Source organism: Halichoerus grypus, chromosome 10 (genome assembly GCF_964656455.1).
Source record: "Halichoerus grypus chromosome 10, mHalGry1.hap1.1, whole genome shotgun sequence".
Lineage (NCBI taxonomy): Eukaryota > Metazoa > Chordata > Mammalia > Carnivora > Phocidae > Halichoerus > Halichoerus grypus.
The window spans coordinates 71,207,746-71,329,641 of NC_135721.1; the positions used below are offsets into that span (position 1 = coordinate 71,207,746).

The 121,896-nt window shown below is 43.2% G+C and overlaps 2 protein-coding genes across 2 annotated transcripts; both read left to right on the forward strand.

Moving 5' to 3' along the window:
* Positions 1 to 59,265: 59,265 nt before the first annotated feature.
* On the forward strand, positions 59,266 to 74,760 carry CALM2 (calmodulin 2). Its single transcript, XM_036121653.2, has 6 exons — positions 59,266 to 59,390; positions 65,614 to 65,644; positions 72,415 to 72,558; positions 72,648 to 72,754; positions 73,224 to 73,359; positions 74,116 to 74,760. Exons 1-6 carry the CDS (start codon positions 59,388 to 59,390, stop codon positions 74,142 to 74,144), a joined length of 450 nt encoding a protein of 149 aa, XP_035977546.1. The 5' UTR covers positions 59,266 to 59,387; the 3' UTR covers positions 74,145 to 74,760.
* Positions 74,761 to 78,164: 3,404 nt separating this feature from the next.
* Positions 78,165 to 114,606, forward strand: STPG4 (sperm-tail PG-rich repeat containing 4). The gene is made up of 7 exons (XM_036121654.2): positions 78,165 to 78,245; positions 80,189 to 80,248; positions 81,322 to 81,579; positions 90,085 to 90,149; positions 90,363 to 90,417; positions 111,864 to 111,968; positions 114,468 to 114,606. Exons 1-7 carry the CDS (start codon positions 78,165 to 78,167, stop codon positions 114,582 to 114,584), a joined length of 741 nt encoding a protein of 246 aa, XP_035977547.2. The 3' UTR covers positions 114,585 to 114,606.
* Positions 114,607 to 121,896: the final 7,290 nt, after the last annotated feature.

Sequence of the window (121,896 nt, forward strand, 5' to 3'; positions counted from 1 at the left end):
CCTGTCCCTCTCCCTCTATCGCTCCCCTTGCTTATGCTCACTCTCTGTCAAAAAATAAATAAATCTTAAAAAAAAAAAAGATGAGCCCCTCTGTAACATCTCACCTGGATTGCTATAGTCAAAGTTGATGTCAAAAGGGGCCAAGAGCTAGAAATAAAGAGGGCAAGAAGAGGCCCAACATTCATCTAAGACTCAAGTGAGAAGGAAAACTCATGCTTCAAGTCCTGGCATGCAAGCACAGCCTGGTGCCTCTCTTTCACAGTAGGACTGAAGTTTGTGTTGGCAACTCAAAGTGTTCTCCAGAACTTCCTTTTTCAAGGAAGAAAGGTAGGAGACAAACATGTGTTGGGCACTTTCTATGTGCAAGGTTCTGTCCCAAACAGTCTGGTGTGATCCTGATCACACACATCTGCAGGCAGATCCTCCAGTCCCACTTCATTGAGAAGGAAACTGAGATTCCAAGAGGTTAAGAAACTTGAGTAGTGGAGTCAAGATGTAAACCCAGGCCTTTTTGCCATTCAAGTCTAGCACCTTCCATTATACAGAATTGCCTTGTCTTAAACAGTAGCTCTTGGAGGGGCATTTTCTGGGAGCAACCCTGGCTAATTCCCACTTCCATGTCCCCATTTCTCACTACCTGTTCTTCAGGTGTGTAAGTCCTACGCTTTTTTTTTTTTTTTTTAAGATTTATTTATTTATTTGAGAGAGAGCACATGCAAGAGAGCATGCACAGAGAGTTGGGGAGGGGCAGAGGGAGAGGGAGAGAGAATCCCAAGCAGACTACACACCACCGAGTGCACAGCCTGAGGCAGGGCTCAATCTCACAACCCTGAGATCACAACCTAAGCCAAAACCAAGAGTTGGACGCTTTAAATCCTACTTCCACCATCAAGCTTTTTCTAGATAGCTTTGACACAGAGTGACCTCTTTGTATGGGATGAATGGTGTAAGTAGATGTATACAAAGGGGTGGGTGCAGTGGACACTGTTGATTTTTAGCCAATATCCATTCTCCCATTTATTCATGTCTAAGAGATCCTGATTTGTATGGGATGTTTACTCCTTTTTCACTTAGTGAACAGTGACCCGTCTCAGCCCCAGGAGGGAACTGCAGTTGGACTAAGCCAGTCACAGAAATCCTACTCCCTCACCAGTGGTCAGCCTGGGAACGGACACGTGACCCAGTTCTGACTGGTGAGATGATGGGAAAGATTGCTGGGGAGCTCCTGGGAAAGAGACATGGGACAAGACAGTCTCTCACTCTTCAGCAGGCTATTTCCATGCCCGGACTTGCTGGGGGCATTCTGCTACCCACCTGAAGATAGAGCCTACTCAAGGGCGCAGAGCAGGAGGGAGAGGACTTCTTGAGCTGCTATACCAAGTACCATGAGTTTGCCTTCCTCTGAGCCTCTGCTATGAGAGATAATAAATTCCCCTGCAGTTAATGCCAATTTGAGTTGAGGTTTTTTTTTGTTACTTGCTGACAAAAACCTCATAGTTGATATGTTCTCCCTCCTTTTAACATACAGTATTTGTACTGTTTATCTGACACGTATCACATCAATTGTCTTGTCATCTCTATTGTGTTGTTGTCTTATGTTGTTATTTAATTTTTTCTGTGTTATATCTTGTCTGTGAAGACTATACCAGCTCTTCCAGCCCACATAGATGTTCTCTGAATTCTTATAGAGCTTTCAAATAGCAGCCAAATCTGTCATCCATTCATTCCAGAAATATTTATTGAGCCCCTATTATGTGCCAGACTCTGGGTAAGAGCTGAGGATACAGTAGGGAGCAAGACATGGTCCCCACCCCTACCCAGCTTACAGTCTGTTATGGACTGAATGTTTGTGTCCCCCCCAAATCCATATGTTGAAATCCTAACCCCCAGTGTGGTGGTATTTGGAGGTGGGGCCTTACGTAATTAGGGCATGAGAGTGTAGCCCTCTCAAATGGAATCAGTGCTCTCATAAAAGGGACCCCAGTGGGTTCTCTTGGCACCATGTGAGGACACAGTGAGAAAACTGCCACCTATGAGCCAGTCAGTAGGTCCTCAACAGACCCTGAATCTGCCGGTACTTTGATCTTGGACTTTCCAGACTCCAGAACTATAAGAAATAAATATTTGTTGTTTAAACCACCCAATCTATAGTATTTTTGTTATAGCAGCCTGAATAGGCTAAGACACAGTTTTATTGCGCACCCCGGATGTTAATCAAATAACCTCAGGAATAAATCTAGAATGACAGTTGGGAAGATTAATGAATGGAGGTACCCAGAGCTCCTGCGGTACAGTAGGGGGACTTGCCCTAGCCTGGGAGTAGGGAAGGCAACTCAGAGAAACTGAGATCTGAAGGATCCAGGGAGGAAACTGGGTAAAAAACAAATGGGGAAATGCATTCCAGGCTGTGAAAACAGTAAGACCTGTCCTCTCTTCTCCGTCCCGACTCCCATTGACCTGATGCAGGCCCCCATCACTTTTCACATGGACTATTGTTGCTTCCTAACTGGTTCCCAGCCTGCAGCTGTGTTCCTCTCAAGTCCATCTTCCTCCCAGCCATGAGAGTTAGCTATTAAGAACCCTTTAGTGGCCTCCACCATCTACCACGACAAGGCCAATTTCTTTAATAAGGCTCTGCATGATCTGACTGTATTTGCCTCTCTATCCTCATTTTCTGCCTCTCCCTACTTCTGAGAACTCCCTACCTGTAGTTTTCAATCATACCAGACCATCAGATCTTTCTATACTATTCTCTGTGCCTACGGCATCCTTCCAACCTTCCTTTGGGTGCCTACCCTCACTCAGCTCAGGCATTCTATCACCTGGATTGGGCTCAGTGGCCCTCCTTTGTACTTCCACAGCACCCTGTGCATATCAAAGTTGTCTACTGACAAGTGTCCCCCCCTAGAACTGAGGGCTTCCAGTGTAGGGACCATGTCTCATCTATCTCTATGTCCCATAGAACTGAGCAAAGCTTGGCAAAGCATTCCCTCGGGACACATTTACTGAACTCCACATTAGCGCTTACTGTCTTACCACACAATCTAGCACTGATCATATTATATTCCACTTGACTGTATTGTATTCCACCAATTGTTTCATGTGTGCTAATTTTGACTTTCCATCTAGATTCCAAGTTCCTGGAAGCCAGACCATGTCTTATATTTCTCAGCTGTACTCACAGCCCCTAACCCAGATGATCCCAAAGTAAGCATTCAAAAAGTGCTAAATTAATGAAGGGATGAATGTATAAATGGATGGATAGAGTTAAGTAAATAGTTAAATATTTTCCTTCTACCTCTCCAGTTGGGCAATTACCAATGACTCCTTCTCTTGCTGCCAGAATCCTTGCAGGCAGGCCTCAGGAGGAAAGGCTTCCTAGACAGGTGAATGTCCATGGGGAATTCCCTGAGGCTCTACCTTCCCAGCAGTGCCCTGACACCTTTACTGCCAAAGCTGGCTTCACCCTCCTGGCCAAGGGGACTGAAGGAGGGGAGATCTCAACGTTTCTGAGCACATGTGGCCCTGAGCTTTCCAGACTGGAGCCCTACCACTCCCTCCTCCCTGACTGCAGTGCTTGGTGGCTAAGTAACCCTTAATGGATTGAGGCCCAGAAGCTCAGGCCCTTCTCTTCTCCTGCCATGGTGACTTCCTCTGGCCAGGAGACCGGATGTGTGCCTGCTAACAATGGTGTGGAAGTGTTCTCTTCTGCTGGCCCAGACTCCCAGGAGGTCTTGAGAGAGGCAAAAGTCTGGAGAAGTTGGGAAACACTGAGCAGGCCTATGCCTGAGGTAGTCCAGATGACAGCCAGCAAGTTGTGCTGAGGATTCTCTAAGTGGGCTGTTAAAGCCCAGACCCCGGAAGGCAGGCTGAGAAGAGGAACAGAGGAAGCAAGCTCTGAGTCCCCTGTGATGTGTCCCCTTAAAAATTGATCATTCGGGCCTATTTGCAGGTGAAGTGAGGCTTTGCTTGTTGCTGGATACAGGGCCTGCTGAAGGGCCAAGCTTTGCACCCAGACTTACCTGTGTTTGAATGTCAGCCAACTCTGAGTGTGACTTGGACTGTTCCTGTCTCTGAGTCTCCAACTGTTACAGAGAAACAGGATCAGCTATGTAACTTGTGGGGCCCAGTGCAAAATGAAACGGTGCAGTCCCTTGTTCAAAAGTATTAAGAATTCCAAGATGGTGACAATAGAGCATTAAGCCCAGCACAGTATCCAGCTACACACTAGGATGTGTGTGACTGCACCGTGGCCTCTGTGGAGCTGGCTGGCCCTGCAGAGGGCTTACCTGAGAAAAGTGTGAGTGGGGCTATAACCGGGAGAAATCTGTACCAGCACCTGCTCTCAAGTTCACCTACTAATCGTGTATCTTGAAGGCAGGGACTTTATCTTCCTTGGGTCTCCTCCCTGGGACCCAGAGGCGCTCACCACTGCCTGGGTGAAAGTTTCAGTTTAGTTGGCCTTGGGCTAGAGACTGCCCTCCTGTGTGTGGTATGGATCCAGAATGAGGGAGGCTCCAGGACCTGGAGTCTAGGTTGAAGGTCACAAGGCCAAGAAACCTCAAGGTGGCTGTTAGTCCCAGTGCCTTTCAGTTTAAATTAAGGCAATTTAATTTAATTTAATTATATTCTAAAGGAAGTTCCCTTTAGAATATAATTCACCTCACTACCAAGAAAGAGGGAACACATTACTCCCTTAGTGAATAAGAGTCTACAAGATCTTTGGCAAATGAGCCATCAAAGGAGGGAGTTCAGAGCCAATATAGAGATTTTAAAAGTACTTGAACAGCAGGGCTTTATTTAAATGGAAAAATATACTCTAACTTAAATAGAAGGACTCAATTTTGCAAAAGTGCAAAATTTTCCCTAAATAAATCTGTTAATTCAATGTCGTCCCAATCAAGTATCAACAGGATAATCTTTGTTTTAAATTTGGCAAAAATGGTATTAAGATTGATTTGGAAAAATAAACATGGGAGGATAAACAGGCAAAATTTAAAAAAAAATTTTTAAAAAGAGGGTAGGACCTCAGACATTAAAATACATTTTCAAGTGCACATAAAGGGGCCCTTGGGCCCTCTTCAACTCACGTAAGCCCAGTGGATGTTCCTCTCTGCTTCTGTAGCCTTGGCTGCTGAACCCTGGGCCAAGGCCCGAAGGCTGTGCTCCTCAGATCCCAGGCCACTCAGGCTGCTCTGCCTAGGGGCTGGTCAGGCACAATAGGAAGCTAGGGGAGTTGCCCACTGCCCACTGCCTCTGGGTTGCACACACATAGGTGGCTTCAACTCATTGAGGGGCCTTGTTGCAAACCCCTCCTCCTGCTGATTAGACTCATAAAGAAATTTGCACCAGTTCCTGGTGCCTGGCCTCACTTGTCACTCCTGAGGGTAGGAGAGTCAATAGGCCAAGAAAGGTCTTAAACGAGAAGGCAGCCTACTGCTCTAGGCACTGGCTGACGCACGGAACTAGGCTCCTCTCAGTTATCAGGGGTAGTATACACACACAGAGCTCTCCAGAACCCTAGCATGGCATTGCTTCTTTCCACTGGTTATTACCTGGGTCCTTGTGCTTTGTCCTCCTTGAGTGTTTCCACCCAAAATTCAAAGCATTAATTAAAGGACAGGGAAAAATTAGGATCAACATTTGGCTTAGAGGAAAGCTAAACTGATTGAATTTGGGTGTGATGTTTCTCTGGGTGTTGGTGGCTAGCCCTCCTTCATCACTCTCCCCAGCACCCCTTCATTCCCAGGGATAACTGAGATTGAGTACTATTCCAGAAAGCAGGGTGATCCAGACATGTGGACATTCTTAATCCCTCAGTAAATAGCATTACTGGTAGCCCTGAGCTCTGTTCCCACAAGGGACACTTGCTTTACATGCTTCTCTGTGAATCTCCTTTGGGGACAGATGGTTTGGAGTGAGTGAAACAAAATCCCATGGCAGCAGTTTTTTCCCCTTCCGGAAACCATTGTTTGTTTTTGCCAAACATTGGGCATTCAAAGCAAGTTGCCTTTTGTCTAAATTGGGAGCATACATCTTGTTGGGCCAGAGGTGAATTTCTAATCTTCTTTCTCTGCATCTGACTCAGGACTAGTGGTCCTTGTCCTGAATGGAGTCATTGCAGAGGTCTGGGAGAGAAAAACCAAATTTGCCAGGAGCCTGAGTGGGGTCTGGTGTGTTGACATTCACTGGCTGAGACTTAAATCAGCTGTCACTGCAGACAGACCTGTTTCTTATTTTAATACTGTGGCATAAACTGAGAAGCTGCAAGTGCAGCTTCCAGCAGGGGCTGGAGCTCAGGGCACATCAGGTTTTTCAAAGGTCCTTAGAACAGTCTTGCAGAGACCAGCTTCCTGGGAGCAGGATGGGCTGAGGGCCCGGGGCCCAGCACAGCACCCCTCCTCCCATTCCCCCGTCTGCTGCATTGCGCCACTGATTCAGTGAAGACATCATCCTCACCCCCTTCAGAGAGCTGCTTGCTGCTCGGCTCTGACAATTAGACTGGCTGCCGCAGAGAAGTACTCATCTTCACCGACATATGGCTTTTTAAAGTGATAAATTGCATTAGCAAATTTCTTATTAGCTCTGCTGTCAGGAGGGAGCTCCTGCCATGTTAGCTTGCCGAAGCTGATGCATAACTTCCCGGCCATTAATTACCATGCCAAGGGCTAAAGAGACTCAGAGGCTGGTGGGTGGAGGCCCTCATTCTCTCTTTGCCCTCCCATGGGAGGTCGGGGAGCTGGCGTTGGTGTTGAGCTGTCTTAGGTCTGACTCGGCAACTGGCTCTGCACTTTGGGCTCCTGATCCTGGCAGGCAGGGTACAGGATGCCCAGACACCATCTGGGTTGGTTTGGGCTGGGTTCTCCCTTAGGGCCTTCAGGATTTGGCAGCTTAGAATCTGCACAACATCTCCTTTAGAGCTGTATGTTCAAGGCAGAGCCTGGACTGTGTCCCAGAAAGGTGCTCTGGCCTCTCTCTCGGGGTTCAAGGCCACTGATTCTCCTCCTACTTCCTCCCTTCACTCCAGACAGCTGAAGAGTCTCCTCCCCAAAAGTGACATCATGTCTCCTGCTCAGATCTTCTCTTGGTGACTATCCAAGGAACTGCATATTCAGGATGATCAACCCCTGCTTTCTATGGGCTCAGGCTTCTATTTTACATGAGGAATTGCATAAAACACACTCATCGGGAAGCAAAATGAGAGAAAGAACATTTCAACTTTTTTGTTTTACCTATTGCCCCAAACTAGTAACCATTTGGGTGGGGTCTCTGACTCCTTTGAGAATCAGAACAAACATTCTCGTTCCCAGGAAAACACACATGTTCACACTTGTGCATTAGGTTTCAGGGCCTTCCCAGACCCTCAGCAGCCCATTTGTGAACCCACGTTTTATAAGTGTTCTTCCCAAGCCCCTCAGAGCTGCTGGTCCCTGGGAAGGGACCATATGAGCAGCCTCCTGCCACAGGAAGTGAGTTAGCCTTCTCCTAAAACAACAGCAGAGATGGCTCCCCGGGGCAACCCTGGGCACCGTTTGGTGAAGGCCACTATATGCAACTGCATCATTTCTTGGGTTATATTAGACACGGTGAGTCTGAGAAATGGGCTCAGGGCAGCAATGATTCTGGCCAGGTCTGCTTTAACTCCTTCTGAGAAACCAGTTTTGTGGCTGGGAGGGTCCTGTAGTAACATTTTCTTGTCCTTGTGTGCTCCTGCTAAGAAGAGAGGTGGGGTGGGGAGGAGGAGGCAGAGATTGGCAGAAAAGGGGAAGATTCTGAAATGGGTGTGGGGGAGGGTGCATGTGTGTGTGTGCGTGCGCGTGCATGTATGTGTGTGCACGCGTGTGCATGTGTGTGTGTGTGTGTGTATGGAGGCAGAGAGAAGGGAGGGGAAGAGCGCTGGATTTCCCATTATTCAGCTTTAGGATGCTTGAGATAGAATCTTGGATGGATTTGCTCTTTTTCACACACATGGCCTCAAATTCTGCATTATCTTGAGCTCTGGCTGGGAATAATGCTCTGCTCTGTGAAATTAAAAAAAACATGCTTCCTTCTTGTCACCTCTCAGAAGGCCGGGCTTTAGGAAATGCCCAAAGGAGGGTGGAAAGGTGGAAAAGGTCCTCTAAGCGAGGGAGGTGGCCACCAAATTATTCCCCAGAGTCTCCAGTTGTTACCATGACTCCCTGAGGGAAGCAAGAGGGCAAAAGTAGTGTAATAAAACCAGACCCAGCCAGGGTTCCTTTGAGGGATGGAAGATACTGATAAGCAGCCCAACATGGATTGCTTCCTTCTCTGAACTTGCGAGTATGTCTTGACTTTAGTCCAGATCCCAATGCAGCCTCTGGCCTGTAGCTGGTCCAGGCCCACCCTCCCTTCCCCCTCCCAAGTCCTTCTAGGTTGGTGCAGGCGTGAGCTGGGCTCTTACTCCCTTACTAGCATCTGCCTGGTTTCCCAAGAATCCTTCCAGGATGGCACAGCTTGGATCTAGCCCCACTGGTTTGACCTGCTCACCATCCCCTTTGGGTGTGTCATGCCTGGGCCCCAGCAGGTTGGCTCGTATCCAACGAGGCCACTTACTAGCTCCACACCACAACCCTCCTTGCTTATTCAGCATCATGGTCCAAAAACTGGGGCATGACAAGTTACCCTGCCACCATCCCCTCCTCCCTTACTCTTAGGACAAACACCAGTCTGGCCACTGAGATGGGAAAACAGAGACGTCGAAAGGGCCCAAGATTTTGTGAACTGGGGAGGAGACTACTCAGGCTGACTTGGTTTCTCTGAGGACTGTTGGGCCTGGGATTAAATAAGTCTTCTCCCTACCCACAGGCCAAGAAGGGGCACTGAAGCAGAGGGGTCATTCCAGAGAAAGGACCCTGTTGGCTGCCAAGAGGATGATATTCTGCTATGGCTCACGGGTAAAGGGAAAGAAATCCATCCCCGAAAACGTTCTCCAAACATCTACTGTTGCATGGCCTTGGCATTTTCTCCTTTCCAGCTCTGGGATTCAAAGTGGACTCTGTGCTTTGGGCTCCTGATCCTGGCAGGGAGGGCGCAGGATGCCTCATGCCATGCCTCTCGTTTGCTTAATCTCCACTGGAATCAGGTTAGGCCGTGTCTGAAGTTAGGGGCCTTTCTCTTGGTCTTGGCCAGGAGCAGCATCAGTGGCCCAGGAATGTTGGGAAGCAAGGGCTATGTTTTTCTAGGAAGTGGACTTACTTTCAGGAAAGGATTTGAAATGGGGGAAATTGAACAGCTTCCTAACTCTATGTCCTGAGACCCCCGTACCCCACAGCAACCAGAGCTCCATGGAGAGGAGAGGAAACAACTAACTAAAGCAGCCTCCCCACCCCTTCCCATCTCTTTCTTTCCCATTTATGTGTTTGATTTTTTTCACGGCACCTATCACAATCTTGCCTTTGTGTGTTTGTGTCCTAGATAGTGTCTGTCTCCTTCTACTATTCCCTCCTCCATTACTCCGTGAGAGTAGGCCCTTGTCTTGTTCATTGCCACATCCCCGGGGCCCAGGAGAGTGTGTGGCTCCCAGTAAAGGTGTACAGTCATTATTAGTGATATGATGGAATGGTTAGGATGTGAAGAGGAGGCCAGGACCAGAGAGGCCATCAGGGTATGAGTAAAAGGGACATTTGGGACTATCCTTTTCATTACCCTTCAAAGGTAGGTGGCTAGGCGGGTAAAGTCCAAGTTTGTCATCCTGACATGCAAAGCCCCAATCCATCTTCCTAGGCTCATTTCCTGCCAGCCCCCCCGTAAGCTTCCAGTGCTTCAGCTTCTTCAAACTGCTAAATATCCTCACATTTCAAAATTCCTTCCCATGTGTTCTTTTACGTATGTGCCCACCTGGAATGCCTTTTGTCTATGCAGTTAGGAACTGTGATACCTACTTTTTACGGTGACTGTGAAGATTAAGGGTTGTAGTATAGAGCAAGCTCCTGGCTCATGCTTTGCCCAAAATGGAGTCCTCACTAAATATTGGGTAGCATCCCTCTCCTTGCCCTCTGTCTGGGGAATGCATCAGCATAGGCAGCCCCTCTTCTGAGAGGCTTCAGGCCACAGTGCTTTGTTCTTCCCACAGTTAGAAGGCTGTTAGGGGGTCTGTGTCCCCAACCTGATCCCCAGGGCAGAGGCATCTGTATCTCATTTGCACTTAACTTGACGTTTGGTGTAACAGTAGGTGCTAAATGTATGTCCCCTGAATAACTGGAACTGAAGGCCTGTGAGGCAATGGGTTGTTCATCTTTCCAGAGCCAGAGCATGCATACTCACTGATATTGCTGGGTAGGAAGGTCAGTATCTGTGCCCTACTGGGCTGGGAAACCTGGGGTGGGGGGTGGGCCTCCCTCCTGCAGCCTAATTGACCATCTAGTCCACCCAGCCATGAAATCAGAATCCACATCCCAAGCACCATAGCCACATCCAATTTTCCATCAATAAAATATTCAGCTGCTCCACAGCCATGATCTGCTCTGTGTCTGGAAGGGAGGAGTTCTGCTCTCTCAGTGCCTGGCTCCCACTCTTCCCAGGCACACACTGTCCCTCCATTCCTGGATCAAGCCTTTGTTATCCTACCTCTGTGTGTTTACTAATGCTCTGTGCCCCCATCACCCCAAAATCAGGACTGCTCTTCCTCCTCCTCCTTATCCAACTCCAATCCATCCTGCCCCAAGGCCCATCACCTCTGTGAAGTCTTCATTGGAAGTGATCATTCCCTGCCATAGACCCCAGACATGCATCTGAAGAGCAAACCCACATTTCACAATCCCAGACAGGGGGGGTTAGTTCTTGAGTGGACTCATTCTAGTTCATATGGGATAAAGACCCTTGACTCAAAATGAAGGTTTACTGCTACTGTGGATCCCCCTCTATAGACTGGGGTTGGGGCTGGGGTACTTAGTAGAAAGCAGGGATGAGAATTTCCAATGAAAACCCATGGGAGCTTTCAGGGACATCTACCTGGCTTGGGCCCCTAAAGCTTCCCCACTTCAACCAAGGTTTATTTCCTGGTCTTGTCCCTACTCCAGACCAATTACTCTGCAAGGCAGGGCAGGGGAATGTTTAGAGTCAAAGACAGAGTGATCTCTGGCCACAATATGTTGCTTCTGGGTGCACGGTGACTGCTGTTTAATGTGGTGAGCTTGGGATGTTGTGAGATTGCCAACACAGCAATGAACTGAAGGCAGTGTACTAGCAGATTCTGGGAAGAAACAGCATTGGTGTGGGGACCCACGGTCAACCCTGTATAATCAGAGCAGTAGGGTCCTGCTTTGTGCATCTTGAAATTAGGTGTGAATAAGATATTTGAAGTCAAGTCTAATTTTTAAAACAGTATTCAAATAATTTTGATCAACTGTCTCCTATAAGGTGACAAGGGTTGGCCCATTGCCTGAAGGATGAGCATAGGACTTGGGTTTGAAGTCAGGCAGATGGGCTTGAATTGGGTTCTGCTCCTTGTTTGGCTGAGGACCACAGGCCAGACCCTTATATATGCATACGCATGTTGAGCGTATGTATGAGTGTGAATGTGTATATGTGTGTCTGTGTGTAATGTGTTTAGCTCTATACACACAGCACTTTCATTTTTTGAGCATTCTTTATGTGCTAAGCGCTATGTCAAGCATTTTATTTTCAATGCCCCACTTAGCCCTCATAACAACTCTGGGAGGAAGATACTATTATTCCCATTTTACAGCTGAGCAAACAGAAGTTTAAGAGAGAGGTTAAGTAATTTTCCATAAGACACATTTATTAAAGGGAAGACTTCAGATTTGATGTCAGGGTTCCTAAACACTATGAGATTTTGCATTCCTGTAAAATGGGAATAAAAATATCTCCCTCCCAGAGTTGAGGACGAAATGAGATAAGCTCTACGAAAGAATCTTGTAAACTGTAAAGTATTATTTTCCAAAGGAGAAGACTCAGTTTTTGCCCTCAAGCACTTTATAATCTGACTGGGTTGATCAATAAGACCAGGACAGTGCTTAGGTAAATCTAACCAAGTGTCAAAATATACGGTGTACACCTTAACTAAGTGATTCAATTTAGCATCATCACGAATGGGACAAATGGACAGGGCATGCCTCCTGACATCATAGACGCCATGGGAAGGACACAGCATCACCTTCATGGTATAGTCTTGCCCCCAAACAGCCAGAATCCAATCAGACAAATCCAGATTGTGGGACATTTTACAAGACAATTTGCTGGACTCTTCAAAAAATGCCTATGTCAAAAACAACAAACAAAGTCAGGGAGACTGTACTAGATTAAAGGAAAATAAAGAGATATGACAATTAAATATACTTTGTGAACCTTGATTATATCCTTTTTTTTTAAGGCATAAAGGATGTTTTGGGAGAATCAGAGAAATTTAAATATGTTTTACAAGCTAGCTAATATTACTGCATCAATGTTAAATTAAAAAAAATTTTTTTTTTTTAAAGATTTTATTTATTTGACAGAGAGAGACATAGTGAGAGAGGGAACACAAGCAGGGGGAGTGGGAGAAGGAGAAGCAGGCTTCCCACGGAGCAGGGAGCCCGATGCGGGGCTCGATCCCAGGACCCTGGGATCATGACCTGAGCGGAAGGCAGATGCTTAACGACTGAGCCACCCAGGCACCCCTAAAAAAATTTTTTTTAAAGATTTATTTATTTATTTGAGGGAGAGTGTGCACGAGTGGGGGGAGGGGCAGAGGGAGAGGGAGAGAGAAAATCCTCAAGCAAATTTGTGCGTGGAGCCCAACGCAGGGCTCGATCCCACAACCCTGAGATCATGACCTGAGCCGAAATCAAGAGTTGGATGCTTAACCGACAGAGCCACCCAGGCGCCCCTCAATGTTAAATTTCTTAGGTATGATAATGATATCATGGTTATAGGAGAAATTATAGGAGGAATGTCCTGGTTCCTAAGTATTTGGGGTGAAATGTATTATCTGTGACTTTCAAATGCTTTTGCAAAAAGAAAGTGTATATATATATTTTAAATATGTATACATAATATATAAATATATGTATACTTATATATTTATATAAAGAGAGAAAAAGAAAACAAGTGGCAAAATGTTAACACTTGGTAAATCTAGATGAAAGATTTATAGGTTTGGGGAGCCTGGGTGGCTCAGTCAGTTAAGTGGCTACCTTCGGCTTGGGTCATGATCTTGGGGTCCTGGGATCGAGCCCCATGTTGAGCTTCCAGCTCAGTGGGGAGTCTGCTTCTCCCTCTCCCTCTATACTCTCTCTCTCGCTCTCTCTCAAGTAAATAAATAAAATCTTAAAAAAAATTTTCTAGGTTTTCCTGTATGATCCTTTTTACTTTTCTCTACGTTTGAAAATTTCCCAGTAAAGGTTGAGACTTGAGCAAGAGGTTTAAAAGAGAGGGCAAGTAACTTGCCATTAAGCACATTTATTAAATGGCAGATCCAGGGTTCAATGTATGTCACATTGCTAAGGGGAGATTGCTATATAAAGGAACCTAGAGCTGAACACATTTTATTTATTTATTTATTTATTTATTTTCTTTTAGAGAGAGAGAATGTGTGCGTGAGCAGGGGAGTGGGGCAGAGGGAGAGAGCGAAAATCCTAAGCAGACTCCGCACTGAGTGTGGAGCCCGATGTGGGGCTTGATTGCACAACCCTGAGATCATGACCCAAGCTGAAATCAAGAGTCAGATGCCCAACCAACTGAGCCACCCTGAACACTTTAATAATATATAAATATCTCCAGCAAATGTATTTCTTGATTGACTCCACTTTTAATCACTGGGGTAGCTTAAGAGGGGGCCCCACATAGTCCCAGGGTCTGAGGCAGCTTCTCCACTCTTGTGCAGGAATGATTCTTGCAGTGAGTTGTTCATTAGAGCTGCTTTTCCTTTGGCTATCATGTAGTCAAAATAGTTCCCTGTCCCAACCTCCAGGTTCCTAGGAGACAAAGCTCAATGTCCTTGCAGCAGCCAGGAACCCTCTTTGGCTCCATGGTTTCCATGATGCAAACAAAGCCCAGCTTTACCCACAGGAGGGACAAAGCTGGTGAGAAAAGAACCTTTAGCAAATGTGCCTGTGGGCCACCATCAGGGTCACCTGAGGTGCTTATTTAAAATGCTCTGCCTAGTGAGGCTGGGGCCTGGGAACCTTCATTTTAACAAGTACCCCAGGTAATGCTGCAGCACACCAAGGTTTGAGAATCAACAACCTAGCTTAAAATCCACGCCTCTATAGCTGGCATTCAAGGCTTTATAAAGGTTGGCTTCCCTTACTCCCCAGCATTACCTTCCCCTCTAGCCAGGCTAAAGGGTCCCCTAACCTGCTCTCCAGCCTGGGCCTTTGCTGTCCCACCCTTCCCTGGAATCTTTCTGCCCTCAATCTATGTGATGCCAACTGAGCCTCAAGACTGAATTCAAGTCCAACTTACTCCCTGGAGTCTTCCTGATCACCCCAGCCCATGTCCTAAGGGTTGCTCCCTTTCTCTGACTTCACTCAATGTTAACTTGGTGGCACCTGATATAATACTTTATGATACAACTATTTATCATGGTTTTTCACTGGCTTTGGTTGAGTTCATGTCATTCTCCTGACCACCTGTGAAATACTTGAGAGCAGGGTTCACATCTTCTTCTCTTGCATCCTCCTCAGTACCAAGGATAAAGTTAAAGTCCTGGGGAGGTTCTTAGAACCAGGTTGCTAATAACCGAATCGAGGGAGTGATGGGAGAATAGTAGCATAAGAGACAGGGTGGAGGGGAGAGAGAAGAGGAGAGGATTGGCGATGGCCATGGTAGCCTTTGTGCAGGGCACAGGACCTTTTGGTTGAGTCTGGGATTCCAGGCTCTGCGGATGGGTGTTGCATCCTTCCCCTCCCCCGTAAGTATTTGCATTTGGGGCTGGGCTGCTTTGGGGTCTCTGCCTCCTCAGGACAATTTGCATCCACAAATTTACATAGAAGTGAAGGAGTTTCCTGAGAGGGGAGACAGGGCTCTGCCACCTTGCCATATTCCTCATTTGTCGTTCAAAGTCATGTATGGTGAGCCTGGGGATGGAGGTGTGGGCAGCGGAGCCAGGCTATAGGGTAGTATAGCTGTCCCTGAGGTAGTTTGCATCTCTCCCTGAGGCTCTCAAGTGATAACACTCTTATGGCTCTTTGGTGGCCTACCCTGGATTCCTCCAATGACATCTGCCCAGCTATGCTTGAAGCAGTTGAGACCAGCAAGCAGTGCTGTTGAGGGAGGAAGACACCATGGATATTTTGTCATAAATGTAAATGATGCCTCCCTTGTAGGCCCAGGAAGGTGAAGCCTGCCACATTCATGCTGTTCCCAGATCCCCTTACACTGCCCCCTCTGCCTGGAATACCCTCTCCCCAGGCCACTGCTTGACAAACTCCTCAGTGGGACCTGGCTAGATACCCAAGGTGGAATTAGACTCTGCTTGGAGGCCTCTGTGAACAACTCTGTCTCCCAAGTAAAATGGGACCATGACTACCTCCCAGAGTGGCAAAGAGAAAAGAAGATCATATTCAGGGCAAACAAAGGGCTTGAAATTGCTTCTTTACTTCTGTCGCCCCACATTTCGCTGATAAGGCTGGCAGCCCTGAGTCCCCACACCTTGGAGCGCCTTGATTAGTGGGTCCCCCAGATGGTGTTGAGTGGCTGCATACTGTACAGGACAGCTCAGAGCCCACTGGGATGCTTCTCAGCCATGAGTTGCCTGTCCCCACCCAGACAAAGGATGTACTCAACCATAAGGGCCATGGGACAACAAACAAGGCAGCAGATGGAAGAAGAGCTGCAAAGATAGCAGTCCTTGGAGGAGCAAGGAAAGGTCAGTGACCCTGTGAAACGTAAGCACAGTTTGGATGGGGAGAGCCAGGAACCACAGAGCGGGCTCCTAATGGAGGAAAAATGAAACGAGAAAAATCAGTGATGCGGGAAGCTTCTCCTCACTCACATCCTTCAAATGGCTGCAGGGGGAGGGGGGCGGAGGAGCTGGAGCTGGGAATCTATTAGCCTCCTGATCGTGTTACCGTGTTACCCAGGGAGTTGTGGAGTCCCAGTGCCCGGAGGCCTCTCAGGAGATGGTAGGTAATTATGGATGGGTCTCTGGTTTGATACAGCTCGGCCTCAGGGTGAGGGATGGAATATATGACCCCTTCAAGGTCCCCTTATCTGTACCAGAGCAGGTTACCGCAAAACAAAGACAATTCAGGAGGCTGTCACATCATCATTTGTGTTGCATGCTTCCTTTAGTTTTTGAGAAATCTCCTGATGAAAGTCCTGAGTGCTCAAAACCAGAATGAATTTGGGGATTTCACTACCCCCGCTCCAACTCCCTGCCATGTCTTTTATTTAAAATAATAATTAAAACTCCAATCTCCTGAAATCCTTAAGACAGAGGCTTTACAGTCAATAAGAACACGATCTTTAGCTTTCATTAGAAATGTCTGCATTTCTCTTTGGTTTTAAGGGAGGTGGGGTACATTGGAATATTAATGCGGAGCATTTATATGAGGCTCTTAATTTGAAAAGAATGTGAGAATTAATGCTTGAGTTTAATCGGAGCCTGAATCATCACAGAAAGATTTTTACCCTCTTTTCCTTAATCAATTTCACCCTAATTAATTCTTCTGTGGCTAAGTCTTGTTACATTAGATAGTCTGCTGATTATTTCCACAATCAAGAGACTGTATATTCATGCATTTTTAATAAGGAACGACTGCATCCTTTTTCATAAGTGATCCTGCTGGTTGGCAGCTGCAGCCGCTAAAATAATTATAGAGCAGATTACTTACTTTTAAAGCATTGTTTGCTGTCATATTCGTCCTAGGTGACAATTTGGAAGAGCTCCGGAGGCTGCTGTAATCGGGCAGAGGAGCAGGGTATTTAATGTGGCAATTTTCAATGTCAAGTGCTGTTTATGCATAGGTCAATGCCTTTAAAAAAAAAAAAAATAAACACAGGGGTAATTTGGGCCTGCTGGCTGATGAAGCCACGTGCTATAAACTCAAAGGCCATTCTGTGCTTAGTTTAAAACCTTGACTTGTAGAAGGACCTGCTATTGAAGGCTGCCTGGCATTTTCTGCCTTCAACTATGACTAGTCCAAACATGGTCATTCATGTCTGATTATTACTTATATGATGGGGTGCTCTTGTATCAGACCCCGATACCGCTGCAGCCCAGAGGGCTTGAAGCAGGGGATGCAGTAATTCCAAAGCCTTAGTTGTTTTCTTTTTAGCAAAGGAAGAGGGAAAATCTACCTATGGAAAAGATTGTTTTTTGTTTTGGGAAAAACACTGGGCTTTTTGGTTATGCAGAGGAAAACTCAAGAGCTGATTCTAGAATGGACAAATTGAGACAAGAGGAAATAAATGGCTGTGCATACTAATATAGGAGGCTGTCTTTCCAGTGGGCAGACAGAGCTACCACTCACTGCAGAAGTTCTTCTAGTGTTCACTTGGTGGAGGAGAAGCTTTCCTCTTCTCTCAGGGAAAACGCAGAGCTGGGGCCTGGACTCCAGGTGGGGGAGTCTGGCCAAGGGCCCTCCTGTCTGTGGGAATTAGGTTAGCTCTGCAGTCAGAGCAGGCCTGAAGGCTGTGGAAGGAGAAGGCAAGCAGGGCACCCAGGCCATGGGGCAGGGGACTCCAGGAGAGTCTATAGGCAGCCTCCAATTTAACTGTTTTTACTCTGCAATTATAACTCTCTTTTGCCAACCCCAAGCTTTTAGCAGTTTTGTTAACCTTACAGTCTTAGGAAAATAAGAAGCTATAGCCACACTTGCAACATAGTGGAGCAGCCTGTTCAAGAAAGCATGGTGGTCCTGGAGCCCGTGCGAGGCGCCACAGATTGGCCCTGGGGAAGGAAGAGACTCATGAGTATCCATGTGAAGATAGAGACTCAAGTTGAGGCCTTGATCAGGTGGACAGGTGCAGAAGGGGAACGAAACAAATCTCCTTCACCATATACTAGAGAGAGAGAGTCCTTCAGAAGGAGAAACTACAATGTGCAAATTACACGGGCCTGGGTGGTCGGCTAGCAGCCATCTGGGTTGCCCTTAATATACACTGCAGTTGGCCAGAGTCTCAGAGGTTGTCCTGCCCTCCCTACTCTCCACACCAGCTGTTCAGGGACACAGCCGAACTGTAGCAGCCTCCAGCTCATTTCCCAGGAACGTCACCGGCAGCTGCTCTGCAGAGCCCTGAGCCAGGAACTAGAGGCGGCACTGAACCTTAGGTCATCGTTCCCACCCCTGCTGCAGATGAGGAAACTGAACAGTTCTGGGGCACTTAACTGTCTACAGTGAAATGATCAAAAGAGGTGTCCTTAGACTACTGAAGGTGGGGAGGAGATTGGAAGGACAAGACTGAAAGGTATTGTTGGAGGGCTGAGCCAGCCCTCCAACCTCCATTTCACTGAGCGGGAACTTAGGTTCAGAGAAGTAATGTGACTTGTTCAAGGTCACTCTGTTGATGAGGAATGGGTTCAGGACTTGGGTCTCAGGTCCGCCAACTCCTAACTTAATGCTCCTTTTGGACAGCCTAATCCTCAGGTGAATTTCTTTTTAGCTAGAGACAGGGGGCCTGGCTCTCACCCCTCCATGGTATGCATGTCTAAAACACACTTAATCTTCATGGATATTTCTAAGACCTGTTTTCAGCTTTGTCTGTGATATGTATCCCTGAGGCAAGATAAATGGTATCCACTGGAAGGTCAGCTGCTGGGGATATTGGGTTCAAGGAGCTAAGGACATAAATCACTTGATGAGTGAACTTAGAAAGGCCAAGATGTTAAACTCCAAGCCAACCAGGGTTTAATTTATTTGTTACTGAGGTCAATGCCATTTTTACTGCACACTAATAGAAGTCTGAGCTCGTTGCCAAGATTCAAGAGAAATCTTAGTTGTCATTTTTCTCTCCACTAGTAAGAAAATGGAGACTGTGAAGCCTGAAAGAAAGGGAATAAAGGAGAAAACAGAATATTTCTCCCCTCCTCCTGTCTGTTTCTGGAGTCATGTTATCTTGCTCATCAATGTCATGGCTGCTCTGGAAACAGAGGTCCCTTCCTGGGGCCAACTTCCTTCCTTGGATAGCCAGTGCTTTGGGCCAGAAGGTGGGCAACTCAGTGTTTTGGCAGATGTGGAGCTCAATACAGGAGGCCTCCCCTATGTCTAGAGTCTTGATTTCCCTATCCTCACTCATCGCAGCCATCTCTCGCCCATCCTCCTTAACTAGCAAAACCACCTCCAGCTCCACACGTGCTCAGTTCACTTTAGTAAGTCATTAAAAAAGCTTTTCTCCTCCTGGAATTTCCTCTCTAGTTCTCACTGTACTTGCCTGGGATTACACAGATTGTGTGCCCTGAGACCATACTTTATAGGCCACTCCTGTGCTCTACCGACGTCCCTTAAAGAACTGACGAAGCTCACAGGCTGGTGAAGAATCATCAAAATAATATGAATAACAGCAATTAAAACTAACCATCCATTCAACAGCTATTATTTTGGGGCGAGGGACTTCACACAGCTTCATTACCTCACAGATTCCTCATCTCCACCCTGGAGCCCTGCAAGGTAGCTTTTCTTATCCTCATTTTGTAGATGAGGAAACAGATACAGAGAGGTTGGATAGTTTGAATACTTTGCCCAAGCAAGATAAGCAGTAGCCAACTACATGACATTAACCAATCTGGGGAAAGGACATGTGGATGGCAGGGGCAATGGAGCAGACTCTCCAGCATTACCTCTGGGGAGCAGCCTCGATTCACAAATATCCTGGACTGGCAGAAGGCCACTGCAGCCTTCTGTGGGGTCACGACTTGGGATCACTTCCTCCCTTGCTCCCATGCAGTCTTCTGACCATAGCTCACTTCCTCGTACTGTGTGCCTGCAGGGAAAAGGTGTGCAGGCCTGCACAGGCAGGGGTCCCAGCCTGCTGGGCAGCTGTTATTCAGGACTGTGCCCACTTGCTATTCTCTTGTCCTGGAATGCCTCCCCTGCCCTCTCATCTTTGCTCTGTGGAGATGGCTTTACCTTGGCTAAGTGCCCCCCTGCCCCCGCCATATTCCCCACACCTAACCCTAAGTTTCTTTCATGGTGCTTATCTTATCATTCTCATCATTATTTATATAGATTTTCTTTTAATGCGTAGACTTTATTTTTTAGAGCAGCTTTAGGTTCCTAGAAAAATGGAACAGACTGTACAGAGTTCCCTCATAAGCCCTCCCCCTCCCCCAACCTCCCCCACACACTACCACCGACCAAGGACCACAGTTTATGGGAGTCATTACTTTTTGTTGTACATTTTATGGGTTTGGACAAATTTATAATGACATGTATCCATCATTATGGTATCATGCAGAGTTTTACTGCCCTCCAAATCCTCTGTGCTTTGTCTATTCATCCTTCTCTCCCCACTAACCTCTGGAAACCACTGATCTTTTTACTGTCTTCATAGTTTTGCCCTTCCCACAATGTCATGTAATTGGACTCATAGAGTATGGAGCCCTTTCAGATTGGCTTCTTTTACTTAGTAATATACATTTCATTTTCCTCCGTGTTTTCCATGGCTTAACAGCTCATTTCTTTTTACTGCTGAATAATATTCCATTGTATGGATGTACCACAGTTTATTTCTATCCATTTACCTGCTGAAGGACATCTTGGTTGCTTCCAAGTTTGGGCAGTTATGAATAAGGCTGCTATAAACATCTGTGTACAGGTTTTTGTGTGAACATAAGTTTCCAACTCCTCTGAGTAAATACCAAAGAGCAGAATTGCTGGGTTGTTTGGTAAGAATATGTTTACTTTTGTAAGAAACTGCCAAACTATCTTCCAAAGTGGCTGTACCATTTTTGCATTCCCACCAGCAATGAATGGGAATTCCTATTGCCCCACATCCTTGCCAACATTTAGTGTTGTCATGTTTTGGATTCTGGCCATTCTAATAGGTAAGGAGTATAATCTCATTGTTGTTTTAATTTGCAATTCCCTAATGACACACTGTGTTGGGTATTTTCTGTGGTGAGGTATCTATCTGTTTAGATCTTGTGCCCAGTTTTTGAGTTTTTTGTTTTCTTATTGTTGGGTTTTAAGAGTTCTTTGTATATTTTGCTTTAACATTCCTTTTCAGATAGATCTTTTATAAATATTTTCTTCAGCCTGTGGTTTGTCTTTTGATTCTCTTGAAAGATGTTTACTTTTTATCTCTCCAATGAGAATGCATACTCTATGAGATTGGAGACTGTGTTTTATTTATAGCTGCCCGGCACATGGTATGCATTCATTAAATATTAGGAAGAAAGAGAGAGACAGAGACAGAGAGAATTAGCATTCTGGTCTATACATCAGTGTTTTATTACTTTGGTTGATGTTGGTCTGTTCCTAAAAAGACAAATTTACTCTCAGCCTGTTGACCACATCAAGTTTGGGAGCCTGATGGGGGATAGCCCCAGACCTTGGAAAATTTATCAAGGTGTGCTATGGCCTTGGGCATCCTCTTGGAAACCAGTCAGCACCACCCTCTCTCTTGCTATGCATCTTCTTTTTAACCGATTGTATTTCCTGTAAGTGATGGTGAGTTTTCAAAACTGAGACCCTCTCCCAAGTATTCTGTCTTCTACAAAGGGGTGTGAAGTCATGTCCAGCTTTGGCAGTCCTGTGTCAGAGCACCCAAGACACTGCCCTCAGGAGACCACTAGGCCCTGGCACTGTTCTGTGGACCATTTGTATGCAGATTACTTGGTGCCAGCCACTCAGCTCTCCCAGCCACTCAGCCCTTTCCCTCTCAACTCCTCTGGCTGTGAGAGTTGACCTGGGTCTGGAATTTGTTACTATATCACCCTCCCAGAAGTAGGTGTCAGTTATTACTGTTAATTCCCCACAGACCCTTGATCTCTTTGCAGCTGGGAGAAAGGGTGGCTAGATGAAAAGAGATGAGTGTGGTGGTAACATTCTTGATAATGGCTAATTTCTTGAGCAGTTACCATGCGCCAGGGCCCATGCTAAGCACATTACATATATGATCTTACCTAATCCTCACAAAAACTCTATAACACAGGCATATTATTGCTGTTATCCCTGTCTTTCAGATGACCAAACTGAGTTAGAGAGGGTAAGCACATTTGCCAGGGTCAGACAGCAAATGAACAGCAGAGCCAGGATTCAGACTCAGGCCTCCATGCCATGCTTCTGACCACTACAACAGCCCTCCCTTTTCTTGCCCCCTATAAAAAAATTATGTATCTCTTTCTTACAACTCTTCCTTACAAAATTGGCCCTTAATATCTGTGATTCAGGCTGCTCTGCCTGCACCCTGGGGTTTTCCTGAGGGGCACCCACTTCCTGGCAATCTTTCCAGGGGCTGGTGCTTCCAGGCTTCCTCTCCTCCAAAGGAAACCTGCAGCTTCGAGGCAAAGGTGCCCCAGCCTCACGCTCCAGTCCTCCAGTCCTCCTAGACTCTTATTAGCAGTATCTTCTCATAAGCCATTCAAGGAGACTTTGTGGGTTCCAAAATAGAGTCATTTAAATGGTTTATTGCTTCATAAACAGTGTTCTGCAAGGACGCTGCAGGCCCGTGTTGATTGAAACAGTCAGTTCCTGTATTTTCAGGTTTGGATTTACCTTTCCCAGCTGCGGGTACTTCCTTATTCCGGGCAGGCTGACCTTTGGAGGAGCTTGGGGGTGGGTGGTTTGCGGTGGAGAAGGTTGATGTGCTGGGCTGGCAGAATGCCCCTCCTGCTTTCCCAGGCCTGTGTGATGAGGCGCCAGAGGAACATTGTTCCTCTCTCTTTCAGTCTGAGCCAGCAAGGTTTATCTGAGGGGAAGAAAGTCTCAGGAGGCAGGAGAAGGGACAGGGAGACCTACAGAATCGGGGAGTCTTCATCCTGACAACCCTAGGGTAGAGCATCACCCGGGATAACAGCAATGGGAAACCGTATGCATTATCTTGTCTGATATTCACAATTTCTAGTATCCTGCCCCTGCAATGAGGAAGTAGAGCCCAGACATTGACTACCTTGAGTTTTTATGCAGCTAACAAGTGGCTGTATCAGGCCTGTCCTGGTAGGGAGTAGGATCTGTTGAATATGCTTCAAAGGAAGGACTGCATTTAGAGAGGTGAGGGTAGGATTCGGGGACAAACAAACGCTGGTGAGGCACCCAGAGATGAGCAACAGCAGGAAGCTCTGACTGCCCACAAGCCTAAAAGATCAAGGAGTGGAAAGAGTGAGACCAGAGATGGGTGAGAACTGAACCATGGGGGCGGACCTAAAGTCACAGAGGGACACAGCCACTGCCAGGACCAGGCTTCAAAGCAAGAGGGAGAAGAAATACCCTGATCTTTCTTCTTTCCTGCTTTCCCATCTTTTCCATGCCTCCCATTTGCTGAACCCATCTAAAACCCAGGTGATGCCGTCTAAAGAGGTCAGTCACATGGACACAGAGCAAGATAGAAAGAGAGGGGATGGGCTGGTGGGCTGGTGGGACACAAATGAAGCATAACCAGCATAGTAGTGGAGCTGGATTTTGAGCCATGGATTTTTTTTTTTAAAGATTTTTATTTATTTATTTGACAGAGAGAGAGACAGCGAGAGAGGGAACACAAGCAGGGGGAGTGGGAGAGGGAGAGCAGGCTTCCTGCTGAGCAGGGAGCCCGATGTGGGGCTCAATCCCAGGACCCTAGGACCATGACCTGAGTGGTAGACAGACGCTTAATGACTGAGTCACACAGGCGCCCCTGAGCCATGGGTTCTTAAGAGCTCTTATCCCTTGCTGCAGTTCTTTCTAGGTGAGATGACTTTCCACCATACAGCTCCCTTGACTCTGGCACAAGCCCCCTCAGAGACTGAGGCTCTGGCTTGGCTCACCTATTTATTAGTTTGAATGATCATTTTCTTACTTCTTTCCTTCTCCCTGGTTCTGTAGGAACCTTTCCCAGGGAATGAAATTGCCTGGAGCCAGGCTTCTGGCCAACTGGATCCCACCCATAGCCCTGACTACTGGTTCAGTCTTCTTTTCTTTTTTCTTTCCCTCCCCCTTCCCCTCCCCCATTCCCTCCCCTTCCTTTCTTTTACTTTTTTTTTTTTTTTTTAAGGAGGGGAGGGTTGTGCTTTCTTGGCCCAGCAATGGATCCTGGAGAAATCTCCTTCAATTTCTGATCAGCCATCTCGCTCCCCATCCTCTACCCCTACCAGTTTAGTGTTTCTACCTAAGCCTTTTGCATTATTCTCTACAGATTTTGCTGCCCTTAGCAGCCTTTGGTAGCATTACCATTGCCTGTTACCATTTTTCTGGGCAGGGACTGAGTGAGTGCTCTGACCGCCCAGACCAGAAAGAAGCTCAGGCTGTACTGACTCTCTCAGGTGGCACCCAGATCTAGTGTGAGCTTGATTAAACCATGAGGGGTGATTGACTGGAAAGTACTGGAAAGTTAAAAGGTATGCCCTGTGATATGTCAGGGAACCACCTTCAGAGAGAGAGGGATGGGGAAGAGTTTATCTTCCAATGTGTCTAAGACTCACCAGCAAGGTATTGGCTAAACACTTGGGAACTTCTGGAAGGGTCCCTATGTAGTTGGTCAAACTGTATTTTCTCCACACACTTGCATCCAGGTTCATCCACTTGTCTCTCCCCTGCAGCTTTGAGACTGGCTAAACTGGGGTCTGGGCTCAGGCTGGTCAGAAGTTTGCCTCACAACATCATTCCTTTGGGATGTAGTGCGACTTCTGGGTATTTCACTCAGACTTGAATTCCTGACTTCTCACCTATGCCCCTGTATCCACCCACCTGGATGAAGATCTCCACTATCTGTCTGCCTCATATTTCAATCACCACCTTTACAAATGATGATGGTGACGATAGCCAACATTTCCCATTCTTTAGCTACTGTTCCCAGTACTTTATAAATTCCAGATGATTTTGTCTTCACAACATTATTATTATCCCCATTGCACAGATGAAGAAAGCAAGGCTTTGAGAGATTACATGATTTGGCCAAAGTCACACAGCTAATAAGTCATACATAGAGCCTGAGTCCAAACCTGGTGAAGTCCTGAGTCCACATTGTAGCCATGAGCCTGCATTGCCTATTGATGGTGGGGGGTGGGGGGCGGAGTCCCTTTTTACTTCTCCTTTTTTCAAAAAAGGCTTTATTGAATTATAACTGATATACAATTAACTGTGTATATTTAAGAATATAATTTGATGAGTTCTGACATATGTATATGGCCATGAAACTGTTGCTGAAATCAAGATAATGAATAAGTCTTATCACTCCCCAAAGCTTTCTTGTTCATCTCTCACTCCCCCCACTGCCACCTGTTCCTAGGCAACCAATGATCTGCTTTTGGTCCCTATAGATTAATTTGCATTTTCTAGAATTTTATATATGGAAACTGATAGCAAGTAGTCTTTTTTTTGCCTTTTTTTATTTTGAGGTTCATCCATGTTGTTGTATGTAACAATAGTTCATTCCTTTTTACTGCTGAGCAGTATTTCATTGTACAGATGCACTAAAATTTGTTTATCCATTCACCTCTTGATGGACATTTGACTTATTTCCAGTTCTGGGCTATTACAAATAAAACTACTATGAACATTCAAGTACAAGTCTTTTTGTGGACATAGGCTTACATTTCCTTAGGGTAAATAAATACCTAGGTGTGGAATGACTGGATCATGTAGTAGGTGTATGTTTAATATTACAAAAAACAACACACCATTTCCAAAATGGTTGCACCATTTTACATCCCTGCCAGCAGTGTATGAGGAGTTCTAGTTGCTCCCCTTTCTTGCCAACATTTGGTATAATTAGTCTTTTTAATTTTAGTGATTCTAGTAGGTATACAGTAGTTTTTCTTTTTTTTTTAAAGATTTTGAGAGAGAGAGAGTGTGTGAGTGTTGGGGAAGGGGCAGAGGGAGAGGAACAAGCAGATTCTGCACTGAGTGCAGAGCCCAACTCGGGGCTCGATCCCACAACCCCGAGATCATGACCTGAGCTGAAATCGAGAGTCAGACGCTTAACTGACTGAGCCACCCAGGTGCCCCAAGTTGTAAGAGTTCTTTATACAATCTAGAACATGTCCTTTGTCAGATAAGGTTTTGTAACTTTTCATGTCTCACCTTTTCATTTTTATAACAGTGTCTTTTAAAGTACAAGTTTTAAATTTTGAATTTTCTTTATAGTGTGTGGGTTGTTTTTTTTTTTAAGATTTTATTTATTTATTTGACAGAGAGAGACACAGCGAGAGAGGGAACACAAGCAGGGGGAGTGGGAGAAGGAGAAGCAGGCCTCCCGCCGAGCAGGGAGCCCGATGCGGGGCTCAATCCCAGGACCCTGGGATCATGACCTGAGCTGAAGGCAGACGCTTAACGACTGAGCCACCCAGGGGCCCCTGTGGGTTTTTTTTTTTTTCTTAGCCATTGCCTGGAGGGAAGGTATTCTCTCTCTAATTCTTTTACACTTGATCTTAGCCAAAAGGCCGAGAAGTGATCTCTCTTTTTTATTATTGTGGTAAAATAGACATAACATAAAAGTTACCATTTTGACTATTTTTTTTTTCATTTTGACTATTTTTAAGTATATCCACACTGTTATAGGTCATACTTTTTGAATCCTTTTAAGGGATTTTTGGCAAACTCAAGGTCACTAAGTTTTTCTCCTGTATTTTCTGTTAAAGGTTTATAGTTTTAGCCTTTGCAGATCAATTTCATGTCAAATCTGGTGTATGGAATGGTCAAGGTTCATTTTTGCATATGGTTAAAAATTTGTTTCTGCACCAGTTGTTGAACAAAATTATCCTTTCCCATTAACTTCTGTAAAAAATCAATTGGTTGTTTTTTGACCATTTTCCTGGTTTGCTTTCAACTCAACTCCTGACAGGCTGCCTTCTGATTTTCACATACTGTCTTTCTGGATAGGCTCCCCCACTGGTCACTCTGCACCAATCTGGATCCTGACCTTCCCTCCTTGCTGGTTGACAGATTTCTAGTGGCATTTTCCAGGTCTAACCTAATCCCTTCCCTATCCCCTAATCTGCTGCATTCAGCCTTGCTCCTGCCCTCCTTGTCTGGTCTCTGTGCCTGGGACCTGGGACCTGCTGCTGCCCTTAGTCCTGATACTGTCAGAGTCCTGGAGGGCAAGAGCTGCAGATGGGTCCTGCTCTAGCACAAAGGATTTCCCAGCCAGTTACTAAGGAAACCCTCAGAGATGTAGCCTTCACAGCAATGACATGGCTACCAGACCTTCTCAAGACCTCACTGGTATTTAGTATCAGCCCAGTTGTGAACCCTAGTTATATCAGAAGAACTGAGATTTGAAGAAAAAATATTGATGGATAAAACTGAACAAGGGAAATGTAGAGCCTTGCAGATAAGTGTTCTTCCACAAGGAAAGAAAATCCTTTTTAGGATAGCACTATGGAGTCCACGTACCCTGATGACTTAGAGGCAGAAGGACCACAATGGGTGATTCCTGACTCATCAGTCATAATATCTGATTAACAAAACCTGGGAGAGGCCTTGGAATGACTGCCTTACATTGTGTGGACTTCTCTACCAATTTGGATGACAGGAGAATGGCTCAAGTTTGCTGGGAGACATCACTCTGTACCTATCAGGATGGACCCAGGGAATGTTGATCTCAGCAGGGGCTGTGCAGCTTGCCTCCCAGACTGGCTCATGTTAGGGCCTCAAAGCAGCCTGTGTGAGGGGAGTATCTTTTGGAAGGATTTTATTTTTAATTCAGCTGAAAGGGGTTACTGCACAGAACATCCAAATCAAAGATGAAGCTTTATTATGTAGCAAAAACATTTTCCAGAAGGAATAAAGAATCCCTGTAGTCAGCACATGCTCAGGGGAGCACCTGAGAGAAGCCATTCCTAGCACAAATATCCCTCCACTCCCAAGAGGCTGAAAGGGCAGGCGCCATGAATGCGCATGTTGTCTTATATGGGCACTGGGCCCTGCCCTATTTTTCCAGCCACTAGCCACACTTAGGCTCTTGCCTTTGTGAGCCAATAGCTCTAGTCTGGGAGGTGGTCAGACATGGGGGCAGAAAGTTTTATTTTAGCGTTGTTCTACCCAGTTCATTCAGGGATGACCCCATTAATGCCGAGTCCTAACTAAAGTCCCTACGACCCCTAGCAGGAAGTCACACACCCACTTCCCTGGAAATGCACACAGTCTGCCTCCTTTGTGGGCTGTGTCAAATGGACAGAATGCATGGGTGTAATGGTTGGGGAAATATAGGGAAGAAACGAGGCATGGATTAGCATCATCACACTCATTAGCCCCTTGGCCATGGGATTTGTCCTAGAAGACAGTAGACTGAGACTCATCCCTTTCCCAGGCCTGCTTGAACAGAAGCAAATCGAAGAGGCTTACGCTGACACTCGACTCTGACATTACAGGACTTTAGGGACTTTCATGTCTTCTCAGGCTGTCACTTCCCCAACATAAGGTGCTGTGAGTACCATGTGGGAGACATAACCTCTGCTGCTCTGGAAAATGATGAGGTTTAGAAAACAGAAAAGTTTCTCATGGCAAATAAAGTCTTGTTTAAAATGAAGACTTTTAGAACATAGTTCCACATATGCCCAAGTTTCTGGCCAGACTCACAGGTTAAGCTGAGGCTTTTATGGTTTGAAATCCAAATGGTGTTATGGGAAGAGCACATCTTTAGAGTTAGATATATCTGGATTTAAATCCTAGCCTTGCAGCTATCATTTGAATGAGTCTCAGAAGTCACTTGCCTTTGTTTATTCATCTATAAAATAGAATAATACCTATCTCATTGTATTATGAGGGTTATTTTTTTAAAATAGCTACTTTTAATCAATTATTTATTATTATGTGCCAGCTACTGTGTTAAACACTTTACATGTATTAAACCATTTAGTCTGAACTCATTATTTAAATGGTATGTTTGTAAAGTGCCCAGTACAGCATAAACTACAAAGTAGATGCTCAGGAAATGGTAGTTGCTGCTACTGCATTATTTCAGTGATACAAGGAAGGACCTGTGGCTCCTCTTGCTTCCCTCCTCCCCAGACTGTTGATGCCTAAACTTGAGAAATGTGGTTAAAAACAGAATCATCTCTGGAAAAAGAGCAAACACTGGCATTGAAATGAACCCCAAAGTATAAATGACTGATTATGGAACCTTTCCAGAGAGGAAAGGGGAAGGATGTGAGGAAGGGTGAAGGGGGCAGGAGTGGGTAAATAAGATAAACTTGCTGGCCCTGCCTGAATCACCCACCTGCAATGGAGTTGGGGAGATTCAAAATGAGTTTTCACGGGCCAATAGGGGATTTCCTGTATATTTGTTTTTAAGTCTGGTTGAGTGGGGATAATAGGGGGTGTCACAGGGAGCCTAGTAGAATTCTGTGTCATTGCATTTTGAGGAGCACCTGGGATGAGGGAGATGGAAGTCCCTGAATCCAAGTGAACCTCTATAGGGGCTGCTGGGGCAATGAGCAAAACCTATCACAGAGAGGTCTCTGGCCACTTCAGTCCACACTCATATCCTTCCATCCTGGATGATTCTAGGGTTGGGGGGGGGGGACACTGAAACTGACAGAATTATCCAGTAGTGGAGTCCTGAAGACCTTCTGGTGGGTGTGCAGTCCCTCAGGTGCTTGCCACAGGCCACAAAGGTTGAGCTTCTCATAAAAGTATTCTGGTTGTCTGTTTTCATAACTTATAAAGCTTCTTCCAGGAAGCAAACATCTTTGAGGGTAATTACAGAAAGCTTGTAGAATTCTCCAATGTAAGGCAGTATTGAAGCAAAGTGAAACACTTCTCAGGAAGGGTTCTGGGAAATTTGTGTAATGCATCTCCAAAGATCTTATATTAAAAAAAAACAACAACTTCTTCCTGCCAGCCTGCACCCCGAAGAATCCAGGCCCCACAAAGGTCATAATGTTTGAGCTTTTATCGTTTTAGGAAGATATATCCATATGTTTATGCATTTTTATTTTGGTTTGTTTGCTTCTTTTTGATTTTAAAATTACTATTATATATATATATCTCTCTCAATAGACTTTGAGTTTCACTTCCAGAAATGAATATAAAGAACCAATCTGTACACACCTATTAAATGGTCAAAATCCAGAACACTGACAACATCAAATGGTGGCAAGGACATGGAGAAAAAGGAACCCTCATTCATTGTTGGTGGGAATATAAAATGGTATAGCCACTTTGGAGGACTGTTTGGCAGTTTCTTAAAAAATTAAACATACTCTTACCATATAATCCAGCAATCACACTTCTTGATATTTATCCAAAGGAGTTGAAAATGTATGTCCACAAAAACTTATACATGCATGTTTACAGCAATTTTATTCCTAATTGCCAAAACTTGGAAGCAACCAAGATTTCCTTTGGTAGGTGAATGGATAAGTAAATTGTGGTACCTCCAGAAAATGGAATGATTCAGCACTTAAATTCAGCATTAAACCACAAAAAGATGTGGAGAAAGCTTAAATATGTATTACTAAGTGAATGAAGCCAATCTGTAAAAGCTGTATACTGAATGATTCTAACTATATGACATTTGGGAAAAGATAAAACTATGATGACAAAAAAGTAAAGTAAGAAAAAAAAAAAAGAAAGTAAAAAGATCAGTGATTTCCAGGGGTTAGAGAGAGGGAGGAATGAATGGGTGGAGCATAGAGGATGTTCATGGCAGTGAAACCACTCTGTAGGATACCCTAATGGGGGCTACATTTCATTATACATTTGTCCAAACCCATAAAATGTTCAACAGCAGGAATGGACCCTACTGTAAACTATGGACTTTGGGTGATTATAATGTGCCAATGTAGGTTCATCAATTGTAACAAATGTACCACTCTGCTGGGGGAGATTGATAATGGGAGAGGCTACGCAGGTGTCGGGATAGGGAGTATATAGAAAATCTCTGTGTTTTCCTCTCAGTTTTGCTGTGAACCTGAAACTGCTCTAAAATATAAGGTCTCTTAAAAAAAAAAGTGATTCTGGTCTTCATGGCTGCAATAACAAAAAAAATAACACAAAACAGACTACTTCAGTGTTAAAACCATCTGCCCAAAGTTCCACAAGTTGCCGGAAGATCTGCAGGATGGGGGTGGCAGTGATGAGAAAGGAGGGAAAAGCACCAGGCTTCCCAGTTCATATTTGATGGCTCCTTCCCTCCCTTCCTCTCTCCCTCCTCCCTCATCCATCAAATCCTTAGTAACCATCTATTTTGTGCCATGCACTCGGCCTGGTGCTGGGGATACAGCAGTGAATAAAACAGACAGAAACCCCTGCCCTCATGGAGCTTAATTTCTAGTGAGGGAGACAGCATGGGCAGAGGGCCTAAGGCAGGAATGTGCCCTGGGTGTTGCAGCAACCCTGAGGATGCCCGTGTGGCTGGGGCAGGCGGGTCAGTGGGAGAGTTGGAGAGTGATGGGGCCAGACAATGTGGGCCTGGAAGGTTACTGTCAGGGCTTGGCTTTACTCTGAGTGAGGTGGGGGAGCCCCTGGGAGGATGTGAGCAGAGGAATGACTGGGCCCATCCTACATTATAACAGTGCCTCTGGCTGCTGGGTGGAGAATAGACTTCAGGGGCATGAATGGTAGCAGTGCCTCCAGCGAGGAGGCTGCTGGAGGAGTCTGGGCCCAAAACGGTGCTGGCTGGACCAGGATGGTGGCAGCGGAGGGATGAGAAGTGTTGTTCCAGTTCAGGACATGTTTTTTGTTTTGTTTTGCTTTTAAGATTTATTTATTTATTTTAGAGAAAGAGAAAGAGAGACAGAGACAGAGACAGAGTTGGGGGAAGGGCAGAGGGAGAGAATCTTCCAGCAGACTCCCCGCTGAGCCCGGAGCCCGATGCGGGGCTTGATCCCACAACCTATGAGACCATGACCCATGAAACCGTGACCTGAGCCAAAACCAAGAGTCGGATGCTCAACTGACTGAGCCACCCAGGCACCCCAGTTCAGGATGTGTTTTGAAGGTAGTGCTGGTAAGATCTGCTGACAGAGGGAATGTGTGGTGCTACCAGGTCCTGACTTGGTTGAACTATGTTTTCATTTAATGGGGAATATTGGACCTCTAGATTTGGGGGCAGCAAGTACCCAAATCCCACGTATACAAAGTTACAAATGGGTGTTTTTCTGGAAGGATGTGCAGATCACGGGGCACCTGGGTGGCTCAGTCGGTTAAGCATCTGCCTTCGGCTCAGGTCATGATCCCAGGGTCCTGGGATCGAGTCCCACGTTGGGCTCCCAGCTCAACGGGGAATCTGCTTCTCCTTCTACCTCTGCCTGCCGCTCTGCCTACTTGTGCTCTATCTCTGTCAAATAAATAAATAAATCTTTAAAAAAAAATTTAAAAAAAGGATATGCAGATCAGAAGGAACAGCTGTAGAACAAGGTTTTGAAAGCATGGGGCCTGGGATCTCAGTATAAGAAGCTATCCTTCATGTAAGGTCCTATTCATGGGTAAAGAGCTCCAGCAGCCTCAACTCAGGACTCAAATTTTAGTGACACAGCAATGAAGGCCTACCTTGGGCCACACGGTCATCAGTGGACAGAGTCACCCAGATGGATGGTGGGGTAGATACTTTACTAGAATCAAATTGGGTTCTGAGATCAAAAGAAACGGGAAAATGGGTGTTCAACAGGGAAAAATCTGAGTGGAATCAAGTGCTTACACCTGATTCCAGCACAGAGTTTATGTGGTGAAAGGAATGGAAGCTCAGGTTTTGACTGACCAGGAAGTGGGCAGGGAAGGATCAGTTGGCTTCAGAGTGCTGGCCTGGTCTGGGCTCTGCTGCTCCCTAGCTGTGCTATTCAGGCCAGTGATTAACCTCCCTGGGCGCAGCCTCATGTGGACTACAGCAAAGGCTGTAAATCTTGTCTTTACCAAAGACCACCTAGATGGTTTCTTCAACCCCCCCCTTTCCCCCCAAAACCCACATTAATTCATAGCCTTATCCTGTAGAAATGCACAATGTGCTTTAGGTTTCTTGAAATTTTGAGACCAGCTGGGGATGGGAAATGCAGACATGGTGTCAGAGGGGTTTGGAAGCAGGGAGTGACTAAGGCAGGCAAAGTATGAGGAAGAACATAAATTACAGGGCACATAGGGAATGCAATAGCATTTCATAGGCAGGATTAAGAGAATTTTAATATTCTCTCCTACTGTTCACTTTCTGCCTTTATTAAGTCCAAAGAATCTGCATCCTCTGAAAGGTTTAATCCACCCAGCATTTTTTTAAGCTTCCAGATACAGTACCAGTTGCTACACTGTCACCTTGAATTCCCCATTGGGGGTGCTGCACAGGCAGGAAATTGCACTCGATTTCTCCCCAATCCACACTGAGCACTCCGTTCTCAGAGAGCTCCCCTCCTCCCCAGCACTTATGCCCACTTATATCTCATACCATCCTATTTAGCACTTGATTACATATTGCCTTGAATTGTTCTCCAGCCCACTCTGATCAGAGCCTCCCACCTCCCAGCCCGCCCACTCCTACCTCCCAGTATGCTGTGTTTTCAACCTCCTCAAAATCTAGTCTCTCCCTTGCCATTTTCTGTCATTGTATCAAATCACCCTTCTTGGTTTCCCTCCCCATTTAGCCCAAGCTTCCTGAAGCATCTCATCACCCTCCCATCTGCCCAGTCCTGCTGCCGCTCCTGTCTGACTGCACCCTAGCCTGATCAGGGCTGCTCTTCCTTCTCTGACATCTGGGCTCCTGGGCTCCTGAGCTCCACTGGAGAAAATCACAGCCCACGCAGATTGGCACTACTACGAAGTCATCATCTGCAGCCTCAGCAGGCTGCTGAGCTGCCTGGAAACCCTTCTTAGCATCACCATCAGCAAACTCGCCGTTTCTTCAGAGTAGCTTTTCTAAGGATCTCCCACCCCTCGAGCTTTGCTGAGAAAATAGAGGCCATCAGGTAGGAATTCCCTCATCTTCATGTATCCACACGTCTGCCCCAGCAGGAAAAATATCTTTCCCTCCTTCATTGTCCTTCCTTGCCTCCCCTTGTCTTGGAGGCTATGGGGTCTCCTTATCTGGGCAAAGGGAAGCCCTCCTGAGTGTTCTGCAGCCTTGGCACCACCTTGGCTTCCCCAGATCACCCCTCTCTCCTCTGCCTTCTGTCCTATCTCTTCCTGTGTCTCCTGAGTATACAAACATGTTCCCTCTCCACCATGCTGAGATTCTTCTTCTCCCCAGCCAAAGTCCACGGAAAAGTATGCTCGCCAGGCCATAGCCCAACATGACTGCAAACGTGTGCAAAAGACATGAGTGACCTTCTCATTGTCCAGTCCATGGCCACTTTGCAGCCCATCTTACTTGACCTTGCTGAAGCTATGACACTACTGACCTTCTACTCTTCTTGTTTCTCTCCCTTCTCTGGATTGCCACCTCTGGGCTAACACTCTGTTCTCCTGCTCCGCCCCCAACCCCCATTTCAATCTTGTTAGACTCTGCTTCTCCCTGCTGGTGCTCTCCTGCGGATGATCCTTCAGGCACTGGTCATGGGCTCTGGGGTGAAATTCAGATTCCTCTAGACAGCAGCCAAGGGCCTTCAGCATTTGCTCCCATCTCCTCTCTCTTTCCCTATCACACGATTTATCCCCTTCTCCATGGGCCACATTCTCTCATCTTTGTACCTTTAGTGCATTTCTTTCCTTCTTTCTTTTTGCCTCAGCAGAAGAACTCCTATCTATCTTTTAGGGATCAGCTCTGGTGTTGCCTCATCCCTACGTCCTTCTTTCATGATCCCACCTCATCGAAATTTCCAGAACACCCTGAGCACTTAGTCTTAGCACTTATCACATTACATTGAAATGATCTATCTGTGTCTGCTCCACTAATCTGTCAGTCCCTCAAGGCTGGGGACTGGACCTCTTAGTTCCCATATACTTGATGCCTGGCATATAATGAATGCTCAATTCATTTATGTTTGCTGAATGAGTGAATGAGTTAATGTATTAGTTTATTATTCTCAACTAGGCTACTACAGGGTAGTGAATGTGATCAATCTTCTTAGAGCAATTGACGAATATATAAGATAACACATACACACACACCCCACGTATAGATACAGTTGTGGTAAAACATATATAACATAAAAATTTAAAGTGTGCAACTTAGGGGACATTTAGTACCTTCACAATGTTGTGCAACCATCACACCTTCTAGTTCCAGAACATTTTTATCACCCCCAAAAAGGAGTTCCTGTACCTATTAAGCAGTCATTCTTCATTCCTGTGTCCTCCTAGCTCCTGGCAATCACTAATCTGCTTTCTGTCTCTAAGGATTTGCCTAGTCTGGATATTTCATATAAGTAGAATCATAAAATGCAGTGTCTTTTGTGTCTGGCTTCTTTCACTTAGTGTAATTTTTTTTGAGGTTCATTCACATTGTAACATGTATCAGTACTTGATTCTTTTTTGTGACTAAGTAATATTCCATTACATGGTTTTACCACATTTTGTTTATCCACTCATCAACTGATGGACATGTGGGTTGTTTTCACCTCTTGGCTATGGTGAATAGTGCTGCTATGAAGATTTATGTACATGTTTTTTGTTTGAACACCTGTTTTCAATTCTTGTGGGTACATACCCAGGAGTAGAATTGTTGGGTCATATGGTAATTCTATATTTAATTTATTGAGGAACCACCAAACTGTTTTCCATAGCAACTGCACCATTTTACATTTATATTTATATTACCATTTACATTACATGAGGGTTCCAATTTCTCCACATTCTTGCCAACATTTGTTACTTTCCATTTGTTTTTTTTTAGTATAGCCATCCTAGTGGGTGTGAGTGGTAGATATATTTTGAGGTATATGCTCAGCTTAAATGATTTCTATCTATAAATGCCTTATTGCCATCTGTAGAGGGTGGCTTTCAACAGCTGCTTATGACTAATGGGACCCTGACCTCTGGTCATAGTTGATTGGATCAGGGATGGATTCCTGAGCCAATTTGAGCCAAAAGAGCTCCTTCGATGGGGGTTTGTGTTTGAGAGAGAGGAATGGGGAGAGAGAGAGTTGGTTCATATGAACTTAGGAGCTGTGGGTATCTGTCTTTGATCCCACATGTGGACAGAGCAGAAGAGGGAACTCTCCAGAAAAAAGATGGGCAAAACACTCAGAAAGAGAAATGAAAGATGGAGAGAACACATTTCCTCTGAGTTTCTGAAGGTCTGCAAGTTCCCAGCAGTTCTAGTCTTTCCATAAGCCAGATGTGATTCTTGCCCTTAGGGCGTATAAGTCACCCTTTCTATTGTGGATAAGCCAATGCCAGTGAATTTCTATTTCTTGCAAACAATAGCATCCAGGGCAACAACCACTCACGGGCTCTCTCACAATCTACTTGACCTAAGAGGGGACCTCGAACTGTAGGCTAAAGTAGCTGTAAGGCTACTTCCATTTTTTTGTTTCTCAAAAATCATTTCTTGTGACCTCAATGACCTTACCCCTGCCCCCCCAACCCAATGTAAATTTGGAGGCAAATCCAGTGTATTAATATCATCAAATATTCATGAGGTATTCTCAAGGGCAGGGTGTCCAGCACTTTGCTACCACCTTGATGTGTCTTTTGGCATCTGTTCTAGATTTTTTCCCCTAATGGCAGAACTCTTCCTTTCAGCTCTCCAAGTGTCATGTTTTCTTGCTTAAGTTATCGCTGTAACTTTTCCCACTCTTACAGACTTTTTCAAGGGCAGAAAGGCAACATAGTGTGGAGGAAAGGACATTCAACTGGGAGTTCTGAAGAACGAAATCCTAGACCTACTCTTGCTACTAGCTTTGCTCTGTAATGCTGAGTCAATCATGAGACTCTCCTGATCTGTTTTCCCATCTGTGGAAGTGGGAGAGAAAAATAATACTTTCTCTGCCTACTTCACAGAGATGCAAGCTAAAATTAGGTCATGGATGTGAACATTTTATGAGGCAAAAATATATAAATTGCTGTATCCGTAACGGTAATGAACTCCCTTTATTTCTATCCCACTTCCAGACACCAAGTTCAAGGTCCTCACTCAATAATTACTTGAATTTAACTCTAGCTGCTTATTTCCTTCTTAAAATGTGCCTTTGTGGGGTGCCTGGGTGGCTTAGTTGGTTAAGTGTCTGATTCTTGATTTCAGCTCAGGTCATGATCTCAAGGTTGTAAGATCAAGCCCAAGTGGGCATGGAGCCTGCTTAAGATTCTCTCTCTCTCTGCCCCTCCCCCACTAAAAAAAGTGGCTTTGTATCTTCATTCATTTCTCTTTAACACTGATAAACACTTTTTAAAATTACAAGTAGGGCACCTCGTGGTGCAGTTGGTTAAGTGTCCAACTCTTGGTTTCAGCTCAGGTTGTCATCTCAGGGTCCTGAGATCAAGCCCTGCATCCAGCTCCACGCTGAGCACAAGTCTGGAGTCTGCTTGTCCTTCTGCAACCCCCCTGCTAGTGCTCTCTCTCTCTAAAATCATAAATCTTTTTTCTTTTTAAAGATTTTATTTATTTATTTGACAGAGAGAGAGACAGCGAGAGAGGGAACACAAGCAGGGGAAGTGGGAGAGGGAGAAGCAGGCTTCCGGCCGAGCAGGGAGCTCGATGCGGGGCTCAATCCCAGGACCCTGGGATCATGACCCGAGCCGAAGGCAGACGCTTAACGACTGAGCCACCCAGGCACCCCTAAAATCATAAATCTTTTTATGGGGCACCTGGGTGGCTCAGTCGTCAAGCATCTGCCTTCGGCTCAGGTCATGATCCCAGGGTCCTGGGATCGAGCCCCGCATCGGACTCCCTGCTCGGCGGGAAGCCTGCTTCTCCCTCTCCCCCTCCCCCTGCTTGTGTTCCCTCTCTCGCTGTGTCTCTCTCTGTCAAATAAATAAAATCTTTAAAAAATAAAATAAAATAATAAATCTTTTTAAAAATTTACAAATAAAGGAAACACGAGACATGCATCTTGTTCTGTTTTAAGGCAGGCTAATTGCTTGCCATTTCTTAATGACTATATTTGTTTTCCTTTAACCTAACATGCCACTGCCTAACATGTCTCCACTATGCACACTGCTCATTACACAGTGGTTCCCAAACTTGTCTGTACCTTGGACTCAATGAGGAGCACTGAAAATTACTAATGCCTGTGTTCCACCTTAATTGGTGTATATATGTATACACACATACACCTTAATTGATACAATTGGTCTGCAGTGTGGAGCCTGGGGCTTTGGAAGTTTTAAAAAGATCTCTAAATGATTCAAATGTGTAGCCAAGTTTGGGATCCACTGCCTTTAGGGTTCTTCTTTTATAAAAAAAAAATCCGATTCTAATCATTTGGGGATTAATTCCTAGCTAGGCTCTCACCTGAAACGTTTCCTTTATAAATTGCTATAGGAAACAACAGGGGATTAATCCTAAATCCATCTCTTCTTCCTACTGTGATTGCCTTGAACTTCATCAGGTTAATTGAAATCCCTCCTGATAAAAGCAGTGAAACCATTAATGGAGGCTTCACTTATCCACATACACATTTCCTGTTCTGCTGTGGTTTCCTCCAATAATTTAGTTATAATTTGCATGATACCTTCCACCTCTCCCCCTGGCTCCCAATTCAAATGGCCTTTCACTGTCCCTCAGTGGCTGTCTGGGTCTGTCTACCTGCTGTCTTCACTTCTGGATGGACAAAATTTCCCTCTTTCCAGTTACATTATCTCCATCTTCTGGATCTAGCCAGCCAGCTCGGTGAGTTTGTTTCATGGGTTGCTTGGGCTATAACTTAGACTGAGATATTTCACAATTTGGAGCCAGACTTGATAAAGCAATTATGCACTTCTATGTTTATCTAATCCTGCCTGACTGGGGACCAGATTGAATCTGCTGATTCTGGAATATAAGCAAACTCTACTAGAGACCCTCTGATGGTGCTGGCTGACGCCACACCAGCTTTTGTAAGGAGCTAGAGCAGATTCAAACCTGAACACAAATTTCCTTAGGCCTTTCGGGCCACTCCCTGACCCAACATGGATCTGAATTCTAAAGTAAAAGCTATGATTGCTGTTTCACCAGGGCATTCAATACTCACTCAGGAAGAGTCACTGTCTTTTACCTGCCTTGGCCCTCAGGATTTTTAACACCATCACCATCTGATTCCAGTATGTGGGGATGACAGAAGAATGAACACTGTCAGTCAAGCAAGCATTACTGAGTCCTGATCTGTTTTAGTCCATGTGGTACCATAGCTTGTGATGGTCTTCATCTCCCTCTCTTCTTCTTGTGGTTCACTACCTTCCCAACTGGCTAGAGCCAGAGTGTCATTCCCAACCAAGGGTTTAGAGTTCAGATTCACCCATGTCATCAATGGAGAGCCAAAAATCTCTCCCTCTCTCTTTCAAGTTTAAGAACTTCTTAATTATTTTAGTTGTTTAAATTCTTTTATTCTCTGTCTTTCTGAAGAAAGCAATTTTTACATTAAAATATAATTTGAGGTATTTCAAAGAAATTTACCATAATTTTCAATGACTGAAACGTAATGGCATTTCCCCACCTTACTACCCAAGAGGAGTCCAGAAAGGTGTGTGATGCCTGAGGCCATAGTTGCTTCTCTAGATTAAGGCAAACAAGGGTGACTTTACTTATGTATTATTAATGGAGTATCACTCTTAATAATAACTGACTACTGAGCATTTACCGTGTGCCAGATACTATGCTAAGTCCTTTCCATAATTTATTTAAATTACTCCTTGTCTCACCCTATGAATTATCTCCATTTCACATCTGAGAATATAGAAACTTAGGGAACTTAAAGCTTACACAGTTAGTAGAGGTGGGATCAGAACTCGAACCTATTCTAATCAGTGCAGAGTCCCTGCTCTTAACCTCCAGAGTCTTCTGAGGTGATCTACTTTTATGGAAATGTGCTTACATCCCAGAAACACAGCTTTCTCTGATTTTAAAAACTAAGGCCTGTATGACTGTTGGGGTTATAAATATGAGGGATCAATAGTTTAACACACATGATAGTCACTTGAAAAATAATTATCAATAGGTTGACTGACAAACAGCATTTTATTCACCCAGATTCTGGAAAGTGTTCTGGATGGTATTAGGAAAGGATGGGAGAGGAGCCGATTTGGCCTCCTGGGGGAGGTTTGTGCAGATGGCCTCTTCAGCCATGCCTGTGTCCTGTCATTGCTCCTTCCAAGTCTACTCTAAAAAGCTCCTTATTTCAAGACCTAATATAAAAGTGATGGAGCTGGCTGACGAGGCTGAGGGCTTTGAAGGGGCTTTTGAAGGAAAAGACAACAATTTCAGAAAATGAATCCTGTGGTTTAAAAAGAAATCAGCTGAACTTATGATCATTCTGTTCTGTTCTGTTCTATTTTTTTAAAAAAAAGAAAGGAGAGAAGAGAAAAAAAATGTGTTCTCATCACAAAGAAAACAATTTCCTTAGGCCTGGAGAATTACAGTCTATCCATGAAGACTTCAACCTTCTGAGATACCTAGATTTTTAGAGCCAAAAGGGACCTTTAAAGATAATAGCTTTTTCATCTGAGTCCTGAATTTCACAGAAAGGAAACTGAGTCCTGAGACATTGAGGCACACAACTGGTTAGTAAAAGCTCTCAGTTTTCCTCCATTCTCTATCCCATGTCTTCTTTTTTACTTTTGTTTTTTGAATGACAGGATAGTCAAAGGCCAATGAGAGAGAAAAAACAAGATAATTTCTGCCTCTTTAAGAAAGGTCAGAAGAGCTCCAAAACTTCTAGAAAGAAGAGAGCCAATTATTTAATCTAATTTCAGGAATAGTCTTGATCTTATTAGCTTAGGGACTGAATAAGGAGGCAGAGGCCCCACAAAACAAGATTTATTACTGCTTTCCATGAAAGCAGAGGGAAAATGAAAATTGGCTTAATGGGGATTTGGGCCTATAATGTAATTCTTGTCTCAGCTGAGAGAAACAATCCACAGACAAAAGGTCAACGGATCCTAGTAGTGATCTCCTTAGCTAGTGAAGAAAGGGGTCACCTGCCATTCCAGAGGCCCCTAGGATTAGAAGTTGCCTTTGTGGTAGGAAAGCCTAAAAAAGAAGAAATCCATTGAACTCATATTGGTCTGGAAAGTGTGTTTAAAGTGCCACTGCTTCATCAAACCAGTGAAGCAATGAATAAGATTTTCTTGGAAAATCTCTAGCAACGATGTGGCCAGTGAAACTAACATTAGCTCCTAGGGGAAGAATCAGGAGGTGAAACTGCAGAAAAGGAAGAGAGGTGGGGGAAGTATCAATTCGATAAGCATTTATTGAATGCTAACTATGTAGTAGACACCCAGAGATAAATTAAACCTTCTCTGTTCCTGGAAATGCTTGCAGATGAGTAGGAATTAGCAACCACAGAGGAACTTGTTCCCAGGAGTCAGACACCAATATGCAAAACTGTCCAGCATCCCACAATTCATTTCCACTCTGAGACTCTTGTTCTGTCACAATTATTAGGCAATACAGCTCACTCCTGGGGGTTACAAAACTCCCCAACTAATTAGCAGCTCACAGATGTTACCCTAGCAGCTGGGTGCTGGATGAGGCACACACACTCAGTCAAAGTCAGAGGATGCTTAAAAGAAGAAACAGGAATTCAGAGTCAACTGAAGCACCCAGTTCCCTTCCCCAGATGTCATCAGTGCAAATACCCAGCAGAGCCTACCCTAGTCCAGTTCAGAAATTCAGCTCTCAAAGGCCACTTTACTCTATCAAGTCTTTAGTTATTATGGAAAGGGTCTGCTTGCTTATGCTTTAAAAAAAAAAAAAAAAAAAAAAAAGCATTATCCATCATGGGATCTGATCCAGGCCAATGCCAGTTGGATCAATCAACCTTTAAAAAATCTTTTTAAGATAAATATTCAGCTACAGTCATGAATTAAAGATGTGAGGGAGAGAAAAATAGTACACAGCTTACAGTGGTTAACACTGGGTTTAAAACCAAAGTGTGATGCTGCATTAATCTTCTTGTTGAGGCCTCATATGAATTGAGTAAAATTTGTCTTAACCATCTCTGTTCTGATAAACATTAAGGATTCTTGAACTTTATGGAAACTAAGAAGGGGAATGATTTCCAAAGGAAAAGGGGAGGCAGGTCATGGCTAAATCAACCTACAAACAACAGAATTTTCCATCAAAGCTGTATATCTGGTTGCTAAACATTAAATAAGTGCTTTACTGGCCAATTTTACTCATCTTCCTACAGATACATTTCCAAGTCATGAATCCTTGTGCACATACAGAATAGTAGATGAGGTAACTCTGTGAATCCCTAAGTGAATTGCCCATTGTTCCTCTGTATTTTTACAAGTCGAGTTATACCAAAGATTTTAGGAAGCAGTGGGACTGGCCTCATGTGTTACACAGGGCCTCTCACTCAGAAGGGCTCCATATTTGGGGTTTGATGGATTTGCCATCTTGAAACTGTTAGTAATTTAATTTTAAATTTGTGTTCTATAAGTGAAGTCTAATGGAACAATGGAGCATGTGCCCAGGGGCTTAGAGCCTTGACTCTCCTACAGTCCTGTCTTCCTACACCTTCCTGCCTTTTTGGGGTGGATTCTTGATCATCTGTTCCCTGTCCCCTAGTGACCTGAGCCTCACCTGGCCTCCCTTTTCCCACCCCTGCCTCGTAATTGCTGCCACCCTCCACCTGGGTTGGTGACGACTTCACATCAGTGGGGGGAGGCCTGTGTGTCACTATTGCCCTCTATTCATGGCATGGATCTGGGGACAGGTGTGAGGAGGGTCAGGTTAGGTGTGCATTCCAGGGCATCTCATGGTAGGGCAAGGTGGTAGTAATTCCTGCCCCGGGCTGGCAGTGCCACAGTGAATTTGATCAGCAACTTAGGAGCATCCTCTGATTCAGGTACTGAGTGCATCCAGCATGAAGGTTATAATCTCTCAGGAAGTCACCTATTGACCATGGGTTGGTGCAGAGGGCCTATGGTAAGGGGGAGATTAATTTCTTTCCACTCCCAGCTGGGGTCCTATATTTTCATTTTGCAATAGACCCTGTTGCCAAATGGTCAACTTCAAAGACTATGGGGGTAGGGAGAAGCCTACTTCTCAGTCAATATAGTTTTTATTTGGCATTTAGCTTGATACAAAACCTGTTGGTAGATACATTACAAGAAGAAAAAAATAAGGGGCACCTGGGTGGCTCAGTTGGTTAAGCAGGGAGCCTGCTTCTCCCTCTCCATCCGCCCCTCTCCCCTGCTCATGCTCTCTCTCTCTCTCTCAAATAAATAAATAAAATCCTTAATAAAAAAAAAAGAAGAAAGAAATAAGTTCCTGCCCTCAAGGGCTTATTATCTAGTTGGAAATTGATGAAATAGACACAGATAAAATAAATAGGTTTCATAAAGGATGAGGAATTGGAGAGGAGTCCTGAAAGTAGCATTCAAGTCTGGAGAGGAGGGAAGAGGATACTTGGTAAAAGTGCTCCAAAATGGGGACGCGTGGGTGGCTCAGTCGGTTAAGCAGCTGCCTTCGGCCCAGGTCATGATTACAGGGTCCTAGAATTGAGTCCTGCATCGGGCTCCTTGCTCAGTGGGGAGCCTGCTTCTCCTGCCTGCCACTCCCCCTGCTCGTGGGCTCTCTCTCCCTCCCTCTGACAAATAAATAAAAATCTTAAAAAAAAAAGTGCTCCAAAATGTAGGGAGGCTAGTACAACCTTACAATGGACCGTGACTTGATGATCCTTGTATATTTTTGGTTCTAGGCCACTCACTCACAGTGTTCTTGGGGGAGCACCGTCCTGGTACAAGGGGAAGATGTGGGAATAGGCATGGTTGACGTGGACGACGGAGGAGAGAATTGCAGAGCAAAGAAGAGCAAATGGGTTCAAGCCTCCCTGCTGTGTACACTGAGGTACACACAGTGGCTGCTACTATTTAACATGGCAGACCACTCAAAGTTCTTCCTAGACCAGCAAAGGCAGAACAAAGGGAGCTGACCTTATGTTTAAGCAAATGACAGAATGAAGTCAGGTTTCACAGTGAGCTCCATTATGACGAAAAAGCAAATATTCTCTGGTGAAGGTTGACTTAATTAGCCATCTTAATAATTCATGAATCTTTAAAATGTTTGCCAGAAGATTCAGAGCTCAGATTCTGCTTCTGGTATTTAGTTCTGGGTTTTCTCTATCACAAATTGTGCTGCCTTATGGAGCAGTGGCAGGAGCAAGCCTGGGAATGAGCAGTTTGGTTTGGCTAGACTGTGCACAGTTCTTAACCTTAACCTTGTGGGACTTAGAACTTGTTTGAGAATCTGGTGAAAGTTCTAGACCTTTGGCCTAGGAAAATGTATGTAAATTCAGGGTCTTCCAGACTCCCCAAGGTCCTCCCTTGAACTCCAGCTTAAGAATCCACAGTTTAGATGATCTCTAAGAACTCTAACATTCTTTTTTAACTTATCCACAAGCTAGCCTGTCAATATGTCACCTGAAAATGTTGTGACTCTTTGGGCTTGCAGGCAAGCAGCCTCATGTGGATGTTTGCAAAGTGAGAAATGCATAATGCAACATTTGTTCATTAGGCTTCAGCAGTGCTAATGCAGAAAAGAGGACTGAATGAATCAAAAGCCAATGAGTCAGCTCCCTCCCCGCCATCTGCCAGCAAAGCAGCCTGCTGAAGCTGAGGGGGTGAGCTGGGGGTCAGACAGCCTGGGGTCCTCAAATCCTGGCCCAGGTACTTTCTGGCTATGACCTGGAGGACCGACTTAACCTCTCTTAGCCTCAGTTTCTTCATTTGTAAAATGGGGCCAATAAGATGTATCCTATATCCCATGTTCTGAGGAAGCACTGAGCCAACCTTTGTTAATTAGGTATAGTTCCTGGGCCACAGTCATGCTTAGTAAAGGTAGTTCATTCCCCTGGTCCCACCCACAAGGAGGAGGAGTGTTGTGAATTTAATGCTGTGGGAGGGGACAGACTGAGGTGTGGCTGGGAGCTCTCTCTATGAACTCTGTGGATATGTGGTCGCTCTCCCCATCCCTTGGTCCCCATAAGACTCCCCTAAAGGCATGTGGGCTGGGTTCAGCTCAGGAGGCTGGGGAGGGACCCTGTGTAGCAGTGTAGGTCTGGAGCAGCTCCCTGTCTTCTCCCCTCTGCCGCTGCTCAGGAGTGTGGAGGCTGCAGGAAATGATGGGGGAGATCCTGGGCTTTTTTGGGCTGCAGGCCTGACTGCAGCAGAGAAGAGAAAGAGGCGGGTGGGGGAGGCACTCTCGCTTCTGAGCAGGCAGTCTGTGTGTTATTCAAAGGCCCTCAGTGAAGCTGGGGCTGGTCCTGGGGGACATGCGGAGCTGGGCAAGACACAGCTCCTGCTCTCAAAGACTGCACAACTTTGACCCGAAATAAGACAAGTCCCAGGAAGGAGAGTGGAAGGGCTGCATTTCTGGATGCAGAGCATTCTGTCCAATATGGGGTCCGGAAGGGAGGGGGTTATGAGGGCAGGATGGTGGCAAGAACGTTTGGGCAGTGCCAGGCACCTGATGTACACTAGGTCTCACTCTCACATCACCCTCCAGAGTACGTGCTCTAATCCTTTCCTGCGTGACGAGGAAACTGAAGCTCAGAGAGGTAGTGCTTCACTGACGCGACAGCTGTGACGTGGCGCCAGGACGTTCGAATCAGGTCTGCTGCCTCTGAAATCCTTTCTCCCCGTCCCCCATCAGGCCAGCTAGGTGAAGTGGGAAGCCTCCTCGGTCGTCGCTCTGAGGCCTGTGACACCATTACCAGCTGCGGACAATGCTATGCGCAGAATCCAGGCTCGGTAAATATTTGCCCCTTAAACGGGAAGGAGAGAATGCTCTAGGAAGCTCTAGGCAGCTCTAGGCAGTTCACATGTACTGTTTACCTTTCTTCCCACATTCTCCCATGAGGAATCATCATCCCTCCCTTCCCTCAACTCTAAACAAAGGCAGAGTGGAATGAGTGAAGTGCCTGGATTACACAGAGCCTGTCCTAGAGACTGACAGTGGATCAGCGAGAAGTAGGTCTGCAGCGGGCAGCAGCAGGGAAGCTTCGGCCCAGCTTGGGCCTCTGCCGAGGAGGAACCCTGTCATCCTAGGGAATTTTCTGAGCAGAGTCTCCTGACCTGATTTGTAACTAGTGATGTGACTGCGTTACCTAAAGCCGGGTGCCAAGCAGAGAGCAAAAGGAGACCACCTCTCCATTCATTTCCAGCCACTGATTCGATGATGTTGATAAACTGTGATTTGTAAATGGAAAGGGCTCTGTCATCACGATTTTTCAATAAAATTCTAGCACAGCTCTTTATTTCCTGACCAAGGCCCTAGGGATCTGTTTTAACATGCTGGATATGACCTAATCCCTAGGGTCGGCTTTTTATTTCATTGCCATTTTAAGGATATCAGAGCATATGACTAGAATTTACCTTAAATAATAGATCTATAGATGGTAAGAGCCTATATCATTACTTATACTTAGTAAAGTCCCTTTGGATAGTAAGAACCAACATAATATTCATTTTTCTTGCTGTCACTTGACAATATGAATTGGTTTTGTGTAAGAACCAGGAGCTCATTGGATTGAATTTAGGAAACTGGAAAAACAAATTTGACTTCAGTGGGTTTGAATGATTACAATGTAATAAACGTATAAAGGCTAGGAAGTTAATTTATCATTGCTTTCAGTTTTATTTATTTGAAACTCCTTCATGGTTGGTATAAACAGGCTTTATTAAAGATTATGAATTCAATTTCCAAATGAGTTATAAATGGCTTTCTATAGAGAGATTACTTGATTTGTTATTTTCCTGAATAAAACATGTTTTTGCCCAGTGGGGTTATGTAGCCCACATATTAATATTGGAACATCATTCTGTTGAGCTTGGCATCTATGATGTGCAACATTCGATTTGTTCTCTGATCTATTTGTCTTCACTTTCTTTAATAAACACTGAGACCAAATATATAACCTCTTATGACCTGCACTTCAATGAATCATAAGAGAATGTCTGTCTGTGCGGCAGTTTATCATTTGAATGATAATTCTGGTTCCCTTTAAAAATCTTAAAGGGTCTGCTCTCAAAATAGACTGCTGTGAAAGACATGAGGGATGCTGTGGGTCACTGATGGGGAATCATAATCGACCTTAGCTTTTGTTGCATGGTAACAGACTCTCTCTGGTTATTAGATCACTGCATACTGCAGAACTATCAACACATTGCCTTCAAAGGGGAACATTTTGTATTTATAATTTAGAAAACTAGATATAGCAGACCCTTGTAGAAAGGCAGCCTGTCAGTAGAGTTGGAGCCTCTCTGGAGACGGCCCTCCAGAGCCTGCCATATACTGTAAAAGCCTGTTCAATTTCAATCCTTTCACAAAAGGACTGTGACTTTTATAGCCCAGTGCCTATTGGAATAATGCACTGCACAAATGAAAACACTGAAAAGGGAATTAGTATCCACGTGAAGTATCTCAGAATGCTGAGGCTGGGGAGAACCTTGGGAGGCCATTTATTTTCATTGTCTTAAGGCCAGTTGGCATATTTTCATATATTAAAGCGATTGTCTAAAGAGCTAGGAAAGCTAATTGCCTAAAGAGAATAGATTCTACCTCTCCCCAGGAAACCCTGTTTGTTGTTGTTGTTATTTTACTATATCATAAAACTCCAGACAGAAAGATACAGAGTTCTAGTGGAGAGGAAGTCATTACCCAATGTCACTTTTGAAAGAAAGGATTCCACCATTAATGACAGTAGTATGTTCACACCATAATTCAGCAACTTTCAAGCAGTCTCCAACAAAGAGACTTGAATATCTTAGATCAAACTAAATTGGGTCACAGACTAAACTGATTTTAAATTTATTGCCTTTAAGATTTGAAGTTGACTCGATAATTCTGAAGACTAGCCAAGATACATAGTTAAACTATTCACTCAAAAAGGTGTAGCAACCTCAAGAATGAGTCAGTGTAGAAAAAGCAGTACAATAAAAGCAAGTCAAATTCCCATCTTGAAGGAGCCTGCCCCTTGATGTGGAGGGTGGTGAGAAGGCTGGAAGACTGCTGATCTACTTTCTAAGTTCCTACTTAAACCCAAAACTTCCTCTCCTCTTTTTAAACTACCCCAACATCCAAGTTTGTCATTTTCCACCTCCCATTGGAAGATAATTCTCTTTTCCCAAGATGCTTCAAATAATCCTAAAGCCCAGCCCCTTCTGATCACACCAGCAATAAGGCACTGTATGGACCCCAATCCAGCCTTACCTCTGATTGGTCTGAATGTCCTAGTTGTCCTCCTTGTCTTTGAGTCTTTCTGGTGTCCATTATTGCACCTAGCATATATAGTAGATACTCAACTTTTCCTGTGGCTGTGGGACCTGCAAATTTGACATAAATTTATGACTTTAATTCGACTCTCAGCATAAACCTACTTTCTCAACTCCGACCACTATTTTTTTTTTATCTGACAAGAGATTATCTCCACTATCCATCTGGAGGCCACTGTATTCTAGAAACCATGGATTGAACTCTGCCTTCAGAAAGTTTTTAGTTTATTGACATAAAAAAGAATGACTTGGAATTCCTGTATCATACATGTTGCCTTGAATTGCGTTCTAGTTGTTTCTTCATATTGATAGATTTTGCATCTCCAGTTTGAACAGGGACTTCTGTTTCTTTTTATTTCACATAGTGCCTAGAATGGTGCTGGGTACTAGTAGGTACTTAGCAAGCAGTGAATGGGTGAGTGACTGTAAACTGTATTCATAGGCAGATAAGCGCTGTGGATAGGTGTGGACGTCAGGCAGAGATGAGTGAGAAATCTAATTCTGAGAGCTACTAGCTGCGTGACTGGGCAAATTATGTAAATCCTTTAAGCCTCAGCTATTCCATCTGTAAACTTGGATGATTGTAGAACTGACTCTATAAGTTTGCCATGAGGATTAAATGTGATACGAAATATAAAATGGCTAGCACAGAAATTAGAATTTAGTATTTGAAAAATGTTAGTAACTACGACTATAATCAGAAGTGATAAAAACACATACAAAGAGGTGAGAAGGGTGGGAGATGGGGGTTACTGGAGTTACTATGGCTGGGTTAGAGAGCAGAATTTTAAAGAGGGTGGTGGTGGGAGTCAGTCGTGTACAGTATAGAAGGGACTAGTTTGGTAGTCAGGGAAACTGGGTTCTAGACCTGGCTCTTCCTTCAACTACGTACAGGACCTTGGGCAATTCCCTCATGTTTAGGGACTAAATTTCCTCATTAGACAGTTATATTAAATAACCTGTGAAATCCCTTCCCACTCAAAACAATCTATATTTTGAGGAAAAAGATTCTAAGGATGTTTCTCCCCTTCAACCTTTACTAAAAGGGACCTCAAAATCAAGAGATCATGTGACTGATATGCAATCTGAGGTCCAGAGAGGTTATGAAAATTACCCCAAGATCACAGAGCAGTTGATGGTGACTTGGATACAAATCCCTACCTCTGAGTCCCTGTGCAGTGATGTGTCCTCTATATGATGTCAAATGACTGGGAGACAGGAGAAGGTATAGACCAAGAGACACTGGCTGCGGTGGGGGAAGTATAATGCAGGGCTTGTGGGAGATAACACCACCAGATACAGAAGGACACAGCTGAAGGAGACCTCTGGTCTAAGAGTTTTAATATGATAAAGATAATTAGAAATCACTGGTAAGTAAAATTATTCCAATTCTATTTATTACTAAAAGATATAGTAAGTCCAGACAGAATATATTCAAATAAACTTGAACATGAACCCAAGAGATAAGTTAACATGGGAGTTTCCTGTACAAGTAGTCAAAATGACAGTCCTATGGGTTCATATAATATTGGGAAGGTCTTTGGGGACCTAGAGTAATAGCTATCTCCTTTTGTCTCTCCTGACCTTGGGGGTCACTCTACCCCAAATACTGAACTCTGAGATTAAAGCAAAACTCCTGTTCTGCCCCAAGTCCTCTCTGCCTTCGGGGAAATAAGCAGGTGTGAGGATCAGAGGGGCTACTGCGGGAAGCTGTGGCCTCTCGGCTGAGGGCAGTTGCACCTGTCTCCTGCTGGCTGAAGGTCTTGCTTTTCTCTTGTCCTGGCCATGCCTATTTAGGCCTTTCACTTGCAGCTTCCAAACAAGCTTTGTGATATTATCCATTTTCCAGTCTGACCCAGTACTCACATTTTACACCTTGGGAAATATGACACAAGTATGACACCTCTGGAAAGGACTGAAGGAGATGCTACACAGAGAAAACACAAAGAACCCAGCACTGAGAGCAAGGGTCCAGAATAAAAGCTGCACTGAGAAGAAAAACTTCTGAGGATCGAGGGAAAGCCATTGAAGTGTTTACAGATAGGCTGAGGGCAACAAATACAGAATGATGACTTTTTACAAGTTTGGAATGAGACGCATTGAACTTCTCTGAGGATCCTGGAATAAAATGGCTGATTCTAGATCCAGGCAGAGAGAGTAGAAGGTGAGCCTGGAATATTTTGTGTCAGAAAGCAACAAACTACTCAAAAACTGACAGAGATAGGCCAAAGGAACCTAAGAACTGGCCTAAACAGCCAATATTGGCTAAATTTGGGACAACGTGAGCACCCAAACCTAAAATAAATGTAATTTATTATAATACACTGAATTAAAAAAAAAAACACAATTAATAGTAATGCTCAGAAAAGGAGAGAAGAGGGAAAGAAAACTTCTTTGCAAAAAGAATACCAGCTAATACATATAGAAGGGATCATAGAATTAAAAAAACCATTTGCAACCCTCAGTGTAACTATATTATCAGACAATGGGGTGCCTGGGTGGCTCAGTCAGTTAAGCGGCTGCCTTTGGCTCAGATCGTGATCCCAGGGTCCTGGGATCGAGCCCCGCATCAGGCTCCCTGCTCAGCAGGGAGCCTGCTTCTCCCTCTCCCTCTGCCTGTGTGCACTCTCTCATTCTGTGTCAAATAAATAAATAAATAAATCTTAAAAAGACCAAAACTATATTATCAGACAATGATCATCAATGCATGATAAAATCATAGGTGAAGAGCTGCTAGAGAAAGGATATTTACATGCTGGCAGAGTATCACCCCACAGGTTCCTTATCGATTAAATGTGGAAAACACACCCTTACAATGGTGAGGTCTGGTAGATGCCATCTTAACTAAGTGATCAAATTTATTATCATTAAGAATGAAACAATGGCTCTTATGTGCTCTTGAAATGATATGGTATAAAATACACAATATTGCCTATGAAGTATTTTTGCCAAAAGTCTTCTACCAGAATCTTGTCAAGTCTTTAGTCCTAAATTCTAGTCATAGGAAATAAAGGGGATAGAGCAGACTGTTAAATAATACTATGAGAAAGCAATCAGACAAATCTAGAATGTGACATTGTAAAAGAAAACTGTTCTGGATCCTTCAAAATATCAATGTCGTGAACAACAAAGGTAGGGAAACTATCTAGAGTAAAATTAGAAGTCTAAAGAGATGTCACCTTGCAAAGTGCAACCCCTTTCAGATCCTAGTTAGAAAAAATAAAACAGCTATAAAATAATTTTGGAGACAATTAGGGAAATTTAAGTAGAGATTGGATCAAAGATAATATTTATAGAATTTTTTAAAAGTGTGGTACCAGTGTTGTGGTTTTGTTGGAGAATATCCTTATTTGTAGGAGAAATATGCTGAAATTCAGGGCTGAAGTACGATGCCAGCAACTTTCTTTCAAATGTTTCATCCAAAAATAATTTGTAGATTGGTGTGTGTGTGTGTGTGTGTGTGTGTAGAGAGACAGAGAAAGAGAAAGCAAATGTGGCAAATGCTAGCCATTGTGGTAGTTAATCGAAGTGGATAGCATATGAATAGTTTATTGTACCATTCTTTCAACTTTTCTGTACTTTTGAAATTTTTCAAAATAAATTGAGAACTAAATTTCTGAGGAAATATTTGGCAGTTTAAAAAAAGCTTACATCCAGGAAAAAAGCAGCTCTTTCATTCCTAATCAATCCTGTTATTGTAATAGCAGCATATCTATGTCTCTGCCACCCTACCCCCCCCCCCCCCCATGAGTGGCAGGGGCTGTGACTCTTTACACTTTGGAACCAACGAAAGTGATAATGTGGCAGTAAAATAAACAATATGTTTTCCCTAATGCAACTCCCGTTTTCTCATGCAGAGGGGAAACTGGCCTCCCTCCTTCCAGGAAAGACCGTGGAAAGTCACAAGGGGTGATAATTCCCCAGCAAGTATACTTTCTTTTATTAATATGATTTCAGGGCATCAAAATAAAACAAATAACATGAGGAATTTAGCAAATCCAGATACTGGATTCATAGCTTTCTAATCAAGTTCTAGTAGGGTGCATCTGATTCCATAGCCACATCAAGCTGTATACCTTCTTTACAGACTGGCCCCTGGTTCTTGGTTTCTCTACAGAAGAGAGGTTGGTGAATCTCACACAGAGAGCAAAGTGGTGGATGGGCTTCCAAAATGAAATTATTATCAAGAGTTTCATGGAAGATATAGTAGATAGTATGATTCAGAGCATACTATAAAGAAAATTGAAATATGAAAATGAAGGGAAGAAAAAAGGCAAGTAGGTAGTTAAGTTTAGAACATTTTGAAATCTTTTTTCAAAGCAGACAATGATTTACTACTACAAGGTCCATGAGCAGAACCTAGAAATATTGGCTAGATGGTTAGATGGGGAATCGGAAGAGAAGACCCCAATAGTGCCAAATTTAGAGTCTTGAGAATGGGAATCCTGATTTTTTAAACCAAAGGATAATCACAAACCAAGCTAGTATGAAAAAAATGATATTAAAATTTGAGGTACAGATTTGAGGTTAAAATTTGAGGTCGCAGAGAATTCACACCTCCATGTAGGCCCCCATGCTGTCAGTACAATACCAACCATGACATAAATCACCTCTTTTCTGTGAAACCATTCACAGTTGAAATCACAATTTTTAAAACTTAATTATGTGGTGGTTAATTGCTTTAATTCTTATTTCTTTAAGCTAATGCAGTCTGAACCATAAATTCTCTAAATAAGATGAGAAAAAAATATAATTTAAAAATTGCATAAACAATTATTATACAATGACATAAAAAATTCCAAGTAAGATGAAAATTACATTTGATTTAATATATATTTAGTATTTTCAAATTGACTTTAAATAGTAATTTACATTAGAAGTTGAGAATTGTCCTGCTGGCTACTTTCTCTGTTTTTATTATTTATAAGACAACTTACACTTTGTAATAATCTGTTTTTTAAAAGCCATGTGAAGAGGGCATATGCAAAATGAGAGTATCTTTGTCCATTCATCTATCTATTCATTTGATAAAATGAAAAAAATAATTTACTGGGCATCAACTGTGTCCCAGCACCAAGCAAGGTGGTGAGGGGGCAAATATAATTACAGTCCCTCACGGGACTAGTCTAGTTGGCACCACCAACCTCTAAGGACATAGTACCATAAGGTGTTATAAGGTTATTCTGAGAGAGAGTGATTATTTCTCTATGAGTCAAGGGGAAAGGGCTAGTGGATTAGGAAGATATCACAGGGGATATGATACTTGGGCCAAGGATGAGGGGATGTGCAGGAGGCAGTGGGAAAGGGAGAAAGAAGGTTCTAGGCAGAGGGAGCAGCATGAGGAAAGATGAGGACTGGGAAAACAGCATAGTGCATGCAGATATCTGCAAGTTGTTCAGCGTGGCTTAGGTGATAGGGTGGAGGGAGGTGCTTTTTGATGAAGCCAGAGTAGAGGAGAGCAGGTTGGGGTGAAAATATGATAGGTTCAGTTTGGATGTGGTTTTAAGGCCTGAGGACCTCCACAAGGAGTTGGCAGTAGGCATTTTCAGGACTGCAAGAGAGGGCCCTGGCTTAGCCTTACTTTAGAGAGCCTGGTTATGACCCTGCTTCAGATGCACCTCTACACAAAGGGCCAAGGGGACATCCTACCTAGAGCCTACATTCCCCCACCCCTTAAGACTACTCTTTGTCCCTAGGATCACAGGATTCCTTGGTCAGATAGCACTGAGGCTGCTTCCGGGGCCCGTGTAGGCTTTTTCCTCAGGTCCAGAGAGCAACTGTGTTTCCAGAGAGCACACTGTGTCTCTAGGGTGCATGTCTCTAGGCCCTGAGGGATGGACAAGAAGCAGCCATTTGTGGGGCTATTGATGGGAGCCTGCTCAGGACTAGAGTGTCCATACAAGTGAATGCAAGACCTCTCACAGTGTGGATGGAGCTGGGGATGAGAAGAGAAATGGTGGGCTGTGGGTTAAAGGATGGCTTCCTTATACTTCCATAGTTTGGTATATAAATCCAAGGTACTAAAATTGGCCATGGCCATCCAGATTGTTATGAAAGTTTATCTGTCAAGGTAGGAGAATAGAACATATCTGTTTGTTAGCTTGATGCACAACTTTAACATTTATAACATAGGTTATATAAGCCTCAGTTTGTACTCCTGACTGAGCCCATGTCATGTAAGGGCTGGCCTGAGTGATTGGAAATACTGATCAGGAGTTTAGGAAAGACTCTGGCCATCCATATTTAGAGGTCATTGGCACAGAGTCAATGCTATGGGAGTGGAGAGTTTGCCCAGGGCAGGTGTCAAAAGTCACAAGGAAGAGAGCCATGGCTTAAACCTGGAGGAACACCATCTTTTAAGCAACAGGTGAAGGAGTCAAGGAGCTTGAAAGAAACTGCCAGAGTGGTAGGAGAAGTACTAGCAAGGGGTTGTTCCCAAAGCCAAGTGAGAAGAGTGTTTCAAGAGGAATGGAATGGTCAACAAATGGACAACGCATGTAAAGTGATCAGCACAGTGCCTGGTCCACCGTGAGCACCCAGTCACCAGTTGCTGTGAATGTGCTACTAATGATGTCAATGATGGAGGTGGCAATGATGATGTCTCCATTCCTCTGTGCTTCTTCTCTCTGCCTCAAACATCTTTTCCTTTTTCTCCATTTCTACTCAAATTTCTATGGATCACATTCTCTAGGAAGTCCTCCCTTTGCCCATTAGGTTGTCCTCCTACATGTTTCCATGGTCTCCTGTGCTCATTCTTATCATTGCACATTCAGCAAATAATAGGCTACTGGTATTTATTGATTGAGCAGTCACAGTTTCTTGGGTGCCCAATCATCCTGGTTTGCCTGGGACTGTCTGTTTTTAGCACTGAAAGTCCTGGGTCCCAGCAAACCCTTCAGTTTTAGGCAAACCTGGATGGTCATCCTAAAATGACATCTCAAATTTTTGAATGAGTAAATGAATAAAAAGCAGAGTGTCAATATCAAAGCTAATAACCCTCAATTTTTCCTGTGTGTATATGAGCATAAGCCCATGACAGATGTTCTTTCCATACTCTCTTTATCCCTTATTGAACTGAGAATGCTATGGGCAAGACATTCTCATGACGTGGTTGGATTCCTGTCCCAGTTCTGTTTTGCCCCATAATCCTGGAAAAGGATAGCTTCACTTTCTCAACCAGGACTCCTTATCCGATCCACAGAACAAGAAAATGATTTGAGTACTATTTTCTCAATTCTCTCAAAATTGACACACAACAAGTGCCATTCTAGATGCAAAGGAGAGAAGCTGATGCATACTATTGATGCCTTAAGGCATTTAGGGCTTAATTCTTTCACCTGTCAAGAATCACACAGGCCCTACAATCAAGAATGCTGGTCTGATCATCCTCTGCCCTTGTTGGTTAGCACAGGTGGCTGGAGGAGAGAAGCTATGGAAGGAAGTATCAAAGGATAGGGCTTGTGTTATCTGTGTTCTGCAAATTGAGGAACTGGGGCCTGGAGAGGAAGTGCATTCTCATTTTCCCAAGATGGACAAAGGTAGCAAGCTGTGAGGTCTCACCAGTCAGGAGGGGGGCACAGAAAGACAACCAACCACCTCCTAGGCCGAGGTGTGGTGGCTGTCATCAACATTGCTTCTCAGTTGGCAATTGCCAAAGTCAGGCTGCACTGTATGTCATCTCGTGGAAGACAAATGCTCTATAAATAAATTGACTTGGAACAGTCTCAAATACACATAAACCACAATGGCTTTAAATGTAAGTCTTGACTTTTTTCTCATTTTCGTTCTTGGAGAGGTCAGCAAGGAAGTTTCTGCAAGAGAGGCCTTACTGAAATTGAGCCTAAGAAACCAAGAACTTTACTGTAGTCTCTATAACAGGTATATTTCATTACCAAGTATTTGTTTAAAAGCTTATTGATTCAATACATACAATGCTAAGCATGCACCTGTATGTTAGACTTAAGCTTGTGCTTGTTATACATTACACATCAATCCTCTTAAAAATTCATTTTCTAGAAGAGGTGATCATTCATTTTGTCATTCAATTTCCTATCATTAAAAATTTCATATGTAAAATCATGCATACTTATGGGGTACTGTGTGAAGAGAGAATATTTTTAGTGACTGAGAGAAAAGATTGTTGATGGCTCTTCCATCTGAGGAGGAGTCAGAGACAAATTTCTGAGGAATACCCTGGAAAGAGTTGGAAGCTACCAGAACACAAACCAGTGGAACTGTGGCCTTAGGGCTCTTGTCTCCAGCTCAGATTCCGAAGCAGAGGTACCCACTTTTAAGTAACATTGTCTATGGTATTTTATTTGTGGGATAAAGCTAATTACCTCCTCCGATCCCACCTCATTACATCACTACATTAGCAAGGACAATAGAAGCACAGGGGTCCTGAGTTTTCATTAAAGAGTCATTCACTTGAAAGGAAGGTCACAGTGCTGCCAACACTAATTGAAAGAGCACTTACTATATGTCTGATTTGCATGACTGAAAGAAAGAGGATCCATCCCTGGCCTAGGAAATACTTTCGATGGTATGAAGAAATGTCTAAATAGGCTAAAAGAGGTTAAATTCCACGGGAGCTTTCCAAGTATGTGCAGATAGCAGTTACAGAACATCTTGGTCTTGCTGGGCAACCTTCTCAGTAGGCAAGATTTCACCTTGGCCTGCTAAAAATGCTGCTCACTTAGGTTTCAAGGGTCCACATGCCTATGCTTTTTACTGGGAAATTTAGGCTTATTGTGGCCTAAGATGATTCTTTCTGGACAACAGCTCTACCAACAACCTTCTTGAGGATCTGCAGTTTGAGCATATAACCCTAGTTCCTTTCTAACTTCCCAGCAACTCTCTCCTGTGTTTGGCTGGGTCCAGTAATGCCTAATTGCTGGCAGCTCCTCTGTCATGACATGCAATCGCATGTCTCTGGGCCTCTGCTCTGTTCTTTCTTTCATCTAGAACTTGCTTCTGTCTTCCTCTTTGCCCGTTGCTTGTTGCCTAGGCCATTTATCATATCAGACTCAGTTTAGGAGTTATCTTCTTTAGAAATCCTTTTGGGAACCTCCGCGCCTTGTAAACCCCCTCTATGGGTAACAATTACATTGTAGTCAAATCAAATTCACACAGGTGTTCACAATCTGCTTATTAAATATGCCTACCCTTGCTTTTCTGGGGTGGGACCAATGAGCTAGTTAAAAAAAATGTGTGTGTGTGATAAAATACACATAAAATTGACCATCTTAATCATTTTTAAGTGTACAGTTCAGTGGTATTAAATACATTCATAATGTTGTGCAAACATCATCATCTCATAACTCTTTTCATTTGTAGCTCTGAAACTCCATACCCACTAAACAGTAACTCCCCATTCCCCCTGTCCCAGACCCTGGTAACCACTATCTAACAACTTACTGGTAAGCCCCTGGTAAACTACTATCTGTCTCTGATTTTGACTACTCTAAGTACCTCATATAAATGGAATCATACAGTATCTTTTTGTGACTAGCTTATTTCACTTACCACATGATGTCCTCAAGGTTCATCCATGTTGCAGCATGTTGTAGTATTTCCTTTTTGAGGCTGAATAATATTCTGACGTACTTATATGCCACATTTTGCTCATCCATTTATTTACTGATGGACATTTGGGTTGCTTCCAAGTTTCAGCTACAGCGAATAATGCTGCCTTGAATATGGGCATACCATTATCAAGATCTTGCTTTCAGTTCTTCTGGGTACATACCTAGAAGTGGAATTATTGGATCATATGGTAATTCTCTTTTAATTTTTAAAGGAACTGCTATACTGTTTTCCACAGTGGCCGTACCATTTTACATTCCCGCCAACAGTGCACAAGGGTTCCAGTTCCAAGGAGCCAACTCTTAAACATGTTTTTTAAAATGTCCACTTAAATCTGAGAGGTTAGAGATCCAAAAGGGGAAATTTGTCCTGAGGGGAAGGTATATTACAGCGACCACTTGTTGGGTGCTTACCTTGTGCCAGATACTTTAACATTTTACATTAACTCTAATCTTTATATTATCCTAATCCTTACAATAACTTTTTCACAGAAGTATTATTATTCCATTTTATAAATGAGGCTAAAGATGAAATGACTCATCCAAGATCACACATCTAAGAAAGTGCACCAACCAACCCAGGTCTGACTCCAAACCAGGACCCTGTTATTCCACAATATCAAAAGGCTGTTGGGGGTGACTAATCCCACTGAATTTCGGATACCGTGGTTTCTGAGTGACTTTTCTGGGAAAGTACCCCTGGTAAGAAACGAGAATGGCAAGTATAAACGGAAGGCCCTTTCGGATTCGTCTCTCAGCTAAGCAACTGCATTTATCCTTACCTAGATTTTTATTGGTTTTGTGAGGGAGTAAAATGGAAAAAGGCCGAGAGGCTGAGCGCGGGGTCTTTCGGCGTCAGTCTTTATCTGCCTAAGGTGTTTTCGCCTACCCCCGCACAAGGGGCGGGAAAGTGTATGAGTGTGGGAGGGAAGGATGGGTGGAGGAGGCAGATTCTCCAACCAAGCACAAGAGAAGAGACTCTGCCGCCTGGCGCAGTTGCCAGGACAGCGCGGCCAGAGCAGCAACGGCAGAAGCCGCACCGCGTCCCGGCGGCGGCTGCGAGCCCGAGTGACGCATTGCAGGTACGAACCAGCCAATCAGAGGCCGGTTCAACGATCATCGGGCACGAGTCGCCACAGTGATTCTCCTCCGCGCCGCAAAGTAGCGCCTCTCAGGCGCGACTCCCCTGGCCTTTAAACGGGCTCGCTGGGGAGTGAAACCCACTTACGTCATTCGTTCGCCTACTTTCCTTTATCTCTTGCCCCGTCGGCTAAATAACAGTGGATAAAGGAGTCCCGAGAAGAGTTAGAGAGGAGGGGGTTAGCCGGGACTCGTTTGCGATGTTCCGTTATCTGGCATGCGGCGGAGGGATCTGGCGGAGGGAGGTGTTTATGAGGCGCTGGGGGCGGAGGGGGAGAATTAGTCCGAGTGGGGCAAGCGAGCTGAGTGGTTGTGTGGTCGCTTCTTGGAGACCGGTAGCGCTTGCAGCATGGTGAGTGCGTCGCTAAGCTGCCGGCGCTTGGCCTGAGGGGGGACGAGGCTGAAGCAAATTTGTTAAAGAAAGGGAACGCTGCTCCCCCACATCCTTTAGGAGTGGTCTTCGCCAGAGGGATGGTGCGAAAGAGACTGGGGGCACCGGGGCAGTTGCGTCGCAGGTGCTCCCCCATCGTCATTCTCCTCAGGGAGGAGTCCCCCAGTGTTTCGGGGGCCGGGAGCATTGCCTATGAGGCGCTGAAGCTCCTCAGGGGTTTGGCTGGGTGAGGTTGATGGATCCGGGGTGGGGGGCAGCCCAGCACATGGTGGAGACGAGAGAGTGGAAGGGCGGGGGAGAGCGGGAGGGCAAAAGCCTCGGGTCGGGCATCTCGAAAGGTCAGTCCCGGGGCCAGATTCAAAAGCCCAACGGACGGTTAGTGCTGGCGCCAGGAAGCGCCTTTGTCCGCTTGTGGCCGCCATGCGCCGAGGGGGCGGGAGGGAGCGCGAGGCCCGGGGCGAGCGCCAGCGCCGCCGTTAGCCCGCATCCCCCGCGTGCCGGCTGGGGGGGGGGCGGGGGGCGCGCGAGCAGGCGCGGCGCGCTGTGTGGGCCGAGCCGGCGCTGGGCGGGGAGCGGCCGGGGGGGGGGGGGCAGGGCGGCGGGGCCGGGGCCGCCGCCCGCTCGGCTGGGCTCGCGCCCAGCTGCTGCGCTGGCACCTGCAGGGCTGCGGAGGTCTCGGCGGCCCGCGAAGCTGCGGGGCTGGCTGGTTGGGAATGGGTGGGGGAGGGCGACTTCGGTAGTTTCCCATCCCCCTCCGGTGGCGAGAAGGAAGCTCGCTCGGTGGATCCTGATCTTTCCACTGCATTTGGGGTCCTGGGGCCTTCTTCCACCACCCAGGCTGGACATTAAAAAAAAAAAATTAAGTGGCTTTGTCATTGGAAGTTTGGCGCACCCTCAGAGTGCGCATCTTGTTTGAGAAAGTCGTCAGCTCCAGCTTGGGTCTGAAAGGCTTTTTCTAGTCACCTACCGAAAGCAAGCTTTGGGGTGACTGACGTTCTGTTGTGAAAGTCGCTTTTATCCTGCCGTAACATTTGAAAAGGGCCAGTGTCTATATCCTATTCTTAAGTACTCACGTGCACTCCTAATGTTAAAGAACCATCATCACAGCATTGCCCCTGCTCCAACTCCCTTGAAAATGAGTCGTATTTCCGTACGGAAAATGCCAGACCATGGTAACGTGCAGTTCAATTCTTTTATATAGTAATGGCTGTCAAGTACTGTAGTGATAGAAAAGTATACCGGGGACAGAGGGAGCAGGGAATTTTAAAAAGCATTTTCCTGTCACTTGAGACCGGAACCCCTGTTTTTTCCTGTTTAAAAAAAAAAAATCTAATGAGGGCGGTAATTTGCAATACCTACTTTGTGTTTTCGTCTGCCAAGTGGTTACAGCGATGGGTGTGTCCAGAAGGCTAGGTGACATCTTAAACAGGAGTTGGGAATCCTTGCCAACTGAAACCTCCAGCCTGTATGGGTGTGGGGAGAGGAATTCACCTTGGATAAAACTAGTGTTCATTTAAGTTTGATGCACTCGTTCTATTTTGATATTTTAAATTATTTTATTCTGAATTTGCACATACTAGTTGAATTTTTTACTTTTAGATGAAACAAGGTGTACATTATATGCATGTAATCAAGGTTCTGAATTGCGCAGTAAATTTTTAAAAATTTAAATGAATGGTACAATTTTTACCTAATCAGTCTGATACTTGAGTCAGGAACTTGGATAGATTTTCTTAGTGATGCATACAGTTTGTATCTACACTTACATGGTCCTGTGCCAGTGATGATAAGCTTTTGTAGTTACTGTTTACATCATTGTTGCTTTGGGGGTTTTCGGTTAGTTTGTTCAATTTGACAGTCATTGTTATGTAAAATTAACATGGAAGTTGTCCTAAGGTAACTTCATAATTATAAGACCTGGAGATTTAAAATTAGGACTCTATCAGGTTTAAAGAATAAGAGTTTGTGTGGAAGGGGAATAAGATTGCTCACATAGCTCTTGGGTTTACATGTAGTGTTTATGCGTGCATTGAAAGAGCCAGGGATTGCTTTAAGAAGACTTGGGGCCCAGGTGATAGGAGATATGAAGAGGTAGGAAGTTTTGTGCTTGTCTGAATAATCATTATTGTATCAAATTGCAAGTAGATCAGTGTGTGTTACACTGAGGAACTTCGCTATGGCCCTATTAAAAATATATAGAAAGTTCTAGATTTAGGTACAATGATCAAAGTAGGCCTTTAGTGAAAGTCCTTATTTCTATGAAGTAATTTGTCCATTATAATGGTTTCTCTTTTGGTCTAAGATGCTATATAGTAAGTGCTGTTCTGTAGAATTAAGGTAACTGTTAATTCTGAAATAATTTAAAGACGGCTTTTAATATAGGTAAAACAAATACCTGACTTCTGAAATTGTGAAAAAAATTTTACTTAATGCTTTGTAATATCTAAATAGAACTTGGAATAAAGAGGAATGAATGAAAGCTAGAAGTTTGTGTTCCATTTTAAACCTGTGGATTCATACATTTATTCAGATAAGAATTTTGGATTATTTTTAAACTGCCATTCGCTAGATAAACTCCAGGAGTATCCATATATACTTTGAATGCCGTTTAGGAAATGTTTGATAGGTACATAATGCATTCACTTTTCAGGTCACACATTAGTCTAGATTAATGTTTCTCAGTGTTTACAAATCTTCAAAATGCAGATTCTAGTTCAGTAGGTCTGGTGTGGAATCTGGGAGTATACTAATGCCCGGAAGCTTTCTCTGGAGTGATGAACAGGAGGAGGAATTCTATCAATTGTTGTAGAAATAAAGGAGTAAGAACAGTCATCTCTCTAGTGGATTATTCTTTACTGAGATAAACACACATGTTAATGAGCTTGAGTTTTCCCAAAAGGATAATTCTTCTAGTTCTAAGAAAATGGCACTCTCCATAGACAGAAATAAGAACCAAATTTATTTACATGTAGTTGGAAAAGGCTTACAAATTAGAGTGCTAAGGAATGGTGTGTTTTTGTTTTTAGTAGGCCTTAATCTGAATGTTGCTGGTAAAGTTTATTTTAAAACCCTGAACTCTGGATTAGTAGTAAATAGAAAAACTTTAAGTTTCTTGAAACATTGCAACAAAATCGAGGAGCATTTTTAAGGCTATGTGAGTAACTTAGCATTCTGTTTGATAGTTCATTCCTTGAAGCTCTTTTGGAATTTTTTTATTTTGGGGGAGGTGGGGGAGGGGCAAAGGGAGAGAGAATCTTAAGCAGTCTCCATGCCCAGCGGGGAGGCGGGGCTTGATCACAACCCTGAGATCGTGACCTGAGCTGAAATCAAGAGTCATCACTTAACTGACTGGGCTACCCAGGCACCCCTCCTTTGTGAATTTTTCTAAGACTGTGTCTGCCTAGAGTTGGAGAGCTGGACGAGATAGTGTGGGGCCATTATATTTGGACTTTCCAAGCAAAATTGGATAATTTTAAAGTTTTGTTTTATAGCTAGCATCCTTTTCTTCCTTCCTTCCTTCTTAGCTTTAATATAAATGCACTTTCCCAAAATCCACCCCTACCTCCCTGTTGAGAGAACAACACTGTTTCCTTTCCTGGGCATAGCAATCATTCCTTCGGCTTTCACAATACTGTGCCTTCCATACATTCAGCTTAACTAAGTCTTTAGTCCTAAACTGATTTTCACCTGCCACATCTGTCCCTGGGCTGCACCTCGTGCTTGCAGTTTATATTTTCTCAGCTTAAATCAAAGATAACATGGAACAATGGTAGGTTTGCTGTTTGTTTGTTTTTTTAAGATGGCTAATAAATACTTATTCATGATGTTTAATTTTATATTCTGATATCTAGGAAAGACACTAGACAATGTTATACAACGCTTAGTTGTAAATGAATGGGAAGGGTGAATTAAATAAATTTCCATGTACCAGTAATACATTTTAAACTTAATAACTTCGTAGAAAGGGTAAATTTAAAATAGGCATCTCCATATTATATGACAAGAAAAGCACACATGTACATATGTATATTTTGGTCCACTTAAGTATTTCTTAAGAATTGATCTGGTATACAGATGACTAGGATAAAAGACAAAGTATACCAGGAAAAAAATAAACTTCAAAATGCCTGCATATAATAACAGTCTCTATGAGGGCTTTAATGTGGGCCCTGCTAGTCTCTGAAGCAAGAGGTGATGATGCCATGCATGTTTGCTGTGTGGAAGTTGAACTAGTCAGGTTCATATTTAACATTACAGATTCTTTGATTAGTTAATATATATAAAATAATTATCACTGAACTCTTTGGGTTGGCCCTTTACATAGCTTCTCACTCTGTGCAATAACCTTGTAAGGTAGGTATTAATTTTGTACGGATGAAATTGACTATGAGCGGTTGAGTAACATGTCCAAGGTAACATGGCTCTTTAAGTGGCAGAGCTAGGATACTAGTATGTCCAGCATTGATTCAAAACACTATGGTTTTTTTCCCTACTCTGCCATCTTGCCCTTTTTTCAGAAATGATAGAAGTCCTGCAAAATGGAATCAGAGTAGAAGTAAATTCTTTATAGCCTCTAACAAAGTAATATGGAGTCAGTGGATTTACTGGGTTTTGAATCTTACTCCTTAGGGAAAACAGGGGATGACTGATTTTATATCAGATGGAGGATTGGGATTTGGAAGGATAAAAGTTGATCCTTTTTTTTTTTTTTAACTCCTGCATTTGAACTTAATTATTGCCTCTTCAATTTTAAGTTACCAGGCCTTTTGCTTTTTTTCTTTTCTAAAATAGAAACAAGTTGAGTTTGCATCGAGGTCAAATCAAAATTGTTGAGCAGGGAAAGAAACTTATGCTTTCTGGGTTCCTCCCCAAATTTTCTCATGCTGTTCACTAGAGAAATATTATGCTATTATTTTTCATTAAGGTGTTCTTTAAAAAGAATGAAACCAGGCAGTGTTTATTCTTTCATACTGATAAATGGATTAATCACAGAATGCTTGATTCCATATAGGTAGGAATATTAGAAGGCTGGGTCTGATTAGTGGTAGTACCACATAAGCAGTTGCTTCATGGGTTTATGTACTGGTAAATGGTGAAATGTCCAAAGATGAAGCCCACATAAAGAAAAAGGAGCCTTGGTATTTTGCAGATATGTTTATTGTATATTATGGTACTCTGCATTTAAAACTTATAGGCAGTGAATACATCTAACACCTTTGTGTTTAATTCTGACTTTACTAGTTACTAATTTTGTACTCCTCCCTGAAATTTAACCTGAACCTCTTTCCCTATGTGTAAGGTAGGGAAGGTTAGTGTGAAGATTGAATAAAAACAATATCTATAAAGGGCCTTTAGCAAATGCCTGGCCTTTTTTTTTTTTTTAAAGCAAAAATAGTGACTCTTTGTATGCTAAAAACATCAAAAACCTTAGGCTCACATTGGGATTTCAAAAGTGAAGAGAAAATGAATGGCTTGACTTAACATTTAGTAAATAATGTAGTTCAAATGTTGAGAATCCTGGATTCTTTGCATTTGCCTGGCAGGTGAGGAGAAGTAGTAAAAACTGGTAGCTTTCATGTTGCCCCAACCGGTACAGCTTGGATTTTTATCTTTATAATAGATGGGATTTTTGCTTAGTGTTTTGAGGTTTTTTGTTTGTTTGTTTTAGGTTTGGAAAATCATTTTCATGTCCAAATGATGTGTTTAACCATTTATAGAGGTAATTTTGAATGTAGTCCTTGGACATTTTTATTTATCAGAAGAGGTGAGCTTAAGTTTAGGTATCTTAACTTTGAGAAAGTTAACAGTGTTTTTGTTGGATTCTCTCTTTGCTTTAGAAGAATAACAACTTCCTTTAAATTTTTTAGTATGCCAAATTGCTTTTTTTTTCAATTTGTGAAATTGAGACTTTCATATGTATTCTGAAATAATACTTGGGGTTTAGGTATTAATCTTGGTCAAGACTGCTTAGTTTTGAAGATAAAGCTATCTACTTAATATGCATTTTCTACCTTAAAACGTATTCATTTTCTATCTATGTTTGTTGCTCATACTAAGGAGTGTTTTACTAAATGTAGTTTATGGTACAAGGTGAACCCTTAAAGTTTTTAAACTTGGTTCTTTAACTTAACTGCTGATCTACATACTCTGAAGTCACTTACCTATCTCTGTGATCTCTTTATAGGCTGACCAACTGACTGAAGAGCAGATTGCAGGTAAGAAATACTTTGCTAAATGGTACCCACTGGATTTTATTATAAATTGAAGAGCCAACCTCAAACTAAGATACCTTTATGAAAGAATTGACTTTGATCTATGTAGTAGATAGTAACAGACGCTTTAATATAATACAGTAATTGAACCTGCTTGGCAAATGAGAAGGTACGCTTGCCTGTGAGAGATGTATGGGGTAACTGTAATGAAAGGCAAGTTTTTAGGCTATGTGGCGGTGTACTTTGGAACTTGGTGGTGGTGGTCTTTGTTTTTCTTGAAGATTATCTTTAAAACATGAATTCTGGGCAGTTTTTAACACTGCAACTCCAAATTACTCTTCACAAGAAATAGAGCCAGGTAGTAAAAATAGGTAACTTGAAATGTTGAATCAGAAAGGAACATTGAATTTACCCCAGTTTAAAGTAGCTAATATTTTAACCTTAGAATTGCATGTAGAATCAGTCAGGAATAACCATTATGTCTAGAGAAAAACTTAGATCCAAAAGTTACCATTCTATTTTCTAAATGTGTAGTAAGTTGAATTTTGTCTTGAGGAACAGTAATAACAGCTATTGAAATGAGCTTTTTAAATCTTGTCTCCTTTGGTATGTCATGGAAATATGTGAAATTGTTATGTAAAACTTGATGTCATGTTGTCTTTATGCTATAACATTAAACATTGGTACTTTTGATTTTATTCTGACACTTTGAGGTGGCTGGTTAACTTCAAAATGTTGGGGAAACCTGGGGCGCCTGGGTGGCTCAGTCGTGTAAGCGTCTGCCTTTGGCTCAGGTCATGATCCCAGAGTTCTGGGATCGAGCCCCGCATCGGGCTCCCTGCTCAGCGGGAAGCCTGCTTCTCCCTCTCACACTCCCCCTGCTTGTGTTCCCTCTCTCGCTGTGTCTCTCTCTGTCAAATAAATAAAATCTTAAAAAAAAAAAAAATGTTGGGGAAACCTGCTAAAGGATTTTTTTTCTTTTTTAGTTCATTGTAGTGTTGAAATGCTTTTCAAACTCTTCCTTTACTCTCTTTAGGCTTTTATTAACACAAGCATCAAGCACTTTTAACTACCATAGTTTTCCTGGCAGGCAAGAAGTTTGAAGTGTTCAAAAGCACTAAAGCTCTTTTTTTTTTTTAATGCTAGAGAAAACTGAGAAGCCCAGTTGGAACTCAGCTATATATAGCCCATTTAAAGTAAGCCCCCCTCTCCACATAAACAGATTTGGGGGACCCAGAAATCACTAATCTCAGATATTCATCACAAATACTACTTGATAGGACTATATAAAGTAGGAAGCTATTAACATGAAGGACCAAATGTAAGCAGGTTTTATTTTTATTTACTGTGCGAATTTGACTTAAATCTGGGATTTGCTTTCTAGGATTGATAAATTGCATGTATTGAGTGTTGAAGTAATCAAGCAGAGCTTTGGAACTAGTTTCTTTGTTCATTTATACTATTTTAAATGTATCCATGAAATGTAAATTATTCTAAAACAGTTTTGTTTTTTAAATAATGTATCCTTAGGAAGTGACAGGCTAATTCATATATCCAGCCTTAAACTCTTAACTTCTCTAATACATTTGGCCTTCATCTCTACCTTTAATTTCTTGGTATTCCCAGTCAGGTAGTTGTCCCTGCTGTACACAGCACAGCATTTTCACTTTAAGGTAGAAAATGTATTATTTAAGGTATCTATCACATATACTGATCCCAAACACGCATACAACTATTAAACAGTGTGTGTCTTTTAAATACAAGAGGATCAATCTTCAAAGACTGATAGCATTTTCATAAAGAATACTAGTAGTAGTAGTTCACTGGAACATTTACTTTAAGATAAATTTGGTCTTTTTGTTGGCTTTCATCATATAATTAAATTTCCAGTGGGGATGGGAGAAAATCTATTCTAGATTCTCTCCCTATCCTGCGTTTTCTTAGGCTTTTAAAACCAGTCCTCATACCCCAGGTTTTAGTGAACCTGAAAGGAGTCAAAGCTTTTATACTGCTAAAGTAAAACCCTGTGAAATTGGGGACCTTTTTGTTGCCTCTTGTATCCTCTGTGACTCCCACATAGTAAGGACTCAAGAATGGATACACTTCTTTTCAGAGGTGTGTGACAACAAAAAATGTTCCAGAATACTACCTACCCTATCCTAAGAAGAATTCTGCCTCCTTCCAAAATCCCTTCCTTCTAAATTTGATTATGTTTCAATGTCCACCTTTGAAGTGGAAACAAATTATTTTCTTTATCCTGATAAATTGTAATTGGTGGTAATCAGTAACATCTTAGAGTCTTTACCAAAAAAATGTTTACAAACTCCGTACGTAAATCAACATTGAATATACTAAGGTTCTTTGTAAGCTATTTTAACTTTATATGATAATCATTACTACTTCAGATTTGTTTAGAAAGTCTTCTAACAGCAAATAACTTGATCTAGAAAAAGCATGTTTAGATGAAGTTACTAGAATTGTTTACATTACCTAGTCTTAGAGCAATCCAAAAGTGTTCATTGTGACATCACTAACTAGTTAATTTTGTTGATGATTCTGCCATGATGTCATTAGTTGTTGGCATTTGACACTTCAGGGACTAATAGGAAAATCCTACAAGAATTTTTCTTTTTTAAAGGTCAGTGTAGGGGTAAAACTTAATTTGATGAAAGATAGTAAGCGTACTCAGTTTACATAGTGCCAACAAAAGTCTAATATAAGCCCTTTAAGAGATAATTAAATTCAGAATTTTCTAAATAAATGGAAGTTGGTAAATAGGCATTTGATTCAAGTCATTCCTGGGAATTACAGTTTAGAATGGCATGCTTCTATACATAAAGATTATACTAGTTATAAAGTAAGGTAGTGAGCTGTAAGGGCAGGTGAATTTAAATGGTACTTTTGAGTTTATTTTTATTTCAAGGAGTTTTACAGCTATTTCTGGCTCTAGTGTAAAAATACAAATAAAAATTGGGAATAAATCTTGCCATTTATTCCTATCTTGTATCCATAAACTGGTAGTTATAGCATAGATAAGGTCTTATTTACTGTTTTTCACTTACTCCAGCAAGCATTTTATTTTATTTTATTTTTAAGATTTTATGTATTTGACAGAGACACAGCGAGAGAAGGAACACAAGCAGGGGGAGTAGGAGAGGGAGAGGGAGAAGCAGGCTTCCCGCCAAGCAGGGAGCCCAATGCAGGGCTCGATCCCAGGACCCTGGGCAGACGCTTAATGACTGAGCCACCCAGGTGCCCCTCCAGCAAGCATTTTAAAATTAATGTACTTTAGGGGCACCTGGGTAGCTCAGTGGGTTAAGCATCCGACTCTTGATTTCAGCTCAGGTCTTGATCTCTCAGGGTTGAGTTCAAGCCCTGCGTGGGGCCCCATGCTGGATGTGGAGCCTGTTTTTAAAAAAAGTTAATATATTTTAAAACTCCTTGAAATTAAGAACACACACATATAAACTTACTATACATCTTAATAATTAAGTCATACAGTAAAATGATTATAGTTAGTTACACATTGGAAACCTTTGCACGTAATGATAGTGTTAATATCTGTAGCTAAGTATTATAGCAGCAAATGTAATGTAAACAAAATCATGTTTCTAAGAGCTTTAATTTTCTTGTAGCCTAAGTTATTAGGTGATAAATGCCATGTGTTCAAACCCTAATAGTTTATGCATTTTTAGACAGTATTTCTACATCCTGTTAAAAAAAAACCAAAAAACCCTGAGTAAAATGGAAATGTCTTCATCACATTCTGTTTGTGGGATTTATTTATCTGTTTTTGTCATTGAGTCAATCTAGTTAGTCTACTGTAGGCTAATTTCATAAAATCAATCAGTTTGCTACTAAGCTTGTGATACCAGGGGAGTTCTCTGAAAACAATTTTAAATGGAACGGAACTATGTTAATACTGAATGTAGTAAACTGCCAACTAGTCAGTGATAACCTGGTCTAAAAGATAAGTAGTTAATGGATTTTAAACAGAAGAAAGTAATGTGGTAATCTAAAAAGGTAATACGACCCGGGTAGTTGTGTGGGTAATTTTAAATAAAGAACCCAGTTAGAAGGCTATTGTAATAGTCTAGGCAAAAGATGACGGGGCCATGAAACAAGATACTGCTTGTAGAGATGAAAAAAGAATCAGGCAATATTGAAATGGGAGAATTCAAAAGGACTTGTTGACAGATTTCACAAGGAAAGAGTTAAAGTGTCTTTTGCTTGCATTCCTAGGGTTGCTGGGGAATATAGAATTGATTTTCGTAAGTCTTGCTTGGGGTCAGCCCAGGGGACATGTCCTGTAGGAAGTCAGAAATAAAGGTACAGTAGCCCCTCCCATCTGTGGTGGGAAGGATACATTCTAAGACTCCAGTGGATGCCGGAAACCACTGACAGTACCAAACTCTGGTTTTTCCTATACACACATAACGTATGATACAGCTTAATTTATGAATTAAGTGCAGTAGGAGATGAACAACAATAACATCATAATTGTAACAATATACTGTAATGTAAGTTATATGAGTGTGGTCTCTCATCATATACTGTACTCACCCTTTTTGTGATGATGTGAGATGGTAAAATGCCTATGTGATGAGATGAAGTGAGGTGAATGATGTAGGCATTGTGATGTAGTGTTAGGCTGCTATTGACCTGATGGTATGCCAGAAGGATCCTCTGCTTCCGGACTGCAGTTGACTATGGGTAACTGAAATGGCAGAAAGCGAAACTGTGGATAAGGGTGGGGAACTACTGCATTATGTTGAGAGAGATGAGTAGACTAAAGAAGCCTTCATTATGAGTAGGCACAGATGAGATGGTCAGAAAGAGGAAAGGGGATAAGAAAATTGGTCACATTTACGTGTGAGAGATAAATAGGAGTAAGAGCCTTTGGCAGTGTAAGGTAGGTAAACTGAGGTACTGTTGTGAAACCCAAGGGAAGTTTAGAGTTTCTCAGTGTAGTTTTGGATGCTGCAGGAAAACGAGATCATCTTTTTCTTGACACTTAACTACTTGCCAGATATGGTTCTAAGTGCTTTATGCTTACTAATTAATGAAGTTCATAAACTTAGGTAGATAGTTATTCCAGTTAACAAAAATGAGGAAGCTGAGGTGGAAAAGGTTTAGTAACTTAACTTGCCTAGGTTACATTACTAGTAAGTAGCAGAGCTGGGATTATTTAACCCAAGCAGTTGAGTTCCAAAGACTGCTTTTAGTTTCTATGCTATATGGCCTCACGTACTTAAACACACTTGTTTGATTGGGCAACTAGGTCGTTATTGGTAAATTTGGCATTTTCAACTGATGAGTTGGAGCTGGAATTTTAATAGTGGATTGGTAGAAGAAAGGGATACGAGTAATGGTGCTTCCCAAGATTTGGGGAGAGATAAGGGCAGGCAAATAAGAGAAAACAGAAGGTTTGAATTTCGTTTTAAGCTAAGAGACATGATGTATGTTAATGGCGAAATCAGTGGAAGAGTAGTTGAGTCCAGAGAAGAGATTACGATGGATTGAAACTGGGATGTATAAATTGGAGCAAGGATAGAAAGGCAGGGGGGAATAAATAGCCTTGGACTATATAAGAGGAAGCAAACTATTAAACATGTCAGGTATGTATTTTCAAATGCATAGATATGTTGAGGGAACTTAGCCCTGTGAACTTTGGAACTGCTTTTGGATTTGCTTGCGAAGAGGGTCTGATAGCATTTAAAAAGTACCCTACCAGAAAATATTGCCTTTTTGTTATTAGTTCATTTATATGACCTTGCACTACCAAATTCAATCTCTGCTTTAGTTTATGAAATAAATGGGGAAGCCAGGTATTCTAGACTGTTGCTTCAACAGCTTTCCTTGTAAAGTTAAAAGGAACATAATTTCACAAGATGATTTTTAAGATGTTTAGGTAATAATATTCTAAAGAAAGGTCTAAATTATCTTTGTTGTTAGTGATACAATACTTAGCTAAAACTGGCCATTCATATCTTGATCATCCCATTGTTAATATCATTATAGATTTTTGGTGATAGTTCCTTATATCTCAGAAAAGGAAACTGGCCTATTGCATATTGTTCTGAAGTTTAGAGGGTTTGTTGTTGTTGTTCTTAAATTAGTAGGTTTTTTTTTTTTTAAGATTTTATTTATTTGCAAGAGAGTGAACAAGAGAGAGAGCTCGAGCAGAGGGAGAGGGAGAAGCAGACTCCCTGTTGAGTAGGGAGCCCAACATGGGGCTCAATCCCAGGACTCTGTTATTATGACCTGAGCTGAAGGCAGACCTGTAACCGACTGAGCCACCCAGGTGCCCCTTAAATTAGTAGGTTTTAAGAGACTTAATTTTAACTTTCGAGGATTACTCTGAATATAATGCGTATAGTTGTTATAGAAACACATGTTGGGTACCGGCAGTCTTATTTTTATATTCTGAGCTTTAATAGAAAATAGAGAAGCCACTCATTTGGGGCTTTGATTCTTTGCCTCCTTCAACCCAGAGTAATTTTGATTTTTATCTGGTCTAGATATTGGAGTTTTTTGTAAGATTTTAGGTGAAAGAACTTGCTGATAGGTCAATATGAGTATATATTGGTATGATTAGCTAAAGATGTTTGAAATATCACAAGATTTTCCCACCTAATTCTTGAGGAATCAAAAGCTGATTTCAGGTGTTAGCTCCATATATACCTTTGCTTTAAGAGTTAATACATGTCATTTAGGAGGTTACTTTTTATTGTTAACCTGTATGTTTGGATTGTGGTCTCTCTTTAAAACAGAATTCAAAGAAGCCTTTTCACTATTTGACAAGGATGGTGATGGAACTATAACAACAAAGGAATTGGGAACTGTAATGAGGTCTCTTGGGCAAAATCCCACAGAAGCAGAGTTACAGGACATGATTAATGAAGTAGATGCTGATGGTAAGTTTTTTTAAATTGGGGCTCTGGGGAGGGGGAATTGAAGGGGGACATTTAAATTCTTTAGTACTATTTCAACTAAACTATTTCAGGTAATGGCACAATTGACTTTCCGGAATTTCTGACAATGATGGCAAGAAAAATGAAAGACACAGACAGTGAAGAAGAAATTAGAGAAGCATTCCGTGTGTTTGATAAGGTAGGTGTTCACGGATTGGATTTGTTAAATTTTGAGGATGAATCTTGGCAAAGGAGGCATCACTGACTTTAGAACTAAGAAACAGATTTTATTTTATTTCTTTAAGATATTATTTGAGAGAGAGCGCGAGCGCATGAGCAGGGGGGAGGGGCAGTGAGAGAAGCAGACTCCCCACTGAGCAGGGAGCCAGACCTGGGGCCCATCCCAGAACCCTGGGATCATGACCTGAGCCGAAGGCAGACGCTTAACTGAGCCACCGAGGCGCCCCAGAAACAGTGATTTTAATGTATGATATCCTGCTTTGTTCTCCGTGACAATTTATTGGTCAGCTATAGATTGTTTTTGGTTGGTATGTATTTCTAAAGTATATTTTTCTCCCTAATGTGAAGTTTAGTGTAAACTTACTAAACTTTCATTCCAACTATGAGTCTCTAATTTTACTTAGATATCTTACTAAATTTTTTTCTAGGATGGCAATGGCTATATTAGTGCAGCAGAGCTTCGCCATGTGATGACAAACCTGGGAGAGAAGTTAACAGATGAAGAGGTTGATGAAATGATCAGGGAAGCAGATATTGATGGTGATGGTCAAGTAAACTATGAAGGTAAATCTTTCACTACCTCATTCTGTGCTTTGATTTTAAGTTACAGGTATTTGTTGTATATCTCATAGGTCAAAATTAGTGACTCCTCCCCCCCCCACTCCCCTCCCCGCGCCAAATGAAGATGCTAAAACAGTTTTTATATTTACAAACCTTTTCCTATTCAGAGTATTTTCTACAGACTAGGCAAAAATCACAATCACCTGAGAACTTTTTAAAACTGTTTACTGTCGGGTCCTACCATATACGTAGAATCTCTTCATTTTAACAAAATTGCTGGACAATTTCATATGCACATTAAAGTTTGAGAAGCACTGTGCTTGAGACTGTGCTAAAACAATCTTTTTATAATGATTGTGGAACAATTTGAAAAGCTTTAAACTTATTTCAGGATCCTCAAATGAAAGGTGATTTTCCTTCCTTCATTGGATGTATTATCCCTCTAATTAGCTTTAGTCTGAAACTGTTTACTTATGCTTCAATTCAAAATTATCATGTTATACTAAAGAGCAAAAATGCTTAAATAGCTTGTCTAAAGCATTAATTTGGTTTATTGATTAATAATCCTAAATAATTTTGGTTTATGAAGTTCCAGCCTTGACAAAGCTTGACAACTCTAGCCTAAACTAGCATTCCTTTGTACTGTAAATTTTTGAGGAAAGAAAGGGGAATTGGAGACTGCTGAGAGATTGAGTAATGTGATTGGTTTTGCCAGTCTTTGCCATTGACGCAACTTTTTGTGTACTTCTTCTTTTTCAGAGTTTGTACAAATGATGACAGCAAAGTGAAGACATTGTACAGAATGTGTTAAATTTCTTGTACAAAATTGTTTATTTGCCTTTTCTTTGTTTGTAACTTATCTGTAAAAGGTTCCCCCTGCTGTCAAAAAATATGCATGTATAGTAATTAGGACTTCATTCCTCCATGTTTTCTTCCCTTATCTTACTGTCATTGTCCTGAAACCTTATTTTAGAAAATTGATCAAGTAACATGTTGCATGTGGCTTACTCTGGATATATCTAAGCCCTTCTGCACATCTAAACTTAGATGGAGTTGGTCAAATGAGGGAACATCTGGGTTATGCCTTTTTTTTTAAGTAGTTTTCTTTAGGAACTGTCAGCATGTTGTTGTTGAAGTGTGGAGTTGTAACTCTGCGTGGACTATTGGACAGTCAACAATATGTACTTAAAAGTTGCACTATTGCAAAACGGGTGTATTATCCAGGTACTCGTACACTATTTTTTTGTACTGCTGGTCCTGTACCAGAAACCTTTTCTTTTATTGTTACTTGCTTTTTAAACTTTGTTTAGCCACTTAAAGAAAATCTGCTTATGGCACAATTTGCCTCAAATCCATTCCAAGTTGTATATTTGTTTTCCAATAAAAAAATTACAATTTACCCAACTGTTGCTCTGAATCTGAGTCCTTTAATTAACTTGAGGTCAAACAATTCTGAGAATCAAATATGGGGGTGGTTTTTACTTGGTGTAATTTAGATAAGTTTTTGTTGGTATTGTTGTTTTACTACCTAGATTGTGTTTAGTTTTTAAATGATGATACTTCCTTCAAAAAGTTTAAGTGGAAGATTAAAAAACCTTTTATAAGTGTACCTAGCATGGGAGCTGACATAATGTAGGTGTTTATTGTTTCCAGTCTTTTTTACATATTTTTCAACTTTGGCATATCCATTTGTCCATATTAATTTTAGCCAGGCAATGATTTTTAGAAATATTTCTGTTACAAACAATCAAAAGGGGGGGGGGGGTGTCATTATGTTCTTACTTCTGTTTGCTAATGTTTTATTCATAGTGCTTTTTCCTTTTTCATAAAGCAAGGGAGAATTTTCAGTTGTTCTGCGTGTCCAGGACATGCTTTATAAAAAAAAGGTATCTTTAGGAGTGGATTGGCAGTAACTAAACCTTGTTTTAGTTTTTGCTTGCTTCTAAACCATTGCTTTCTCTATAATTTTAAGCTACTCAGAAAGTGCTTATCTGGTTTTTTTGTTTTGTAGCTACCTTTTAAATACTTAATGAAAGATTCCATAGCAAACGAGAGCCAAGATTAAACATTAAGTATAATTGTTACCTGATTATTGTAGCCACAAGGTTTATCTTCCCAGGGAGCAATCCATTTGGCAGGTTACTGCCCATCTTGGACTATTTTTAATACCATTGTTATTCTACCAGAAAATAAAAAACTGGTTATTGAAGAACAAGAGAAATAGGTTTTAAAGGGAAGTTATAGGCATTGATAATCCTAATGGGGTATTATATTATTACATATTAGGCAGGCAGTCAATTAAATAGGAAGAACTTCATTACATGTAACTGTTAGTCAAAAGGAAGGCCAGCAAGATACTTGGTGGGAGAAGATAAATGTGTCTGGCTACTGAGGCACAATAGTCTGCAGTGTATTAAACATGGGCTTTGGAGTTTTATTTCAACAGTGCTCAGATCACTGCTGTGGATAAACTTAAAGAGGTCAATATTATCTTAAGCTTCAGTTATGTTACCCGCAAAATGGGTATGATTTACCAACTTGGCTTTTACAACAGTGAAGGTTAAAGCACTTAGCATAGTCCTTGGCATTTGCAATAAGTGTTCAGTTGATGTTACTACGCTGTTAAGCCAATTATGACTCTGTAATATAAGGGAATTTAGTCAAAGTTATCTTTACCACTTCGGTAGTTCTTCCGATTCCTACATTTTCAAGTTTAAGTTACGGTGAAAGGGAGCACACTATTTTGGGGTGCTTTTGTATCTCACATTAATTGCTGATTTTTATATTCACAAAAGTCACAAAGTTGGCATTATTTTGATTTTATAGGAAATCGAAGGATACAGCAGGGTTTTTTTTTCTTTTTTTTTTTTAAGATTTATTTTTGAGAGAGTGGGGCGGTTTGGGGAGGAGGGGCAGAAGGAGCTGGAGAGAGAAACTCAAGCAGAGTCCTTGCTGAGCATGGGATCATGAGATCACAACCTGAGCTGAAACCAAGAGTCAGATGTTTAACCGACTGCACCACACACAGGCACCCCTGAAGTGTATAGAGCAGTTTTATATAATTTAACTGGTCATATTGGGCACATACTGAGCTGGATTCTTACCTCAATTCTACTTACTACAACAGTCTTACTGGAACTCAGGACTAGTCCTATCTTCACATCTTAACCATATTGCCTGTTTTGTTTTAGCAGGATTGTGGTAATTGATAATTCTTACCTCAGTACTGTCTGTAGCATGTTTGCTCTCAGATAATTCTAACCAAAATCATCACTACTGCAGTTAAAAATCCATATTTTAGGATGTATTTTACAGATTTTTATTAAAGATCTGATGCGTAGAGAGGCACTGTTGGCCTCTACTTAGTGTAGTCCCAGAGAGAAATGCCTAACCCCCCCTTTTAAAACTGCTGTTAATGATAACCTGAAAATAAATCTTAAATTTTTCTCAGTGATACTGTACAAGACTGTTTTCTTAAGAGGACATTTTGTTTATCCTACATGCTTTGTCTGTCTTATTGGTAAAGTCCTTGAAGTCATTGACCTGTGCTGTTTCTATTTTTGAGATACTTAAACTATTTTCTCATCTAGATGTTCTTTCTATTTCACATCTTGTATGGGTTTCTAGACTTCTCTGTACCTTTCATATTCCTTTAGTCTCTAGGGTACCAGTCCCTAGTCGGCTGAGCCACTTTTACAGGCTCAGCCAAAATAAGAAAGTGAAATGAGGAACAGTGATGGACTTGATTGAATCTCTTACGTTTGTGAAAACTCTGGTTATTAGCCTCTTGGCCTTATAATTTCAGTTGTGATTTCAAACTTGGTGTCTGTTTGGGTTTTTTTTTTTCCCCCTCGTATTTTTTTTTTTTAAGGCTATGTTAAATTTAGAATCCCATTAAGAGAAATGAAATGGAGTCTTCTAGTCTCTCACTACTCAAAAAATCACCTACAGAATCTTAGGCCCTGCCTCAGAATCCGAATCTGTATTTTCATAAGATCTCCAAATGTTTTGTATGTACATTAATTTTTGAAAAGCACTGTGCTAGTCCATTGTCTAAACTGGTCAGTCATTCAAATATTTTAATCACTCCCGTGTTCAGAAGACTCAGAATTAAGACGAAAACCTGTGTTTGGGACGTGTTTAAAAATTAAGGGAGAAATGATTTGTCAAAGTGAATCCTCCCATAAAGATAGGCACAGGGTCCTTAGGGCTACAAGATATTAGGCCAAGGAGGACTTCTCAGAGGAGTTGACTCTTGAGGTTTGCCAGGCTGTCGAAGAAGGGAATAGCATTTTAGCATTTTAGCTAGGGAAGCCCACTGTGTCTAGTGCTCGCTCCTAAAATCAGGCAGAAGAGACACCCCAAAATTTCCCTCCAGAGGAGCTTAGAAACCACCTTAGAAAGTGGGCGCTAAGGCTGATTTTTGGCGCTAAAGCGAAGTATGCCTACAAGCATACTGTACCCGCTTGGGGGAGTAGGGTGGGGGTAACTTGGAAAAGGCCGGTGGGGATTAGGGTGCGCTCTGCCTCCCACAAACCGTCTTTGAGGAGCCTCCCTTGCGGCAGCTACCCACCCAGGGCTCCGCCGCGCCTCCAGAGCCCTAGACTTCTCACCGCAAGTGTGCGTGATGGCGCCTGACGATTTCCCGTGCGCGAGGCGTGGCGCGGGGCCTCGGCGCGCCCTCCTCCCTTCCCGCACCACTGGACACCAAGCTGGCGGGTCCCCTGCGCACGCTCGGCAGCCCGCGGGCCCCAGGCGCCTCCTGGCAACCAGACGCCATCCCAGGCTGAGGGAGCGAGGAGGCTGCAATGGACCAACCAGTCATCGCCATCACCTCCAATTCCCTAAGGGAAGACCTGGGACCTGGCAGTTTGGTAGTCACCTCCTCGGTACAGACACCCTCCCCCGGCTCCCACTACCCACTGCCATCCCCTGCCCCGGGCTCCCCTGGCCGAACTCCCACTTTTCTCTAACGCTGGGCCTTTGCGCCCCTTGTTTTGCTCTTCGCACCTCTCCCTGCCCTCCTACCTACCCTGCAGTCCAGTCGTCCTGATCTTTATCTGAGTCTACTTGGTTTTATTTCCTCTTCCCTTGCTCTCCCTCATCCTTCCATTCGTCCTTTATTTTCTGTATTTTCTTTCCTTCTTCCGTACTACCATCTGCGCGGGGCAACTGCTTTGATTCCCCCCTTTGCCGAGAGGATGGGTTTTTCCTTAGTCGAACGCACATGTTTTTGCCCCTGCCTCTTATTTTAGTATTTATAAAATATCTTAAACTACCTTCGTTTAGTTTTTAAATATATTTGGGCGAAGGATGTTTAGTCTCTCTTTTGTAAAGTGATTCACCCCTAAAATGAATTTGAAGTGATAGGTGGGTGGAGTTTAGATCGCCGCCTTGGGCAAAACAAAACAGCGGCTGCCAATCACCTTCCTTTAGAAGTACGGTGTTTACTTCTCCCTTCTTCCCGCTTGATTTTCCTGGTCCTAGGTAGAGGTGGGAGACTTGCCTTGACCTGCCTGACAAAGTTTGATTTCTGTGACTATAAATGTGCAACACAGAAGATTCAACATAAATCTAATAAAGGGAACGTATAGGAAGAAATTCAGACTTAGCAATGTGTATGAAACCGTGTTTTTTTTTTTAGAGAAATGCACATTTCATAGTAAAACTAAAGCTCTGCTCATAAGTAGAGTGGATATAAGTTGCTAAAAAGGAAGAATGAATTATATCAGTTTTTTTTTTGAATTATATCAGTTTTACTGATTAGTTTATTATCTCTAATGCACTGTTGCTTGAAATAACCTATATTTTGTAGTAGTAACAAAAGCATTATAAATGGAAGTACAATTCAATGTTTTAATGACTTCACCTAGTCAAAGTAGCACAAAAGGAAAAAACTAAACAACCGTGTTCTTTCGGTGGTGAGGCTGAAACAAATGTGGGATAATAATAAATGGGTATAGGGTACTTACTGTGGAAACCAAGAGCGTCCTTGGAAACTAAGGAATACCAAAATCATCTGCTTTTTAACTTGGCAGGTGAGGGGTTAAAAATAAAAGCTACCATTTATTGAGCCCTGGTTGTGGGTACAAGTCTTTAAATGTATAATGGCTTATTCTCATGCCAGCCTTGTTATGCCTTACTTTTATACTCCTAAGAGGGAGTTGAGACTCATAAGGGTTAAGTAACTTAGTAGTGCTCCTAGTTAGTAAGTGGCAGAGCTGGAGTTCAAGCCCAAGTCTGTCTGGGTCCTCTATCGTTCTGCCTCTTTAGTGTAACAGCTGGCTGGACAGGCTGAGAGAACTAGCTGTATCATATTTGTATGATACATAATAGTATATATAAAAACAGGAAAGGGCAGTTTTCAACATTTGCCATATCACTGGGAATTGGTATCCCAATATCACATTAATCTGATGACTATACACTTCTACCTTGAACTCCCAGCACAGCACCTGAACCATAAATCTATTATAATACAATTTTGGATTGTATTATAATACAATTACTATAATACACTCTGTCCTTCCTAGGAACACCAAATTTTGTGACATCTAATTTTCCTTATGACATCTCTTGTGAAATGAGGATGTTTATTACTCTCATTTTTCCAAAGGGAATTTAGATGGGAATTTAGAAGAACTTCAAGTCGTAAAATAGCAATTTAGGGAAATACGTCAGACAAAATTTATCATTATGTAGCTTTTATTTTAATTCAGGCTGACCAATTTGATACAGGTATTGATCTCTTCAAGCAAATGTTTTATAAAATATATTTAACTTCCAGGGATCACCTCTCAAATGAATAAGCACATTTTATGTTTGTTAATAGAAACCAACCCGAAAGACATCATCTGTTGAAAGAGAAGGATGGTGGAGAATAGCATTAACAGTATGTGTGTTTTTATTCTTTCTATTCAAGTGATTCATATTTCTGTTGATATTTTAATCAGCCTTACCTTTTAAGTCACTAACAATTGTAAGAAAACAGTGGACCTCATTTCCTGTTTATAATTTTAGTATCATTAAATTTTAGATGCAGTATAAACTAAAACAAGTCTAGGAATCTAGGTGCTTTACAGGATATCTAGATAAGGTCAATATAGCTTAAGATCTCGGTGAGATTACAGAAGAAAATGCCTCCATTCTATAAAAGGAGTTTGGGTTTCAGTTTGTATCTTAGATGGCATAGAGCTTGTGATAAGTTCTGTTAACATGGTCAGTGTAGGAAAGCAAGGTGGTAATAATGAAAGAAAAAAAACCCAGAAGATCCCCGTTCAAGAGACATCATTTCTATATTGTAGAAATATTTTCTGTCCACACCCTTCAATAATAGAGTGGCCCATGGGCCAAAGCCTTCTTGAAGTGGAATTTTAATGGTGGAACCAAGCCGGGTGCTCAGTGGAAATTCGGCCACAAAAGCAGCAGTGACTAAACTTTCAGGTCTGGCCATTCAGGCACACTGTGGTTGTGATATGAAAGAACCAAACCTCCTATTGGGCTGATGAGACCACATGCTCTGCCAGTTCATCCTCAGCCTCATGTTTGTGTTTTTTAGCTGCTCATTTGAGGGCTAGAGAGAAATGTGTAGTATCTACCCAGCAGAAGTAGGCTAACTTTTTTTTAGTCAAGAACTGTCCTGAGTGGTCTCAAGAGAGACCTGACATTTATAGGTTCAACTGCATCTCAAGTTTTAGTATCTCTGAAGTTACCTTTTAAAAAGTCAAAACTTCCAACTATGGCCGCAACCCATTTGCTATAATTCAGCAATTGTCTCAGAAAGGAAATAATTATGATTCTCTCGAAATATTGTTCTGTCAGGAGTGTTTACTATATTTGATAAAATTTTATTAAACCTTAAAACAGAAAGAAATGCTCCTTAAGAGTGACCCTTCTAAGAATGATGCTTTAGGAGATGTTACCAGTTTGCACACTGATCTGAAAAATGATGTCAATTTTCCACAGAACACTCCTATCCCTGGCACTTACCACTTGAAAACTTTCATTGAAGAATCCTTATTAAATCCAGTGATACCAACCTACAATTTTAAAAACGAAGGAAGGAAAAAACCACCTCTTGTGCAAAGAAACGATCCGGTACTAAATGACCTTCCCCTATATGCGCCTCCTGACTTCCTGGACTTACTTAAGAAGCAAATGGCCACTTACTCATTTAGAGACAAACCGCGGCCAAGCCCCAGCAAGCTGGTTTACAAAGATCAGGTAAAGTGCTACTAGCAGCCGGGTTTTTGTGGGAAAGCTACCAAGAGCCCCTGAGGAAAATACCCTGTGTACTTTGAGTGCATCTTCCCCAGGAGAAATTGAAAACCTTTCGACGCCTTATTGCCTATAGCAATCAAACAAAGGCTCCCTGATTTGCAAGTATGTCCAGCAGGATCTTCCCTTGTGAGACCTCCTTAACCTAAGGAGAGTACCTCTCCAGGCACTCTTGGCAGGATTCCCCTGACGTGGGGAACTTCTGGAATCTTATCTGTGATTGGGCCATACTTCTGTTCCCTCAAGCAGTTTATACAGTGTACCCTCTTCTTTTAAAGAGAAAATTTTCCCAGTCAGTAGTGCCCTTTAATTAGAGTGTGAATATAACTGGATACCATAAGGAAAGCTTTTAAAAAATGTCTTGTAAAAAATGTCTTGTAGAAGTGAACACAGTGGTACCAGGAAGGCCAGATTCTACTCTGCTCTGTCGGTTCATTCATAACATTGGTAATAGAGAGAGCAGTGCTGTGCTTACAGTCCCGGGCTAGGTTCTGTGCAGGGAAGATGTTCCTGACTGGGGAGTATTTGAGTAACAATACAAGAGCAAATATATCAAGGGCTAAGATAAATAGCATGGCAGGAAATGCCAGGGGGAGTTCAGTGTAGGCTGGGTTGAAAAGCTGGAAGGCTCCCTGGATTAAGTAAGACCCAAGCCAGACCTTGAATAATACATGACATTTATGTGGCTCTTAATGGCTTACTGTGAGTTTCCACACGTATTCTCTTAGTTGTTCTTCCCCAGCATTCTGAAATAGGCGCAACAGATGTTATCCCCATTTTATATGTGAAAACCAAGGTGAGTAGATACTAAGTCACTTGTTCAGAGGCACGGAACTGATAGGTAGGTGAGGCAACACTTTTAACTGAGGGTTTCTGAGCCCAGATTTGGTGCTTTTTCCAGTGTGCCTCCGGCTACGGACGAGGGGCAGAGTTTGGATGTGTGGTCCAGAGTAGGTGTTTCAAGGGAGGGGCATGACCTTCTGAAAGGCCTGTTCCAGGCTGGCAGAGGTAGACTTGGGACTTGGCCTTTGGGACTTGGGACTTTAGGCCTCCCATTTATTAAAGATTTTATTTATTTATTTATTTGAGAGAGAGGGAGAGAGCATGAGTGGGGGAGGGTCAGAGAGAGAAGCAGGATCCCCGCTGAGCCGGGAGCCTGATGCGGGGCTTGATCCTGGGTCTCTGGGATCATGACCTGAGCCGAAGGCAGACACTTAACCAACTGAGCCACCAGGCACCCAAAGATTTTTTTCTTTTTTTAATTCATGAAAGAGAGAGACAGAGAGCACACAAGCAGGGGGGAGGTTCAGAGAGAGAGGGGTGCTTGACTCGGGGCTCCATTCCAGGACCCCAGGATCATGACCTGAGCCGAAGGCAGACGCATAGCTGACTGAGCCACCCAGGTACCCCTGGGCCTCCCATTTATAAAGAAGCCAGTAACAGTATCAGCCTCTACAACTTTATCAGAATATTGTTGTGATAACCTGAGAAGAAATGCATTGTAACTGGAGGTTGAATGAAATACAAGGGCTGTGGTTATGAAGATGGACAAGAAATTTTCAGCAGGATGAGCACGTCATAGCCAACACGTAAACCCTTCCTACTGCTCTGCAAATTGTACCTTTGAAACAGGACGGAGTGATAAATGTTCATTGGGTAAATCTTATCCTGTTTGCTTCAGTGGATGAATACAAACACTAAATTATGCTGAGACTTTTATGGCTTGGTATCGGGTAACCATGCTACATGTGAAATCATTCTGGCCACCTCCAGTGCAAAATCATTCTTCCTCATTCTGCACCACTGTTTACTGCCCTTCTACTTCCTCTCTTCTTGCTTTTAGGGGTTGTTGAGGGTAGGCCAAGTAGAAAGTAGAAAGAATTAAATGTTTTCCTAATTTTCTGTTTCAAAGGGTATACGATAATGTTCTCAGGAGGAGAGATATTCAGATGTAACATTGTTTACTCACCAATAAAACTCACAATTCTGGTTTTTTAAAAGCAGAGCTCAGTAAAATAATAATTTGAATCTGAGGTAGATAGAGTATACATTGTTGTTATTTATTAACACAGAATAACCTTCTCCAGCTTCACAATTTTTAAAAAGATTTATTTTTATTTTAGAGAGAGAGAGAGAGTGGGGGTGGGGAGGGAGAGGGAAAGAGAGAATCCCAAGCAGACTCTGCTGAGTGCAGAGCCCGAGGTAGGGCTCGATCTCACAACCCTGAGATCATGACCTGAACTGAAATCAAGAGTCAGATGCTCAACCGACTAAGCCACCCAGCACCCCCAAAGGATCCATTTTAATGTGTTCAAAAGACATCCTTGAACAGCCAATTGGGAGACTGAGGTTGAGAAAATCTGGCCGATTCCTTGATCATTGGTAGCTGTGTTTATAGCTGTGATGATGATGTCTCTGAACACATGTTAATTTGAAAAGCCTTCCATGGTAAAAATAACGGCTGGTGGAATTTTCAACGGAATGGTTTTGCATTGAGCAAAGTATCAACGGAGAGAAACCTTGTGCCCAAGGAGGGACTGACAAGTAATATTGTAGGGAACTCAAGACTTCAATGTAGGGATAATGAAACACAAAATGTAGATGGAACAATTAATTGTGCATTTTTAAAAAGATTTATTTATTTATTTTAGAGAGAGAGGGCAAGCATGTGAGCAGGGGGGAGGGGCAGAGGGAGAGAGAATCTCAGGCTGACTCCTTACTGAGCACGGAGCCTGTGGTCGGGCTCCATCTTACGACCCTGTGATCATGACCTGAACTGAAATCAAGAGTCGGTCACTTAACCGCTGGGCCACCCAGGCCGCCCCACATCATGCGTTTAAATAAAAAACATGGCAGCCCTCAGAGTTGGCTCATTTTGCAAATAGTTTTTGAGGTTGAGCTCTCAAAGAGTACCTGCAAGGCAAAGTAATACTTGTCACATGCAAATAGGTCAAGAGAGTGGCCAGTGAAAATGAATTTTGAAAAATGGATTCACAGAACTTGTCTCAGGGACTGGGACCCACTGATAATTCTTAGTTCATTTGGAGCTGATGTAAAGTACATAGTATTGGCAAAATTAAGGACAATATCATTGCTAGTATGAGGCACGCATCTTTTTTAGAAAGTCCTGTGTCATCTATTTCTCAGACCCAAGTGTGAGTAGTGAATCAGTGATACTTTCATATGACATAAGATACTTTACTTCTCAGAGAGAAGGTACATTTGATGAAATTTCTACCGATAGTGCCTAAAAATATTTCACCTACCAGCCCATTCGCTGCATTCACCTTGTGATTATTCTGCTAGGGCTTCTAAAGGGATGAAAATCTGTTTCCTTCCGTCCCACCTATTTATGGATCCAGGTTTTCAAAATATTGTCATACCCAGGACCTAATAAGGAGAGTTGGATGTTTTCATTTATTCCAGTTTTCTGACATTGAGGGTTCTGGTACAACACAACTGAATTACGTATCTGCACTGATATCATCCTGCTGTATTTTATGACTCCAAGGTATTGCAAGATTTCTGAATGCCTAATCAACTCGGACTGAAACAATTAGCTAGGGTCAGGTATTATTATGGGCACATTGTCTAGATTCTCTGAGCCTTACATTACAAATAAAGAATTGAGAAGCATATATAGGACTTAGGAAGTGTGTGTGTGTGTGTGTGTGTGTGTGTGCATGCACATATGCATATACATATATACACACGCATATATACATTCTTTTTCATTCATTCATATATATATATATATATATATATATATATATATATATATATATATTCCATTAAACCCAACCACACAGTTTGCAACAAGTTCAGCAATGTGCAAAGAAACAGTCTCTTATGTGAGTCTCTATTTAAGACTGTGGAAAAAAATCAGCCCTCTCTCAGCTATATTAAATAGCAAAGAATGGCCAATGCAAGTAAAGTAGGACAAATAGAAAAGCTTTGGGTAATCAGTATTCCTTTCTAGATTAATGCTGTCTAAGAGTTTTTCCATGAGTACTTTATTACATAAATCTTTTGTGATTGCTGAGCATAGAACAAACAGCAGCTTAAGGGTTTTTTTTTTTTTCTCACTTTTCACTTCTCTTTCTTGTTTCTTCTCCTGTGTATGTGTGTGTATGTGCATGAGAGAGGGAGAGCACAAGAGCAATGAGCATAAAGCATATATCCACAGTTTGAATAGAAAGCAAATATCCATGTAACCATCATCAAAATCAAGAAATAAAATGCTATGGCCCCTAAGAAAGTGCTTGCTTAAAATACATTCCTGTGCTGCCATGGTATGATTAAACAAACTCATGTTTCCTTGGTGTTTATTATGTCACGTGAGCAATTAACAAGCACGGGTGCATCAGAACAATGTATGTATTTCATCATAAAGTCTGTATTTACTGTTATTATCACTGTATCCATGAAAAGCTGCCTCTGCAATCAAAATTATATTAATATGTGAAGACAGCTGTGGGGTAAAATATAATAGCTGAACTTCTATGTGGCAGATAATGCCAGGATATGGATGCCTCATTTTCAGCAAAGGCAGTATTGTATCTTTAAATCTGATTTTAAAATAATAGGGGTTGGGGGAGATTGTTCACTTAAGGAAGGCTTCTTCCCAGGATTTTGTAACCCAACTCCACCCTGCCAGCTCCTTCAACATAGGAAGTTCTGGAGATCGGGTCTGTCTTCTTTTCCCTGGCTTCTAGTTCTCCTTCCTTCTCTTCCTCCCCTGTCACACGTTCCACTCTCTGTGCGTGCCGGTTCCAGACACTCCCTACGTCACATACTCCTGTGCTAATATCTATAGATCCAGAGACAGTGGAGCTTCCCAGGTACTTTGCAGCAAGTTTGGCAGTGGGCAGAGAGAGAGAGAGACAGTCTCTTCTGCAACATTCCTCAAAATATCCTCCATGGCCCCCTTGCGGAAGTCCTGCCTTCCCTAAAACACCACTCAAATTTCAGTCTGTGCCATCTTTAAACCACTCAGGTGGATTTAGTTATTCAATTATTCCCCCTGGCTTTATTGAGGTATAACTGACAAGTAAAATTGTATATATTTAAGGTGTACATGATGATTTTATATTTGTATGCATTGTGTGGGGCGCCTGGGTGGCTCAGGCAGTTAAGTGTCAGACTCTTGATTTCAGCTCAGGTCATGATCTCAGGGTCGTGGGATAGAGCCCTGCAGTGGGCTCTCCCTCTCCCTCTGTCCCTCCCTCACCTCCCCCCCAAAAAGAAACTATATTTGTATGTATTGTGAAATGGTTACGACATCAGGTTAATTAACACATCCATCACTTCTCATAGCTACTATTTTGTGTGTGTGTGGTGAGAACACATAAGATCTACTTTCAACAGTTTTCAAGCATCCAATACAGTATTAACTATAGTCACCATGCTGTTCATTATATCCCCAGAACTTATTCATATAATAACTGAAAGTTTGTACCCTTTGACAATCATCTCCCCATTTCCCCACCCCCAGCCCCTGGCAACCACCATTCTATTCTGTTTCTATGAATACCCTCTTTTTTTTTTTTCCTAAAGATTTTATTTTTAAGCAATCTCTACATCCAGTGTGGGGCTCAAACTCACAACCTGAAGATCAAGAGTCACATGCTCCACCAACTGAGACAGCCAGGTGCCCCTATGAGTACCCTTTTAGGTCCCATGTATGAGTGATACAAAATTGTATTTGCCTTTCATGGCTTATTGCACTTAGCATAATGTGCTCCAGGTTCATCCATGTTGTGGCAAATGGCAGGATTCCTTTTTTCACAGTTGAATAATATTCCTGTGAGATATATATATATATACATATATACATATGTATATATATATATATATACACACACATATACATACACACATATGATCATACACATATATATAGCATTTATATCATATATATATTCATTATTCACTCATCCATCAGTGGACACTTAGGTTGTTTCCATAGCTTGGCTATTTGTGATTACTGCTTCAGTGAACATGGCAGTATAGATATCTCTTCTAGATATTGATTTTGTTTCCTTTGGATATATACCCAGAAATCGGATTACTAGATCATATGGTAGTTCTATTTTTTAATTTTTTGAGGAACCTCCATACTGTTTTCCATAGTGGCTGCACCACTTCACATTCCTACCAACAGTGCGCGAGGGTTTCCTTTTTTCCATATGCTGACCAACACTTACCTCTTATCTTTTTGATAATAGCCTTCCTCACAGGTGTGAGGTGATAGTTCATTATGGTTTTGATTTGTATTTCCCTGATGATTAGTGATGTTGAGCACATTTTCATGTACATGTTGGCCTTTGGTATGTCTTCTTTAGAAAAATGTCTATCTAGGTCTTTTGCCCATTTTTAATCAGATTTATTATTATTATTATTATTAGCTGCTGGGTTGTCTGAGTTCCTTCTATATTTTGGATATTACCAACTTATCAAAAAAATCCCAAAAAATCAATGATCAAACCAATGTCAAGGAGTTTTCCCCTATGTTGTCTGCTAGGAGTCTTATGGCTTCAGGTCTTACATTTAAGTATTCAGTCCATTTTGAATTAATTTTTGTGAGTGGTATAAGATAAGGGTCTAGTTTCATTCTTTTGCATGTGGATATCCAGTTTCTCTAATACCATTTATTGAAGAGGCTATCCTTTACCCATTGTGTATTCTTGGTGCTCTTGTCAAATATTAGTTGACAACGTATGTGTGGGTTTATTTCTGGGCTCTCTACTTTATTCCATTGGTCTATGTGTCTGTTTTTATTCTAGTACCACACTGTTTTGATTACTATAGCTTTGTAATATGGTTTGAAATCAGGAAGTGTGATGCCTCCAGCTTTGTTATTTCTCAAGATTGCTTTGACTATTTGGAGTCTTTTGTGATTCCGTATCAATATTAGGATTTTTTTCTACATGTATGAGAAATGCAATTGGAATTTTGATAGGGATTGCTTTGGATCTGTGGATTGCCTTGAGTAGTATGGATATTTTAACAATATTAATTCTTCTGATCCATGAACACAGGATAATTTTGCACTTATTTGTGCCTTCTTTAATTTCTTTTATCAATGTCTTATAGTTTTCAGTTTATAGATCTTTCACCTCCCTAGTTAAATTTATTCCTAAGAATATACTGTTTCTTATGCTATTGTAAATGAGATTGTTTTCTTAATTTTTTTTCAGATTGTTCATTGTTAGTCTGTGGAACCTCAACTGATTGTTGTACTTGTTTTGGTATCCTGTAAATTTAGTAATTTTGTTTATTTTAACAGTTTTTTGGTGGAGTCTTTAGGGTATTTTTATGTATAAGATCATGTCATCTGGGGCACCTGGGTGGCTCAGTCAGTTAAGTGTCTGCCTTTGGCTTGGGTCATGATCCCAGAGTCCCGGGATTGAGCCCCGCATCGGGCTCCCTGCTTGGCAGGAAACCTGCTTCTCCCTTTCCCACTCCCCCTGCTTGTGTTCCCTCTCTCGCTATCTCTCTCTTTCAAATAAATAAATAAAATCTTAAAAAAACAAACAAGATCATGTCATCTGCCTACTAGGACAGTTTTGCTGCTGCTTCTTTTTTTTTTTTTTTTATCTTATTTATTTATTTGTCAGAGAGACAGAGCACAAGCAGGGGGAGCTGCAGACAGAGGGGGAAGCAGGCTCCCCACTAAGCAAAGAGCCTGATGTGGGACTTGATCCCAGGACTCTGGGATCATGACCAGAGCTGAAGGCAGACGCTTAACTGACTGAGCCACCCAGGCATCCCTCAGTTTTGCTTCTTTCTTTACAATTTGATTGCCTTTTATTTCTTTTTCTTGCCTAATTATTCTGGCTAGAGCTTCTAATACTATGTTGAATAGGAATGGAGAAAGTGGGCACCATTGTCCTATTCCTGACCTTAGGGAAAAAGCTTTTAGCTTTCTACAATTGAGTATGTGAGATTAGCTGTGGGTCACTCAGTTGGATTTAATCTCTCCCGACCCTCAAGTCTCCAATCTGTCTTTTATAATTTTATTTATAGTATTTTATATTAGAATAGTTTATGTATGTGCCTTCTCATTCCTGCGGGCCAGGGGCCATATCTCTCTTACCATTGTATTCCCCACCATACCCAGCAGTACTTTACTCACAGAGCAGGCTCACCAAATGGTAGGTGAATGGATTTGTTGAATTTAGTACATTTAAAATATGATCAATTGTACAGCATTTTTCTATGCATCATCTCAGGCACACTATCATAAAATTTACTGTGAAAAGGGAATATTTGTTGAATGTTTTGAAGCTCCATCTTTGAAAATGTAACTTTTCCACTATTAAGATCAAGAAAAAATTACATAATGCTGTATGGTCATAAAATAAAGGATTATGAATGACAGGTAATAAGATAAAGTGAGCTTAAGACCTGTATTAATCTATTTTTGGTGTCCTTGTCCATTCTATGTAGTCAGTTAAGCTTTCACCAGGGCAATATGATCTCCTTCCTGCACCGGTTCCCAAGCACGCTTCCAGGTAATTATATACTTATTAAATTGCTTTTAATAATTTCACTCATGCCTTTTTATTTACATACTTAACCAATACTAATGGCTTTTAAACCTTATTTATGCCCATCATATCTAGAATAGCATTTTTAAATATTTAGTGAGAGATAGGGAATAAGTTAACAAAGTTCCCACATTAAAAAATAGATTTAGTACATCGTCTTTTTTTTTTTTTATATAGGAGCTTCGTATTTCGTTCTACAGTTCAAAGATTTCCAACAAGCTGCTTCACTCCTGTAAGTATATTGTAGACAATTAACTCATGATGAATTTGATGTTTAAAATATGCAGTGGTTCATTTTGATATATCAAAATTAACATTTTGATCACTGTAGTAGATAAACAATGAATGATTAATGTAATTGATTTAAGATATACTTAAAGTATACCTGAAGATATACCAGGGATTTCAAGGCAAGTAACCCATTTGTGTCAAGTTATAGAAGAAAAGTAAAACCTCCTTTCCTTTCTGTAGGTCTTGACTCATATCACCTTCTCAGTGAAGTCATCCCTAGTCACTTGTTCAGAATTTCCTGTGCCCTCTTCCTTGGTTTATTTTTCTCCATAATGCTCATCACTGTCTGATACACTACACTCAGACATTAATTTGTCCTGTTTTATCTGTCTCCCCCCGCTGGAATATACGCTTCATGAAGGTGGAGACTTTTATCTGGTTTTGTCCTGTATACGTAACACCTAGAAAAATGGCTGCCACATGGTATTTATTGATTTAATTAATAAAATCCTCAGAGATATTCGATAGATCATTGTATTAACAACAAGAAGGAAAAGTATCTCTGGTTTCTTTCAAAAATGTGAAAATGCCTTCCTGTTTCTACAAATTTCCAAATATATGTTGTGTTTTGATAAAAATGAACTCCTTTAGATAATTAACTAACTGGTAGGATGCCAAAAAACAAATAATTATATAAACATTTTGAAGGATTAAGACAAGATGAAATTATTTTAGGGTGGTTTGATGGACTTGAGTTACCTATTTGTAACTAGAAACCCAGATGGAGAAAGACATGTTCAGTGAACATTTGAAAGAGGAATTTAGATAAGAGTTCAGAAACAGACCCTAGACTATATAAGATTTTTATATTTGATAAAGATGGTATGACAAATCAGTAGGGAAAGGAAGAGAATATTTTATGCTGGGCAATTGATTAAATAACTTAGAAATTAAGTTAGATTCTTCCTACCACATCTTAAAATAAATTCCATATTGATAAAAGAATTAAATGAAGCATAAAACCAGAAGAAAATATATTAGCCTGTATCTAATTTTAGGATAAGTCAGATTTTCTGAGATCAGAGCAGTGGGTGAACTGCAAAGGAGAAGTATTTGATTTGACCACACAACATTTAACATTTCTTGTATATTAGAAGACAAACTGTAAACAACGCTAACAGGCAAGTGCAAATTCGGAAAAGTATTTTCAACATATGTGGCAGATAAAGGGCTAATGGCCTTATTTAAACTCTTAACAATCTAGAGGAAAAACATCAATAGAAAAGTAAAACAGATGAAGGCTGGGAGTGGACCATTCATGTAACAAGAAGTTCAGATAGCCAACAAAGGTGAAAAAATTTTGATCCCACTAACAAATGTGAGAAACTAAAAGGCTGACTGAAAACTTTCCGTATGTGGGTGGTGTGCTGGGCTGAATAATGGCCCCAGAGATGTGGCCATGTCCTAATTGGTAGAACCTGTGAATGTTCCCTTGCGTGGCAGGAACCGTCCTGCCCACTTGATTACGTGAAGGATCTTGAGATGGGGAGATTGTTCTGGATTCTCTGTTGGGCCCCACATGAACACACAAGTGTCCTTATACGAGGGAGGCAGGGGGAGATTTGAGAAGGGGGAGAAGGCATTGTGGTCACAGAGGCAGAGGTTGGAGTGATGCGACCACAAGCCAAGGAAGGTGGCTGTCACCAGAAGCTGGAAGAGGCAAGGACAGACTCTCCCCTAGAGCCTCCAGAGGGAGCAGCACCCAGCCGACACCTTGAGTTTCGCCCAGTGACACTGATTTCAGACTTCTGGCCTCCAGAATGATGAGAGAATAAAATTCTGTTGTTTTAAACCACCAAATTTATGGTAATTTGTCACAGCAGGCACAGGACATTAATACAGGTGGGGATTATGTCCAGTGGATTTCACAGTTGATTGACGAGAGGAGGACATGGTTTTGGTTTTTCCTTTGGCTATCCCTAGGCCTTTTCTCTTGCACATGTCAGTAGCTTGGGCTACAGCCAGCTGCCAGTGTTCTGGGAGCTGAGTCAGGGAAGAGGCTGGGGGGTCTCACCGTTTGGTGTGTGGAGAAGTTCACTTAATTCCTGTTTTTGGTAAAGGCTCCTGTCCTTAGAGTTCCTGGGGCTCCTGCATCCAGTTGTCTGGTACAGTCTCCCCAGAAATGCACCCCCTGCCCCGCCTGGGATGCACGAGTGGGGGGAGGTGGAGGGACCTGGAGAGAAGAGGTCTACCAGTCCTCTTACTTTCAGCCCCCTCCCTTTCCATTCCCACCTCACAGGGGTCTCATGCCTAAAATTCCTGACCTTCTCTTGGGTTCTGTGGAGCAAATCAGCCTGCTCCCCTGGCAGTTTCAGTGGTCTCCACTGTGCTTCATCAGGTCCCATTCCTCCAGGGTGCTTCATGTCCTCCCACAATACGTTCTCTCCGTTGGCTCTTGTCTCTTCTCTTGGCTCTGTGTGTGTGTGTGTGTGTGTGTGTGTGTCTAGAATGGGAGGTGGATCATTATTTGATGGGAAGAAGGGAAATAGATGCATATGTAAGTTGGCTTTGGCAGCAAGCAGTCAAGACAACTGGGTTTTTTTCGCTGGGTAATAACTCTGTCTCCCTTGAACTATATGTTTTAAATGAATGCTGCGAGCTAATAATGATTTGTTTACTATCAGTAAGGAGGGACTCAGTCAAAAATAATTGGATTTTAGTTCAGGTTAGGCGTCCCTGGACAAGCAGCCTGGGATGTGAAATAGCACAAGCCAGTTGATTCGGACAGTTTTTGCTTTTGTTCTCATTGCTTTGACGGAGAGAAGATTTTTCGAGATCCTTATTCTGCCATTTTCATTGAAGTCACCTCATCCCTTCTATTTTATAAATAAAAGTGATTCACTGATTTGGAACATCCTGTCCTTCAACAAAGTGAAAAGAATACTTTCATGGAAAATGTTCTAAGACAAAGAAATAGCCCAGGGCTGTGATTCATGTCTGTCCTAAACATGCATTCCCAGAGCAGAATGTGGGCTTGGTTTAGATCTACAAACTTGTAAACTGTAGAAAACAAATTCCGTTGATCCCAACAGTGGGAGATGGTGGTGCGCTGTGTGAGTATGGTACAGAAATACTGCTTACCATTCTCAAAACTTTTTGAGATAAATGCAGTAATCTTCAGGCCATTATAATATAGCCACTTAACCTTTATCTGAAAAATCTCATTGGATTGATTTTATCCTTTAGTCTCGTTGTTCTAGAAATTAACATTATAATCACAGAACTGTTAAGGACTCTTAGAACTGGAAGAACCTATCAATGAGCTACTGTGGACCCTTGAACAGCATGGATTTGAACTGGGGGCCCACATACATGTAGGTTTTTTCCAGTAAACGCAGTATAGTACTGTAAATGTGTTTTCTATTTTCTTATGATCCTCTTAATGTTTTTTCTATAGCTTACCTTAGTGTAAGAATACAGTATATAATCCATGCAACATACAAAATACATGCTAATCCACTATATATGTTATGGGTAAGGCTTTCAGTCAACAGTAGGCTGTTAGAGTTAATTTTTTGGGGAGTGCGAAGTTATACATGGATTTTCCACTGCTTGGGGGCCGGCACCCCTAACCCCCACGCTGTGCAAGGGTCAACTGTACTCTGTTAGGGTTGGCTTTGATGATGAGGGCCACCATCATTCATTGAGTATTTTCTGGTGCAGGTGCATTTAATCCTCACAGCAACTCGGCGGGTTAGTATTTCACCTCTACTCCACAGGTCAGGAAATGGAACTTAGTTTACAGAGGTCACATGGTTATTTAGGAAGCAGAGCCGTGACTTAGACCCCATCTCTAAACCTGGTGACCTCAAAACCTGGGCTCTAAGCTGTGCTGCCTAGTGCGTGAGCATGAGCAAGTGACTTGCTTAGTGCCTTTGGACATTTAGAGCTGGTCTGGGGTCAAATCCAAGTGGCAGACTTTCTGTTGTCTCTGGCGTCACCATTCCTCACTGATGACTAAGCCTTGTTCATGGGCCCAGGTTGGCCTGCTTGACCGTTTTTGCAGTAGGATGAGTTCACATGCAGGAGACTTCTGTCTCCTGGGAGGGCCATCTACCAGCCTGCCTGTTAGGCCCTGATCGTCTAAGGTCCTTACAATGGATGGAGGCAGCTTAGGCTCCAGCTAGGAGCCTTGCTACACTGGCTTTTCTTAATTGGCCATATTTTTTCCCTGGGACACCTTTAGGATGTTAGAACTTCCAGTCTTTTCTCAGCAAAGTCTCTTTGTAAAAAGCTGGGCTCAACTGAGTCTAGCTGACTTCAATAGAAGTTCTTTCATCTGCTCTACATATCTTTTTTGGGCGGCTGTGTGTGTGAAGCCCTAAGCCAGGTAGCTATTGTTGAGTATTCAGTGGCAAATGGGACATTTTATCAGTGCTCTCCCTTCCCTCTCGAAGGGCAAGGACACACTGAGGTCAATACCCCAACCAAGGTGTACCCATACAAGCACACAGAAACTTACACAGATGAAATGAGAGTCCGGGATTCACAATGCGTGTGTCTGACCAGTGTGAGACCAAATGGCTTGGCACACAAAACTTGAAACGTGGCACCCAAAATTAGACACTGATGACTCAAGTTTAATATTATCTGTTGATAGAAGCACATGTACCTTCTTCCTTCTGAGAGCCATCTCCAGAACCTTCTGATACATTCACTTGTCAGCTTCTTAGCAATTGCTGACTCCAGGCTGAGGAAGGAGGTAAGGGCAGGAGTGAAGAAAAGGCTTGAACGAGGAAAGGGACACCCATCCTTGTCCCTTCAGAGCCTGTATCCGAAGCCAAACTCAAAGAAATCAAAGGGCTAGTTGTCTTGTCAGGCTTTGGATCCAAAGGCTTTTCCACAAGGCATTTATTAGTTGGTGGGGCCAGAAGGGAAATCTGGATTTATACCTCCCCACCCACTGCAGCAATGCCTGAAACTCCATAGTAGGGATCTTTTTTAAAAAGATTTTATTTTCAAGGAATCTCTAGACCCACTGTGGGGCTTGAACTCACAACCCCTGAAATCAAGAGTTGCATGCTCTACCAACTGAGCCAGCCAGGGGCCCCCATAGTAAGGATTTTGATATGAGAGCCTAAGATCTGAGACGTGAGACATGTGCCACTCTTGATTTAATTGTAGAAAAATCTTTTGGAGGGATTTCTCCTTTTCACATGTCTTCTTTTAAATGCAAAAGTCTTCGAAGGAGAAATATATTGATCCGATTCATACTAAGGAATTAGTGACTTATTAGATTCTCCCTACCCCCCCCATCCTCGAGGAATATAGATGAGATGACAAGAATTAGGGTACCTGGGATAAAGGAAAGGAACTGCAGGGGTGCCTGGGTGGCTTAGTCCTTAAGCGTCTGCCTTTGGCTCAGGTCATGATCCCAGGGTCCTGGGATCAAGCCCTGTGTTGGGCTCCCTGCTCGGCGGAGAGCCTGCTTCTCCCTCTCCCACTCCCCCTGCTTGTGTTCCCTCTCTCGCTGTGTCTCTCTCTGTCAAATGGATAAAATCTTAAAAAAAAAAACGAAAAAAAAGGAACTGTAAAGAGGGAGAATTATAAGAAGGAGTTCCAGTTTTTAGTTACTTATATCATTAACTGTTTTGTGCACAAAACATGTGTTACAGTTTTTGATGTTAACTTCAAGATAATTCCATAAAAGAATCTACAAAATAAAGAAAAATAAAATTCACAAAGAGTTGCTATGTTGGGAATTTTTATAGACATTTTCCTTAGATAAGTCTGTTGATTCTTACAAGAGGATCCAACTTTGACATAACTGAAGTAGCAAGCCTCAGAACAAATCTACAAGAATTAATATTAAATAGAGGCGCCTGGGTGGCTCAGTCAGTTAAGCGTCTGCCTCTGGCTCAGGTCATGATTCCAGGGTCCTGGGATCGAGCCCCACATCATTGGGGTCCCCCTGCTCAGCGGTAAGCCTGCTTCTCCCTCTCCCTCTGCCTGCCACCGCCCGTGCTTGTGCTCTCTCTCTGTCAAATAAATAAACAAATTCTTAAAAAAAAAAGAATGAATGTTAAATAGATTAAATTCCTGTTTATGTGGAATATTTGAATATCAATTTGAATATCCTTGTTTTATGTAATTATGGTCATAATAGCTATTTGAATTTAAAGTTTATATTTTCTTTTTTTTAAAATTTTTTTATTGTTATGTTAATCCCCATACTTTACATCATTAGTTTTAGATATAGTGTTCCATGATTCATTGTTTGTGCATAACACCCAGTGCTCCATGCAGAACGTGCCCTCCTCAATACCCATCACCAGGCTAACCCATCCTCCCATAAAGTTTATATTTTCAATTCTAAAAGTAATGCATGATTTCCTGCTCAGTATGGCAAATTGGCCATACATCAATCTCTTCTCACTCTCAAATCCCAATAAAATGGTAGTAAAAGAATAAATAAATCGACATGGTTAAAGAGAAAAGAAGGGAAACATTGGCAGACAAAAGATTTCGACAATTTTTGGACAAAGTAGAGGAAGCCACGGGCTAAAAAGCAGGCAGGGGGTCGTGCAGAAGAGAAGGGATCCTGTTTGTCCCTTAGAACTGCAGGGAGTTTCTGGCCTTGGGGGGAAGGTAAGGTGAGGCATAGGGAATTAGTTGAACACCAGGGAATTAATTGAAACTGTACATACAGAGTAATTTAAGTCAGGGGCCCCCTTTCTTCTCCTAATGTAAAATGCTGGCCTTTGGACATTTGCCCCTCAAGCAAAAAAATAGTAGAATTTATCCTCTAGAAAAACTCAATGAGCTTAGAGGAAAGAGAACCACATCCTGATATTTAGGGAACCCCAGGAAAAAGACTGGCTCACCATTCAGTTGCCTGATCTCCACATATCCTAGCCATATAACCAAGCTTCCACCAGGCAAGTGTGAAAAGCCTGTAACATGAATGAGAAATGGAAGTAAACACACAGAAGGATGGAAACCTGGGTGAAAAACAGAATGCAGGGAATAGAGGGAAGATTTTTTTAAAAATCCAGTTAGCATGCATAGAGAGAGGAAAAAGGGAAAATTATTTTCAGCTTAGAAGTCTGTGTTCAGCCAAACAATCAATTGTGAAGACAAAATAAAGACATTTTCCAACATGCAAGAACTCATAAAACTTGCCTTCTGAATACGCTTTTTAAAGATGCCACTGGTGGTAAAATACAGCAAAACAAAGGAATAAATCCAGAAGGAGGGAGGCATGGGATTTAGGACAAAGTGGGTCCACACTGGGAGAGCAGTTAAAAGATGTCCCAGGCGGACCACTGTGCAGCAGGCTGAGAGAGAAGCCAATCATATTGAGAAAGAAAAGAATGAACTCCGGAAGGAATGTTTCTAAGGGAAAAAAGATTTAAGAACAGCTGATATGATGGGAAAAATTAAAAAAATATGTATAGCAAAATGTGCAAGTGAAAAAATAAGGCACATAATTAACCGCAGATAAAACAAAAGACTGTCTAAGAAATGGAATTCTATTATGTAACCTGGCTCTGCAAGGAATATATATTTTTTTTAATTTTTATTCATTTATTTATTTTTTTAAAGATTTATTTATTTGACAGAGAGAAACACAGCGAGAGAGGTAACACAAGCAGAGGGAGTGGGAGAGGGAGAAGCAGGCTTCCTGCCGAACAGGGAGCCCGATGTGGGGCTGGATCCCAGGACCCTGGGACCATGACCCGAGCCAAAGGCAGACGCTTAACGACTGAACCACCCAGGCGCCCCAGGAATATATTTTTTAAATAAACATTGCTTAGGGATTTAAAATGCTACTTTGGGGGCGCCTGGGTGGCTCAGTTGGTTAAGCATCCGGCTCTCGATTTCGGCTCAGGTCATGATCTCAGGGTCCTGGGATCGAGCCCTGAGTCAGGCTCTGCGCTCAACGGGGAGTCTGCTTGAGGATCCTCTCTCTTCCTCTGCCTCTTCCCCTGCTTGCACTCTCTCTTTCCCTCTCTCTAAAATAAATAAATAAATCTTTAAGAACAATTAAAATGCTACTTGAAAAAAAAGAAAAGAAAATGCTACTTTGGATGAGGAGAGAGGAATATTGGACAGGGCAAATGCCGTATCTTCATTCATTCCAGGAGGCCACCAATAGATAATTTCTAAAATACAAATTAAGAAATAACAATATGAACATACCATTTAGTGATAAGGTAACTTTTTTTTTAAAGATTTCATTTATTTATTTGAGAGAGAGAGCATGAGTGGAGGGTAGAGGGAGAGGCAGAGGGAGAAGCAGACTCCCCGCTGAGCAGGGAGCCTGACATTGGGCTTAACCCCAGGACCCTGGGATCATGACCTGAGCCGAAGGCAGATGCTTAACTGACTGACCCACCCAGGCACCTCAAGATAACTTCTGTAAGAGCAGTTAAGAGTTAAAAATAGTTGTCTTCGGCTCTTTTTTTTTTTTTAAAGAAGGTACGGCAGAGAGGGGGCAGAGAGAATCTTAAGCAGGGTCCATGCCCAGCGTGGAGCCCCACACGGGGCTGGATCTCACAGCCCTGAGATCATGACCTGAGCTGAAATCAAGAGTTGGTAGCCTAGGGGCACCTGGGTGGCTCAGTCGTTAAGCGTCTGCCTTCAGCTCAGGTCATGATCCCAGGGTCCTGGGATCGAGCCCCGCATCGGGCTCCCTGCTCAGCAGGAAGCCTGCTTCTCCCTCTCTCTGCTGCTCCCCCTGCTTGTGTGCGCTCTCTGTGTCTTTCTCTGTCAAATAAATAAATAAATAATCTTAAAAAAAAAAAGAGTTGGTAATTTAACCAACTGAGCCACCCAAAGATTTTATTTATTTATTTGACACACAGAGAGAGGAAGCACAAGCAGGGGGAGAGGGAGAAGCAGGCTCTCTGCTGAGCAGGGAGCCCAATGCAGGGCTCCTTCCCAGGACCCTGGGATCATGACCTGAGCCGAAGGCAGACACTTAACCGACTGAGTCACCCAGGCGCCCCAGTTCCAATTGATTTTTAAAACTATATTTCTCTATAAATTTAATAAAATGTCTTGAAATTTAAGTAAAAAATATATAAAAATTTAAAATTAGAGTAAAAATAAATGAATAAATTATAGATAACTTGGAAAATATAGAAAATTATGTTTAAAAATTTTGTTATTGCTCATATGCAGCCATTAATGTTAATTTTCATTTTTCTCTGCAATCTTAAAAATAGTTGTGATCATGGTGCACAATAATTTATATCCCGTTTTTTTACCTAGCACGTTTTACTTTCATATTATTACAAATCCCTTTAAAGTTTATTTTCGCTAGGTAAATAATCAAGTTATCAAATCATAATTTATTCAACCATCCCCCTCTTTTTTTGTTTTTTTAAGTAGGCTCCACTGGACTCAGCATGGAGCCCAATGTGGGGTTTGAGCTCACAACCCTGAGATCAAGACCCTGAGATCAATACCCTGAGATCAAAAGTCAGACGTTTAACCGACCCAGGTGCCCCTCAACCATTCCCCTCTTGATGGTTAATCTTGTTTTCAATTATTCCATATACAGGGGTCTTCAGTATCCAAGTATAACTTGATCCACAAAAAAGACCTATTAAAGTGAACCCACTTCAAGTAGAATCAAAATCTCAAAGTAGTCAACCAAGTTTGATTTGGTCTTTCCTTAAAAAAAAAATTGAACTAAAAATTAGGAAAATATCCTATAATTGCAACTACGTATTAATTCCTAAATTAAAAAGGAGGCTGTGTTGAGTTTAGTTTTTCTGACAATATCTTATGATAGTATAGTGACATCCTTCACGTCATATTGTTAGCTAATTTAACTTTGCTGGATCCTCACTGGGCAATGAAAGCCTTTTCCTGTGATTTAGGCACTTTTCCATCATTTTCATCAACTTCATGAAATCCTGCATTTTTGGGTAAAATTTTCATTTTCATTTTCAATTGGATTTGCATTTCATTTGCAATGTATTATTAAATATCATTTAATGATGACAGAGAAAAACTGACTTACAAAGACACCGATCTGTCTGCAATGGTGGATGCCAGTGTTAAGCAGGGAGAGATGCTTGAATAGGATATAATTTTGTAAGAGGTCAGTTTATTGGAGAACTCTTCTATATTATGACAACTTTGTTTACATTCACAACTTTGTTATGCAAGGATAATGGTACCAAATACTCAGATCAAGAGATTAATGCTAACATAAAACTCAATGCATAAAATCTTTTCTAAGTTTTGGCATCATTTTTTATGGATTATCACAAATGGTATTTACTAGAGATGATATACGGCTTCTTCATCTAGATTGCCAAACCTTTTTAAAAAGTATTACATTCATTTATCTTCAAGTGAGTGACCATTTCATAAAATTTGTATAAATTTTATCTTTAATTTAAAAAAAATTATTAACTTGATAGTAAAAGAATGGTATCTCATTATTCTAATTTAATCTGTAGGATCTGAGACTGTACATTCTAATTATTTGTTAATCAGGGATTTGTGGTTCTTCCTGCATACTTTCTGGTCATAGTCTTTACCCAGTTATCTATTGGGTGGAGTTTTAACATTCTTTTTTGTTGATTTGTACAAACTCTACAGTGAAAAGATATTAGCACTTGTATTTGCTGAAGCTTTTCGGGGATTTTGCCTTTTACTTTTGTGTGTTTATATAAAGAGAAGTTTAAAGTGTAAAATGTTTATGTCGTCAAATTAGAGAGTTTGTCATCACCTTCTGGAACGTAAGTTCCATGAAAGGGGGACTGTCTTATTCATCAATGCCCAGAGCCGAGTGCAGTGCTCAGAAAATGTGTTGAATGAATGAATGAAATCTATCTTTTCTACCACTTAAAAAATTCCCTCCAGAGATATGTTCACTTTAATTTTCTTTCATGTATTTGGCATTTTGATTTTTTTTAAAAACTTACAATTCTTTGGTTCTTCTGAAATGTGTTTGTGTACAGTTGCACGGTAAGGTGGTGGTGTCATTTGAGCCCTACTGGCGTAGGACACGTTGCCTCATTGCTGGTATACCTGAAACCTACAGTCACCCGAAATCTGACCTGTAGATCTGGTGCAATATAGTATGACCTATAGACATCCGCTGAGTCACTTGAAACCTTTTGAGAATGAGGCAAGTAATAAAAGATGGTTCCATATAGGTGTGCCTCTCCTCCTCCTTTCTTTCCATCATCTGTGAAAAGTAGCCCGTGGAAATGTGTTAACCATTCACACATAAAATCTCCAGGAGCAGCCAGTTAAAAGACAAGTAAATGACCATGTGAATGCATAGCAGATCACTACATGATTTTTTAGTTCTAAAAAGTACATTAACTTTGGATTTGAAGATCCTCTAGGATTGTAAGTGTCTGAAGGCCTCGCAGTGTGGAGAAGCTGTTCTCCCTTGTTAAAAAAACACAGCCTCTTGAGTGCTCAGTGGGTGGCTCAGTGGGTTAAGCGTCTGACTCTTGATTTCCGCTCAGGTCATGATCTCAGGGTCATGATCTGCGGGTTGTGAGATCAAGCCCTGCATCAGGCTCCATGCTCAGCAGGGAGTCTGCTTGGGATTCTCCCTCTCTCTCTCCCTCTGCCCCTCCCCCCACCATGTGCATGCTCTCTCTCTCAAATAAAGAAATAAATCTTAAAAAAATAAACAAAAACCCAAACCAAACCAAAACAACAACAACAGTAAAAACCCACAATCTTCTTGTTTGTGTCAGGGATTCAGTTGGTGAATTACATTTTGTCCCCAAAGTGTAGGTAGCTCTCAAGAGAAGCTGTTGGTAAGGGATTTGTTGGGTTGGAAAATGGTTTTTAATCTTCAGATTACCAATGTAAGGTTGTATACTCATTGGCTATTTCAGTTATTGTTGAAGTAATAATAATTGGTTATGGATCGGCACAATTGTTTTGTCCATAGTAAAGACTGTGAGGAGGATATTTATGTGAGCATTTTGGGATTGATGCCAGGAGACGTGGTCTACCATTAATAAAAAGGACCTTTTTGCATCCATAAAAAGAATTGTATTGGCAACTTCTGCCACCTTTTAGCATCTTGATAATAATGACCAAGCCCCACAAATCCCAAGCCCTAAAGGTACAGTTGCTTCATAGTGGGATTGTTTTAAAGAGGAGAAAACTGCAAATCCTGGTCATTCTTAGTCAAGGGAATTGGACAAAGTAAAACTTGTCATTTGTGGTTTCTCCTCCCTTTACCCTTCCCTTTAATTGATTTAATTGCTCTCATAAATGACCCAAATAAATCTCTTGACCTACCAAAAAATTGCATGGATTTTGTTCCCTCTTGAGTGTGTTTCCAAGTGTGGGCATTAAGGATATCAGAGATTCTGCACAACTTCTTTGAACATATTGATGACACGGATGACTTAAATTTAATACTCCCATTAGGGTAAAGAGGGCTAAGGAAGATTCTATTTTTCCAGGTCTTTTTCCCCCAGTATCTACTTGGCATGTGGTCCGTACAGACCCAGTGCTTTTCTTGTCTATTGCTGGCGGCAGCATATACTAATACAACCCCTTGAAAGGCGGTTGGGCAGTGTGTTATCTCATGGCCTGCTGATTCCATTTTGAGAAAACCCTCCTAAAGTAATAATCTTATGTACAGAAATATTCATCTATACAAAGATATCATGAAGGGATTACTTATAATAACAAGATGACAACAGCAGTGATGTAGGAAAAATTATGTGTATAGAAACCAGGAAATGCACCAAAATCCATTTAGTGGTAGTGGCTATGCTGAGGTGTTGTGATTAAGGATGGTTGTTTACTTCCTTTCTTTTCCATTGCTTTTATAGTTTTTCAAAATATAAGTTCTAGAAGTCAGAAAAGAGGGAGGGTACTTGTGTGGCTCAGTTGGTTGAGCGATGGATTTTTGATTTTGGCTCAGGTCATAATCTCAACGTGGTGAGATTGAGCCTGGCATCGGGCTGGCGCTCAGCGTGGAGCCTCCTTGGGATTCTCTCTCTCTCTCCCTCTCCCTCTGCCGGCCCCCCCCACTCATGCTCACACCCTCTTTCTCTCTAAAAAAAAAAGTCAGAAAAGAGGTAGTGTTTAAAAAAAGAAAAAGAAAGAAAAGAGGTAGTAGTGTTTGAGGAAAAGAGCCATCAAAATGGTCAACATAAAAATATTTTGTTACTGGGACGCCTGGGTGGCTCAGTCGGTTAAGCGGCTGCCTTTGGCCCGGGTCATGATCCCAGGGTCCTGGGATCGAGTCCCACATCAGGCTCCCTGCTCAGCAGGGAGCCTGCTTCTCCCTCTCTCTCCTTCTGCTTGTGCTCTGTCAAATAAATAAAAATCTTAAAAAAAAAAAAAATACTTTGTTACTTAAATAAAAATAGCGCCACTCACTACTACTTAATTAGGACTCAGTCATTCCCATGACTTGGGGCTTCCAGTGATTTGCTGAGCAGATTCTTTACAGTTACTAATTCTCACAGTTGTATATAAAGTGAAAAACAAGACATGCACATCTTTCCTGACAGTAGAAATAAAATCTTACAGTGTCAAACGAAAATGAGTTTCTTTTATTTGATGTCAGAAATATTTCAAGATGTTTCTGTATTTTTTAAAACCTGACAAGCTATAAAGAATAAGGAAAGGATTAGATAAACAGGAAAGAGTCTGTACAGATAGGAGTGAGCGTTATATGATTTGTCTGTTTTATTCACATTTAATAGTAGTTTGAAAAGGGGATAGCAGATCTGTGCCATACTCTCTGCATTAAAACTAGCACTCTGAAAGTATGCTGAATCATCCCAGCTGCTTTTGCATTTACGAAATTAATTCAATTAAAAACTAAGCTGATAGTTTGAAATTCCACAAGGAACAGAATAATTAGTAAACATGGTCAGATTGAATCAAGCCAAACAGAAATTGATTTCTGCTTGAATGGAATCTGAAATATGATTAATGCAGGTCCCAGTCTCAATCTCCTCAAAGATGAGTTCACTTGTAAGTAACATTTCTGGAAAAATATAACCTTTTAAATATAGCTACAGATGTACTAGGATTTTTTATTTTTTTTTACTTTTTTAAAATTTTTTATGAAAAGATATCCTGGCAGTCTTTCTTTCTTTCTTTTTCTTTTTTTTTTTTAAAGATTTTATTTATTTATTTGACAGAGAGAGATACAGTGAGAGCAGGATCACAAGCAGGGGGAGTGGGGGAGGGAGAAGCAGGCTTCCTGCTGAGCAGGGAGCCCGATGCGGGGCTCGATCCCAGGACCCTGGGATCATGACCTGAGCCGAAGGCAGACGCTTAACGACTGAGCCACCCAGGCGCCCCGGCAGTCTTTCTTTTTAAAAAATTTGTGCAAATTTTCCAATGGTATTAACACCAGCAGAGTCCTATATCCCTGTTTGGCTGCGAGGGTAAAGAATTTCCTGCGCTCCTTTCTTATAACAATATCTTGACTGGGAACAGGAACGAGAATGTAATTGGTAGGATTTTTTTTTTCAGTTGCAAGTGACAGAAGCCCATCCTGGACTGGCGTAAGCAAACAATTAGAACATAAAAGTGGCATGGAATTCCCTGGCGCACACAGCCTCTGGGACTTTTACCACTGATTTACCGTCCTCCGGCCTTTGCGCATGCTCTGTTTATGAGCTGAGCAAGAGGGGCCACGAGCAGTCCCAGGCGCACACCTGCCAGCCGAGCCACCTGGGTGTGAAAATGCAGGCTCTTTGGATTGGCCAGGCGACAGTCACGTGTTTGCCCTGGGCCAATCGCCATGACCAGGAGTGGCCAGCTCAGCTGAAGTTCCTGCGCTCAAGTACCGCCTGAGATTTCTAAGGCTGGTGGGTCTCCGGGGTCATCCAGAAAAGGGAGGATGGGCCAGTGAACACCTGCAGCAATGCTGAATTGCTTGGGGGTCCCCGGCAGGTGTATTCCTGCAAAAGCTGCCTTTTTATGGTGGGCAGGTTGGTGATCACTCAGTGTTGCCCGCTCATCGGGCCCCTCCCGGGAACCCCAGACTGCCGTGGTTTCTCTCCCAGCAGGAATAAACAGTCCTGAGCTACACTTAAGAGGTACGGTCAATTCCTAATTTAGCAAATGTGACTAACTTTTGGCCTGAACATTTTGCGTCTACCCTACTCAACAGCACGCATGTCTCCCTCCTTTCTTTCTCCTGTGAACTTGTAGACCAACGGCTACCGAATTCTAGAGTTGAGGACGCTCTGCCGCAGGCCTCCTCCTGAATTCCCAGAGAGGCAGCTCCAGCTTGTCTCTGTGCCCACCTCCACACAGGATTCTACTGTCCCTGCTGGGGCACCTGTTGTCTTTTTTGGGCAATGTATTCCAGCTATTACACACATGTCGCCAAATTGGGGGGAGATCCTTTTTACCACCCCATCTCATAATTTCTGTTTATGCTGCTTATTGTGTTATACATGTGTATAGATAGACATTTGGGGCCATACATTTTATTTCTGACCTTTTCTCTCTTCAAGTATGATTCACTGAAAGTTGTGCCTAGGATCAATGGGGACAGACTATGTGCTTTTCCTAGGTTCCCTTTAGCTTTGTGGTTTTAAAGAAAGATGGCTTAGAACTGAGCAGTGATGCCTCCCAGTAGTGAGAGGCAAGGTCAGTAACTGGCTCTGGATCCCACAGCCCAGGCGCTCAAGCATTTGTTTGTAGCCCTCACCCAGCCTCACTTTCTCGGGTTACACGGAGGTGATAGGTTGTGAGCATCGGGTGACCAGAGTGGGTACTGGGCTAGAGACGGCCCAGGGCTGGGCAGCTGCCCTGGCAGTGCGAGGGACCAGGGGCGTTCTCAGTGGGCAGAGCGGAGCCTGCTGCACCTGCTGCCCACCAGGCTGGAGAGGTGCCCTGAAACCTGCAAACCGGAGGCGGACGGCTTGCGGAGATTGGAAATACAAGGGGGACATTTAGCATTTTACACCTGCAGTTAAAACCATTCTTAGTGTTAATACACATGGAAAAAATAATGAAGTGGTAACTGCCTGGAGAAAGTTGAATTTCAGGTCCCTAACTATTTTTTTTTTTTTTGGACGGGAGCCTATGCACATTTTATTTCTGCAATGCAGTGAATTTGTCTGAATGGTTAAAATGAATGGCATCTTCCTCCCTAGGTGGCTTTCCCTAACCTTTCCTGTTACTGCTTCTGTACAGACCCTTCCTCCAGCCTCTTTGCCTGAAAACTCCACCCCCTCCTTACTCCTTAGGTCTTAGCTCATCTGTACTTCCTTAAGGGCTTCTCAGGCCCCTCAGACCAGACCAGTGTACCCTCTTACATGCTCTCCCATAGCATCCTGTATGTCCTTTTGTGTCATATGCCACACATTTGTCATGTTTTTTGCATGGCATATATATATATTCCCTGCTAGAAAGTAAGCCCCATGGGAGTAAGGAACATGTCTATCTTGTCAATTAAGACTGAGTTCTGCTGCTAGGAAGAGACCCCAAATAACAATCTTATAAATGAGAGAAGAACATATTTCTGTCTTGCATAAATTTCCTGCAGTAGGCAGTTTAGGGCTGGTGGGGCAGTCCAGCAGCATCACATTTCTGCGTGCAGCTCTGCTAAGCGTGGCTTCCATTCCCATGACCCCAGAGAGCTGAGAACATGGGACCAACCAACCGGGGGGAGGGATGAATAAGCTGCCCTCTCCATAAGGATGCTCTGGAATTTGTACATACCTCTTCACCTCTGTCCTATTAGCCAAAAAATTAGTCACACGGTCACACCTAGCTTCAGAGGAAGCTGGGAAATGTAGCCTTTATGCTGGGTAGACATGTGCCCAGTTAAAAATTGTTCTAATGCTAAAGGATAGAATGGATATTGGGAGACAGTCATATACCACTCTATTCCCAACTCCCAGCATGCTGTGTGGTGCACTGTATATTGGCCGAATGAAGAAATGAGCTGAGCACTTATGTATCCATTTGCTAGGGCTGCCATTACAAAGTACTACAAACTGAGTGGCTTAAACAACAGAAATTTATTGTCTCACGGTTCTAGAGGAAGTCCAAGATGGAGGTGCCCGCAGTGTTGGTTCCTTTTTATTGCTGTGAGGGAAAATCTGTTCCGTTCCTCTCTCCTAGCTTCTGGTGGTACACTGACAATCTTTGGCCTCTCTTGGTTTGTAGACCCCTGCCTTCGTCTTTGCATGGTGTTTTCCCTGTGTGCGTGTCTCTGTGCCCCTTTTGATAAAGGATAGCATTCATATAGGATTAGGGCCCATCCTAATGATCTCATCTTAACAATTACATCTGCAAAGACCTTATATCCATAGAGGGTCACATTCTGAGGTACTAGTAATTCAGAATTCACAGGAGCTATGAATTTTGGGGGGACACCATTCAACACAATAAAAATGTGTAGGGTTTGTGAATTTTGAGGGGATCACAATTCAACACATAATAACTTGGGATAATTTCATCTACCCTCACACAGTCTTTCCAAGGTACCTGGCATTTTGCTGCTCTGGGATGCCCCCGGGTGATACACCCTTTAGTTCCAGAGCAGTGTGGTGTAGCTTAGCCAGTCCCACTCTCCCAGCCCCAGAGGAGAAGTGTGTTCCGTGGAGGCCCGGCAGGGCTTACCAAAGGCCTACAATGGTACTGAGCATTACTGCCCATTGGGAAGCTCCTTCATGGTATGACAGGGTCCTAGGAGCACTCCAGAAAAGTCAGTAGGGCCCATGCATTCTTAGCCCTTTGTAGTAAGTGGAAAGTGGCCGCTCTTGGCACCCTCCCGTGGCCCACTGACATCACACTTAGCACTTGGCACAGGCCAGAGACAGCAGGGCCTGGCGTAGAGTCTTGAAGCCAGGCAGTTAGCTCAGCCCTCCCTCAGCACCGTCCTCACTCCTCACACCTTTTGGGATAAAAAGTATCCCAAAAGGGATAAACTCCTCTGAGGTTGAATATAGTATTTTATTCATTTGTGCCATCCCTACAGCTCCCATTGATTAAAGTGGCTCTTGAGTAGAAACTCAATGACTTTTTCAAAGAGAAGAGAAAGTTATTATCATCTTGTCAGGAGGGTTGAGATGTAATCACGCCCCAAAGCAGAAGAATGGGTCACTATGAAAGTTTTCCTGTAGTTTATTTTGGCAGCAGGTCCTGGGACCCTAGGAATGTGACAGTTCTGTTGGCTCTTGGCACCGAATGTCAGTGGTCTTTGAAAGGCATAGCTTTGGGAAACCCAGAGTTGCCAAATCATGACCCTGACAAAAACAAGGGTTAAGAAATGGCTCATCTGATTTGTGTGAGAGGTGCTTAGTACTGCCTGATGAACCTGGGTGCCGCCCTTCACCCATGCATCCCACATAATGTGAACCAAAGCTCCAGGTCATGCTCATTGATCCCCAGTAATTGAGGGAGCAGCCCTAAGCATTCATATGTTCTTGTTTTAAACACCCTCCCATCGAACTGGATCCATTATCTCAACCCACATTCTGAGCCATGCTGCCCCCTTCCCTCCATTCCTGCTCTGCCCACTCACATTGTCCTCCGAAGTAGGGACTCTGCTGGGGCTGCTGCCCGCCCATTGCAGGATGTTGGCCCAATCATTACTTCTCACTTAGAACGTTCCTGTGGCTTCTGGAATATGAATTTGGGCGTGTATCCACTTCCCTAATGTTGCCTTTTTAAAAGATTCCATCGGACACGTGTGGGGCAAATAGCATGTAGTCATTTCTTTCTGCCCCAAGTCTTAGACCCTTTGATTTAGATGACCAAGCCCCCAAGCCCAAATAGGGAGGCTGCTGCATGGCACAGGCCTACATCAGTGCTTCACCAAGCCTGGCACCCGGACTCCCAAGGAGCTCATGATTTGGAAACTCAGAAAGGGAAGCCACATCAGGCTTGGGGGACAGGGGGCATGTGGGAGCATTTCTCAGCCATCTTGCAAGTGGCTCATGTAGGCAAGGAGTCAATGGTAGCACACGTGGCAGCATCTTTTGCCCCAGCTACCATTCTGGCGTGAAAGTACGGCATTTATTATGGCCAACCCAAGGGGGGGTTTGTTGCATAGACTGTTCCCATCGGATTCCCCTGGATTTCTATGCTTTGGTTTTTATGGCGGCTCAGATTTCTCCAGTGGGAGCATAGAGGTCACTCCATACAGAGATCCTCACCCTTGTAGCGATCTTTGTCCCACGTATGTATCAGTTTCAAAGCATTACTGTTTTCATCTCTCTGCCGTGAGTTGTAGAGTTAGGAGGCGCATCCATCCCTTGATTTTCAGACTTGCGCTTGACTGTTTTTTTTTTTTTTTTTTTTTTTTTTTTTTAAATCTTTTTTTTTTTTTTAAGATTTTATTTATTTATTTGAGAAAGAGAGAATGAGAGACAGAGAGCATGAGAGGGAGGAGGGTCAGAGGGAGAAGCAGACTCCCTGCCGAGCAGGGAGCCTGATGTGGGACTCGATCCCGGGACTCCAGGATCATGACCTGAGCCGAAGGCAGTCGCTTAACCAACTGAGCCACCCAGGCGTCCCAGACTTGCGCTTGACTGTTAATAACAGATTCCATTCATGGAGGAGTAATTGAGAATAGCAGACCGAACGACACAGCTTTGCCACCCACAGGAGGGAACAAGGGAAAGTCTTGCTCTGAAATCCCTCGGAGGGTCTGCAGTTGGGCACCTGTTCTGCCGCATCTGATGGGCTCATTTGCAGCCCAGCCTTACCTATGAGAAAGATCTCACAGGACACAGTTCTCTGTTCTAACCTTTTTGTTAATTTTATCTTTTTTTCTGCTTTGCTCATTTTTCACATTCATTTATCTATACAGTAGGTACAATTTTTTTTCATATCTCAAGAGCGCTCAAGTCCATTGTAGAAAAATTAGAAAATGCAGATAAGAAAAATAAAATTCTTTTTACACAACATGCTGCCACCTAGGGAAAACAGTCCGTGAACATTCCATTCCCCGTGTTTTTAGGCACATTTTTTTTTAAGCTTGCATTTGCGCTTAACAGTATTTGGGAGTAGCTTTATGTCTGTAAAAATTCATCACTAGACAGCTGGATGGAAGAATCGCGATGTATTTAGACAGCCACACATTACTGGTCATTTAGTTGATTTCCAGTTTTCAATATTTAGAATCAACAGTTGTGGCCAAATACTTGCACCCATTCTCAATTGTTTTCTTAGGATGAATTCCTAAATGTGGACTTGCTGGGTCAGAATAATAAACATACATCCTCTCTAACTTTGTATTGTAAAAACTTTAGACGTATATACCACACAGACACAATACTCCAGCGAACCCCTGTGCACCCAGTCAACAATTGTAGCTTCTGATCAGTGTGTACTCCCACCCACTTCCCCTCGTCCCTGCATGATTCAGGAACAGATCTGAGACATTATGCCAGAAAGACTCATTTCTATCAAATAGCACAGGTATTTGAAAATGGGAGAAAAAGTGAACTGCTAGAAAAAAAAAATAAGAAGTTAACATCTTGTCCAGATTATCCACTGTGATGTTTGGGCCCTTTCCATTTTCCCTGCCGTATGTGGGCTCAGGACTCTCCATTTGTCTTCGGATTCCTGAAGCAATCTGGTAACCAGCCTCCTTTCTCTCCCTCTGGATAGGTGTAGACATTTACAAGCCATTTCATGTCTTGCCAAATTGCCCTCTAAAAAGGCTGATCAAATTTATACTTGCACCAGAATCGTAGAGAAGTGTCCATGATGGTGGTTAACGTTTTGGATCTTTCTCTTCTTTTTTCTTTTTTTCTTTTCTTTTCTTTTTCCCCTCTTTCCTTCCCCCTTCTTCCTTTCTTCTTTCTTCATGAATTTTTAGACCCTGAAACAAGAATCATATCCTTGTTTTAATTAGAACTTATTTGGTTATTAGTGAGGTTAAAGCTCCCCCCTCCGCCACCGTTTCCCATATGAACAGTTGTATTTCCTCTTTGTGAATTGCCTTTTACTAATTTTTCTATTAGGATGATTGTCTTTTAAAAATTGTGTTCATTTTATGTTGATGTCATAGCGTTGTGCTTTTGTCAGTGAATTGCTGTGAAGACTTGTTTGGACTAAGGTAACACATACTATACTCATGGGAAAGAATACGTGTGTTTTATAAAGCTAACAGCTCAATGTAGCAGTCATTAACAGTCCGAAGGACAGGTATGGAGTGAGGCGCACCAGTGTGGGGCGGCGGGTCCAGGCAGGACCGAGGGGGAATTTTACAGGTCATTTAATCTTCAGTCTGAGACACCCACAAGGCAGGTAAAGCAGGTAAAGCAGGTATCGTTCCCACTTCACAATGGCTTGTGCAAGGGCACACCTTCATATCTTCCAAGCCCCAGTCTAGGGATTTTTCTACCATTTCACAAGTGATCTGTGCGTTTATTTGTGGAAGGCAAATAAAGCATTAAAATATAACAAACATTAGTGATTATAAAAAACTCTTTTTCTCCCCTATAGCATGAAGGCCCAGGACCGGGTCATTATGACTTGAAAATACCTCCAGTAAATTCTGTTACTTCCTGTTTTCAATCCAAAGTACCTCGATTCCTGCCCACTTGTTGTGTAAGTACTCTAAAAGATGATGGTTGTAGGTTTTGTGACTGGAGTGGGGAGGGCAGTGGGGGTTGGATTAGAGTTCTAGACAATTCTAGTGTGTATGTATGTATCTAATTGCTTGTCGAGGTGGGAAAGAGCACAGAGCTCAAAAATCTGGCAAGCCCCCAGCCTGTTTCATGCTCGGAGTGACTCCAGACCCAAAGGTGGTGGCAGAATTTTGGGTCCAGTTGACAACATCCAGCGTAGTAATTAGCCATCAGTGTTATGACCTGGGTGCTCTGTGGGAAAACATGTTTAATGAACGGAGGCAAGCAGTGGGCAGTGGCTGGCCCCATCCATCTGCTGTTCGTTGTGTATGTGGCTTCCGGGGGTGTGTGTGGCTTCAGAGCAGAAACATTGGACCAAAGGGGACCATGAAGGCATGAGCCACCATCCTGCCCCCAAGAACTCAGGATAGACAGCGAAGGGGGTCAAGTCCCTGGAGAGACACAGGTACATCGGGGGAGCACTTGAGCCTCAGAGGCCTAGAGAGGACCAAGAAAAATTGCAAAAGCACAACATGGAGCTTATGAACAGTGGCTATTTTTGTAAAAAAAAAAAAAAAATGCTGACAGTTTTTATTCCCATGGCCTTGTTGTTCCCAGTCTGCACCCCAGTTTGAGAGGCCCCAGAACTCACTGCTATGTAGCCTTATTTGAGGTGGTTGGGGAAACAGAAATACAAGTTCTGCCCATCCCGGGGGCTCAAGGAAGGGTGGGTGTTCCAGGCCGGCGTCTTGAGGATCTCGCTCCAGAGCTACCAACTCTGGTGGCGGGTAGTGTGGTCTTTATCTGGAGGAATACTGGGGAGTCCCTGTTAGTAAAATTAAAAACAGACCCAACAGCAGGAGGTGGTGAGTCCCTCCTGCAGGTCCTCGCACCCTAGTGGCATTAGCATGATCCAGACACAGATTTCTGTCCAAGCTCACAGGGCTGAGCATCCTCAGGAAGTTGGAATTATGCTAACCAAACTCCCAGGAAGCTGATAGAGAAGCCAGAAGTTGTAGTTTACAAGTAATTTACAAGTGCCCAGTAAGGGGGCTGGTGTGTGGAGCCACTGCTCTATGGGGTGTCTCCCCTTATAAGAAACTCTTCATCGGAGTCAAGGACAATCCAAAGTTTGCTCAGTGACAGTGAAATCAGGGCCGGGGGATGGAGCCGGGTGTTCTCAAGGTCTGAGAACCACCACTGGTAGCCTCCTGAGGGGTAGCCTTGTGAGACCGAGGCCCACAGACCTCCTGTTCTGTGGGCTGGCTTTCCAGGACTCCACATGCATGTTGCTTCCTCATTAATAGCACTAATAAAGGCAACAGCTTCCTTTGACATCTGGCCAGGACTTGATTAGATTTCCAGGGTGCTCCTCCGCTTTTGGCAAGGGAAACATCCTGTCATTTACAGCAGCTTCGGTAGGCAGCTGACTTCATCCACTCTGGGCTGACCACTCGGTCCCACTCTCAGGGTAATCTTATTTCCACTGTCTCCGGGAGAGATAACACACTGCAAAGAAGGATGGAAGTGACAAGCCCATGATAATAAGGAATAATAACAGCACTGGTAGCTAACGGGCCGAGCTGTGTCTGCCGGCCTGGGGCTCTCTGTCCGGGAGGGTCTCCAGCAAGCCTCATTGCCTCATCTGTTGGGTGAGGCTGAGGAGGCCCAGGGCCCGGGGTCACACCGAGCCGTTGGCAGTGGGACGGTCAAAACCCTTCCCTGAGCCACACGCTCAGACACCGATGCTTCAACAGACACCAGATAAAATCCCTTCGGGCTTCAAGAACATGTACGTGCCCCCCAGCATGGGAAATGCTGACCTAAGAAATTGAAGTCTTTGTCTGAGTCTATGAAAATGACATTCAGTTGAATTTGATCACTATAGAAGCTTCATTGACATCACTGGCAAATTTTCTCAAGAATTTCATCCAAAGGAAAACATGACTTTTAAAAATGGGAACTCGTAGATCCCTTGAGACTACTTTGGACCCCGGGGTCCCTTGAGGTACAGAAACCTGAGTTGAGGCTTTTGAGGTCAATCACCCAGGTTCAGAATCCATTTTCTGCAACCCCTTACCACTAGACTAACTACTGAGGTGGCTAGAGGGGAGGACAGTGGCATTCCCAAGGACAGGAGCTGTCTGGGCAGAGTGCCCGCTGAGAAAGTGTGCCTTGAGCGGCAGCTGGGATGTGAGCCCGCTGCCCCGCAGGCCCCGCGGGCCTAGGCCGGAGTTTGCTCGTCGGCCCTTCTCATGGCACCTCTGGAGCCCTGGGGAAAGCCGCGGACAGGAGCAGGCCTCAGCTCCAGGGACGTGCTCCAAGTCGAGGGTGCCCTAGGCCGCAGCGCAGTCAGGCGTGGCCCTCGTCTTCCCAGTGGGGATTTGCCAGTCACGGCTGAGCCCATGGCCGGGCTCAGGGGGCTCCAGAGTGTTGGTGTCCCGGTCTCATCAGTCCCTGTTTTCTGTTCTGTTTTCAGAAAACCCCCGGCCCAGGAGCATACAAGTCTTCAGTGCAATTCCCCAAGCAGCCCCCCACCATAGCCAAAATGGGCCGGGAGCATAGCCTTTTCTTCAACAACACGATTGGCTTTTAAAATAAAGCCATCTTGGCCCTAAGCTATTTTGAGTTTAGCAAGTTCTTCTGTTTAGAAAACTCTATTTTCTGTTCTTTAGGAGGGTTTGACTACGGAACATCATCAATTGCCCAGGCGACCCTCCTGCCCGCCTCTCTGGAATAGTCCCAGCATAATTTCCAGTTCACTCTCAAAAGTGTCCTGGTTTGAATTATAAACTGGGCTCACTCTGTTTATTGTCAAAGGATGTGTTCCAAGACACTGCCCCTGGGCTGCCCTTGGGGCAGCTTGGACAGGCCCTGATACATCTGGGCTGTGCTCTGCGTGGCCATGGGCTCTCCAGCTGGGCCCCAACTGCATGAGGGCTATAATGCCTCCCAGCCTCATGGAGGTGTCCTTGGGGGTCAGCATTCAAGGCCAAGCTGAGTGTGCCAGGATCCCAGCAGGTGGTTCTTTCTCCCTCTCAATTCCCTGAAAAGAATAATATTGATTCAACCCAATGGGTGTTTGTGGTTTTAAGTCAACAAAAATATTTGAGTATCTGCTCTGTGCCAGGGTGTGCTGGGGTTGGGGAGTTGGGGAGGGGATGAGTAAGGCATGTGACTGAGTTTGGGGAGGGTTGTAGGGGAGACAGGCCAGAAAGGGAATTTGGAGTAGTCCCTGGCTCCAGGAAGTCTTCTGTGCCATGTGGCTCCTTCTGGTCACCTTGTGTCTGAAGGTCAGGGGCTGCCCTCACATGATGGCAGTTCTACTGGGAAGACAGGCCCTCGTGTCAGGAAGCTGTGAAGTCACTGCTCCTGGTTTGCAAAGGAGGCCACAAGCAGGCAGAGCAGGGATGAGGCCGCACGGCCATGAGCGGGGAAGGACAGCCGCATGCAAGGGACCTGGAGGCTGAGATGCGCAGAAAGGAGAGGGAAGAAGGTCAAGGGCAAGGCCCCCATGTGGGTGAATGGCAGGAATAAACATTTGCTGGAGAGGGACTGAGGGGGCCTGGCCCAACGAGGGGGGGTGCCATGAAGGTGGGAGGGAGTTGGGCGGGGCTTGGTCAGAAGCCGGGGCCCCAGGCAGCCCTGCGTGCGGGGAAGACCTGCTCAGGGAGCCCCAGCTAGAAACACCCCCACCCATGACAGCGGGTATCTGGTTGGAGAGATTTCAGGATCATTAATAAATGAAGGGGATCTTTTTTTTTAATTAAAAAAACTTAAATGAATATAAATGCTTATATTTTGTGTGGTTTTTTTAAAAGATTTTATTTATTTGATAGAGAGGGACAGCGAGAGAGGGAACACAAGCAGGAGGAGCGGGAGAGGGAGAAGCAGGCTCCCCGCCGAGCAGGGAGCCCCGCATGGGGCCCGATCCCAGGACCCCAGGATCATGACCCGAGCTGAAGGCAGATGCCCAATGGACTGAGCCACCCAGGTGCCCCTATTTTGTTGTATTTTAAAAAGGGAACCATGCCCCCATCTCTCTTCCCTAGCCTTACATAATTATAAGCCTTATAAAAGGGGTTTTGGAGGCAAGAAAAGGAAGGTTGTCATCTCAGTGAATTTATTCAAGTTTCTCATTTGTTGGTGAAACTCCCTGTGTTGTGTTCTTTCAGAATAGAGAAGAGCTACTTGGAAGATCAGACATGTCTCAGGGGTGGTGGCTGATCTTGTCCCACTTTGATCAGAAGATGGCTGCAGGGCAGCTAGTTCCAAATTTTATTCTCCAAGTGGGTCAGAGTCCCCTGCAGGGTCCGAAAGTAACAGTGGGCAGTTCTGAGAGGGGGTTTTCTCTAGGAAGCGGTGGCTCAGGTTGCCCCTGGTGCTCAGGGAAGCAGTTGGTTCTAGAAAGCGAGAGAGGCAAGAGGTGGTCATGTCTGTCTGGGGGCTCATGGATGGAAAGTGAGAGGAACCTCTCATACCAGCAAGAGGGGTAAGTATGTAGGGGTACCTCCCTGACAAGAGTGGGAGCCAGGGGCTGCCTCGGTCTCCCCACTGCTTCTCTCTCAAGCCTGCTTCTGTTCCCTTGGAGGGCCAACCTTTGCTGCCTCTTCACATGTATAGGACCTATGTGGCTACCTCAGCCCCTCCGCAGTCATTTCCCGAGCCAACACCTTGAAAGAATGTCAGCAGCCCCTCTTGGTTCCAGGATCTGGTTCCCAGGGGAGAGACTCCAGGTGGCCAGCTTGGATCAGGGGTCTGCCCCTGGGCCCTTCAGCTGTGGCCAAGAGGGTCGGGGACCCTTGGTGTGGACACAGCTGAGGGGCCCAGCTGTGTGGAGTGTGTGTAATTGGGGTGGAGGGCAGTTCTTTGGATTCTAGAAGGGAATGAAGACCCTTTGAGAATAAGGAAGGGAGGAGGTCTTTACCCACCTGCAGGAAGGGGGTTGGAGAGGCTTACAGAGACTTCCCCTGGAGGTAAAACCACTGGAGAACATTCTGCAGGGCCATCTGGACCCCCTTGTGTTTCTTTTCCATTCGCCAAGCTTTGCCTTTGGCTCCCGTGACTGTCTTTCTGGAGCTGGGGCTACCTCAGCCATCTGCCTGTAAAGCAACACTCACCCTCCTTTGTGATTCTAGATGATAAGACAGTGACTCTGCCCTGGGATATTAGCAGAGGGGCTGGTGGGAGCAAGGTGGCGGGAAAGGCAATGTTTTACTTCTTTGGTGTATTCCAGTATTTTTTACAGTATTTCCTACAAGGAGGCAGAGGCTTTCCCAAAGAGACCAGAAGAATTCTGGATGGCTTTTTCCTGCCACAAGCCCAAAACTGAGACAGTATCTGAAGAGCAGGGCCTCCTTCTGTTCTTTCCAAGATGGAGAGACTAGACAGACCTGGGTTGACTTTGAGCTTGAGCTCTGAGATTGAGATATGCACACCTAGCAACGAGGGCTGTTGTGTGCATCAAATGACATTTCCAGAAGGGCTTAGAAAAGCCCTAGAGCGCCGCAGATGGAAGGGACCGTGGTGTCTATCCTAAGCCCCTCGTCCCTCCCCCATCGACTGCTGTGACACAGCTTCTCGAGGCCCCTGTCCTGGCTTGCCTGACCATTCTCTGTTCCTCTCCCCTCCCACCAGCCCACCCGCAACTGCCCTCTGAATTTGGCTTCAGCCAGAGGGCATGGCTCTTCGTGGCTGCAAATATCTTCTGCTGTTTCCATGTGAAATTCTCTCTCCATTAAGTCAGAGCATGTCAGAAGTCACAGCACTGGTGGGGACAGCTTGTCCTCCTCCTCTGTCTGCTCTCTTTCCCTTATTCCTCACCCGCACTGCTCTCTGAACCTACAGGGGACCCCTTACAGACCTGGAGGCCAAGGGCCACAGGTTGCTTGGGAGCCAGGCCCCGCCTCCAGCACCATCTCTCACCTGCCTCATGCCGCTGACCTCTGCACCACAGAGCCGCCTGGACTCGGGGCCCCAGGCCTGGATTGTTTTGAAAGCCCTGTTCTCTTGAAAACATAGTTCAAAATCTGTAAGTTCAGAATCAGTGGTTCTAAGCTGCATTTTAGAATCCCCTGGGGAACTTTTAAAAAAATCCTGGTGCTGGGCAGCTCCCAGACAGATCACATGGAACTCTCTGCGGGTAGGACTTAGGCCCAGTATTTTTTTTTTAAATACTTCCCCCCCCGCCCCCCCGCCAACCCCAGGTGACTCTGATGAGCGGCCGAAGTTGAGGACTAGCGCTCAGGTGGTATGAAGGCCCCATCACCAGTAACTCTGTGCGGGGCGAGGGTAGTCTTCCCAGCCCTAGAGCCTTAAGAGGAAGAGATTGAGGGTGCCTGGGTGGCTCAGTTGGTTAAGCGACTGCCTTCGGCTCAGGTCATGATCCTGGAGTCCCTGGATCGAGTCCCGCATCGGGCTCCCTGCTCAGCAGGAAGTCTGCTTCTCCCTCTGACCCTCCCCCCTCTCATGTACTCGCTCTCTCTCATTCTCTCTCTCTCAAATAAATAAAATCTTTAAAAAAAATAAAAAAAAAAGAGGAAGAGATTGACCCATATTAACATCTGGCTGAGGCCTGAGAGAAGAGGATGGCACAGGGCTGGTCATTCTGGGAGAAGCTAGTACCTGGAGTGTCATTAGGTAGAGCTTGTTCTGGGTAGAAAGGAGCACAGGAGCCTTGAACCCAGGCACCTCTCACCAGCCTGACTCTCGGCGGGGCTCCTCACAGACCTTTGGTTTTGGCCAAGGGCAAGGCTGCAGGCGTGCAGAGCCTGTGGGGCCCAAAGGGCGGGGTTTGGGCTCTAGATTCAGGACCGCAGGGGCTGGGTGGGCTTGTGGGGACCAGTGCCAGAGACGCAGAGCCTGGCCCGGCTTACCTGCAGCCTCCCCAGAGAAGAGACGACCTGGATGGCAGGAGGAGCCAAGTCTGCACCCGTGGAGGCCGGGAGGTTGGGGGTGGTGAGTTAGCAAGGGAGGGGAGAGAGCTGAGACACAGAAGTTGGGAAGGAGGGGTAGCCAGAGATAGGGGAGGCGCAGGGGGTGGACACGAGGAGAATCGTCTCCCAGTGGGTGCTTCTCGTGGCCTTGTTAACCGTACCCTTGGGCAAATCAGTGCCAGGGAAAAGGTGTTACCCTTCGGGAGAGCTGTAGGGGCTCAGAGAGGCCCAACCAGCAGCCGGGGAGGTAGCAACGTGGCTGCTTTGGGTGGGAATGTGGCTTAGTACCTGCGAACTGTAGGCAGGATGGTGGGCTCAGGCCCACCTTAGTACCTGCGAACGGTAGGCAGGACGGTGGGCTCAGGCCCACCTTAGTACCTGCGAACTGTAGGCAGGACGGTGGGCTCAGGCCCACCTTAGTACCTGCGAACTGTAGGCAGGACGGTGGGCTCAGGCCCACCTTAGTACCTGCGAACGGTAGGCAGGACGGTGGGCTCAGGCCCACCTTAGTACCTGTGAACTGTAGGCAGGACGGTGGGCTCAGGCCCACCTTAGTACCTGAGAACTGTAGGCAGGACGGTGGGCTCAGGCCCACCTTAGTACCTGAGAACTGTAGGCAGGACGGTGGGCTCAGGCCCACCTTAGTACCTGAGAACTGTAGGCAGGACGGTGGGCTCAGGCCCACCTTAGTACCTGAGAACTGTAGGCAGGACGGTGGGCTCAGGCCCACTGACGCTGCATCTCTGGTCAGCAGAGCGGGCTAGGCAGGGACGGGAGGCAGGGATTGACCAGGCATTCCATTCAGTTCACCCCGGTGGAACTGAGAGGCCCGGGATGGGGGCAGGGTGGGGCAGCAAGGCAGTGTGCTGAGAGATGTTTGGGTCACAGATGGAGCTCAGGCTGGCCATTGCTCCCTCGTCCTTTTTCTGAAGTCCCAGAGCTCAGAGGTTCTGCCTGGCAACTGAGGGCCATCAAGGAGAAAGGAAGACGCTGGAGATTCCCGTGTTCAACAGGGCCGGAGGGGACACTTGGAAACATGCCAGGCAGGGTCACGCCTGTTGAGGCTTCGAATCCCCACCCCCTCCTGGGCTGCGCATGGGAGCTGGACTGCACAGTACCCCTGAGCCCATGTGCCCAACCCTGGGCCTGGGGGAGCCTTCACCAAACTGTTTACATTAGTTTCCTGTGCCTTTTCCCATAGACTTTGTTGCTTCAAACAACACAGACTTACTGTCTTATGGTTCTGGAGGTGAGACGTCTCCACATCAGTCTCACTGGGCTCAAGTCAGGGTGTTGGCAAGGTTGGTTCCCTTCAGAGGAAGCTCTGGGGGAAAATCTGTGTCCTTGTCTTTTTTAGCTTCTAGAGACCACCCACCTTCCTTTGCTCATGGCTTCTTCCTCAAATTTTACTCCAAACTCCCGTTCCCAGCACACCCACTCCTGACTCTGACCCTCTTGCTTTCCTCTCGTAAGGATCCCTGTGATTGTATCAGATTCACCTGGATAATCCAGAAAATCTCCCCTTCTCAGAATCCTTAACTTAATCATTTTTGCAAAGTCCCTTTACCACGTAGGAGAATAGGGTACCTGGCTGGCTCAATCCGTAGAGCATGGGGCTCTTGATCTTGGGGTCGCGAATTCAAGCCCCACGTTGGGTGTAGGGATTACTTAAATAAATAAACTTAAAGAAAATCTTTAAAAAAAAAAAAAAACAACTATGTAGAACATATTCCCAGGTTCTGGGGATTAGGACACAGACACCTTTGTGGGGGATATTATTCATACCTTCACACCATCTGTCTAACCTGTAGCTGGGATAGGGAGTGAGGCATCCTTCTGCCAGAAATACTCCCCGCACCTCACCCTTGGTGTGCTAACTCCAAGCACCCTCTCCCATCTTCCTGAGGCTGGTTGGGTGCCCTCTCATAAATGCCCCGGCAGTTCCCAAATACTGGCCTGAGGCCAACGTTGGACTGTGGGCTTCTACTGGGGCATCAGTGAATTTCCCAGTGCCTGGAACAGCGTTAACACATAGTAGATGCTCACTGAATACTACATGTGCTCCAAGATACACAATTATCCTTTAGGAAATGGACAAGTTTTGCATAAAACGTTATGGAAGTTCCTTTGATTATTTTGGACCACAAAGAATTATTTAGCGAATGGCTGTTAGCCTGAATAACCTTAGATGTTGCTGGTGTTGGGTGCTGACAGAAATCATCTGATGAAGTAAGTTTTTAAAAAGAGGAGGTAAAGAAATTGAGTACTGATTTAGAAGTCCTTCCTGGAGGTATGATCACAAGGTTGCAGGTGTTAGACGTTATAAACAAGCTCTCGCTAGATCACTTAAGAGGTAATTGTGTTAAAAGTTGCACTATGGGGGGGCGCCTGGGTGGCTCAGTCGTTAGGCGTCTGCCTTTGGCTCAGGTCATGATCCCGGGGTCCTGGGATCGAGCCCCGCATCGGGCTCCCTGCTCGGTGGGAGGCCTGCTTCTCCCTCCTCCACTCCCCCTGCTTGTGTTCCCTCTCTCGCTGTCTCTCTCTGTCAAATAAATAAAATCTTAAAAAAAAAAAGTTGCATTATGGGAAGTGGGGTTGGGCAGAGGGGGTGGTCTCCCCTAGTGTTTTACAGAAGGTACTTCTAGCTCCAGATAAAATTTCCAGTGGCCACATTATTCCAGGATTTTAAAAGCGCCCTCTTATTATTGTTTTAATTCTAGTATAATGTACAGTGTTATGTTAGTTTCAGGTATAGTAAAAGTACCCTGTCTTAAATAACTTACATGGAAATGAAAATGAAGCTTCTGGAAAACTGTGTCCAATGACCCACGTATCTACAGTGTAGGTGAAGATCCTAATGGTGAAGATGCATATTTCTATGCTAATTTATAGAGTAGGATTAAATACACGTGTAACTTTATTAAGAAGATAAAATGGATTGGGCCCAACTGCAGGCCCTTGAGCAGCCATAGG

Bases quoted from the DNA above. Each gene is read 5' to 3' on its own strand.
- CALM2 (XM_036121653.2), top strand. The intron at 65,645-72,414 runs GTAAGAAATACT...TCTTTAAAACAG, and splicing joins GACTGAAGAGCAGATTGCAG to AATTCAAAGAAGCCTTTTCA. The intron at 72,559-72,647 runs GTAAGTTTTTTT...AAACTATTTCAG, and splicing joins TAATGAAGTAGATGCTGATG to GTAATGGCACAATTGACTTT.
- STPG4 (XM_036121654.2), top strand. From the start codon at position 78,165: ATGGACCAACCAGTCATCGCCATCACCTCCAATTCCCTAAGGGAAGAC. The intron at 80,249-81,321 runs GTATGTGTGTTT...AATTTTCCACAG, and splicing joins GGTGGAGAATAGCATTAACA to AACACTCCTATCCCTGGCAC. The intron at 111,969-114,467 runs GTAAGTACTCTA...TTCTGTTTTCAG, and splicing joins GATTCCTGCCCACTTGTTGT to AAAACCCCCGGCCCAGGAGC.